At 43.9% G+C, this 143,327-nt stretch overlaps 8 protein-coding genes and 1 long non-coding RNA gene across 13 annotated transcripts in view; 3 read left to right on the top strand and 6 right to left on the bottom strand.

The window, feature by feature from the left end:
• Positions 1-18,159, top strand: part of LOC110530983 (leucine-rich repeat-containing protein 52) — a 21,410-nt gene extending 3,251 nt beyond the window's left edge. The window contains exon 3 of the mRNA XM_036986188.1: positions 16,451-18,159. Within this exon, the coding sequence (XP_036842083.1) occupies positions 16,451-16,797 (347 nt within the window). The 3' untranslated portion in view covers positions 16,798-18,159. The remainder of the gene's footprint in view (positions 1-16,450) is intronic.
• An 18,058-nt stretch (positions 18,160-36,217) lies between these two features.
• Positions 36,218-59,156, bottom strand: si:ch1073-82l19.1 (protein zyg-11 homolog). Its single transcript, XM_036986184.1, has 14 exons — positions 58,876-59,156; positions 58,187-58,352; positions 57,135-57,946; positions 56,783-56,926; positions 56,446-56,622; positions 46,916-46,980; positions 46,682-46,781; positions 46,393-46,443; positions 44,263-44,424; positions 44,125-44,172; positions 43,347-43,547; positions 43,196-43,248; positions 37,343-37,440; positions 36,218-37,119 (listed from the first exon to the last, which is right to left on the bottom strand). Exons 1-14 carry the CDS (start codon positions 58,876-58,878, stop codon positions 36,929-36,931), a joined length of 2,271 nt encoding a protein of 756 aa, XP_036842079.1. The 5' UTR covers positions 58,879-59,156; the 3' UTR covers positions 36,218-36,928.
• Positions 58,390-92,169, top strand: tada1 (transcriptional adaptor 1). 3 transcript variants are annotated; one of them, XM_036986187.1, is made up of 8 exons: positions 58,390-58,415; positions 82,463-82,554; positions 82,871-82,936; positions 83,226-83,323; positions 84,353-84,565; positions 87,765-87,916; positions 89,306-89,462; positions 91,273-92,169. In XM_036986187.1, exons 1-8 carry the CDS (start codon positions 58,405-58,407, stop codon positions 91,423-91,425), a joined length of 942 nt encoding a protein of 313 aa, XP_036842082.1. In that variant the 5' UTR covers positions 58,390-58,404; the 3' UTR covers positions 91,426-92,169. The 3 variants fall into 3 exon arrangements, with proteins under 3 accessions (XP_036842082.1, XP_036842080.1, XP_036842081.1); XM_036986185.1 differs by lacking the exon at positions 58,390-58,415 and adding an exon at positions 81,924-82,262; XM_036986186.1 differs by lacking the exon at positions 58,390-58,415 and adding an exon at positions 81,946-82,300.
• LOC110530531 (angiopoietin-related protein 1) lies at positions 68,306-76,025 on the bottom strand. The gene is made up of 5 exons (XM_021613693.2): positions 75,673-76,025; positions 72,466-73,335; positions 71,171-71,364; positions 69,625-69,895; positions 68,306-69,496 (listed from the first exon to the last, which is right to left on the bottom strand). Exons 2-5 carry the CDS (start codon positions 73,265-73,267, stop codon positions 69,309-69,311), a joined length of 1,455 nt encoding a protein of 484 aa, XP_021469368.2. The 5' UTR covers positions 73,268-73,335; positions 75,673-76,025; the 3' UTR covers positions 68,306-69,308.
• Positions 92,170-93,339: 1,170 nt separating the features above from the next.
• Positions 93,340-95,211, bottom strand: LOC110530532 (transcription factor AP-1). Its single transcript, XM_021613694.2, has one exon. It carries the CDS (start codon positions 94,808-94,810, stop codon positions 93,845-93,847), a length of 966 nt encoding a protein of 321 aa, XP_021469369.1. The 5' UTR covers positions 94,811-95,211; the 3' UTR covers positions 93,340-93,844.
• Positions 95,212-97,108: 1,897 nt separating this feature from the next.
• fggy (FGGY carbohydrate kinase domain containing) lies at positions 97,109-107,052 on the top strand. 2 transcript variants are annotated; one of them, XM_021613690.2, is made up of 16 exons: positions 97,109-97,281; positions 99,639-99,845; positions 100,060-100,171; positions 100,282-100,433; positions 100,558-100,646; positions 100,758-100,873; positions 101,039-101,167; positions 102,065-102,168; positions 102,557-102,664; positions 103,041-103,102; positions 103,578-103,731; positions 104,802-104,876; positions 105,131-105,251; positions 105,512-105,606; positions 106,243-106,304; positions 106,519-107,052. In XM_021613690.2, exons 2-16 carry the CDS (start codon positions 99,648-99,650, stop codon positions 106,595-106,597), a joined length of 1,656 nt encoding a protein of 551 aa, XP_021469365.1. In that variant the 5' UTR covers positions 97,109-97,281; positions 99,639-99,647; the 3' UTR covers positions 106,598-107,052. The 2 variants fall into 2 exon arrangements, with proteins under 2 accessions (XP_021469365.1, XP_021469367.1); XM_021613692.2 differs by lacking the exon at positions 97,109-97,281 and adding an exon at positions 97,290-97,431.
• Positions 107,053-110,775: 3,723 nt separating this feature from the next.
• LOC110530529 (peroxiredoxin-6) lies at positions 110,776-124,212 on the bottom strand. The gene is made up of 5 exons (XM_036986183.1): positions 124,053-124,212; positions 112,935-113,091; positions 112,638-112,784; positions 111,482-111,628; positions 110,776-111,234 (listed from the first exon to the last, which is right to left on the bottom strand). Exons 1-5 carry the CDS (start codon positions 124,142-124,144, stop codon positions 111,106-111,108), a joined length of 672 nt encoding a protein of 223 aa, XP_036842078.1. The 5' UTR covers positions 124,145-124,212; the 3' UTR covers positions 110,776-111,105.
• A 1,242-nt stretch (positions 124,213-125,454) lies between these two features.
• Positions 125,455-127,628, bottom strand: LOC110530528. 2 transcript variants are annotated; one of them, XR_002474545.2, is made up of 2 exons: positions 127,322-127,628; positions 125,455-126,881 (listed from the first exon to the last, which is right to left on the bottom strand). It is a non-coding gene; the product is annotated as an uncharacterized LOC110530528 (long non-coding RNA). The 2 variants fall into 2 exon arrangements; XR_005052949.1 differs by having other exon boundaries at positions 125,455-126,860.
• Positions 127,629-133,851: 6,223 nt separating this feature from the next.
• On the bottom strand, positions 133,852-137,738 carry LOC110530527 (myocilin). Its single transcript, XM_021613688.2, has 3 exons — positions 137,034-137,738; positions 136,277-136,360; positions 133,852-135,074 (listed from the first exon to the last, which is right to left on the bottom strand). Exons 1-3 carry the CDS (start codon positions 137,488-137,490, stop codon positions 134,272-134,274), a joined length of 1,344 nt encoding a protein of 447 aa, XP_021469363.2. The 5' UTR covers positions 137,491-137,738; the 3' UTR covers positions 133,852-134,271.
• Positions 137,739-143,327: the final 5,589 nt, after the last annotated feature.

Raw genomic sequence — 143,327 nt, 5'->3', positions numbered from 1 at the left:
AGAAAACCTACAAAAAAATAATAAAAATACAAGTAACAAATAATTAAAGAGCAGCAGTAAAATAACAATAGCGAGGCTATATGCAGGGGTACCGGTACAGAGTCAATGTGCAGGGGCACCGGTTCGTCGAGCTAATTGAGTTAACAGGTGGCAGTGGAGGCCAATAACCATAACAGCAATTGAATATGATCTGTTAACTCAGGACTGAAATGAGACACATACTGAGGAGCCTTTCTCTTATTCCTTTACTCACTCATGCAATTAAGGCTTAATCCAAAAAAACCCAGTGTCTAGATGTCAAATCACCAGTGAATCGCATCTCCTCGTGTTCACCTGCACATCTCCACCAACCGCTTCCACTTTAATCAACAAACTATATGCCTATGTAATGAAGTTGGCTCGGGGAACCACACTCAGGTGATCAGTAACCTTGCCTGAGACCTAAACATTTTGGTTAGCTTCCTAGGCCTTTAGATAGGCTTTATCTCAGTGGACTAACAGTCTTGTGGTGTGCAATAAACCTTGGTTCAAATCCAGCCGGTTACATAATGCAACAAAATTCTGTTTGGAATAAGGGTTGATTTTTTTGTTACATTCTCATATCTTGACAGACCCCTCGACATTTTCCACATTTTGTTACATTACAGCCTTATTCTAAAATGGATAGCATACTTTTATTCTCATCAATCTACACACAATACCCATAATGACAAAGCAAAAACAGGTTTGTAGACATTTTTGCCCCAAAAAATGTAAAAAACGGAAATATCACATTTACATAAGTATTCAGACCCTTTACTCAGGACTTCGTTGAAGCACCTGTGGCAGCGATTACAGCCTCGAGTCTTCTTGGGTATGACACTACAAGCTTGGCACACCTGTATTTGGGGAGTTTCTCCAATTCTTCTCTCAAGCTCTGTTAGGTTGGATGGGGAGCGTCGCTGCACAGCTACTTTCAGGTCTCTCCAGAGATGTTTGATCTGGTTCAAGTCCAGGCTCTGGCTAGGCCACGCAAGGACATTCAGAGACTTGTCCCGATTCCACTCCTGCGTTGTCTTGGCTGTGTGCTTAGGGTCATTGTCCTGTTGGAAGGTGAACCTTCACCCCAGTCTGTCCTGGGCGCTCTGGAGCAGGTTTTCATCAAGGATCCCTCTGTACGTTTCTCTGTTCATCTTTCCATTAATCCTGACTTAATCCACCTGTGTCTCTGCCACAGCATGATGCTGCCACCACCATGCTTCACCGTAGGGATGGTGCCAGATTTCCTCCAGACATGACGCTTGGCATTATGGCTAAAGATTTCAATCTTGGTTTCATCAGACCAGAGAATCTTATTTCTCATTGTCTGAGTCCTTTAAGTGCCTTTTGGCAAATGCCAAGCGGGATGTCATGCCTTTTACTGAGGAGTAGTTTCTGTCTGGCCACTCTACCATAAATCCTGATGGGTGGAGTGCTGCAGAGATGGTTGTCCTTCTGGAAGCTTCTCCCATCTCCACAGAGGAACTCTGGAGCTCTGTCAGAGTGAACATCGGGTTCTTGGTCACCTCCCTGACCAAGGCCCTTCTTCCCTTATTGCTCAGTTTGGCCAAGGAGCTAGCTCTAGGAAGAGTCTTGGTGGTTACAAACTTCTTCCATTTAAGAATGATGGAGGCCACTGTGTTCTTGGGGAACTTCAATGCTGCAGAACAGGTGGACTCCAATAAAATTGTAGAAACAATGGAAACAGGATGGAAACAGGATTCACCTGAGCTTAATTTCAAGTCTCATAGCAAAGTGTCTGAATACTTACGTAAATAACCTATTTTTGTTTTTTATTTTTTTATAAACGTGCAGAAATGTAAAAAAAAAAAATCTGTTTTCGCTTAGTCATAGTCGGTATTGTGTGTAGATTGATGAGGAAAAAAATGTTGGAAAAAGTCAAGGGGTTTTAAGACAACGAATATTTGATTTTGGATTTGTTCAGTTTGGAGTCTTCTGCTGCATTTTTGGGATGTGTCTATAGACAAAAGAGCAGCTATTTATAGTGCACCTCACTGAGCAAGAGCCAGTCTTACTAAAACCATGATACACCTACTAATGGGCATTCCCCGCACACACATGCACACACACGCACACCAGCTCATCATCCTCTCCCCTGCAGCTCAGGCAGAATCCTAAACTAGTCCTGTAAGAGCTGTCCTATTTCCATGCTGCTCATTGCCTTTGTCTGCTTTAATTTGGAGTGTCCCTTCAAGCGAACGCTTGCAGCAAGGGAGAACACACACACACATTCCAGACCGCAGTGTTTTACGCAAAGAGCTCCTCTGGAGCTTACCTGTTCTGAGAGGCACTGTCTGTCTGTCGTCTCAGCAGTTTAGAAATAATGCATTGATAGAAGGAAGGGAAGAAAAACCCACAGAAAGAACTAACAGATTCTCCACTGCTGTCTCACCTCCTAAAGACTAGCATACTGCCTGTAGTTAGCAGTTACATAAGGAAAGGGTATTTTAGGGTGGCCGGTAGCCTAGAGCGTTGGGCTAGTAACCAAAAGGTTGCTGGTTCAAATCCCTGAGCTGATTAGGTGAAATACATCTGCCAATGTGCCCTTGAGCAATGCACTTAACCCTAATTTCTCCTGAAATTCGCTCTGGATAAGAGTGTCTGCAAAAAAAATCCTAGAAACAGTGTGGTGTGGGGATGGGACGGGGAGAAGAGCCCTGAGGGGGAGGCGCCGGCAGCTTCCATGCCTTGGGGAGAGAGAGGGCTCTAGCCAAGTAGAGGGAGAGAAGTAGAAGTAGTAGTGTTCACTGAGAAGGAGGGTGGTGTGTTGTATTATTAAAAGGAGTGCTACTATAGTGGTGTCAGGAGGTCTGAGACGAGATCAGAGAACTATTGAAGTGTATTGTGGTGTCTATCTCCTTCGTGAAAACTCCCCACATCTGTGCTGCTAAATTAGTTTCCAAACTCTCAGGGCATCTGAAGACAGATGTCTTTGGAGACAACAGAAGATCTAGGCCCATCTCTGTCATTATCCTATATCCATCATTCCTAAAAGTCCATTTGTGCTTGATCTGAAAATGTGGTCGGAGGCACCGTATGGAGGGTGTGACGCAATGGCGGATCCTCCGGAGGCATGCAGAGGACAAATTGAGCTCAGTACTGCATTGCTGTGCGCCTCCCAAATTTTGTAACAATGAGGAGGGCTCCGTAAATCTCCGCATTGACATAATTTGTTGACGGTAGGTGGGGGCGAGAGGTCCTATATAAACCCAAACTCACTTCCTTGACAACTTCCTTCATAATAGCTCTGCGCTGCTCCGTGGAGAGCATTAATGCCCTGACTTCTGCAGAGGCTGTATCACCGTAAATGCTGCCGATGCAGATGTAGGATTGACCATGTAGCACCTTTACTCTATCATTAGTGATGCTTATTTACTGGGTTCAGTTCTGCTCCTCTGATTTACGGAGCCCTCCGCATTGTTACAAAATTTGGGAGGCGCAGAGCAATGCAGTACGGAGCTCAATTTGGCCTCTGCATGCCTCCGGAGGTTCCGAAATTGCGCCACACCCTCCGACCACATTTTCAGATCAAGCACAAATTGACTTTTATTCACATCACCAGACAGAGATCACAGGGTCAGTTGCGTCTGTGATGTAGGCTAAGACAAATCAAGAGAATACTGTGTGTGAATTTCTACAATGGAACACTAATTAAGAATTAATTTGATGTTAATCAAAAATATCTCTTCCTACTATTAAACATTGCCTTACTGTTATTTGATCTGTATCTTCCAGTACACCATATAATCCTCTGCAGCTCCAGTCAGATTTGTACTCAAATCTCAATAGATTAGACTAGTACAACATACTTTTAGTGTATGTGGACACCTGTTCGTCGAACACCTCATTCCAAAATCATGGGCCTTAATACAGTGCCTTGCGAAAGTATTCGGCCCCCTTGAACTTTGCGACCTTTTGCCACATTTCAGGCTTCAAACATAAAGATATAAAACTGTATTTTTTTGTGAAGAATCAACAACAAGTGGGACACAATCATGAAGTGGAACAACATTTATTGGAGATTTTAAAATTTTTTAACAAATCAAAAACTGAAAAATTGGGCGTGCAAAATTATTCAGCCCCTTTACTTTCAGTGCAGCAAACTCTCTCCAGAAGTTCAGTGAGGATCTCTGAATGATCCAATGTTGACCTAAATGACTAATGATGATAAATACAATCCACCTGTGTGTAATCAAGTCTCCGTATAAATGCACCTGCACTGTGATAGTCTCAGAGTTCCGTCAAGCGCAGAGAGCATCATGAAGAACAAGGAACACACCAGGCAGGTCCGAGATACTGTTGTGAAGAAGTTTAAAGCCGGATTTGGATACAAAAAGATTTCCCAAGCTTTAAACATCCCAAGGAGCACTGTGCAAGCGATAATATTGAAATGGAAGGAGTATCAGACCACTGCAAATCTACCAAGACCTGGCCGTCCCTCTAAACTTTCAGCTCATACAAGGAGAAGACTGATCAGAGATGCAGCCAAGAGGCCCATGATCACTCTGGATGAACTGCAGAGATCTACAGCTGAGGTGGGAGACTCTGTCCATAGGACAACAATCAGTCGTATATTGCACAAATCTGGCCTTTATGGAAGAGTGGCAAGAAGAAAGCCATTTCTTAAAGATATCCATAAAAAGTGTTGTTTAAAGTTTGCCACAAGCCACCTGGGAGACACACCAAACATGTGGAAGAAGGTGCTCTGGTCAGATGAAACCAAAATTGAACTTTTTGGCAACAATGTAAAACGTTATGTTTGGCGTAAAAGCAACACAGCTGAACACACCATCCCCACTGTCAAACATGGTGGTGGCAGCATCATGGTTTGGGCCTGCTTTTCTTCAGCAGGGACAGGGAAGATGGTTAAAATTGATGGGAAGATGGATGGAGCCAAATACAGGACCATTCTGGAAGAAAACCTGATGGAGTCTGCAAAAGACCTGAGACTGGGACGGAGATTTGTCTTCCAACAAGACAATGATCCAAAACATAAAGCAAAATCTACAATGGAATGGTTCAAAAATAAACATATCCAGGTGTTAGAATGGCCAAGTCAAAGTCCAGACCTGAATCCAATCGAGAATCTGTGGAAAGAACTGAAAACTGCTGTTCACAAATGCTCTCCATCCAACCTCACTGAGCTCGAGCTGTTTTGCAAGGAGGAATGGGAAAAAATGTCAGTCTCTCGATGTGCAAAACTGATAGAGACATACCCCAAGCGACTTACAGCTGTAATCGCAGCAAAAGGTGGCGCTACAAAGTATTAACTTAAGGGGGCTGAATAATTTTGCACGCCCAATTTTTCAGTTTTTGATTTGTTAAAAAAGTTTGAAATATCCAATAAATGTCGTTCCACTTCATGATTGTGTCCCACTTGTTGTTGATTCTTCACAAAAAAATACAGTTTTATATCTTTATGTTTGAAGCCTGAAATGTGGCAAAAGGTCACAAAGTTCAAGGGGGCCGAATACTTTCGCAAGGCACTGTATGTAGTTGGTCCCCCAGTTTGCTGCTATAAAAGCCTCCACTCTTCTGGGAAGGCTTTCCACTAGATGTTGGAAAATTGCTGTGGGGACTTGCTTCCATTCAGCAACAAGAGCATTAGTGAGGTCGGCCACTGATGTTGGGCGATTAGGCCTGGCTCGCAGTCGGCATTCCAATTCATCCCAAAGGTCAGGGCTCTGTGCAGGCCAGTCAAGCTCTTCCACACCAATCTCAAGAACAAACATTTCTGTATGGACCTCACTTTGTGCATTGTCATACTGAAACAGGAAAGGGACTTCCCCAAACTGTTGCCACAAAGTTGGAAGCATAGAATCATCTAGAATATCATTGTATACCTTAATGTTAAGATTTCCCTTCATTGGAACTAAGGGGCATAGCCCAAACCATAAAAAACAGCCACAGACCACTATTCCTCCTTCACCAAACTTTACAGTTGGCACTCTGCATTGGGGCAGGTAGCGTTCTCCTGGCATCCGCCAAAACCAGATTCATCCGTCAGACTGTCAGATGGTGAAGCGTGATTCATCACTCCAGAGAACGCGATTCCACTACTCTAGAGTCTAATGGCAGTGAGCTTTACACAACTCCAGCCAATGCTTGTCATTGCGCATGGTGATCTTAGGCTTGTGTGCGGCTGCTCGGCCATGGTAAACCATTTCAATAAGCTTCCGCCGAACAGTTCTTGTGCGGATGTTGCTTCCGGAAGCAGTTTGGAACTCAGTAGGGAGTGATGCATCCGAGGACAGACGATTTTTACGCACTGCACACTTCAGTACTCGGCGGTCCCGTTCGGTAAGCTTGTGTGGCCTACCACTTCGCAGCTGAGGCGTTGTTGCTCCTAGATGTTTCCACTTCACAATACCAGAGCTTACAGTTGACCGGGGCAGCTCTAACAGGGCCGAAATTTAACAAACTGACTTGTTGGAAAGGTGGCATCCTATAATGATGCCACGTTGAAAGTCACTGAGCTCTTCAGTAAGGCCATACTATTGCCAATGTTTGTCTATGGCGATTGTGTGGCTGTGTGCTCGATTTTATACACATTTCAGCAACAGGTGTGGCAGAAATAGCCAAATCCACTCATATCAAGGGGTGTTCACATACACAATATACAGTTGAAGTCGGAAGTTTACATACACTTAGGTTGTGTAACGGCTTTCTTCCTGGGAAGGAGAGGACCAAAGCGCAGCGTGGTAAGTGTCCATGGTTATTTAATGACAGAAACTCAACATGAACACACTACAAAACAATAAACGTGGCAAAAACCCAAAACAGTCCTATTTTTTTTAATTTTTTTTTTATAAAAATAATTTATTATCATCAATACCATTCATTCTTTACAACTCATAATTTCCATACAAACTCAAATAGTGGTATTTTAATTTAAACAAAACAAAAACCCCAAACAAAACCTCAGGGGAGCATCTTCCCTCCCCGTCATCCTACAAACTACCTTTCCCTATCTCCCCGTCCCTAATCTATCCCCTTACAAATCTAAATGACACCCAGCCCTAAACCCCCCTTCCACCTCTCCCGGGCAGCATGCTGCCCCCACTTCCTCTCCTCCCTCTTCATCCTCCCCCTCAAATCTCCTTCCACCCTCCTCACTATCCCTTCCACCCCCCAATCTCTCCCTGTCTTCACCATGTTCTGCCTGGCTTCCCACAGCCCCCGTTTAAAGAGACTCATGAGAAGCCAGAGCAGAAACCTGTCCCTATCCGTCCCTCTCGCTCTCCCTACACCTCTCTCTAACCTGGCCCACGTCAATACAAAATCCCCCCTTACCAAACCTAACAACACCCGTGCCCTAGCCCATACTACTCCGGCAAAGGCACAGTCCCAAAAGACATGGCGCACAGTCTCCTCCCTGCCACAAGAAGATCTTGGACAGGTGGGGGATTGCACCAAACTATACCGGTACATGATGGAACGTACCGGCAAGCACTTATGGAGGCTCAACCAATTCAGGTCCTTGAGCCTGTTGTCCAGACCCCGCGCCTGCACTCCCTCCCAGACCACTTCCGAGATGCCCACTACAGGCGCCGGACTCCCTGCCTTTCTGACCTCCTCGTACAGGTGCCTGTGATCTAAACCTACTCGGGCAACTTCAACCTCAGGGTGCTCACGCAGCCACTTGGCCGCATGACCAAAGTGCCACGGCAGCTGTTCCGCCCGAGGACCCGTGTTAGACCACACCATTACGCTTCTCGCCTGATACGAGAAGAACACCCGCAGGAGGTAACCGGACGGGTGTATCACTGGATGAGCAAGCTCCGTTAACAAGAAAGAAACAAAAATTGCGTCCAGCTTGAGGGGGAAATGTGGTACCCCCCTACCTCCCTCCCCGATGGGACAAAGCATGCGTGCCCTGGCGACCCACTCGCACCTGCCACTCCACATGAACTGAAACACAAGCCTCACTAGAGGCCTCCTCAGACTAGCCGGCAATGGGTAGATGTACGCCAAATACAAAAGAGACGGCAACACATCCACCTTTAGAACCAGGACTTTGCCCATAAAAGACAAATACCTAGCCTTCCACATTGCTAGCTTCCTCTGTACCACTGCGATACGCATGTTCCAGTTTAGCGTCGCTGAGCCGGAGGTCTCAAAATGGACCCCGAGAATCCTCAGGGCCCCCTCACAGAGAGATAACCCCCCGGGCACATCCGTTCTACCGCGCCATCTTCCGAAAAACTTGACGGAAGACTTTGCATGGTTCAGAACTGCTCCCGACGCTCGGGTGAAATCCCCAAAGATGGCAAGGGACCTTGTCAGGCACGAGTCCTTGCACAGCAGCAAGGAAGTGTCGTCGGCGTACTGCGTCATCTTAACACGCAGCCCACCACTTCCAGGGATCAACAAGCCTTCCACCCCTGTGTCTGCCCTAATGGCAGCCCCCAGAGGCTCCATGTACAGAACGAAGAGGAGAGCCGAGAGTGGGCACCCCTGCCTGACCCCAGACGAGAGGTCAAAAACGTCACCCAAGTGACTATTTACACTAACTCGGCACCCCGCTCCGACATATAATGTACGAATCCATCCTATGAACTTCTCCCCAAATCCTAATCGACCTAACACTCTGAATAAAAATTATCTATTCACGCGATCAAAGGCTTTCGCCTGATCTAGCGCTGCTACCATTAAAGGCAGTCCTCCATCTTCAACCCAAGCGATGGAGTCCCTGATTAACTGTAGGTTCCATCTAATAGAGCGGCCCTCTACCCCGCACGTCTGATCCTCATGGACGACGTAGGGAAGGGCTGTGCGCAACCGGTCTGCTAAAACCTTTGCAAGTAGCTTGTAATCTACACACAGCATGGTCAACGGCCGCCAGTTGCCAAGGTCTGTTACTTCCCCCTTCTTATATAAAAGTGACAGCACACCAACAGCCATTGATCCCCCCGGGACCCCCGTCTCAAGGATGGCCTTCAAGACTTCGAGGACCACTGGTCCAAGTATACCCCAAAACTTGAGATAAAACTCAGCCGGCAGCCCATCTATCCCAGGCACCTTCCCTTTTCCCATCCTCCTAAGAGCGCTCTCAACCTCTTCTAGTGAGATCTGGGCCTCCATCACTTCTCTAATGTCCTCCGGCAACCGCCTGGACAAGTGTTCTAAAAACACATTTCCCTGCTCTACATCTATTTCCCTTTCCTTAAATAAACCTTGGAAATGATCAGTTGTCACCCTGACCATATCCTCTGGTTCTCTAACTATACTACCATTTTCTTCCCTAACGCCATGCATTACCTTCCTACTCTGTCTGGCCCTAACCGACTTAAAGAACATAGCAGAACAAGTCTCATTGTGTTCTAGAAAGCCACTATGCGCACGCTCCAGGAAAGCTCGAGCCTTCCGCTCCTGCAACTCCCTGAGCTGCGCCTTTAGGGTTGCGGATCTCTCCCAGTCAAACGACCCGCCGAGGTTGCCTGCCTCGTACTCAAGTTCAATTAACCTTTGGATACGATCCACCTCCCTCCTCTCCTCCCTTTTTTTCCTCTTGCAATATCCTATTATAAAAGCCCTAATCCTCACCTTAACTAAATCCCACCACTCTAACACCCCCTCGCACATGGACCGGAGACCCTCAAGCCTCCAAAAGAAACCATAAAACCCGTCAACAAAAGCCTGCTCCTCCAGCACATCCCGATCTAGCTTCCAGTACCCCCTACCAAAGAGGCAGACTGGCGACCCCACCTGCAGGAGCACCCCGTCGTGATCCGAAAAGGAAACAGGCAACAGCCGCCCAGACAACTTACCCAAAGACCTGGGTACAAAAATATAGTCGAGCCTCCGCTCAACCCCCCTGGAGTTGCGCCATGTAGGACCGTCCATTTTCGGAGTAGTGTGCAGACCATCTACCAGACCATGGCAAGCCATTAGCCTGGCAATGGCGCCTGCACTGCTATCCCCCCCTCTTCCTAAATCTGTATTAAAATCCCCCCCTATCACTAATTTCCTATTTGTGACACACAGGGGCGTCAGACAGTCCACCATCTCCCTCCTGTCTGCCACCACCTGTGGTCCATACACCACCACTAATCTAAAATTACAATCCCTTATCGTGACATCCACCCCTATAACCCTCCCCTGCATTACCACAAAAGAATCCTCCACTTTAACCTCCCTGTGCCCACACAAAATCCCTACCCCCGATGAGTGCACCCCCCCAACACCCCAAACCGACTCCCCCTTGTCCCACTCCCTCTTAAACCTATTAACATCCCCTCCATCCCTCAGGTGAACCTCCTGTAAAAAACAAAAATCAAACCCCACACCCTCCAAATAACTAAAAACCGCCCTCCTCTTAACACAATCCCTTAAACCCCTTACATTTAAACTAACAAAAGTAAAATCAGACCCCATGAAAGAATAAAATAAAAACATGTAATACACTCAAATTCTAAACCCAGACAGAAAAAAACAAAAACAGGAGACTCACCCGATGCTCCCCTGCTCCATATCTACCGGTGATGACACCATCTGTATTCCCAACATCCCCCCCTCTTCCTCCATCTCACCAACCCAGGATGCAGGAATAGTGTTTGGCTCCGGGGTGCCCTGCACCCTGGGTCTACCCCCACAATCCTCCCCCTCCCCAGTGCTGCAGCTGGATTGGAAAAAATTTGGGGAGGCTGAGTCCCCAAACAAAAAACTCCCCACCTCCTCCTGTACCCAGTCCTGAGTCCTGTTAGGTGTGTCCCCACCCAACAGATATTGAGAGCCTGTGGAAACCAGCAGCAACCCAGAGGTTTCTCCCACCCCCATCACTCTCTTGGCCATCCCCTCCCTCTCACTGTCGGCCAATCGCTCCCTCCTCTTCATTCTCTTCTTTGGTGATGACGGCAGTGGAGAGATACCAACCCCCCCCCCCCGCCAGCTCCTCCACCATACCCCTCATCTCTTCCACCAGGGCACATTCCCCCCAGTCCACTTGCTCTTCCACCGTCTCCTTCTCCACCACTCCTCCATCGCTTTCTTCTCTCTCATGCTCCTCCACTCGGTTGCCGTCTTCCGCCGCTTTTCCTGGTTCTCCTACTCCCGTGCCTTCCGTTTCCTTCTCTCTTCCTTCCGCCGCTTCTTGCTCCTCCTCCTTCTTTGTGGCCTTCCCCTCTGGACCTGTACTCTGATCATGAGGCGTGCTTCCTTCCCCTCCTCTTCTTCCCCCATCCCCCGCCCCTGCTCCCCCCCCAGCCGCAGACGCATATGACCGCTGACGGGCCGGGCACCCCCGCCACAGGTGTGCTGACGAGCCACACCCATGGCACGTCTTAGGCTTGTCACAATCCCTCGCCTCATGATCCTCAGATGCACAAAATCTGCATTTTCTTGTACTGCATGAGGCGAATATGTGACCGTAGGCCATACAGCGTCTGCAAAATGGGGGCTGACGTGCATAAAACAACGTCCCCCTGTCAGCCCCTAGGGAGAACATAGCAGGAGGATGGAGGTAGCCACCATGTCCCTTTGGGTCCTCTCTGAGGAGGGCCTGGAAACCTCTCCTCCCATTCCAAAACCCAAGGGAGTCTTTGAGGTGCCTTGCTGAGGAGACGTTATCCATATATCTCCCCAGAAAAGCCCTCACCTCTTCGTCCTTAACGTAAGGGTTGTAAATGTTGACAGTTACAACCCTAAAATTATTCTTCGCCAGGCTTGTTATTTCGTAGTGGCACATCGGCCTCTCACCTCCCACTGCTCTTGCCCTTCTCAGGATATCATCGTGTTTTGCCTCTGTATATAGTGCCACGTCGTATGCTCCCTCCAACGAGTTGCCTTGGAAACAAAACACGTCCTTCACCGTCAGCTTTAGAATCCCCATCAATATTATCCTTCCAAAAGATTCCCGTCCTAAAGGCTCCATCTCCTTTTCCTTCCAAGCAAACCTAATCGTGTTAGCCAGCCCAATCCCAGGGACCGACCGTGTTGATGTATTTAGCACCATCTCCGCAAGGAGAATGGCGCTCGTTCTCTTCTCTTCCAAAACAAGTGAAAAGAAAAAAAACAAAATGACTGAGCCTATCTGGTGCAACAAACACAAAGACAGGAACAATCACCCACAAATCCCAACACAAAACAGGCTACCTAAATATGGTTCCCAATCAGAGACAATGACCAACACCTGCCTCTGATTGAGAACCATATCAGGCCAAACATAGAAATAGACAAACTAGACACACAACATAGAATGCCCACCCAGCTCACGCCCTGACCAACACTAAAACAAGGAAAACACACAAGAACTATGGTCAGAACGTGACAGGTTGGAGTCATTGAAACTCGTTTTTCAACCACTCCACAAATTTCTTGTTAACAAACTATAGTTTTGGCAAGTCAGTTAGGACATCTACTTTGTGCATGACACAAGTCATTTTTCCAACAATTGTTTACAGACAGATTATTTCACCTTATCACAATTCCAGTGGGTCAGAAGTTTACACTAAGTTGACTATAACTTTAAGCAGCTTGGAAAATTCCAGAAAATTATGTCATGGCTTTAGAAGCTTCTGATAGGCTAATTGACATAATTTGAGTCAATTTGTCGAGTAGCTGTGGATGTATTTCAAGGCCGAACTTCAAACTCAGTGCCTTTTTGCTTGACATCATGGGAAAATCGAAAGAAATCAGCCAAGACGTAGAAAAAAAATATTAGACCTCCACAAGTCTGGTTCATCCTTGGGAGCAATTGCCAAACGCCTGAAGGTACCACGTTCATCTGTACAAACAACAGTACGCATGTATAAACACCATGGGACCACGAAGCCGTCATACCGCTCAGAAAGGAGACGTGTTCTGTCTCCTAGAGATGAACCTACTTTGGTGCGAAAAGCGCAAATAAATCTCAGAACAACAGCAAAGGACCTTGTGAAGATGCTGGAGGAAACAGGTACAAAAGTATCTATATCCACAGTAAAACGAGTCCTATATCGACATTACCTGAAAGGCCGCTCAGCAAGGAAGAAGCCACTGCTCCAAAACCGCCATAAAAAAGCCAGACTATGGTTTGCAACTGCTCATGGTGACAAAGATTCTACTTTTTGGAGAAATGTCCTCTGGTCTGAAGAAACAAAAATATAACTTTTTGGCCATAATGACCATCGTTATGTTTGGAGGTAAAAGGGGGAGGCTTGCAAGCAGAAGAAAACCATCCCAACCGTGAGGCAAGGGGGTGGCAGCAACATGTTGTGGGGTTGCTTTGCTGCAAGAGGGACTGGTGCACTTCACAAAATAGTTGGCATCATGAGGATGGAAAAGTATGTGGATTTATTGAAACAACATCTCAAGAAATTAGTCAGGAAGTTAAAGCTTGGCCGCAAATGGTTCTTCCAAATGGACCATGACCCCAAGCATACTTCCAACATTGTGGCAAATGGCTTAAGGACAACAAAATCAAGGTATTGGAGTGGCCATCACAAAGCCCTGACCTCAATCCTGTAGGAAATTAGTGGGCAGAACTGAAAAGGCGTGTACGAGCAAGGGTGCCTACAAAACCTGACTCAGTTACACCAGCTCTGTCAGGAGGAATGGGCCAAAATTCACCCAACTTATTGTGGGAAGCTTGTGGAAGGCTACCCGAAACGTTTGACCCAAGTTAAACAATAGTTATGCAATTTAAAGGCAATGCTACCAAATAGTAATTGAGTGTATGTGAACTTCTGACCCACTGGGAATGTGATGAAAGAAATAAAAGCTGAAATAAATAATTCTCTCTACTATTATTCTGACATTTCACATTCTTAAAATAAAGTGGTGATCTTAACTGACTTAAGACAGGGAATTTTTACTAAGATTAAATGTCAGGAATTGTGAAAAACTGAGTTTAAATGTATTTGGCTAAGGTGTATGTAAACTTCTGACTTCAAATGTATACTAAAGTATGTCCTCAATAAGTCCATCCATGCACAATATATGAACAAAACCAGCCAATTCTGTGGTGAAAAATATGCCAGTGTAAATAGTGCGTGAACAAAGTCTGCTGGCATGAAACACAGAATACAGAGCAGAGCACAGCCAGTCAGCCAGGCAGAAACAGTAAAAGCCTTTTGAGCTGATCCCCAAACACAAAAAGCTGCGAAAACAAAAACAAATTAATATCCGTTGACATTCTCCAACACTCTGGTTATTGCAATCACATTTCAGGCATTTTTCTTCTTCAGAATATGACCCCTAACAAACCAAGGCTTCTGGATGATATCCAGGCAGCCATACACACAGTATGATCATCTTTGAGTCTTTAGTATCTTTGATTATACCATAATACTGTATAATACTGTCTCCCCAAAACCCATTTATAGTAGTCTATTCCTCTTCTGCAGCAGAGTAGGAGTAAGCTGTCTGGTCTTTGATGCTACAGCACAGGAGTTCCTGGTTCTGACAATCAAAACAAAAATCCCCTTGTCTATTGACATTCATGATTTCTGAGTGAGTGAGGGTCTTAGTCATGATGCAGGAGCCTGCTGGAGGCATGCAGCCTAGCAGAAGAAAATCCCTTCTATCTGATTACTGTACGAGTCAGGCACAAAAGACAGAATTACCCAGTGAAATCCAGTAGGGTTTGAAATGTGCTTGAATTATTCAAAAGCTTCGGATTTGGTGTAATGTAATATCAACAACACAGCAGCTCCTATTCTGTTACTTTCTGAAAAGGGAAACAGAAGTATTTAGCATGTGTTGTTTTCTTACATGGTATTTTATTTTGATTTTTTGCTCGAAATTGAAAGATATTTCAGGAGGTAGTGTGTGTTATCTAGCTCTCATGAAGGTTATGTAAAACGATATCATGTAATGTGTTTGAATTATTCAACAGGCCACAACTCCCTATTTGATGAAATATAATATTGATATCACCTTCCCTGGGTTGCTTACCTACGCACTTCAACACTTCAAATAACATTTCCATCATTATTATGTGTATGTAGATTACCGACTAACGCAAATGCATCCGATTAAGAATATTTGCCACATCAGCTTTATATAGAAAAACAAAGTAATGCTCAATAGTAATGTTGAAGTTGTTGGTTGGGGAATTGATAATAATAGTAGCAGTAAGTTGTTCTTATGTTGGTAATACAGTATGGGCTCAGTACTAATTGTAATGTCTACTAGGATGGTAACACTTTTTGAATTGTCCCAAGTAGATGTTCAATAACTGTGAGCAACATTTAAACTATCTACCAACCACAGGAGGCTGCTGAGGGGAGGATGGCTCATAATAATGGCTGGAACAGAGCAAATGGAATGGCATCACACATATAAAAACCATGTGTTTGATGTATTCGATACTATTGAACTAATTCCGCTCCAGCCATTACCACGAGCCCGTGCTCCTGTGCCCTAAACTTAACCCTAACCGTAGCAAGCAGTTGTTTATTGATAGTATGACCATCTGTTGATAAGCTATCTATATATCATCAATATTGGACTATCCAAATAAAGTGTGACCAAAACGGTCTTCACTAATTTAACTAGGACATCGAGTTTTTACTTGTCAGGTGACATGGTCAAGAAAAACTCTGGAGCTCTAATCATTACAACTAGTGATAGGCTCCTACTGTATCACCAACTAGTGATAGGCTCCTACTGTATCCCCAACTAGTGATAGGCTCCTACTGTATCACCAACTAGTGATAGTATCCTACTGTATCACCAACTAGTGATAGTCTCCTACTGTATCACCAACTAGTGATAGTATCCTACTGTATCACCAACTAGTGATAGTCTCCTACTGTATCCCCAACTAGTGATAGGCTCCTACTGTATCACCAACTAGTGATAGGCTCCTACTGTATCACCAACTAGTGATAGGCTCCTACTGTATCACCAACTAGTGATAGGATCCTACTGTATCACCAACTAGTGATAGGCTCCTACTGTATCACCAACTTGTGATAGGCTCCTACTGTATCACCAACTAGTGATAGGCTCCTACTGTATCACCAACTAGTGATAGGCTCCTACTGTATCACCAACTAGTGATAGGCTCCTACTGTATCACCAACTAGTGATAGGCTCCTACTGTATCACCAACTAGTGATAGGCTCCTACTGTATCACCAACTAGTGATAGGCTCCTACTGTATCACCAACTAGTGATAGGCTCCTACTGTATCACCAACTAGTGATAGGCTCCTACTGTATCCCCAATACAAATACTAGTGTGACATTTTATTTATTTTTATTTAACCTTTATTTTATCAGGGAGTCATACTGAGACCAAGTTCTCTTCTACAGATGAGCCCTGAATTACAGAAATGACAGAAAATAGACACATCGAAATATAAATACAAAATGCAAGCAGAAAGAAAAACATGGAAAGAAAAAAACCAAACACACTCATTAGTAATACGGTCAGGACTTATGAGAGTACTGTAGGTAACCCCCACTTGTGTTGTGTTCTCTTCCAGATGAGGGCCAGACGGTGTGCCGTGGTCCTCCTGACCTGCAGGGGCAGCGTCTGGGTGAGCTGGGGCTGCAGCTGCGGTCGCGGTGCCACCAGGGCCTGGGTTCCTGGGACTACCTGTTCTTCCTCGCCATCGGCTTCGTTATCTTTGCGGCAGGAACGGTGTCGGCGTGGGCAATCGGCGTGGTCATGGTACTGTACGAACGCTATGTCAAGAAGAAGAGCGAGCAGATGGACCCCGATGACGAGATTGAGCAGGACGCAGGACCTGGCACGGGGGGCGGAGGGGGTCACCATGCCAACCTACCAGGTAATGGGGATTTGAAAAACACTGGTCACATGGTGGTATGACTCCACCCTGTCCCACAGCCTCCCTACCGACTGTGCCTCGGAACCTACAGAACTACAAAACCTTTGATGTCATAAAATGGCAGAGGTTAAGAAGAAACTACAAAGCAGAGAACACTGGGATTAATAAAATACAGAAGAGAGACAACGCAGAAATGTGCCTGATTTTCATGGTGATTGAGAGTTAAATGGTTATAGTTTCTTAAAGTCCCAGTGCACAGTTTTGTATCATATTGTACAACAGCTGATGAACCTAACTTTGTAAAAGTGTGACAAAATGTGATCAGTGTTATTTACTGATGGTTGAAAATACAATCTAAACAGGACCTTTAAAATCAGCAGGTTTTGCATGGATGGAGTTTTGGCTTGCTTGGTGACATCACCAGGTGGTTAAGTTATAGACCAATAACAAAGTGACTTCCAAACCTCTCTGACAATAGCAGCTAGTTCAGGTTACATGTCTCTCCCATTAGGTTCTGCCAATTAGGCCCCTCAATCAGACCACTCCCAGACAGTTATGGCAAAATTCTTGCTTGAGAAATAGTATTTTGACCATTTTAATGGAATACTATTACAGTAAGGTACTTAACTGTTACCCAGAAATGATTTAATATTGAGATAAAAACAGCTGCATTGGGCCTTTAATATACTATAATAATAGGATTCAATTCTCTGGTCCTGTGTGTGTGTGCTCACTTTGGTAGCCTGTGTGTGTGTGTATTGGGAGTTTGACTCCCCTCTACTATTAGCCAAGAGATCCTCTCTAAGTAGAGCCCTGTCTGCTGAGGGACTTGGCTTCTACCCAGCTGGCTGTTGGAGCTATTCTGGCCGGCCTCTCAGTGGGGCCAGGTAAACACAGGACATGATAATTGATTTCCAGCCTTCCTGCTGTCCATGTTTAGTAGGATGCAGAGTCCCGTCCACCCCACCTGTCTCTTCATGCACTGACTGCACCAAAAACCTTACAGTACCTACTGAATTATAGAACTATTCTACAGCAATAACACAAAACACTTCTACTGTGAAGCGTAATGATTATTATGAAGCACAGTACTAGTCCTACTCTGGGACAGTTGCTTTCATCTGACCCAACCCCTTTAGAATACTACTGACCATCCATCATTCTATATCCCACGACGTTAGCACTGGCTTCTTTTAAAGCTAAATGCTACTCAGATCAGGTGGATCAACACTCACTGTCCTGTTGGTCCTCCGGCTGCACTATGACGTTAATCCTGACTCGAATGCTATAAACTTAGTAGAGGTGAGTCTCTCCATTCATCCCAACAACAGCAGCTGCTCTAAGGAGAGGCTTGTGGCAGGATTACAGTGGCTCTGAGGGGCTGTAAGAGTACATATCCATTACACACAATGGATTGATCAGCTGGAGAGGTTGTGTGAGAAGGAAGGAGGGAAGGAGAAAGGGAGTAAACACACACACACACACTAGGATGTGGCGCACACGTGTGTTAGAGAGATAAGCTGGGGTCCAAGGTGCCCCCCAAGATGAATGTACTTCATTGATGTATAGACAGAATTCAGAACTTCTGTTCTGATACATCTAAGCGACAGGGAGCATGTTCTCTAGGAATACTAGAGGTAGTGTTGGCTGTTGGGCTGGTTTCCTGATCAAAGCAGAGATGTTACTACAGTTATCTGACCTTTATAGTGACACTGTTTCTCTCTAGTCAACACCAGGTGATTCTGAACAAGGAGATATGTTGGTGGTATGAACATAGTACTGTAACCCTCAAATAGGAGACTCAGGAATGTGTGTTTCTTTTGAGGGGGGGGGGGGGGGGGGGGGGGGGGGGGGGGGGGGGGGGGGTGACGGCCTACCGGGGAATTGCCTTACTCATGGGCAGATTTTTTTTAACTTGTCAGCTCGGGGATTGGATCCAGTAACCAACGCTCTAATCACTAGGCTACCTGCTGCCCCAACATGTAGGCTTGCTTGGATGCCTCAATGCACATTTTCAAACACAGGTTTCTGGTTGCTGTCATACTTGCATGTCATAAAACAGCCATAGTATGTGCCTACAGTACCATACCTGCATGATCCCTACAGTACACTATATGATCATGCATTCACTATGCATGTTCAGTCCAAGGTTTGTTTATTAACTTTTTAACCACATACCAGGCGGTATAACCCATGATATGCTGCAGTATGAGGACATTACGTTCTGGTAAACTCTCTGGTTAGGCAATAGTAGGGGCAGGCACGAGGTGCACTGGAGAGGAGAAGGGTAGGGCCGGGTGTTGCAACAGAATACCTGCTATAACCCTAACTTACATCGCCACGACAACCCTGCAGGAATTTCAAGGAATGACCACGTCGGTCCCTGTCTTAATAAACCACAAAATGACCCGGTCCCTTTTCAACCAGTTTCCCTTCAACACACACACACACACGCACAAACACACACACTCTATGACCCCAATCCAGCTACACACCATCTTCGTCATTCACTGGACAGGGTACTGTGACTCTTCCAAGATAGCTTAGAGGTCCATTTATGTTGATCACTGAATATTGCACTCACATAAAACACAGGTCTTGTTTGTGGCTTCATTGATTGGGTGGGTGAGAGGTTGAGCAGCATGTGATCCAGGAAGGAGCAGGTTTTTAGAGTTAGACACAGTCACAGCTGTCTCTCTGAGCTAGCTAGTCACGTGGGTTACGGCGGTATGGCAGGCGGAATGACATCATGCACCCATGTGTTTGTGTTCTTATATGGAGCCAGCAAGGGCCAAGAGTTAGATTCACTGCCTTGCCTATACATATGTCCCCCCCCCCCCCCCCCCCCCCCCCCTCACCGCCAATACACACGCACACAAACACACCCACACCAACTAAGAACTGGGTGCCGACTTTTTCATTATTTCTTCATAACAAGTCCTTGGATAGAATCAAAAGTAACACTATAGATTTACTGTAAGCTGGGGTCGGGACAGAAGACAACTACTGTAACTTATATTAAGTGAACATCTCTTACGCTTACAATTGTAAACATATACAACGGTATATAATGAGTGTTCTGTACCTGTTTTGTACCTTTCTGATGTGGTTGTGTCTGTCACGAACTTGCCCATTTATTCTGACAGCACAAAACCATGAGAATCTGAAAAAGCACAGGTTGATTAATCAAATTAACGATTGATGTACAGTATGATTGATTGATGTAGTAGGGCAGGCCAGATGCAGTTGGTCCCTCTGTGGTATAACTGCTCAACAGGCTCAGGGGGCCTGCCAACTCTGTACCCTTCCACAGCAATAAAAGTAATTGGATCGGACATGTGGTGTTCTTTTGTGCATCACAGAACAGCCTGTGGAGGCTTCCTGCTTTGTATTGTGAACAACTGCCCACTCTCATTGAAGCAACGGAAGTTCAAGGCCGACCACGGTACTGCAGGCATTGTTAGCAGAAAACAGGATCCCCATGATAATAAATGGAAAAATGGAAATCTATGTGTAAATAAATACAAATTTGAAGACAATAGTACTAATAATTGCTTCTAATACACCAGATGTATGTCCTTGAACCGATTATTATAAAATCATACACAGAAGGAGTCAAGAGGATAATTACTTGCTAATTGCAGCATGCGGTACCCCGTTTGGCCTTCAACTTGAGTTACTCAATGAGAGCGGGCAGCACTGAGCTAGCCTGCAACATCATCCTGGAGTAGCTTAAATTGTGCATGTTATGTCTCCATGAGACGCCATCTTAGCCGACTTCATGGCTTCAATACGTTATTGAATCTTCACATAGAAATGAATGGTGTCCTGTGATCAATGGCTTTGTTCATCCATATATACAGTCATTGTAACTCCCACAGTATCCATGTCTGACTGTCCTCTGTTTAACTCCCACTGTATCTGTCTCTCTGACTGTACTCTTTATCTCCCACTGGATTGGTCTCTCTGACAGACAGTCTTCTGTAGAGGGACACTGGCTGTTTCTTTAACACTAAAATAAGTCACACGTGTTGTTGACCTAATGGTGTAAACACACACATACAAACATACAGATATATCCCTCTCTGTCTTCATAGAGTACTATGAAATATTGGATAGAGTATTCTGGGTGTCCAGACTGGTCCAAAATGATGTTAATCCAATGGAGTTGGCTGGGAGAGTGAGATAACGAGATGCTTACTCACACTAAGCTCCCACAGAGGAATGAGAAGTACAATTATATTTCAGTCTGGATCAGACAGATAGGCAATCTGCAATTTCCTCTGTGGTATTTGTGTGTGCGGGCGAGGGCCTAAAACATATTTGCGGAGTCTATCATTTATTTTTCCTCACTTTGTCTGTTCCACTTCCTTATTTCCAATCAGTCTCTCTCCTTTATCACTCTCACTCTCTTTACTCCTCGTTTTTTGTGACATTTCTGACTGGTGGCCATGGACCCTGCTTTTTCAACTGTTGTTTTCCCTCTGGCTTTCTTTTTATGTCTCTCTCTCTCCCTCCATCTGTCTCAGTCTCAGGTATCACTTTAATATTGATCACAACAGGCTATCAGCTATCAGTAGGCATAATGTACAGGCTATCAGCTATCAGTGGGAATAATGTACAGGCTATCAGCTATCAGTGGGAATAATGTACAGGCTATCAGCTATCAGTGGGAATAATGTACAGGCTATCAGCTATCAGTGGGCATAATGTACAGGCTATCAGTGGGAATAATGTACAGGCTATCAGTGGGAATAATGTACAGGCTATCAGTGGGAATAATGTACAGGCTATCAGTGGAAATAATGTACAGGCTATCAGTGGGCATAATGTACAGGCTATCAGTGGGAATAATGTACAGGCTATCAGTGGGCATAATGTACAGGCTATCAGTGGGCATAATGTACAGGCTATCTGTGGGAATAATGTACAGGCTATCAGCGGGAATAATGTACAGGCTATCAGCGGGAATAATGTACAGGCTATCAGCTATCAGTGGGAATAATGTACAGGCTATCAGCTATCAGTGGGCATAATGTACAGGCTATCAGTGGGAATAATGTACAGGCTATCAGTGGGAATAATGTACAGGCTATCAGTGGGCATAATGTACAGGCTATCAGCGGGCATAATGTACAGGCTATCAGTGGGAATAATATACAGGCTATCGGCTATCAGCGGGAATAATGTACAGGCTATCAGTGGGAATAATGTACAGGCTATCAGTGGGAATAATGTACAGGCTATCAGTGGGAATCATGTACAGGCTATCGGCTATCAGCGGGAATAATGTACAGGCTATCAGCGGGAATAATGTACAGGCTATCAGCTATCAGTGTGAATAATGTACAGGCTATCAGTGGGCATAATGTACAGGCTATCAGTGGGCATAATGTACAGGCTATCAGCGGGCATAATGTACAGGCTATCAGCGGGCATAATGTACAGGCTATCAGTGGGCATAATGTACAGGCTATCAGTAGGCATAATGTACAGGCTATCTGTGGGCATAATGTACAGGCTATCAGTAGGCATAATGTACAGGCTATTAGTGGGCATAATGTACAGGCTATCAGTGGGCATAATGTACAGGCTATCAGTGGGCATAATGTACAGGCTATCAGTAGGCATAATGTACAGGCTATCAGTGGGCATAATGTACAGGCTATCAGCGGGCATAATGTACAGGCTATCAGTGGGCATAATGTACAGGCTATCAGTGGACATAATGTACAGGCTATCAGTGGGCATAATGTACAGGCTATCAGTAGGCATAATGTACAGGCTATCAGTGGGCATAATGTACAGGCTATCAGTAGGCATAATGTACAGGCTATCAGTAGGCATAATGTACAGGCTATCAGTAGGCATAATGTACAGGCTATCAGTAGGCATAATGTACAGGCTATCAGTGGGAAAAATGTACAGGCTATCAGTGGGAATAATGTACAGGCTATCAGCGGGCATAATGTACAGGCTATCAGTGGGCATAATGTACAGGCTATCAGCGGGCATAATGTACAGGCTATCAGTGGGCATAATGTACAGGCTATCAGTGGGCATAATGTACAGGCTATCAGTGGGCATAATGTTCAGGCTATCAGTAGGCATAATGTACAGGCTATCAGTGGGCATAATGTACAGGCTATCAGTAAGCATAATGTACAGGCTATCAGTGGGCATACTGTACAGGCTATCAGTGGGCATACTGTACAGGCTATCAGTGGGCATAATGTACAGGCTATCAGTGGGCATACTGTACAGGCTATCAGTGGGCATACTGTACAGGCTATCAGTGGGCATACTGTACAGGCTATCAGTGGGCATACTGTACAGGCTATCAGTGGGCATACTGTACAGGCTATCAGCTATCAGTGTGAATAATGTACAGGCTATCAGTGGGAATAATGTACAGGCTATCAGTGGGAATAATGTACAGGCTATCAGTGGAAATAATGTACAGGCTATCAGTGGGCATAATGTACAGGCTATCAGTGGGCATAATGTACAGGCTATCAGTGGGCATAATGTACAGGCTATCAGTGGGCATAATGTACAGGCTATCAGTAGGCATAATGTACAGGCTATCAGTAGGCATAATGTACAGGCTATCAGTGGGAAAAATGTACAGGCTATCAGTGGGAATAATGTACAGGCTATCAGCGGGCATAATGTACAGGCTATCAGCGGGCATAATGTACAGGCTATCAGCGGGCATAATGTACAGGCTATCAGTGGGCATAATGTACAGGCTATCAGTGGGCATAATGTACAGGCTATCAGTGGGCATAATGTACAGGCTATCAGCGGGCATAATGTACAGGCTATCAGCGGGCATAATGTACAGGCTATCAGTGGGCATAATGTACAGGCTATCAGTAGGCATAATGTACAGGCTATCTGTGGGCATAATGTACAGGCTATCAGTAGGCATAATGTACAGGCTATTAGTGGGCATAATGTACAGGCTATCAGTGGGCATAATGTACAGGCTATCAGTGGGCATAATGTACAGGCTATCAGTAGGCATAATGTACAGGCTATCAGTGGGCATAATGTACAGGCTATCAGCGGGCATAATGTACAGGCTATCAGTGGGCATAATGTACAGGCTATCAGTGGACATAATGTACAGGCTATCAGTGGGCATAATGTACAGGCTATCAGTGGGCATACTGTACAGGCTATCAGTGGGCATACTGTACAAGCTATCAGTGGGCATACTGTACAGGCTATCAGTGGGCATACTGTACAGGCTATCAGTGGGCATACTGTACAGGCTATCAGCGGGCATAATGTACAGGCTATCAGTGGGCATAATGTACAGGCTATCAGTGGGCACACTGTACAGGCTATCAGTGGGCATAATGTACAGGCTATCAGTGGGCATAATGTACAGGCTATCAGTGGGCATACTGTACAGGCTATCAGTGGGCATAATGTACAGGCTATCAGTAGGCATAATGTACAGGCTATCAGTGGGCATACTGTACAGGCTATCAGCGGGCATAATGTACAGGCTATCAGTGGGCATAATGTACAGGCTATCAGTGGGCATAATGTACAGGCTATCAGTGGGCATACTGTACAGGCTATCAGTGGGCATACTGTACAGGCTATCAGTAGGCATAATGTACAGGCTATCAGTGGGCATACTGTACAGGCTATCAGTGGGCATAATGTACAGGCTATCAGCGGGCATAATGTACAGGCTATCAGTGGGCATAATGTACAGGCTATCAGTGGGCATAATGTACAGGCTATCAGTGGGCATACTGTACAGGCTATCAGTGGGCATAATGTACAGGCTATCAGTGGGCATACTGTACAGGCTATCAGTAGGCATAATGTACAGGCTATCAGTGGGCATACTGTACAGGCTATCAGTGGGCATACTGTACAGGCTATCAGTAGGCATACTGTACAGGCTATCAGTAGGCATACTGTACAGGCTATCAGTAGGCATAATGTACAGGCTATCAGTGGGCATACTGTACAGGCTATCAGTGGGCATACTGTACAGGCTATCAGTAGGCATAATGTACAGGCTATCAGTGGGCATACTGTACAGGCTATCAGTGGGCATACTGTACAGGCTATCAGTGGGCATAATGTACAGGCTATCAGTGGGCATAATGTACAGCAGGGGTGTCAAAGTCAAATGGACGGAGGGCCAAATAAAAAAATCAGCTACAAGACGAGGGCCGGACTGTTCGAATGTTCATTGAAAAATTTTTAAATGACGCATATAGTCTAGTGAACCTAATTGAACCTACTGAAAACCTAACAAATATATTACAATATGATCAGATAAATAAAGCAATATTTTCTTATGGCTCTGTCAGTAATCTTTAATTTTCAACAGACACAAAAGACAAATTTCCTTTATATAAATATCCCCATAACATGAACATTAAATGAAAGAAACCGGTATTCAAGGCACCATCAGTAGACTATATTTTCTATTTTAGCAAAAGTGGGCTAAATTTACTTCAAAGAAAAAACAATAATAGCAATTTTCTATCATCCACTCAACTGAAATATTTTTAAAATATAATTGGATTGAAATACAAAAAAATAAAGTGCAAAAATCTATTAATCAAAAACAACACTTTGTTTAAGGAGAAGTAACATGCAGTGAAAACAAATATTAAATTTTAACTTTTAAACTTGAACTGAGTAAAAACTCTAAATATGTGATTGCACAGTAATGTTCACTTGTTTGAGGTTGAGGGTGATACTTGGTGGTGTCCCATCTTTTCCACAAGTTCATCAATGTTCGGGGTAAGGCTCTGAGCTGAAGAAATCCTCAGAATTGAGTGGAGGTGTTCAGCAGTAAGTCGACTTCTGTGTGATGTTTTGTTCAGGTTCATCAAAGAAAACAGTTGTTCACACAGGTATGTGCTGCCAAACATAGACAACGTTTGAGCAGCCTGGATGCGCAGCTGGGGCATTGTGCCGGGGAGGAAACGGGCGAACTCCGCAGCACCCACTGCCGCATATTTTGCCCTCAGTGCATCATTGCATTGGAGGTCAATCAACTCCATTTGGAGGTTTGGTGGTGAGCTTTCCACGTCAACAGCAAATGGGTTACCGAGCAGTTCCAACCTGCTTTTTTGTGCTTCAAAGTCAGCAAATCGGCGTCGAAAGTCAGCGGCAAGCATACCTATTTTATCAGCCAACTGTGTGCTCGGGAACGCACTGGTAGAGAGCTTCTCTTTCATGGTCTGGCAGCTGGGAAAGTGGCTCAAATTTTCTTTCCGCATCTGCGTCTCCCACAGAGTCAGTTTGGTTTTAAATGCCTTCACTGTACTGTACATATCAGAGATGACACGATCCCGACCCTGCAGCTGCAAGTTTATTGCATTCAGATGACTCGTAATGTCACACAGAAAAGCCATTTCACACAGAAACATTTCGTCTCGGAGTTGTGTTGTGTCTTTCCCTTTGCTGTCCAAGAACAGACAAATCTCCTCACGAAGCTCGAAACATCTTTGAAGCACCTTTCCCTGGCTTAGCCATCGCACCTCTGTGTGATAAGGCAAATCACCATGCTCCGTTTCTAACTCCGTCAGAAATGCCTTGAACTTGAACTGGCGGTGATTCAAACCTTTGGCTCTGATAAAGTTAACTGTGCGCGTGATGATGCTCATTACATGCTCCATTTTCAAGGCTTTACCGCACAACGCTTCCTGGTGTATGATACAATGATAAGCTGTCAGCTCACCTGTCGCGTTTTCCTCTTGCATCTTTTCCCGTATCTTCGCCACCAGTCCGCTCCTGTGTCCACACATCGCAGGTGCTCCGTCGGTTGTCAAACCCACGAGTTTTTCCCAAGGCAGCTCCATCTCATTTACACATCTTGACACCTCTTCATACAAATCATGCCCCGTAGTTGTGCCATGCATAGGACGTAAAGCCAAAAACTCCTCTGTCACGCTTAGGTTGGAGTCCACTCCGCGGATGAAAATTGACAACTGGGCAATGTCAGAAATGTCGGTGCTCTCATCCACAGCCAAGGAATATGCAATAAAATCTTTTCCCTTTTTCACAAGCTGCTCTTTTAGATTGATGGACAACTGGTCTACTCTCTCGGCAATGGTGTTTCTGCTCAGACTCACATTTAAAAAGAGTTGCCTTTTTTCTGGGCAAACTTCGTCACAAACTTTAATCATGCAGTTTTTGATGAAATCCCCCTCCGTAAATGGCCGGGCTGATTTAGCGATCTCTTCTGCCAAAATAAAACTGGCCTTGACAGCAGCCTGGCCTTGTGATTTGGCTTTTTTGAACAGAGCCTGTCGAGATTTGAGGCCTCGTTTTAATTCCTCTGCCTTTTGTAGCCTTTGTTCCATGTCCATATTCTTGTTTTTGTCCGCGTGTTTCGTTTCATAATGTCGTCTCAGATTATACTCTTTCAGTACCGCCACACTTTCTCCACACAGAAGACACACAGGTTTTCCAGCTACCTTCGTGAACATATACTCCGACTCCCACCTTGTTTGAAACCCCCGGTTCTCAGTATCCACCTTCCGTTTTGCCATTTTTGATGGGTATCTGAAAGTTAATTTTACTGTGATGCTGACGACTGCTGTGCCAATAAATATTGAAATGAAGCAGCCTACTGCTCGGTGCGTCACCTTTGCATTGTGGGAAATGTAGTATTGGTGCGTGTAAAAGATCTGCGGGCTGCCGGCTTGCTGCGGGCCGGTTCTAATAATAAATCAAGATCATCCCAGGGGCCGTAAAAAACCTTCTTGCGGGCCGGATGTGGCCCGCGGGCCTTGACTCTGACATATGTGATGTACAGGCTATCAGTGGGCATAATGTACAGGCTATCAGTGGAAATAATGTACAGGCTATCAGTGGGCATAATGTACAGGCTATCAGTGGAAATAATGTACAGGCTATCAGTGGGCATAATGTACAGGCTATCAGTGGGCATAATGTACAGGCTATCAGTGGGCATACTGTACAGGCTATCAGTGGGCATACTGTACAGGCTATCAGTAGGCATAATGTACAGGCTATCAGTGGGCATACTGTACAGGCTATCAATGGGCATACTGTACAGGCTATCAGTGGGCATAATGTACAGGCTATCAGTGGGCATAATGTACAGGCTATCAGTGGGCATAATGTACAGGCTATCAGTGGAAATAATGTACAGGCTATCAGTGGGCATAATGTACAGGCTATCAGTGGAAATAATGTACAGGCTATCAGTGGGCATACTGTACAGGCTATCAGCGGGCATAATGTACAGGCTATCAGTGGGCATAATGTACAGGCTATCAGTGGGCATAATGTACAGGCTATCAGTGGAAATAATGTACAGGCTATCAGTGGGCATAATGTACAGGCTATCAGTGGAAATAATGTACAGGCTATCAGTGGGCATACTGTACAGGCTATCAGTGGGCATAATGTACAGGCTATCAGTGGGCATAATGTACAGGCTATCAGTGGGCATAATGTACAGGCTATCAGTGGGCATACTGTACAGGCTATCAGTAGGCATAATGTACAGGCTATCAGTGGGCATAATGTACAGGCTATCAGTGGAAATAATGTACAGGCTATCAGTGGGCATACTGTACAGGCTATCAGTGGGCATAATGTACAGGCTATCAGTGGGAATAATGTACAGGCTATCAGTGGGCATAATGTACAGGCTATCAGTGGGCATAATGTACAGGCTATCAGTGGGCATAATGTACAGGCTATCAGTGGGCATAATGTACAGGCTATCAGTGGGCATACTGTACTAGTTACATATCTAAACTTCTCATGCATCTGTACAACAAATAACAGTCCAACAGGACTTTCTCACTCAGAACAATTAATAATATACTCAAATCAAATTTTATTTGTCACATACACATGGTTAACTAATGTTAATGTGAGTGTAGCGAAATGCTTGTGCTTCTAGTTTCGACCATGCAGTAAAATCTAACAAGTAATCTAACAATTTCACAACAGCTACCTAATACACACAAGTGTAAAGGAATGAATAACAATATGTGCATAAAAATATATAAGGATGAGCGATGGCCGAATGGCATAGGCAAGATGCAGTAGATGGTATAGAGTACGGTAAGAACATATGAGATGAGTAGTGTAGGGTATGTAAACCATTATATAAAGTGGCATAGTTTAAAGTGACTAGTGATACATTTATTACATCCAATTTTGTATTATTAAAGTGGCTAGAGATGAGTCAGTATGTTGGCAACAGCCACTCAATGTTAGTGATGGCCTCGAGATAGAAGCTGTTTTTCAGTCTCTCGGTCCCAGGTTTGATGCACCTGTACTGACCTCCCCTTTTGGATGAAAGCGGGGTGAACAGGCAGTGGCTCGGGTGGTTGTTGTCCTTGATGATCTTTTTGGCCTTCCTGTGACATCGGGTGGTGTAGGTGTCCTGGAGAGCAGGTAGTTTGCGCCCGGTGATGCGTTGTGCAGACCTCACTACCCTCTGGACAGCCTTACGGTTGTGGGCGAAGCAGTTGCTGTACCAGGCGTTGATACAGCAGGACAGGATGCTCTCGATTGTGCATCTGTAAAAGTTTGAGAGTGTTTTTGGTGACAAGCCGAATTTCTTCAGCCTCCTGAGGTTGAAGAGGCGCTGTTGCGCCTTCTTCACCACGCTGTCTGTGTGGGTGGACCATTTCAGTTTGTCCGTGATGTGTATGCCGAGGAACTTAAAACTTTCCACCTTCTCTACTGTTACATTCCCCAGTTTCTGTGTTGTAGTTTGTCTATTTGAGTGTGTGTTTCAGGTAATGGCTTCCTGAAATCCCCCAAGCAGCTGATTGGTCGACTCCATGGCTAATTGTAGCTGACACCGCCCACTCGTCAGGATACAGCTGTATCCCATTAGACTCCTTCTCCAGCTATAAAAGCCAGTGTTCTGTTGTTCAGAAAGAAAAAAAAGATCATTGCTGAGAGGTCATTGCTGAGAGAGGAGGTTGATGGCTGAGAGAGGAGGTTGATGGCTGAGAGAGGAGGTTGATGGCTGAGAGAGGAGGTTGATGGCTGAGAGAGGAGGTTGATGGCTGAGAGAGGAGGTTGATGGCTGAGAGAGGAGGTTGATGGCTGAGGGTTATATCATGTTGGTTGTTGCTAAGAGATTTGGTATGTACTGTGTTGTTGCTGGGAGCAGCTTTGGATGTTCTGTGTTAGTTTGTTGCTCAGTCAGAGAGCTTATTTGATGTCCTGTGTTTGTTTGTGAAATTGTTTAATTTTCTGTTTCCTTTGTTCCCAGGGGGGAAGGGGAAGGCACCTAGGGAGTGCTTAGGCAAGAGGACCGTGGGCATACATATACCTGTAGTATATTCACTGTCTAGGCACACTAGGTAAGACCTGGGTGGACCACCCCCTTGTATTTTGGTTAGGGCACCAGGTGGTGCTAAATTAGGTAAGTAGTGGGTGGGTAGGTTAGATAGGAGAGGTGGCTTTGACATTTACTTTATTTGCTTTGGTTCCTTTCCCCCATATTACCGTGTGACGGAATAAATTCCTTGCAAACGGTACCACTCTCTCTGCCTTTGTCATCCTTACTCACACCTACAGTCCCATACCTCTTTCACTTCACGGGGAGTTGAATTGTAGCAGGGTGTTGCGTTCCCTCTTCGCAGAGGCGTGCGTAACATCCACTACTGTCCAGTCGATGTGGATAGGGGGGTGCTCCCTCCGCTGTTTCCTGAAGTCCGCGATCATCTCCTTTGTTTTGCTGACGTTGAGTCTGAGGTTATTTTCCTGACACCACACTCTGAGGGCCCTCACCTCCTCCCTGTAGGCCGTCTCGTCGTTGTTGGTAATCAAGCCTACCACTGTAGTGTTGTCTGCAAACTTGATGATTGAGTTGGAGGCGTGCATGGCCACGCAGTCATGGGTGAACAGGGAGCGCAGGAGAGGGCTGAGAACGCACCCTTGTTGAGGATCAGTGGGGTGAAGATGTTGTTTCCTACCCTCACCACCTGGGGGGCGGCCTGTCAGGAAGTCCAGGGTCTCGAGCTTAATGACGAGTTTGGAGGGTTCTTACATGGGTATTCCTCTTGTCTGGGCCGGCAGCCCTGCGAGGGTTAACACGTTTAAATGCTTTACTCACGTTGGTTGCGGTGAAGGAGAGCCCGTAGGTTTTGGTAGCGGGCCGTGTCGTTGGCACTGTATTGTCCTCAAAGTGAGCAAAGAAGTTGCGTTTGTCTGGGAGCAGGACATCGTGGTCTGAGACGGGGCTGGTTTTCTTTTTGTAGTCCGTGATCGACTGTGGACCCTGCCACATACCTCATGTCTGAGCCGTTGAATTGGGACTCTACTTTGTCTCTATACTGACTCTTAGCTTGTTGATTCCCTGGGAGGGAATAGCTACACTGTTTGTATTCGGTCATGTTTACGGTTGCCTTGCCCTGATTAAAAGCAGTGGTTCGCACTTTCAGTTTTGCACGAATGCTGCCATCAATCCACGGTTTCTGGTTGGGGAAGGTTAATAGTTGCTGTGGGTACAACATCACCGATGCACTTGCTAATAAACTTGCTCACCGAATCCGCGCATTCATCAATATTATTGTCCAATGCTGATTGAAGCAATCCTGAAGCTTGGAATCAGATTGGTCGGACCAGCGTTGAACAGACCTGAGCACAGGCGTTTCCTGTTTTAGTTTCTGTATATAGGCTGGGAGCAACAAAATGGAGTCAGATTTTCCGAAAGGAGGGCGGGGCAGGGCTTTGTATGCGTCACGGAAGTTAGAGTAACCATGGTCCAGGATTTTTTTCGCCCGGGTAGTGCATTCGATATGCTGATAAAATTTAGGGCGTGTTTTCAGTTTAGCCTTGTGGCAAGATAGTATTATTAGGGGAAAAGGGATCAAATCGCAAACAAATAAACAAGTTCTGTGTCACTCTAACTTTTTTTTCACAACCTTCTCGCGACTTGAACTTCTCCAATGTCACACTACAGGGGGACGTGACCTTTGACCCCCCAAGACTGTTCCCCAGAGTTCCAATGACCTCTGGCAAGTTGACTATAGTACACCACTCCAGAGGGTCATATTTCAAGTTACACTATTTATACAAATGTTTGTGGACACGCCTTCAAATTTGTGGATTTCGCTATTTCAGCCACACATTGCTGACAGGTGTATAACATCGAGCACACAGCCACACAATCTCCCTAGACAAACAATGGCAGTAGAATGGCCTTACTGAAGAGCTCAGTGACTTTAAACGTGGCATCGTCATAGGGTGCCATCTTTCCAACAAGTCAGTTTGTCAAATGTCTGACCTGCTAGAGCTGCCCCGGTCAACTGTAAGTGCTGTTATTGTGAAGTGGAAATGTCTAGGAGCAACAGCGGTTCAGCTGCTAAGTAGTAGGCCACACAAGCTCACAGAACGGGACTGCGGAGTGCTGAAGTGAGTAAAAATGGGTCTGTCCTAGGTTGTAACACTCACTACCGAGTTCCAAACTGCCTGGAATTAACTGGAATTAACGTCAGCACAAAAACTGTTCGCCGGGAGCTTCTTGAAATAGGATTCCATGGTTGAGCAGCCACACACAAGCCTAAGCCCCCCATGAGCAGTGGAAACGTGTTCTCTGGAGTGATGATTCAAGCTTCTGGCAGTCCGAAGGACGAATCTGGGTTTGGCGGATGCCAGTAGAACACTACCTACCCCAATGCATACTGCCAACTGTAAAGTTTGGTGGAGGAGGAATAACGGCCCGGGGCTGTTTTTCATGGTTCGGACTAGGCCCCTTAGTTTCAGTGAAGGGAAATATTAAGGCTACAGCATACAATGACATTCTAGACGATTATTTGCTCCCAACTTTGTTTGGGGAAGGCCCTTTCCTGTTTCAGCATGACAAGGTCCTTACAGAAATGGCTTGTCGAGCTCGGTGTAGAAGAACTTGATTGGCCTGCACAGATCCCTGACAACCCTATTGAACACCTTTGGGATGAATTGGAACACCGACTGTGAATAGGGGGCAGAGGCAGTAACATCTTCTGACAGGAGAGTGGAGACCGGTATAGACCAATGATATATATATATATATATATATATATATATATATATATATATACACACATATACTAGATGACTGATGGGGGCACTGTGTTAACTTCTTGATGCACCCATCCCGTTACCGGGATCATTTTCATCAACATCCGCTGAATTGCAGAGCACCAAATTAAATTACTAAAAATATTTAATTTTCATGAAATCACAAGTGCAATATAGCAAAACACAGCTTAGCGTGTTGTGAATCCACCTGGCGTGTAAGATTTCAAAAAAGCTTTCCGGCAAAAGCATATCAAGTGTTTATGTAAGGACATCTCTCTCAGTAGACAAGACATTACAAACAGCTAGCAGCCATCTTCGGATGTTTGCACTCACGAGACTCCCAGTTACACAATAAATGTTCCTTTTGTTCCAAAAATATTTTTATATCCAAAATAGCTCCATTTGGTTGGCGGGTTAGGTTCAGAAATCCACAGACTCGAGCAGTCAAAACCGGGCAAACAAATTTCAAATAGTATCCGAAAAGTTTGTAGAAACATGTCAAACGTTTTTATAATCAATCCTCAGGTTGTTTTTACAATATATAATCGATATGTCCACCGGGACTGTAGCTTCTTCAATAGAAGAGCGAGAGAAAATGTCTGCTCTAAGCTGTTGCGCATGCAAAACGCTGCTGGCACCCAGCCATACAATGACGCGATGTGATCTTTCTCGCTCATTTTTCCAAATAAAAGCCTGAAACTATGTCTAAAGACTGTTCACACCATGGGGAAGCCATAGGAAAAGGAATCTGATTGATATCCCTTTAAATGGAGCGAAGGCAGGCTATGGAATAGAGAGCTTTCAGGAAAAACAGCACTTGGATTTTCCTCAGGTTTTCGCCTGCAATATCAGTTCTGTTACACTCACAGACAATATTTTCACAGTTTTGGAAACTTTAGAGTTTTCTATCCTAATCTGACAATGATATGCATATTCTGGGCCTGAGAAATATGCAGTTTCATTTGGGTACGTTTTTCATCCAAACATAAATACTGCCCCCTACACTCAACAGGTTTTAACTTCTTCGATATAGGGGGCGCTCTTTTAATTTTTGGATGAAAAACGTTCCCGTTTTAAACAAGATATTTTGTCACGAAAAGATGCTCGACTATGCATATAATTGACAGCTTTGGAAAGAAAACACTGACGTTTCCAAAACTGCAAAGATATTGTCTGTGAGTGCCACAGAACTGATGTTACAGAAAAAAACCAGATAAAAATACAATCCGGAAGTGCTGCATTTTTTTAAACCGCCTCATGGCAATGACTCCTTATATGGCTGTGGAGGAGCTAGGAGTCAGCTTACCTTTTCCACATTTTCCCCAAGGTGTCTGAAGCATTGTGACGTATTTGTAGGCATATCATTGGAAGATTGACCATAAGAGACTACATTTACCAGGTGGTCGCTTGGTGTCCTCCGTCGCAATTATTGCGTAATCTCCAGCTGCAGTATTTTTCCGTTTGCCTCTGAGAAACCGACTGCCAGGAATGATTTTTCATCGAATAGAATTGTGAAAAACACCTTGAGGATTGATTCTAAACAACGTTTGCCATGTTTCTGTCGATATTATGGAGCTAATTTGGAAAAAAGTTTGTCGTTGTAAGTGACTGCATTTTCGTTTTTTTTTCTTTGCCAAACGTGAACAAAACGGAGCCATTTCTCTTACACAAATAATATTTTTGGGAAAAAATGAACATTTGCTATCTAACTGAGAGTCTCGTCATTGAAAACATCCGAAGTTCTTCAAAGGTAAATTATTTTAGTTGAATGCTTTTCTTGTTTTTGTGAAAATGTTGCCTGCTGAATGCTATGCTAGGCTATCAATACTCTTACACAAATGCTTGTGTAGCTTTGGTTAAAGCATATTTTGAAAATCTGAGATGACAGTGTTGTTAACAAAAGGCTAAGCTTGTGTTTCAATATATTTATTTATCATTTGCGATTTTCATGAATAGGAAACGTTGCATTATGGTAATGAGCTTGAGGCTATGATTACGCTCCCGGATACGGGATTGCTCGACGCTAGAGGTTAAAGCAACCATGCCTCCATCTTGGCACTCCCCACAACAAAAATATTTTGGATGCTATAGAAATCATTTAATGTCCACATTTACTTTTTGCCACATTTACTCTACTACAGACACCTTAATGCATACTAGTAAATTTTATATATATATATATATATATATATATATATATATATATATATATATATATATATACATTTTCCTAAAAGTAAAAATTTGAGATTAATGTTGTCTTCACTACAACCAAAAAATACTTAAACATTTTATTTTGTCCCTGAAACATTCCTTTGGAGGACCTATCCTACTGGGGAGTGCCAATATGGCCGACCGGTGGCGCCAAAGCCTCAGTGGCCAATACATACAGCGCCTTCAGAAAGTATTCACGCCCCTTGACTTCTTCCACATTTTGTTGTGTTACAAAGTGGGATAAAAATAGATGGAATAGTAATGTGTCAACGATCTACACAAAATACTCTTTCAAAGAGGAAGAAAAATGTGAACATTTCTACATAATGTGTGAAATAAAACAAATATTTCTTGATTCGATAAGTATTCAACCATTGGCGGCAATTACAGCTGTGATGCTTTTTTTCTAACAGCTTTGCACACCTGGACACCATATTTGCACATTATTCTTTTTTACATTATTCAAGCTCTCTCAAGTTGGTTGTTCATTGCTAGAGAGACATTTTCAAGTCTTGCCATAGATTTTAAGTCAAAACTGTAACTAGGCCACACAAGAACATTCAAAAACTCCTGTGTATTTTGCCTTGTTTTCGGTTTTAGTCATGCCGAAAGGTGAATTTGTCTGTTGGAGAGCAAACTGAACCAGGTTTTCCTCTCGGATTTTGAATGTGCTTAGCTCTCTTCCATTTATTTTCACCCTTGCCAATGACAATCATACCCATAACATGATGCAGCCACCACCATGCTTGAATATATGAATAATGGTACTCAGTGTTGTGTTGGATTTGCCCCGAACATAATGCTTTTAATTCAGGACATAAAGTTCATTTCCATGCAACATTTTTTTCAGTTTTACTTTACTGCCTTATTGCAAATAGGATGCATGTTTTGGAATATATTTATTCTGTACAAGCTTCCTTCTTTTCACTCTGTCATTTAGGTTGATATTGTGGAGTAACTACAATGTTGTTGTTCCATCCTTAGGAGAAAACTATCACAGCCATTAAACTCTAACTGTTTTAAAGTCACCATTGGCCTCATGGTGAAATCCCTGAGCGGTTTCCTTCCTCTCCAGTAACTGAGTTAGGAAGGACGCCTGTATCTTTGTGGTGACTGGGTGTTTTGATACACCATCCATTGTGTAATTAATAACTTCACCATGCTCAAAGGTAGATTCAATGTCTGCTTTTTTTTTTTTACCAATAGATGCCCTTCTTTGAGAGGCATTGGAAAACCTCCCTGGTCTTTGTGGTTGAATCTGTGTGAAATTCACTCCTCGACTGAGGGACCGTACAGATATTTGTATGTGTGGGGCACAGAGATGATGTAGTCATTCAAAAATAATGTTAAACACTATTATTGCACACAGAATGAGTCCATGCACCTCATTATGTGACTTGTTACGCAAATGTTGTATCAGCAATCCAGGGTTTATATACATCAGTATATATGCAGCACATCAGAGCCCTCTGGTGACAGAGATTGTATTTTAAACTCCAAACACACACAGTACACCAGTTTGTTGATACATTCCTGTTTAATTAGGAGAGCTGATTATTCTAGTCTCTTTGAAAGTTGTTTTAATTATCGACTAAAAATAGCTCTGCTATTCTTTTTAAAAGCAGCAACTATGCAGTTATCCAGGTCACTTACTTCTAGAACAACTCCAATGATATTTTAGAATGTTGTTGTTGAAAAATTATTTCTACAGCTAGGTATTGAGGAGTCTGATGTCAAAGTGTCTTTCTGAGCATTTAACAAATATATTCATATTTATTTTCCTAATTCCCACCAATGCAACTACTAAAAAAGACATAGTAGACTGTACACATAAAGAGATGTCAGCTATCCCATTCATATTTTAACACACCTGTGACTAAGGGGTCAAGGGTCACAGATCCATCATGACCTCCCATGATGTCCCTTTTCTGTCTGTGTTCTCAGGGGATTGCTGGTGGTCTGGTGGCGCTCCACCATACCCAGGATGCTCTCTGCCATCCCTCTGACATTGCTGTGGGTGTCAAGGTCAGAGGACAATGTCTTTAGGAGTTCCACTGCCCCCTCCACCTGGAGCATTTGGCAGTACTGCACACCTGGAATAAAATAGAACCACACATTATATACAATGCATTTAAAGCACCTCAGTAATATAGACAAACTAGTGAGGGAACACCTCAGGCCACACACATTCTATGTGATCAAAGGACTATGCATGTGCCTATAGCCCAGTATCTTACAGCTATCTTCAGGTTATTGAAATAGTTCCCCAAATGATACCATGTACTGTAAATGACACACACACGCACACACACTCACCGTTCTGAGTGCAGACGAGATGCATAGCCCAGACAGCCCATAGCTGCACTCCAGCAGGCTGAGAGGTCTGAAGCAAGGAGAAGAACGGCCGAAACGACCTGAGGGAGGAAGGGAAATAAGTAAGGAGGAAGGGAGAGAAAGAGAGATGAACAGTGAGAGGAAGAGAGAGAGAGAAGTCATGCAGAAGAACGGCTCTTGACTTGTTATAACTTTTTGGTTGTTAAGAGCGAGATTGACACGATTAAATGAGCAAAAAATGTATAGGTAATAAAATTGTACAACTGAAGATCAACACAGGAGGAAAATATTGACAGAGAGTGAGTTAAAAGACCAATCTTAATCGTGGTAGCTAGCCAAATTCAAATCTGTCAACTGGTAAACTAGCTCTAACTGTTTACTGCTGGTAACCATAGCAACATGGCCACGGAGGCAGTGCCAGCAGCTCCAGAGACTGAGAGACTTACCCCCCCCTTTTTTGAATATCCAGCAGAAATCAAATCAGAGAAGGGAAGAATCCATTTTAAACACAGAATTGTGAGGGAGAACCCAGAAACTTTGTTTGCCGACTGCTCACAAAACAGGACTGTTATAAACCTGTTATTCTACACAGACAACACTACTGCCTGGCATACAGCTGTAACCAGGGATTTCAGCTACACCACAAAAAAGGCATCTGCAAGGGAAGGCAAATCCACATTTGAGGACAGCGATAAGGACCAGGAAAACAGGTTTCTGACGGTAAACATGTACCAGAACGGCACTGTCATGGTCCAGGGCACTCAGCTCTGTTGTGCAGGACTTCCCCACCCTAACGAAGATAGCGGAATGCAAAAAAGACAAGGGCAGCACCCCGACCTCTCCCCTCACCTCAGGCATCCCAACAGCAGGACCATCCTCCCCCCTGCCTGCCTACAACCACCAGAGCCAAGACCACACTACCATCAGCATGTTGAGAGACAGGCTGGCTCTGTTAGAGGTATGGGTTACTGAGCTGAAGGAGCAGCCCCCCAGCTACACTACCATCAGCCTGCTGAGAGACAGGCTGGCTCTGTTAGAGGTATGGGTTACTGAGCTGAAGGAGCAACCCCCCAGCTACACTACCATCAGCATGTTGAGAGACAGGCTGGCTCTGTTAGAGGTATGGGTTACTGAGCTGAAGGAGCAGCCCCCCAGCTACACTACCATCAGCCTGCTGAGAGACAGGCTGGCTCTGTTAGAGGTATGGGTTACTGAGCTGAAGGAGCAACCCCCCAGCTACACTACCATCAGCATGTTGAGAGACAGGCTGGCTCTGTTAGAGGTATGGGTTACTGAGCTGAAGGAGCAGCCCCCCAGCTACACTACCATCAGCCTGCTGAGAGACAGGCTGGCTCTGTTAGAGGTATTAATCGGAATGGCCGATTAATTAGGGACGATTTCAAGTTTTAATAACAATCGGAAATCGGTATTTTTGGCCGCCGATTAATATTTTTTAAATTTTTTTAAACATTTTGTAATATTTTTGGATACCTTTATTTAACTAGGAAATTCAGTTAAGAACACATTCTTATTTTCAAGGACGGCCTAGGAACGGTGGGTTAACTGCCTCGTTCAGGGGCAGAACGACAGATTTTCACCTTGTCAGCTCGGGGGATCCAATCTTGCAACCGTATAGTTAACTTGTCCAACGCTATAACGACCTGCCTCTCTCTCGTTGCACTCCACAAGGAGACTGCCTGTTACGCGAATGCAGTAAGCCAAGGTAAGTTGCTAGCTAGCATTAAACTTATCTTATAAAAAACAATCAATCATAATCACTAGTTAACTACACATGGTTGATGATATTACTAGATATTATCTAGCGTGTCCTGCGTTGCATATAATCTGACTGAGCATACAATCATACAAGTATCTAAGTATCTGACTGAGCGATGGTAGGCAGAAGTAGGCGCGTAAACATTAATTCAAACAGCACTTTCGTGCGTTTTGCCAGCAGCTCTTCGTTGTGCGTCAAGCATTGCGCTGTTTATGACTTCAAGCCTATCAACTCCTGAGATGAGGCTGGTGTAGCCGAAGTGAAATGGCTAGCTAGTTAGCGCGCGCTAATAGCGTTTCAAATGTCACTCGCTCTGAGCCTTGGGGTGGTTGTTTCCCTTGCTCTACATGGGTAACGCTGCTTCGATGGTGGCTGTTGTCGTTGTGTTGCTGGTTCGAGCCCAGGGAGGAGCAAGGAGAGGGACGGAAGCTATACTGTTACACTGGCAATACTAAAGTGCCTATAAGAACATCCAATAGTCAAAGGTTAATGAAATACAAATGATATAGAGGGAAATAGTCCTATAATTCCTATAATAACTTCAACCTAAAACTTCTTACCTGGGAATATTGAAGACTCATGTTAAAAGGAACCACCAGCTTTCATATGTTCTCATGTTCTGAGCAAGGAACTGAAATGTTAGCTTTCTTACATGGCACATATTGCACTTTTACTTTCTTCTCCAACACTTTGTTTTTGCATTATTTAAACAAAATTGAACATGTTTCATTATTTACTTGAGGCTAAATTGATTTTCTTGATGTATTATATTAAGTTAAAATAAGTGTTAATTCAGTATTGTTGTAATTGTCATTATTACAAATAAAAATAAAAATATTGTCCGATTAATCGGTATCGGCTTTTTTGGTCCTCCAATAAATCGGTATCAGTATCGGCGTTGAAAAATCATATTCGGTTGACCTCTACCCACAACCCACCCCCAAACCGTCAACAAGGAGACTCACATGTGGACACCTACTACAGAGAGAAGCTCTCTGGCCCCCCCGACACACCCCCACACACCCCTCCATGTACACAGTCCCTGTGTACTCCAGCCCCAGACCGTAAACGCACTAATCTGGTAAAACCCACTGAGGTGGCCATCCTCATTGACTCAAATGGGAAATTCATCCAAGAAGATAAACTCTTCCCCCAACACAAGGTGTGCAAAATATGGTGCCCAAAAACACAGAATGCACTCCACATCCTGTCCCAGCCTGACTTTGGCACACCAGGCCACATTATTATTCACACCGGCACCAACAACCTGCGAGAGGAGCAGGAGAGAGTATGCAGCCTGGTCAACAGAGTAGCAGAGAGGGCTCCACTCTGCTTCCCCGCAAAGACTTTCATCCCTGTACCATTCAGAATGTCAACGCTGACATCACCAGAGGGTGTGGCCTACTCCCGAACTTACACGTTGCTCACCACCCAACAATCACCCCAGAGCATCTGCACGACCACTCCCACCTGAGGAAGCAGACAGTAGGGATGTTTGCCAAGTCTCTAAAGGACGCGGCACTTGGTAGACAAACACTCCATGATGTACTGGGCAGAGGACCACCCAGAGACCCCTACCAGACCACTGCACCAACAAGGGGCCCCAGGCCCCTTCATGCCACACCAGACCCAGCGCACCCCACAGGCCCCACCCACCACCAGAGCATCCCCACTTCCATCGGCTTAGTCAGACCGGACCGGGCCCAGCCTACTACCCCGCACCAGACCACCAGAATACCCCTACCAGACCAGAGAGGAAGCCCCACGGCCCAGAACTGGCCCTCCTCCACTCCACTGGGCCCAACAGCAGGACCAACACAGCTGTGCAGAGGTCGTCAGAGAACAGGAGAACCCTCTAGGATTAAGTGAGACTAAACAGCTCCTCCAATACATCTACACACACACACACACAGTACTAGAATTTACTTGTTCCATGAATAGGAATATTTATCGTTGTCTCTGATTGGGGATCCTATTTAGGTTGCCATTTTCCATTTTGGTTTTGTAGGTTATTATTCTGTTTAGTTGCCTGTTCGCACTAGTCATATTGCTTCACGGTTTGTTTTGTTATTTTGTATAGTTTTGTTCAGTGTTGCATTTGTTTAATAAAATAGAATGTACGCTTATCCCACTGCGCCTTGGTCTCCTTATGACGACCGTGACACTTCCAAAAAGCATTTGATTCTATTTGGCATACAGGACTGTTCTACAAAGTTATTGAAAGTGGTGTAGGGGGTAAAACATGACATAATTAAATCAATGTATACTGGCAATACGTGCAGCATTAAAATTGTCAAGAAAAGAACAGAATTCTTTAACCAGGGGCGGGGCCTTCGTCAGGGTTGTAATCTGAGCCCTGCACTCTTCAATATTTACATCAACAAATTGGCCACTATTCTAGAAAAATCCTCAGCCCCTGGTGTTAGTCTCCACAATTCAGAGGTTAAATGCCTACTCTTCGCAGATGACCTATGCCTGCTGTCACCCACAGCACATGGCCTACAGCAGAGCCTGGACCTGCTAGAGCAGTACTTCCAGACCTGGGCCCTGGCAGTAAACCCCAAAAAGACTAAAATAATGATTTTCCAGAGAAGATCCAGATCTCAGGGAATTAGACCAAAGTTCTCAATTGGTACACAATATATAGAGTACTGCACACACTACAATTACTAAGGTTTAAAAATAAGCTCAACTGGACACCTTAATGAGGCAGTGAATGAACTGAGAGAGAAAGCATGTAGAGGATTCTACGCCATTAAAAAACAAATTCAAATTGAAATACCTATTCAAATTTGGCTAAAACTAATTGATTGTGTCATTGAAACAATTGCACTTTATGGCAGCGAGGTGTGGGTCCACTTGCAAAACAATATTTCACCAAATGGGACAAACACCCAATTGAAACCCTGCATGCAGAGTTCTGTAAGCTTCTCCTACATGTCCAGAGGAAAACTACAAACAATGCATGCAACTCAAAGAGCAAATAGGTTTTTGGAAACATCTAAAATACAGTGACCCCCTCTCATATCACTACCAAGCCCTGCAATGCCAAGAGCTGAGCAAAGAAAAGAGTCCCCTCATCCAGCTGGTCCTGAGTTCACAAACCTGTTCTACTAACACACTGAAGCCTCAGGACCAGAACATCCAATCAATCAGGATAAACCAAATTACAACACACTCAAAACAATATTACATTGCTTATTGGGAAAGACAAGCACAAACCAAAATGCAGTGCTATCTGGCCCTATATCGACAGTACACCGTGGCTAACTCTTTGACCATGGTTACTGATCAAAAACCTTGACAAAGTACAGGCTCAGTGAGCACAGCCTTGCCATTGAGAAGGGTAGACACAGGAAAACCTGGCTCCCTGTAGAGGAAAGGCTGTACAACCACTGCACAACAGCAGAACCTGAGACAGAGCTGCATTTCGTGACAAAATGCCATTGACAATTTAGATTCTTATTATCTTAATATTGTAAATATCCAAGGTAAGCTTTGGCAATATGTACATTGTTACGTCATGCCAATAAAGCAAATTGAATTGAATTGAGAGAGAGAGAGAGAGAGAGAAACAGAGAGAGAGGAACATAGAGAGAGAGAGAGAGGAACATAGAGAGAGAGAGAGAGAGGAACAGAGAGAAAGGAGAGAGAGGTTGTGGACAGGTGTCTTTTATACTGATAACACGTTCAAACAGGTGCCATTAATACAGGTAACGAGTGGAGGACAGAGGAGCCTCTTAAAGAAGAAGTTACAGGTCTGTGAGAGCCAGAAATCTTGCTTGTTTGTAGGTGACCAAATACTTATTTTCCACCATAATTTGCAAATAAATTCATTAAAAATCCTACAATGTGATTTTCTGGATTTTTTTTTTCTCATTTTGGCTGTCATAGTTGAAGTGTACCTATGATGAAAATTACAGGCCTCTCTCGCCTTCTTAAGTGGGAGAACTTGCACAATTGGTGACTGACTAAATACTTTTTTGCCCCACTGTATATGATATATATGGCTTCTCTGAGTAGCTCAGACAGATAGACAGACAGGCAGTCAGTCTTACCTGTAGGACACCATCTCACGCTCAGGGAGGGCCCAGGTCAGTATGGCAGCATGCTGTAGAAAGTAAAGACAGGTAATTGGAGTAAAGAAAACACTTAAGAAAACACTGATATACACACACACACACACACACACACACACACACACTGTACCAGCTGTTCCAGTATGGTTTGTCGGAGCCCCTGGTCTAGGGTCCATGCATCCTGTCTGGAGGTGAGGTGGGCCAGGATGCCCCCAGCAAAGTAGCTGATCCCCACCTCCACCTGGGGCCCCTGGAGCAGGGTCACTACATGCTCCAACAGGTCCTCCTGCATCATGTCTGCCTGCAGCTCTTCTACCTCTGCTATGTTGTTCTGGACCACAGAGAGACCAGGAACCATATTCATCAATCGACTCAGAGTAGTAGATCTGAACTAGGAGCAGGTCCCCCTGTCCATATAATCGTATTCATATTGATCTAAAACACAAAACTGATCCTACATCAGCACTCTCACTCTGAAATGGTTTATAAATACTGGCCCTGAGTAGTGTTCAGTAGGAATGAAACAGACAAAAACGCTCCCAAACAGAGTAAAATAGGGATGTACTATCTGATCCTATTACACATGCTTTCAAATGTTTGGCTGTGGTGTGCCCTAATGAACCCAGGCGCAGGGTGGAGGGAGACAGAACACCATGGACCATCAACAGATAAATGTTTCCAGTTTTTATGATGTGGTTGTGTCTGTCCCTTGTTTATCTTTACTGGCTCAAACAAAATAGAAGTGGTTTTGATTGCAGAAACATGCATTTTCTCTGTGCAATTATGACTTGAGCATACAACCCAAAGTGTAACACATGTAAATAATATGCACAATGATAATGTAGAAAAATCAGAGCACTGACATACTCAAACAAACAACTGCAACATGTTGAAACAGAAAGACCTACCAGAAGACCTAGAACTTTCTGCTGTATAGAAGATTCAGAAGAGTAGGTCTGCAAGGCAAGAGGAAGAGAACAATTCATTGAATGGTTCCACCATTTCAACTATGAATGTGTGTGTGTGTGTGTGTGTGCTTCTCCTACCTTCAGCACCTCCTCGTACAGCTCCAGGCCCTGACACTGGATGAAGTGTCGCGAGGCAGTGGGTGTCTCATCAGTCAGGTTCCACAGAGCACTCAGGGCAAACTTCAGAGTGGAGTCCACTACTCCTGCCATGGCTTTCTGTTGCACTATACCCAGCAGCTGCTGTTAGAGGGGAGAGAGAGAGACAAAGAGAGAGAGGAGGGTGAGAGAGAGGAGGGTGAGAGAGAGGAGGCGAGATCGAGGTGAGGGGGAAGAGAGGAATAGAGAGAGAGGAGTCCGGGGGAGAGAGAGAGGTGAGAAGGAGAGAAGAGGAGAGATAGAGGTGAGGGGGAAGAGAGGAAGAGAGAGAGGAGTCAGGGGGAGAGAGAGAGAGAGGTGAGAAGAAGAGAGGAGGAGAGATAGAGGTGAGGGAGAGAGGAAGAGGGGTCAGGTGAAGGGGAGTGAGAGAGGAGGGGGGGGAGGGTGAAATTAGGTGGGGGGGAAGAGGGTGAGATGAGGGGGGGTGAGGTGAGGAGGGAAGAGGGTGAGATCAGGTGAGGGGGAGGGTGAGATGAGGAAGAGGGTAAGATGAGGTGTGGGGAGGGTGAAATGAGGTGAGGGAGGGGAATGAGATGAGGTGAGGTGGGGGGGGTGAGATGAGGTGAGGGGGTGGGTGAGATGAGGTGAGGGAGGGGGTGAGATGAGGTGAGGGGGATGGTAAGGTGAGATGAGATGAGGTGAGGGGGGAGGGTGAGGTGAGGGGGAGGTGAGGTGAGGTGGAGATGAGGTGAGGGAGGGTGAGATGAGGTGAGGGGAGGGAGGGTGAGGTGAGGGGGGAAGGAAAAGAGAAGGTAAGGGGGAGCGAGATAAAGGTGAGAGGGAGAGAGATAAAGGACAGGTGAGGGGGAGAGATAAAGGAGAGGTGAGGGGGAGAGAGATAAAGGAGAGGTGAGGGGGAGAGATATAAAGGACAGGTGAGGGGGAGAGAGATAAAGGAGAGGTGAGGGGGAGAGAGATAAAGGAGAGGTGAGGGGGAGAGAGATAAAGGAGAGGTGGGGAGAGAGATAAAGGAGAGGTGAGGGGGAGAGAGATAAAGGAGAGGTGAGGGGGAGAGAGATAAAGGAGAGGTGAGGGGAGAGAGATAAAGGAGAGGTGAGGGGGAGAGAGATAAATGAGAGGTGAGGGGGAGAGAGATAAAGGAGAGGTGAGGGGGAGAGAGATAAAGGAGAGGTGAGGGGGAGAGAGATAAAGGAGAGGTGAGGGGGAGAGAGATAAAGGAGAGGTGAGGGGGAGAGAGATAAAGGAGAGGTGAGGGGGAGAGATAAAGGAGAGGTGAGGGCGAGAGAGATAAAGGACAGGTGAGGGGAGAGATAAAGGAGAGGTGAGGGGGAGAGAGATAAAGGAGAAGTGAGGGGGAGAGATAAAGGAGAGGTGAGGGGGAGAGAGATAAAGGAGAGGTGAGGGGGAGAGAGATAAAGGAGAGGTGAGGGGGAGAGATAAAGGAGAGGTGAGGGGGAGAGATAAAGGAGAGGTGAGGGGGAGAGAGATAAAGGAGAGGTGAGGGGGAGAGAGATAAAGGAGAGGTGAGGGGGAGAGATAAAGGAGAGGTGAGGGGGAGAGATAAAGGAGAGGTGAGGGGGAGAGAGATAAAGGACAGGTGAGGGGGAGAGATAAAGGAGAGGTGAGGGGGAGAGATAAAGGAGAGGTGAGGGGGAGAGAGATAAAGGAGAGGTGAGGGGGAGAGAGATAAAGGACAGGTGAGGGGGAGAGAGATAAAGGAGAGGTGAGGGGGAGAGAGATAAAGGAGAGGTGAGGGGGAGAGATAAAGGAGAGGTGAGGGTGAGAGAGATAAAGGAGAGGTGAGGGGGAGAGAGATAAAGGAGAGGTGAGGGGGAGAGAGATAAAGGAGAGGTGAGGGGGAGAGAGATAAAGGAGAGGTGAGGGGGAGCGAGATAAAGGAGAGGTGAGGGGGAGAGAGATAAAGGAGAGGTGAGGGGGAGAGAGATAAAGGAGAGGTGAGGGGGAGAGATAAAGGAGAGGTGAGGGGGAGAGATAAAGGAGAGGTGAGGGGGAGAGAGATAAAGGACAGGTGAGTGTGAGAGAGATAAAGATGAAGCGAGGGGGAGAGAAATGGAGAGACAGATTTCTTACCTTCATAATAAATATATCAGCCCCCAGCTGTGTGGTCTGCTCTGTAGACAGCTGCAGAGAGACAAACTGTTTCAACAAATGATCTTAGCAACATAAGCCACGGCCAACCCCCCATGAAGTCCAGTACATCAACCCTATTCCCAGTCAAAAATTCAGGTCCATGGGGGTATGGGGTCCCTCATGGGGGGGTATGGGGTCCATGGGGGGTATGGGGTGAACTACTTTGCCAACTTGTATGGAGATGATAAGGTTGAGGAAATAATGCATTTAAAGAAGGGTGAGGACCTACTTTGGCCACTAGTATGGAGATGACGGCCACAGCCATCCTCTGCAGGGTCCGGTCCACGTGACCGCTGAGCCAGTTCATCACCAGCTTGGCTGCTTCGAACCTGACAGGGACACAGCAGTGAGATCCTATAAAACCTAGGACTTAACCCTAACTTAAGATCTGTACACATAACTCAAGGTTTCGATTTAATTGATTTAGATTGATTTCAATTCACCAGGCTATGGACAGACTGACCTGTCAAAAGGGACGTCCTGAAGGATGGTGTCACTGCAGAGCACCAGCAGGCAGTTCTTCTGTAACTGGAAAAGGGGAAGCACAGGCTTTGGTTATAATAATAATTTGTTGTGTCCCTTTCAGGAAACTCATCAGCAAAACATCACCACATAATGCATAAATAAATAAATATACGGAACAAAAATATAAACGCAACATGCATCAGAGTTACAGTTCATATAAGAAAATCAGTCAATTTAAATAAATAAATTAGGCCCTAATCTATGTATTTCACATGACTGGGCAGGGGTGCACCCACTTGGCAGCCAGGTCCACCCACTGGGGAGCCAGGCCCAGCCAATCAGAATGAGTTTTTCCTCACAAAAGGGTTTTATTACAGACAGAATACTAAAACTCACAAGTTGAGAAATGGGTAAAAATCTGGGGCTCCACGCAAGATCTCACCCCGTGGGGTCAAAATTATCACAAGAACGGTGAGCAAAAATCCCAGAACCACACAGGGGGATCTAGTGAATGACCTGCAGAGAGCTGGGACCAAAGTAACAAAGCCTACCATCTGTAACACACTACGCCGCCAGGGACTCAAATCCTGCAGTGCCAGACGTGTCCCCCTGCTTAAGCCAGTACATGTCCAGACCCGTCTGAAGTTTGCTAGAGAGCATTTGGATGATCCAGAAGAAGATTGGGAGAATGTCATATGGTCAGATGAAGCCAAAATATAACTTTTTGGTAAAAACTCAACTCGTCGTGTTTGGAGGACAAAGAATGCTGAGTTGCATCCAAAGAACACCATACCTACTGTGAAGCATGGGGGTGGAAACATCATGCTTTGGGAATGTTTTTCTGCAAAGGGACCAGGACGACTGATCCGTGTAAAGGAAAGAATGAATGGGGCCATGTATCGTGAGATTTTGAGTGAAAACCTCCTTCCATCAGCAAGGGCATTGAAGATGAAACGTGGCTGGGTCTTTCAGCATGACAATGATCCCAAACACACCGCCCGGGCAACGAAGGAGTGGCTTCATAAGAAGCATTTCAAGGTCCTGGAGTGGCCTAGCCAGTCTCCAGATCTCAACCCCATAGACATTTTTGGAGGGAGTTGAAAGTCCATGTTGCCCAGCAACAGCCCCAAAACATCACTGCTCTAGAGGAGATCTGCATGGAGGATTGGGCCAAAATACCAGCAACAGTGTGTGAAAACCTTGTGAAGACTTACAGAAAACGTTTGACCTCTGTCATAGCCAACAAAGGCTATATAACAAAGTATTGTTATTGACCAAATACTTATTTTCCACCATAATTTGCAAATAAATTCATTAAAAATCCTACAATGTGATTCTCTGGATTTTTTTTCTCATTTTGTCTGTCATAGTTGAAGTGTACCTATGATGAAAATTACAGGCCTCTCTCATCTTTTTAAGTGGGAGAACTTGCACAATTGGTGGCTGACTAAATACTTTTTTGCCCCACTGTATATCTCTCATCCCCTTTGAATGAGCGCAACCAAACAAAGCTAATCTCCAAAATATCAAAATGTGCAGTCAAAATAAATTGTGAGCCAGGGCTACACACTGGCTAAATGCAAAACACAAAACTTGTCGACAGCCCACCCTTGAAAGACAATCAGCAACCAAGTTGTCCTTACCACGTACATATCCGATCTCAAGTGGAAACTCCTGCAATATCCGTAGTAATTTTCCTCTCGTGATTTTCCTGAGTGGAATAGCCTCAGGGAAACGAGTGACAGGGCACATAATGGTTAACAGAAACTCTTTGTTTTGGGCAAAGGACGAACACAATCCATCAGAACCCTGCTGAAAGGTTTGTCAAAAGCAGGAATAGGCTGCAAAGTGGTAACTGGTACAGCTTGGTTTGGTTCACCCATGTAATGGCAAACATAACAGGATTTATAGTAAGACACAACATTTTGTTATACAGACCTGGCTAGAAGAAGTTACGCAAGATACAGTCAAAGCGTAATTGGAACTACAATTTGAGATACACTGGGCCAATCGTCTTGCCCAGAAAGGGTGCGAGAATGCCATGTCCTCATTAGAACACCATCTCTGTCAAAGTAACCCACACAAACTTCATAAAACTCCACCTCTGGACGTATCTCAGCAAAAAGAGGGGAGAGTTAAACAGCTTTAATCTGTTCCACAATCAACTGCTTCCTAAACATTCTATCAACTGTAGGGACCCTCTCTTCCTTCAGTGGTCCTACAAACTCGCTCACCTTTGGGGTTTTCAAAGGAGAGGTCAACTCAGGAGGTTTACCGAAATCAGGATCACTCATAAACGTCTCAGATAGATTGACCATGGTGGGATCGCTGACATCCTCCTCAATACTAGACTTGCTCCTGGTGACTTTCTTAGACATAGTATGTGTAACCGCACACGCTGGGAACACTCTAGGGTACTTCTCTGATAACATCAGGTTCCTCTACTCTGGGTTCTTTACAATTGACAGGACTTGGCACGACCTTCCCTCCATAAAAATCGTTTCCCAAAATGAATGACACCTCCATCACCGGTAGGCTAGTCCTCACCCCAACGACGACGGAACCAGAAATTAGACCAGACTCAACTTCCACATTATACAACGGATCCTCCATACAATCCATCTCCGCGTTGCACCAACAAAGGCAAAACACCCTCCAAAATGAAGGACTGGGCTGCCCCAGTGTCTCACAGTATCTTCACCGGCTGCATAACAGCATCGCCACTCTGCAGAGACACGAACTCACGGCAATACACATCTGATCTAAAATCTTGTTTAGGAGATACACCAGTCCCAAGCAGAGACTTAATGGGCTGGAATGCTCCCACAAGAAGAAATGGCTTTTTCTCCCGCTTATTTTTCTATTTCAACTTAGGACCCAGAGACGATGTCTCCTTTCTCACGGCAATGTGTCCTTTCTCAATGACAAACTGGCGGATACGAAAAAAACACTTGTCTGCCAATCTTTATCTTTGGGCACTGTAGAAAAAGACTGGAATCTTGCAGTAAGAGGTGACTTCTTTGGATTGCTTTTTGCACATGGATAACTACTGGGTGCTTTGTTAGTGAAGGTATTTTTATGTGTCAGTACAAGCTCATCTGCAAGGACTGCAGCTTTTGCAAGAGTGAGATCCTTGTGCTCATAAAGGTAGGTAGCAATCCTTTCATGAAGGTCATTCTTGAACGGCTCAAGAAGTACAGTGGTTGCTCCTTTCAAAGTTGCGTCATACTGCAGCACACCTTGCGGGCTGCTGCAGCATTCTGTGGCACGTTATCTAATTATCATCCATTTTTTCTGTTAACTTCTTAAGGTATAGGGGGCAGCATTTTCACTTTTGGATAAATAGCGTGCCCAATTTCAACTTCCTGCTACTCATGCCAGGAATATAAGATATGCATATTATTAGTAGATTTGGATAGAAATCACTCTGAAGTTTCTAAAACTGTTTGAATCATGTCTGTGAGTATAACAGAACTTATGTAGCAGGCAAAACCCGAGGACTACCCGTTCAGATTTTTGGGGGGTCTCTGTCTGTTCACTGAGTTCTCATTGGCAAATGATATTTCTTAGAAACCTGTTTTCAGTTCCTACCGCTTCCACTGGATGTCACCAGTCTTTGGAATTTGGTTGAGGTTATTGATTTGTGCAATGAAGAAGTAGGCCATTTAGGAACTGGGTAACACTGTTGAGTGTGCGCAAGACGTGAAAAGTAGCGTTGGTTTTGTTGTCTTCTTGTATTGAACAGATAGACCCGTCTACAATTTGATTGATTATTAACGTTTAAAAATACCTAAAGTTGTATTACAAAAGTAGTTTGAAATATTTTGGCAAAGTTTATAGGCAACTTTTGAAATATTTTGTAGTGACGTTGCGTTTTTTGGAAGCTGTTTTTTTTCTGGATCAAACGCGTCAAATAAATTGACATTTGGATATACAGTAGGTAGCCTTTTTCCCCACCTGTATTTGTGCACCTGTAGCTGTCAATGTATTGCCTGTGTTGCCTGTGAGCACGACGTTGGCATCACGTTTTAGTTTGGATGTTTGTTGTTTAGTTGGCGACATCTTCTAATAAAGAAGTGTGTATGCTCACCATGCTGTGCTTTGGTCCGCTGTTTCCACCTTAGACGATCGTGACATAATTAACTATATTTTAGCAATTACATTTACTTTTGATACTTAAGTAGATTTAAAACCTAATAGTTAGACTTTTACTCAAGTAGTATTTTACTGGGTAGAGCAGATATTTCCATATGTTTTAGTTAGCTGCATGTATGACAACTCCACCAGTGGTATTTATGATATCATTTACGAAGATTATACTTTTTTAAAATTATTATTAAAAAATATTATTATTTTTTTATCAATTAGTATATTTGAGTTTAACCACAATATTTGTTGTATATCTGTCTTTTCTGGTGGATTAAATTTAAAATTGCAAACAGCTTTCTATGGCTTGTTTTAAAAATAGCGATATTTGGGAGATTATTTCCTTTTCAAATAACTGAAAGTGAAAGGTTGCAATCTGACTAAAGGGAAAAAGGCCTTTCTTGAACATAGGGTGAGACATTTTTATTAATCTACTAGAGAACCAGTTTGGATTTAAGTATAACTTTTGTATAACTGAAACCTATAGTGAGAGGTCTAATGCTTTAATATTTAATCATTTCTGCCCTCCAAATTCATATTCATTATATAAATAGGCTCGTAAAATTTGGTCTCGCTTGCAATTCCAAATAAAATGTTATATTTTTTCTCATATAATAAAAAAAATTGTTCGCTAGGTGTAAGCAGGACCTTAAGCAAATAGGTAAACAGGGATATGACTAAAGAGTTCATCAGGGTTCTTTTTACACATATAGAAAGTTATTTACCTTTCCATGGTAGCAAGATCTATTTTTGCTAACTTTCTATAAAAATGTATTGGAGTGAGATCATTTCTTTCTTTCAGGATATGTATACCGAGTATATCCACATACGCAATATAGTACACATAATTTGGTTGTAATCCAGAGAGGTTAGAAAAATCATCTGGCTGTGGAGGGATCCAAGTTGTGGATTTAAAAGAAAACATGAATCATCAGTGTACAATGACACCTTAGTTTTTACGCCCTGTACTTCTAATCCCTTGATATTATTGTTGGATCTGATTTTAATAGCTAACATATCGATGGCCATAATAAATAGATATGCCGATAGTGGACAACCTTGTTTTACTCCTCTTGACAGTTTAAAACTTTCTGAGAAGTAGCCATTATTTAATATTTTACACCTAGGGTTACTGTACATTATTTTAACCCATTTTATAAGAGACTCTCCAAAATTGAAATGTTCCAGGCATTTATACATAAACTCCAGTTGTACTTTATCAGAAGCCTTTTCAAAGTCCACTATGAATAGCAGGCCTGCTTTCCCAGATTTTTCATATTGTTATATTGTTTCCAGTACTTGCCTTATATTATCTCCAATGTATCGTCCATGTAAAAAACCTGTCCGATTAGAATGAATAATGTCAGACAATACCTTTTTATTTCTATGCGCTATACATTTTGCTAGAATTTTTGCATCACACCATTGAAGTTTAAGGGGCCTCCAATTCTTTATATTTCCCACTTGTATCCTGTTTCAGTAATAATGGAATCAGAGTGTCTGATAATCTACCATTTACATAGGAGTGGTTAAAACATGCTAATAACGGTCCTCTGAGTATATAAAAAAATTGGTATGCCATCCAGTGCTGGAGTTTTCCTGGACTTAAAGGCTTTAATTACATCAAGAAGTTCCTCCTCTGTATTTTCACCTTCACATGTGTCTTTCTGTATGGCTGTTCATTTTACATTATTTATCGAAACAAATCTATATAATTAGCTTCGGTTAGAGGAGATGGAGGAGACTGAAACGAAAATATATGCTTAAAGTATTTTGCTTCCTCTTTCAAAATATAATTTGGTTAATCATAGGTGACTGTCATTGTTAACAAGTTTCAGTAAACTCTTTTTGGTAGCAATTCTGTTGAAGATTTTACTCGCTGTTTATTATCTATGCATAGTTACTTTACCCCTACCTATATGTACAAATTACCTCGAGTAACCTGTACCCCCTCACATTGACTCATTACCGATACCCCCTGTATTTAGCCTAATTATTGTTATTTTATTGTGTAACTTTATATATTTTTTACTTTAGTTTATTTAGTAAATATTTCCATAACTCTATTTCTTAAAACTGCATTGTTGGTTAAGGGCTGGTAAGTAAGCATTTCACGGCAAGGTCTACACCTGTTGTATTCGGGGCATGTGACAAATACAATTTGATGTGATAATCAAAAAGACATGCTTCTTCCCTTGCAAACTCAACATGGCTTTATGATTCTGTCTTTAGTCATTTACAGACTCGTAAGCCCAAAGGAAAGCAGCTTTAACAGTGTCATAATCTGAACTCTGGTCAAGAAATAAAGCGGCATACACTTGCGGAGCTTTTCCCAAAATAACACATTGGAGGAGCAGTGACCAAATATCTCACAGCCATTTTAGGGATGTGGCAATCCGCTCAAACAGAGTAAAATACACATCCACCTCCTTCTCGTTGAAAGGCGGTACAAGTCGGCTGTTTCAACCAAGATCAAACTCTGTTGAGGGGGCAGGATGGTCTGACTGGATTTGGAGTGCTTCCAGATCCATCTCCCTTTGTCGCACTGCCAGCTCCATCTCTTTTAATCAAATGGCATGCGCATGTTGTTCTTGTTCTAGTCTGGTTGTACATTCTCGTTGTTTGGCTGCACGCTCATTTTGTCTTTCCCTGTGCCCCAACTCTAATTTCTGTTGTTCAAGCTCAAATTTTCGCTCCTATTTTGCCATTAGTTCTAACTGCCTTAGTTGCACCTCTATGGGATGTACTCTACTACCCGTAGCACCCTTTTCATCAGCCTCTCTCTCAGAGAGGATTTCCTCCACCAAAGCAGTACCGATAAACTCTGACTACTGCTTTTGGACTGTCAGATTCGGCTTTGTACATTTATCTAGCATCTCCCATGTAGGGTTTTCCACAAATGCTTCCAACTTAAAGTCCATGGCTTTATGTTTATTTTACATTCCTGTGTGATTATGCAACTATCAAAAGGATTCCACCAATCTTATAACTCCTCTGGCTAGAAACTCTACCACAAAAGTGTATTTTGAACACTCAAATATCTGGGCACAGCACATACTCATGGGAAACAAGGTCCCGGATGAGCCCCCATTTTGTTATGTTCCCCAGCTCAGCTAGAAAACCAAATAATGTTGCTCAAACTGAAGGGGGAACTAACAAAGAGTCACTGACAACAACCAAAACAAAACAGGTGGGGTTTTTAGGAGGGGTTCTAAAAGACACTCATGGGGGTGTCCAATGAAAGTTGACTTCTGTAGCAACATCAGAAGTGATAGCATCTGGGCCAAATAGCATCTGGACCAGCACAGGTGAAACACCTTCCCACTATTGAGTTGGCAACCAGCCCAGGAATAACACATACTGACTAATGAAGTGATACCAATTGTTGCGCCCTACGTGCTAACGAGCTATACGTGCTAAAAGTCCAACCTCAAAACATAAATGGAAAAACCCAAACCTGTAACAACACAACAATGTAAATCACAAGCAATACAACAAGAAACAACTAGTGGGGACGAGTGCATTCAGAAAGTATTTAGACAGAAAGTATTTAGACCCCTTGACTTTTCCCACATTTTGTGACGTTATAGCCTTATTCTAAAATGGATTTAATTCAATTGTTTCCTCAATCGACACACAATACACCATAAATGTGATATTTAAGTTTTTCATTTTGAATAAATTCGCTAAAATCTCTAAAAACCTGTTTTTGCTTTGTCATTGTGGGGTATGGTGTGTAGATTGATGAGGGAAAAACAACAATTTAAACAATTTTAGAATAAGGCTGTAACGTAACAACATTTGGAAAATATCAAGGGCTCTGTAGACTTTTCGAAAGTACTGTACAGTCCATTGGATAAGGAACATTTCACAGTTCAGATAAATGAGAGTGGGGAGGTGGGGTCGTTGAGCAGAGTTATTTGTTTAACTGTCTGATACTGGTGGGGACAAATGATTTCTGGGCTTTTGCAGGTTTTCTGTACATAAAATCTGTATCGTGGCCTGATGGCCAGCAGCATATCACCCTGCATCCCACTGCTGGCTTGCTTCTGAAGCTAAGCAGGGTTGGTCCTGGATGGGAGACCAGATGCTGCTGGAAGTGGTGTTGGATGGCCAGTAGGCCGCACCCTTTCATCTGGTCTAAAAAATATTGCCCTGTGTAGGGTGCTGTCTTTTGGATGGGACGTTAAACGGGTGTCCTGACTCTTTGTGGTCACTAAAAGATCCCATGGCACTTATTGTAAGAGTAGGGGTGTTAACCTCGGTGTCCTGGCTAAATTCCCAATCTGGCTCTCATACCATCACAGTCACCTAATCATCCCAAATGTACAATTGGCTCATTCATCTCCCCTCCTATAACTGTTCCCCATGTCATTGCTGTAAATGAGAATGTGTTCTCAAGTCAATTTACCTAGTAAAAAAAAGTCAGAGCTGGTAGGGTACTCCTGGTTGAGTGGGTGTGTGAGCTCGGTGGCAATCCTCACTGCCGTCCGGTACACAGTAGAGTATTACTTTATATTGTATTTGGCTTAGATTTTTTTTATGGGTACGGGAGAGAGAGTAGCCAAATCTGTGTGATAATTTGTGTTTTATGCTTTAAAATTAGCCCAGTATTTGTTATTTATTAGTTATTATTTTTTAAAGTCATTTTCTAATGGTTGGAGAATGGTTGGAGATTTCAGCGTCATGAGTAAGCCTAAAGGATTTCAGTGGTGGTTTAGAATATTTTTAAATGTCCCTTAAAGAGACCTGTCCCTTACATTACTTTTGTATACTTTTTAGCCAGTAGTTCTGAAAGTAGCATTCACGAGCCAAAAGTGGTCCCTGAAAATGGTGTACTACATCACATATGTGCAGATATGTGCACCACGTCATTGCTCTCTCCCTCTGCTGTGTGTGCATCATGCTAGCTGTTTCTCAAATGGAGAGAGGCTGAAGTTCATTGACTGGAACTCAAATTGCTAGGGGGCTGGCCTTGAGGTTCTTCTGCTCATAGAACATGACAAAACTCCATGCACAAAGAAAAGTCCATATATAAATGACTGGCCTGCATATAGCCCTGACATCAACCCCATCTAACACCTTTGGGATGAATTAGAACACTGACTGCGAGCCAGGCCTAATCGTCCAACATCAGTACCCAACCTCACTAATGCCCTTTTGGCTGATTGGAAGCAAGTCCCCACAGCAATGTTCCAACATCTAGTAGAAAGTCTTCCCAGAAGAGTGAAGGCTGTTAAAGCAGCAAAGGGGGGACCAACTCCATATTAATGCCCATGATTTTGGAATGAGATGTTCGATGAGCAGGTCTCCACACACTTTTGGTCATGTAGTGCATGTTAAAGTGTGTGTGTGTGTGTGTGTGTGTGTATGGGCCCGAACCTGTTGGTGGCTGGGGAAGCTTCTCATGGCTTCCAGCACCTGATGCACAACTGCGCTGAGCAGGGGGTGGGGCATGCCCACAGCCATGTCTTGATTGGTCAGGTTGAAGACGCAGGCTGAGGCCACCAGCTGGACATGGAGAGACTCTGAGTAGTTCTGCATCCCTCCCAACACCAGCTACAGGGAGGAGAGAAGGGTACCTACATTAGGACTTCATAATACATTCATGACCCATACATAGCACATGTATAAGCAGTACATAAGCTTTTTGTATAAATGCTTATGTCAACAACCACAATTTCAGCCATTTCATATGCAGACATATTCTGACCGTTACCTTCAGGATGTCTGGTCTGGTCTGGTTGTACATGTCGTTAGTCAGCTGGTAGAGATGGACCAGGGCCTCGCGTGTGAAACACTCTCTCTCTCTGTACCTCCTCAGAGATTCACAGATCTGCTTCTCATTGGCCTCGCCGGTCACCTGGAAGACAAACACAAGAAGATTATTCGTCAGTCACTTATTCCTCATTCTTCTGCACATATCTGATAGGCCTGGATAGGTCATAGCTGAAACTACTGCTTACACCTTCACAGCTGTCTCAGATCCACCAAAGCAAGTAAATGACAGCAGGAAGTAGGAGGCATTTTTTGTAATGAACAATAAAATCCCCCCCAGGTGGTCACCTCACCTTTAAGTTATTCTTCCCAGACAGAACGTCACAGGAGCCAGCCCCAGTAGCCAGAAGCCCCAGGAACAAAAGCCCTCTCCTCCCTTCGACGAAGGCAGTGACCGCCCCTTCAGTCACCTTCTTCCTTCCAGACACATCCAGAGACACAAGTGCTGGGAGAATCCCAGAACCCCCCTCCAGAAGCAGTCTCACCGCTTCATCCCCCTCCCCCCCTTCGTCATTCTCTGCGGATGGTGGTGCAGAGACGAAGCGGTCGTCAGAGAGGTCCAGGTGCCTGAGGGCGTGGAGCTGGCTAAGGATGGAGATCACTCTGGCGGGTGACATGTCCAGCTGCCTCAGCCCGTGGGCAGTCAGGGATCTCAGGGTAAGCCGGCAACCCAGCAGGGCGCTCAGCTCCGTGACGGGGGTGCTGGAGATGTCCAGGACCTCTAGCTGTGGGAGAGTACAGATGTCCTCCAGGAAGGGGTCTGTGAGGTCTGTGTTGGCCAGGTTAAGTGTCCTCAGGCCCTGCAGAGAGCTGAAGCCTACCTGCTCTTCCTTCACCTCCAGGGACGTCCAGCCCAACTGGAGCCTGCTCAGTGTGAGCCTCTGCAGGCTGGCTCTGCACTCCGGGTTGGAGGCCAGGCCTGAGAGGATGTGGGCACCAGTGAGGCCCCCAGGGACCCCAGAAGCATCCAGCTCCTGCAGCCGGTGAGGGCAGAGGGCCAGACGGAAGGCCTCTGCAGAGAGGGGGGAGGAGCGGACACAAGCTCTGCGCAGACGGAGTTGTTCACAGCTGCGGAAGATACCGACTGTTCTGTCGTTTAGCGTGCCTAGGGGATGAAAAAATAAGAAGTGAAAACTTGAGGTAAGGCTAAAATGTGGACGAGAACAGTGATAAACGGGAGGTTGACACAACAATATCTTGTTTTAAAAAATTACGCAAAATCAACACATTGAATAGAAATTCCCTTTTTTAAACCCATAGCAGGTTTGTTAACCATTACATTTATTTAATTCCATTTGTGTGTTTTGTTGTTGAACATTCTCTGGCGCCCTCCCTCCCTACTCACCCTGGGCAGCCATCTTGTGCAGTAGCTGATCCGCCATTTCCTGTGGGAGCAGTGGGGCCCAGCTGAGCCTCAGGGAGCCATCTGGTTGCGTACTGCAGAGGGAGTCCAGGCTGAGACACACCTGGGCCAGACACAGCTCAGACAGGGCCACGGGACAGGACTCAGCCTGCAGTCAAACACAGCTGGCTTTGGTTCTGATGCAACCACATTTGACATGAATGGATACTTGGTATGTTTCATTTCCATTCAGCAATGATAAATGATTAGGCTTTTAGGTACCTTAATCTGTCACTCTATTTTAAGTGTTTTGTAAGCTAAATAGTTTTCAGAATAAACATTTTACTCAATCAATATTTGATAACTCAAAACTTGTAAAATGTGTAAATATATATATTTTCAACAAGTACTTAGTTATGGCTTTTCTCATGTCGAACAACGAGAGTACGTTCAGAGCCACTGACACTGTGAGTGACACAGTGGTATATGCGATTGCGACATGGCTTGTTTCTAAATTTTACCAGAATAGAGTAGTGGCGCATTAGTTAGTCCCTTTAAATCACCCTCTAATCCTACTGATCTCTTGAACCAAGTTGAACAAAAGCAAGGCTCTTGCTATTTTACTATTTGACAGAGACAGCAAGGCAATACGAAAAGGAACTGGGAAGGGGGAAGCCTAATAACTCACTCACCATTTTTCTTTTTAAATATAAATATTTCCCATCACTTTGCAATATCAAATGACTTTGAGAACAAGCATTGTGGTTCAAATTGCAAGACTATCTTCTGTCGTGGATATGCACATGTATATTCCGTTCTTTTGACATTGGTAAAAATCAAGCTATAAAGTACAGTGTCTACTGCTAGTCAAATTACTGTTGAATGTTGATACAGCGACAGCAGTTGATCGATAGTTAACGGTGTGTAACTCCAGAGCTCCACGATGTAGAACCCATAGAAATAGTTGATCCACGAGCCGTCGTACTGTAATACCACGGTGTAATTGGTCGGCAGAAGTCAAATGTCATCCAATGGCAACTTCTCTTTCAAGCAGGTGCTATTCCCCTCTAATGTTCTATGATACATCATGATCGATTAAATGAAATTTAATTTGCATTCGATAATGAATGCACAATAATTTAGTCTTTAACATTTTAGTACATTTAACTTAGTTTGTATCAATCTTTGACATTTATGAAGAAGGGATTAGTAACTTGTTTTGCCACAAGGAGGGGCCACTGGCCTCGGGGAAAATATTACCGGTAAACTACTGTTGATTCCCCTTCATGACTTTGCTGAAAGATGCTCCGTTGCTCCCAATACATAACTTCAAGAACTGTCTCTTTGTTGAAGATTTTAAATGAACAGTATTACATCTAGAAATACTCTCCCGCGTCCTTTAAATGTTTTGGGTTTAGAATATTATATCAAATAATTTAGATTTAAGAGTTCCAAGGTGGTTGGATGAATATATGCACTGGGTGGAGATGTCAGTTTACTATAATATCACTTCTCATAAAATAATTATGCAATTATATTTTTCTATGGCTCCCCTTGAACCCTTTGGTACTGTTCCCTTTACTTTCAGCTCCAGCAGCAGCAGTAGCCTAACCCCTAATTCAGCACATTAGCTCATGAGTTTTCCTCTCCAGGCCAGGGCTGGCCCATAAGGCCCACACTGTTGTTTTCCAGACTTAACTAGGCCATCAAATCAGCTGAGCTCTGAGCAGGAGGGCAGTATTAGGTCTATTACCAGGGGCCAAACAGACATATTGCCCCAAATTTGAGTCCTTCCTATTATGTCACACATTAAGTAGTCAAATTTGGAGCAGGCAGACACATAAGCCAAGTGACAAAGCTGGCTCCATAAAAGTAATGGTTTGGTGGGTGGGGGGGGATTGGCAAAAAGAGAGAAAAAATATTTATCTATCTAGAATCTAGAATCATCTACAAATGCATGCCACACTTTGGTTGATGAGGGAGCAAACACAATACCTATGTTTAAGGACATGGGGACTGTGGAAAGCTCTTGCTGACAACTGATATCCTCTGAAGGACAGCTAATAGACGTCTAATAGACTAAATACCTGCTAAACTGCAGACGAAACTGGTTTGAAGATTTAATACAGCTCTTTTCGTGGCTCAAGTCTCGCTTTTATTTGTTATCCCTGGATTCGTTTTCTGTGCTCAGATTTGCTCTTGTGTGCTATTAAAATACATTTCATTAAGCCTTGGCAAAGGCTTCTGTGTTTCACGTCTCACTGAAATATCATACCACGTTTTAGAGTTATCTGAATGAGGGCGGCAAATTCCTCCAGCTGCCTTTGATCCATTGAGACTTTACAGCTCTCACTGGTTGACTATCAATCTAAAAACGTTATGTCTTAGTGGAGGAGTTACTTATCTCAACTGGCTCAGTTCAGACTCCAGACAGACATGAGCTCTATTAGCTAAATGGTTCTATTTTTATTCAGGGTTATTTATTTTCTTCCCATCTGTATGGGTTTGCATCCCTGGTTAATATCATTAGCTGGTTGTGGGTGTGTTGTGACACGTTTGAGGACTGCGTTGGTAGGGATAGATAAATGGACCTCTATGGAGATTCCCAAGAGTGTATGTCTCTCTGAGCAATTGTCGTCACCAGGAACCTGGTGGTTGAAGGTTCCACACATTTTTTTCCGAAAGTCTTCCGAGTTTAGCACCGTCATGGTGGTCAAAGACTCCTTTCACCCCTGATGATCCCACAGAGGACCACCAGCAGTCCCCAGAGCCAGGCTGTGGCCAGTGCCTGAGTGTGGTCTCCTCACTGGGGCCAAAGATCTCACCTTCTCCCTTCCAGCTCCTGCATTGGTGGCTCTCTTGTCGGAGGGCGGCAGGTGTGTGGCTAACTGACTATGTAAAGTTTGAGGGTTTATAGTGCAGACAGAGTGACGGGAAGTCTCAGGGTGGATCCACTGCGTGTGTTTTACATAAATGGCGGACGTGAGCATACACACACGCACGCACGCACGCACGCACGCACGCACGCACGCACGCACGCACGCACGCACACACACACACACACACACACACACACACACACACACACACACACACAAACACAAATGTAACACAGTGATTTTAATAGTAGTGTAGGCAGGGGAATCTGAGCATTTTAACAGCTGCAGAAAGAGCTCTATGTGGTCGGTCCATCTCTCTCCACCACCCTCCTTCATACATAGTTACACACCTTTAAGAGAGGCCCCAGCCATCCAATGCAAATATTAGAGAATCTGTAAAGAATGTACCTCAGGCCTCCGGTGGAAAACTCTTTCTCTCTTCCCCACTGTACCATAATATAGCACACGGCCCACAAAAAGACTCAAGCCATGCAAATCAGTTGAGGGACAGCAAGTCTCATACTAATGAATGTACACTAGATCATATTAATTCTCAATCGGCTTATACATATAGACCTCTGACATCTTTCCTTTTCTCACATAAAGAGAATGACCTTGGATGACCTCTCTTAGCCGTCCTCTCCATAGTTATCAGCCTGGTTAAGCTGCTGAATTGTTACATTTTGCCCATTACAAGCAAATTGTACAAAGTCAACTGTTCCAATAGGCTTTTAAGGTCTCAGTAATTGTTGTAATAGTTAGTGTGTGTGAACATGTTTAATTGGCTCAGTTTTAAAAACAAGCCTGTAAAACAGTAAAAAGAGTTATGTTTGGTTTATTCCAACTGGTTTCTTTATGTCACTTTTATATTAAACCCTGATGATTGGGCGTGTGCTGTTTAGTCTCTGGCTGTGGTGTATAGTAGTTATACAGTGCCTTGCGAAAGTATTCGGCCCCCTTGAACTTTGCGACCTTTTGCCACATTTCAGGCTTCAAACATAAAGATATAAAACTGTATTTTTTTGTGAAGAATCAACAACAAGTGGGACACAATCATGAAGTGGAACGACATTTATTGAATATTTCAAACTTTTTTAACAAATCAAAAACTGAAAAATTGGGCGTGCAAAATTATTCAGCCCCTTTACTTTCAGTGCAGCAAACTCTCTCCAGAAGTTCAGTGAGGATCTCTGAATGATCCAGTGTTGACCTAAATGACTAATGATGATAAATACAATCCACCTGTGTGTAATCAAGTCTCCGTATAAATGCACCTGCACTGTGATAGTCTCAGAGGTCCGTTAAAAGCGCAGAGAGCATCATGAAGAACAAGGAACACACCAGGCAGGTCTGAGATACTGTTGTGAAGAAGTTTAAAGCCGGATTTGGATACAAAAAGATTTCCCAAGCTTTAAACATCCCAAGGAGCACTGTGCAAGCGATAATATTGAAATGGAAGGAGTATCAGACCACTGCAAATCTACCAAGACCTGGCCGTCCCTCTAAACTTTCAGCTCATACAAGGAGAAGACTGATCAGAGATGCAGCCAAGAGGCCCATGATCACTCTGGATGAACTGCAGAGATCTACAGCTGAGGTGGGAGACTCTGTCCATAGGACAACAATCAGTCGTATATTGCACAAATCTGGCCTTTATGGAAGAGTGGCAAGAAGAAAGCCATTTCTTAAAGATATCCATAAAAAGTGTTGTTTAAAGTTTGCCACAAGCCACCTGGGAGACACACCAAACATGTGGAAGAAGGTGCTCTGGTCAGATGAAACCAAAATTGAACTTTTTGGCAACAATGCAAAACGTTATGTTTGGCGTAAAAGCAACACAGCTCATCACCCTGAACACACCATCCCCACTGTCAAACATGGTGGTGGCAGCATCATGGTTTGGGCCTGCTTTTCTTCAGCAGGGACAGGGAAGATGGTTAAAATTGATGGGAAGATGGATGGAGCCAAATACAGGACCATTCTGGAAGAAAACCTGATGGAGTCTGCAAAAGACCTGAGACTGGGACGGAGATTTGTCTTCCAACAAGACAATGATCCAAAACATAAAGCAAAATCTACAATGGAATGGTTCAAAAATAAACATATTCAGGTGTTAGAATGGCCAAGTCAAAGTCCAGACCTGAATCCAATCGAGAATCTGTGGAAAGAACTGAAAACTGCTGTTCACAAATGCTCTCCATCCAACCTCACTGAGCTCGAGCTGTTTTGCAAGGAGGAATGGGAAAAAAATTCAGTCTCTCGATGTGCAAAACTGATAGAGACATACCCCAAGCGACTTACAGCTGTAATCGCAGCAAAAGGTGGCGCTACAAAGTATTAACTTAAGGGGGCTGAATAATTTTGCACGCCCAATTTTTCAGTTTTTGATTTGTTAAAAAAGTTTGAAATATCCAATAAATGTTGTTCCACTTCATGATTGTGTCCCACTTGTTGTTGATTCTTCACAAAAAAATACAGTTTTATATCTTTATGTTTGAAGCCTGAAACGTGGCAAAAGGTCGCAAAGTTCAAGGGGGCCGAATAGTTTCGCAAGGCACTGTATACAGTGGGGCAAAAAAGTATTTAGTCAGCCACCAATTGTGCAAGTTCTCCCACTTAAGAAGATAAGAGAGGCCTGTAATTTTAGGTACACTTCAACTATGACAGACAAAATGAGAAAAAAAATCCAGAAAATCAACATTGTATGATTTTTAATGAATTTATTTGCAAATCATGGTGGAAAATAAGTAAATGTCGTTCCACTTCATGATTGTGTCCCACTTGTTGTTGATTCTTCACAAAAATAAATATGGCAAAAGGTCGCAAAGTTCAAGGGGGCCGAATACTTTCGCAAGGCACTGTATGTACTATGTATCAATGATTCTTGAGACCAACGTGATATCATAGGAAAATGTCATTCTGGCATGTTTTAGCAAAAAGGTAAAATGTCACAGTAGCTGATGTTTTTCTTAATACAATGCAATCAATGGGAAAATATGTGTGTCACAGGGTTGACGTTTTTCTCAATACATTGCAGTTATTGGGAAAAGATGAGTGTCACAGGGTTGATCTCTTGTCTGTCTCTCTCTCACTCTCTTCTTTATCCCCCTCATTCTCTTCGTTTCACCCCCTTTCCCCCTCTTTCACCCTCTCTGTCTGTCTCTCTCTCTCTCTCTCCATCGCTCTCTCCCCCTCCTTTACCTTCCTACACCTCCTCTCATCTCCCTCTCCCTCCTCTCTCCTTCCTCTCTCTCTCCTAGTCCCTCCTTCACCCTCTCCCCCTCTCTCTCCCCTTCCTCACTCTCCCCCTTTTCTCTCTCTCCTACCCCCTCCATTCACTCTCTTTCTCTGCCTCCCCCTGCTCTCATCTCTCTCTCTCTCCCTCACTCCCACAAACAGACAGACACACTCCAACAAACAACCACAGACATGCAGACAGACTTGCAGGCATATACAGACCGTTTCAAGTGAATAAGAATTCATTCAAGAATTTATAGCAAGGCTCTTAGTTTCTAGAACTGCAAGACCATTGTGTTCAATGAAGGTCAAAAATGCTTTTGGGTCTATTAACTTCAAAGTTCATAGGCCGGGTTCCGCGGTCACAAATTATCTACAATTTGGGAAGATTAAACCTTTTTAAACCTTTGAAACCGCACATATGACCCCAATTAGGTCACTTTCTGTAAAATCTGAAATTTAATCTATGGACCTTCTTTAACAATGCAAATCTTTACATTAAGAATAGAATGTTCTAGAGGATGGAAGACAGTGTTTTTGTGTAACTGCAGGAAGAGAATAAAGGACCATGTTGAGGATTAATTAAGACACTTCCTGTTGCCACAGGAAGCTGAACCTAAACACAGGGCATCTGTATAAGGTCACGATTGGTTGTGTGCAAAGACGGTTAGGTAGCTCAATCGTGGGGGCGTCTTGGTTATGTGAGGGCTATAGGTACTGCTTTTCTATAGAAGAACAGCCTTGTTCTCTGTGAGACCAAGTTTTCACTGTGAAGAGTTCATTTCAACTGGTCAGATGTAGGCTTGCATTCATTGGGAGTGTCTGTTGAACGATCCCATGAGTAAATTTTGTTTGTAGCTTCAAAAGCACATTAACTCAAGGTCAGGCTTCAAGTGGGGCCTACTTTTCTGTCATATAGTGAGGGGATGTATTAATTGTTCATTGGATGAAGGCTAGGGTTATGTCAAGGGTGGAGGCCCTAACCGTAACCCTTGCTTCATCTCTAACTATCTTATACTAAACCTAACCCTAACCGTAACCCTCGCTTCATCTCTAACTATCTTATACTAAACCTAACCCTAACCGTAACCCTCGCTTCATCTCTAACTCTAGCTGATACTAGACGTAGCCCTAACACTAATTTTCGCTTCATCTCTACCTCTAGCGTATACTAAACCTAGCCTCAACCCTAACCGTTGCTTCATCTCTAACTCTAGTTTATACTAAACCTAGCCCTGAACCTAACCCTCGCCTCATCTCTAACTCTAACTTATACTAAACCTAGCCCTAACCCTAACCCTCGCTTCATGTCTAACTCCAGCTTATACTAAACCTAACCTCAACCCTAACCCTCGCTTCATCTCTAACTCTAGCTTATACTAAACCTAGCCTCAACCCTAACCCTCGCTTCATCTCTAACTCTAGCTTATACTAAACGTAGCCCTAATCTTAACCCTTGCTTCATCTCTAACTCTAGCTATTACTAAACCTAGCCTCAACCCTAACCCTCGCTTCATCTCTAACTCTAGCTGATACTAAACCTAGCCCTAACCCTTGCTTCATCTCTACCTCTAGCGTATACTAAACCTAGCCTCAACCCTAACCGTCGCTTCATCTCTAACTGTAGTTTATACTAAACCTAGCCCTAATCCTAACCCTAGCTTCATCTCTAACTCTAGCTTATAATAAACCTAGCCCTAACCCTATCCCTAATCCTCGCTTCATTTCTAACTCCAGCTACTACTAAACCTAGCCCTAACCCTCTCTTCATCTCTAACTCTAGCTTATACTGAACCTAGCCCTAACCCTCGCTTCATCTCTAACTCTAGTTTATACTAAACGTAGCCCTAATCTTAACCCTCCTTTCATCTCTATCTCTAGCTATCAGTAAACCTAGCCTCAACCCTAACCCTCGCTTCATCTCTAACTCTAGCTTATACTAAACCTAGCCCTAACCCTCGATTCATCTCTAACTCTAGTTGATACTAAACCTAGCCCTAACCCGTGCTTCATCTCTACCTCTGCCGCATACTAAACCTAGTCTCAACCCTAACCCTCACTTCATCTCTAAATCTAGCTTATACTAAACCTAGCCCTAAACCTAACCCTCGCTTTATCTCTAACTCTAGCTTATTCTAAACCTAGCCCTAACCCTATCCCTAATCCTTGCTTAATTTCTAACACCAGCTAATCCTAACCTAGCCCTAACCCTAACCCTTGCTTCATCTCTAACTCTAGCTTATACTAAACCTAGCCCTAATCCTAACCCTCGCATCATCTCTAACTATAGCTGATACTAAACCTAGCCTCAACCCTCGCTTCATCTCTAATTCTATTTCATACTAAACCTAGCCCTAACCCTCGCTTCATCTCTAACTATCTAATACTAAACCTACCCTAACCCTAACCCTCGCTTCATCTCTAACTCCAGTTTATACTAAACCTAGCCCTAACCCTATCCCTAATCCTCGCTTCATTTCTAACTCCAGCAAATTCTAAACCTAGCCCTAAACCTAACCCTCGCTTCATCTCCAACTCTAGCTTATACTAAACCATCCTAACCCTCGCATCATCTCTAACTCTAGCTGATACTAAACCTAGCCTCAACCCTCACTTAATCTCTAACTCTAGTTTAAACTTAATCTAGCCCTAACCCTCGCTTCATCTCTAACTATCTTATACAAAACCTAGCCCTAACCCTAACCCTCGCTTCATCTCTAACTCTAGTTTATACTAAACCTAGCCCTAGCCCTAACCCCAACCCTCGCTTCATCTCTACCTCTAGCGTATACTAAACCTAGCCTCAACCTTAACCCTCACTTCATCTCTGAATCTAGCTGATACGAAACCTAGCCCTAAACCTTCACTTTTTCTCTACCTCTAGCGTATACTAAACCTAGCCCTGACCCCAACCCTCGCTTCATCTCTAACTCTAGCTTATACTAAACCTAGCCCTAAACCTTCGCTTCATCTCTAACTCTAGCTTATACTAAACCTAGCCCTAACCCTCGCTTCATCTCTAACTCTAGCTTATACTAAACCTAGCCCTGACCCTAACCCTCGCTTCATCTCTAAATCTAGCTTATACTAAACCTAGCCTTAACCCTAACCCTCGCTTCATCTCTAACTCTAGCTTATGCTAAATCTAGCCTCAACCCTAACCCTCGCTTCATCTCTAACTCTATCTTATACTAAACCTACCCTCAACCCTAACCCTAACACTCATTTCTTTTCCACATCTAGGCTCAAACCTAACCCTCGCCATAACCCTATCCCTAATTTTTTGTCCACATCTCCGAGCCAAGATGTGGAGGGCTAGAGTTATGGCTAGATTTGGGTTGAGCCAGGATGTGGACATGAAGCTATGGTTAGGTTTACGGTTGAGTTTAGAGTTTGCCTGCCTGCCTGCCTGCCTGCCTGCCTGCCTGCCTGCCTGCCTGCCTGCCTGCCTGCCTGCCTGCCTGCCTGCCTGCCTGCCTGCCTTTCCCCCCATTGACTGCAATGTATTGACATACGTGTCAATACAGTGACACTCACCTTTTCCCATTGACTGCAATTTATTGACATCAGATTGAATTGGTTGACACTTATCTTTCCCCATTGACTCCAATGTATTGACATAAACGACAACCCTGTGACACTCATCTTTTTCATTGAATGCAATGCATTGACATAATTGTCAACCCTGTGGCACTCATGTTTTCCCAATGACTGCAATGTATTGAGAAAAACATCAACCCAGTGGCATTTGGATGACGTTTTCAGGCTGATAATGGACTGTTCAGGCAGCATCAAAACTCATGATAATACATTTTTTTCAGTCATGAATCAGTCCCTTTTATTAATTCCCATTGACTTTCAAGTTTTGTGATATGGATGTGTATGTAGTGTGCCGTGTGTTGCAGACCAATCAGTCAGAGGAACCCGCTGGTCTCCTCTTCTGGGATCGGTTTCCCTCCAGATACAGCCTGTTCTACCGGTGATTACAGACCACAGGGAGTCGTGACTTTTTCAATGAAATATATTCAAAAACATATAGCCCAAGCACTTTTGTATGGAAAGAATGTACATTTCTCTGTAAAGAAAAAAAGATCACTTGGAAATTTGGACAGATTCCATTCCAGTTCCCCCCTCCCCCTCTCACCCACTTTTCTTTCTCTTTCCCTCTCCCCCAACCTTTCCTCCCCCTCTCCTTCTCTTCTTCCCTTCTCTCTGTCCTGTATGGCTTTCAGCAATGCGTTTCTCGCTGGCTGTTCCAATGCCTCTCACTAACTCTCTGCTTCGTCTGCATTTTTTAAGTCTCCAAAACCACACAAAACAAACCATAATTCCTTTTCTTTTTTTCCATTAATACTTGTTTTGACTCTGGCTCGTATTGAAATTTGATCAACAGCAAAATTAGAAAAACATCCACACAGCCTGGAGTACATAAGTCAGCTGTGAAAGCGCAATACATGATGCATGATGCACAAATATAGTGAATAGAAAACCCAATGTTTTCTGTTGGATGAGTTACAGCTTCACCTTGGCGCCTGGTTTATTTCAAACATATAAAAAATAAATCATAAAAGCATCAGAAGATGGAGAAGTTGGAACAAAGTAGATTGAATGCTTTCTTAAGAAGTTATTACAACTAAAGTTATTTACACACCTCTAAAATAGGCAACATTTTACCTCTAGTGTCTAGAATGGATATACAGTATCAATGCCATACCATGGGTCAGTTGTTTTGATTTCTTCTCCATTGTAACTGATATGTCTGGTACTCCTTGCTCTAATTCTAGTGCTGCCAGTGATGCCTGGATATTAGTAGTTTCTAAAGGAAGTACTGAGGGTTTCTAGGCCTGCAGGAAAAACCTGTCGTCTGCCTGCAAATTAGCTTCACATGTGAAATACTATGCCACCTCACACAATGTTTGTAGTCAATGTCTGTGAGTGGGTTTGAGATAGGCAGTACTGTACATGTGTTGGTTGAGGGTTAAGATGGTCATGGTTCTCCCTCTCTAGTCTCAGTCTATGGGTCTGACCATCATGCGGACTCCCTTCATAGAGTAGAATCCTCCGCCGTAGTCCGCCCAGAAGATTCCGTCCTGAAACTTGCTGCGATAGACCCCACCGGAGTACCAAACACCGTTCAGATTGGCCTGGCCACAGGAGTTGTACCACCAGCCTCCCTTATGGAAGTGTGCACAGTTACCTGCATCGAGAGAATATAAATAGTCCATTAAAAAATACCCATTCAGTTTGGCTCATATGCGTTCTTAAGGACCTACTGGATGTCTTAGGTGTTTAGTCAACAGTGTATCATTTGATTGATTGACCCACCTGAGAAGGCGTCCTTGTCTTGGTCCAGTGTGGTGAACTGCTTGCCGTTGTGGCTGCTGAGTGAGTCACCAGCATTTCCCTGATAGGTGCCCAGCCTCAGGCGGTAGCCCTCGCTCTCAGGCTCCAGGTGAAAGCTGCTGTACTCAGCATACACCTTCTTCCCCACCCAGTCCTCCAGCTCCACTAGAAGTCTGTAGTCAGACTGCTTCCCTAAGTTGTAGATCCCAAGCAACCCCAGCCAGTACTCACCGTCTATGTTGCCAAATCCATTCTGAGAAAGGAGGGGACAGAGATAAAAAAAATAGTCATTGGTTTTGTAGTCAGAGTGGTTTAAAAAGAGGAATGTTAAAATAAGGAATACTGTAAATCAACTTTTGTCAAAAAGTACTTTTGGAAGACAAGACAAGTAATCTTGGCCAATCATTTAATTTACTTTTTGATTCTCCTGTAAGTTAGTATTAATCTTCCTTGGACACAATAATATATAAGACAAACAATCATTTGATATTCGCATTGAATTACTGTACTGTAATTAAAATTGGCTATACAGATGAAACTTAAGACATTGTGGAATCCATACTGGAAAATAATAAGCATCAATCTTAGAAATGGGGGCTTTTATTGTTCATATTTCAACCCCAAACAACTGTTGGAATCCCTGCTAATGGTGATGACACTGGCCCCCCTGTGTGTGCTGAAAAACCATGACCAATCTGTACCTGGCTGTTCTCCTCAGAGCACTTCAACACTAAATGGCTGTGGTCTGATTTGGTTTCTGATTGCGAATTAAGTAGTCCAGGCGGGAATTATGATTGTCCTGGGCCTCCACTACAGCTGTGTGTGTGTGTGTGTGTGTGTGTGTGTGTGTGTGTGTGTGTGTGTGTGTGTGTGTGTGTGTGTGTGTGTGTGTGTGTGTGTGTGTGTGTGTGTGTGTGTGTGTGTTTGTGTCTGTCTGTGTGTGTGTGTGTGTTTGTGTCTGTCTGTGTGTGTGTGCCTGTGTGTGTGTGTGTGTTCGCGTGTGTATGCATGCGTACGTGTTTATACAGTATGTGGTGGATTGGTGGTGGGAGATTGATTCACAACCACTCATCTATGTCGAGGAGAGTTATTAAGTTCCAGTTAAACATACGCTAGCTAGCCTGGCAGAGCTATATGGAACACTGAATCAAATCTTCAAGCAAGAAGCAAGGCCAACGCAGATACAGTTCATCCTTAAGATGTACTAGATGGATGTAGCTAGCAGAGCTGTGGTGATTTGGAACGTAAATGTTGGAGATTGAGCGGTGGAACATACCTTCCTGCTGGGTCTTCCTATGTTTCATAGTGGCAATCTCAAACTTAATCTCTTCAGCATGAATACGCTGAAACACACATTATATTATATTATAAGTGAAAACACGAGGGGACCAGGCCTTGGAAAGGATCCCGAGACACCAGACCAGATGAGTTCCTTTGGATAGGTCATATAATGGCACCATTGTTGTCTCTGGCTTAAAGGTTTTGTAAGAAGAGATTGGACAAGCCGAGGTGTCTTTGTCATTGTCACCTTGTAGGCGTCCCAGTTCCTGAAGAAGTTGACGGAGCCATCCCTCCTGCTCTGGATGACAGTCCAGCCTCCGTTGTCCAGGCCCTGCTCACACCACACCTGCATGGGCCTCTCTGCCTCGTCAGGTTTCAGCAGGTACATACCGCTGGTGCTATGGCCAGCCTCCTGCGCCTGAAGACAGTCCCTGAAAGGACCTGGGGCAGGATGGATGGAGGGATGAAGGGAGAGATGGAGGAATGGGGAAGAGATGAAGGAACAGAGGGAGTGATGGAGGGATGTATCTGTTACAGACCTTTAATCACCAACCAGATGTAGGCAGCTAAACCAGTGAGTGTGTTTATTATTCTAGTTTACCTCTTACTACAGTTCATTTGTTATACATTTGTCTTAGAGAAAATGTGGACAGTTAAAAACAGTGACTCACTGGGCGCAGATGTCATTTTAACGTCTAGGTCTGATTTACATTTGGTTGAGTTGTCAATTAACGTGAGTTCAACGTGAAATCAGTCAAAATATCTAATCAGGATTTAGGTTCAACTTTGGGTGGAAAAAAAGACTAAGTTCCTTTATGTTGATGACTTTTTGAAAATCCAATCAGTTTTCCACGTTGATTCAACATCACCTTGAATTTTTTTGTTGAAATGACGTGGAAACGATGTTGATTGAACCAGTTTTTGCCCAGTGGGTAAATTGTTTAATGTGAGATGAATATGTTCCTAGTTTATAGAGGAGTGTAGCTACTGTATTAGTCTGTATTAGACTGAGCAAGCAGTGGTGAAGTAAACCAGAAGTGCTGCTACTTTGTGGTTAGGGGAAGGAAACCATGTCATTCCATCCTGGCTTCTGTCCATGCTTAGCATGAGAGGGAGCAGTCCTGGAGAGGGTTTGCTTTCATACAGAGCTGCCTTCAAATCACACATGCTTTATTATTCTAAATGTGTCAGGAATTTTGGTTGATGAGTAGAATCGCACAGGCTTTTCCTTTCTCTTTTCTTTCTTCTGATTTTAGACAAGACCACATTTTTATTTCCATCTCGGTCTTTCTTTCTGGTGAGCAGCACCAAACCTAGTTCCAGCTGAACCTAGTTCCAGCTGATATGCAAATGTTTCATAATAAATACTCAGTCTAAGAAGAAAATGAACCTGCTGTTCCATTCATACACCCATTGGTCTGAGGTTGTGAGGTTCATTTAGAAATACCTGTTTTACCCTTGGCACCAACCACCCACCCACCCACCCACACATCCCACCAACCACCCAACCTATTAAATGACTCAATCAATCAGTTCCCTCACCCTCTGCGCTGAAGTTGCCCTGCGGAGCCGTCCGGAGCTCCAGGGTGCCTCCTGTGGGTGCCGGCCCCACTCGGGAGCCCCTGTCTCTGGGGAACGCCCGGCTATGGTCCCTCTGGATCTCATTGGTGAACCTTGGGATGCTAACCGGTATGTTCTCCGGCACTACCTGTACCAGCGGTGGACCCTGAGGAGGCTGCTCCTGCCGCCGGCCGTATACCTGTAGACAGCGCTCCTCCAGGGCACCAATCAGAACCGACTGGTTGTTGACCATGGCAGAGAGCGTGGCGTAGCGGACCTCCAGGTCGCGGTAGCGGGCGGCCAGACGTAGGGACTCTGCTGTGGCGTTGAGAATGCGTCCCTCCAGCTGAGCCAGCTCCAGAGAGTTGTCTCTCTTCCTGATGATCTCATGAAGCAGCTGCATGTAAAGCTGGGTCACCCTGGAGTTCATGTTCCTGCTCTCCTTCCTCAGCAGCTTCATCTCGTTCACCATGTTCCCGTCCACATCCACCACCAGCTTCAGGTTGTCCATCTCCCGTCTCTGTTTGGAGAGCAGGTCCCTCACTGACGCAACGTCCAGGCGGGTCACGCGATCCTTGTCCGTGTGTAGGCCCCGGCTGGCGCAGATGGGCCCTGTGATCTTCTGCTCAGGGACCAGGAAGGTGTACGAGCACTTTTTGGGTGGTTCTCCTGTGTCCTCTGGGGCCCTCCGTCTCCGGGTCAGAATGGGGGATCTGAGGCCCTCACTGCTGCCCCAGACAGACAGACCAAGCAGGACAAACAGACATAAAGCTCTGGGCCCCATGGTCAGTCTCTTGGTTACTCTTCTCTTCTTCCGTTCCTCTACAGCTGACGGCTGTGTCACTGTTGCACCTAAAACACAGACGGAAAGCGGGGCAATATGTGGTTGAATTCTTAGCAGTGGTGTGTGCAAGCATGCAGAAATATGTTATCACAGCTCCAATTCTGGCTTCAGTTCATTTACTCTTGGGTGTTCCTTCATGCTACTGAGCGTGTTTGGTTAGCTCCTGTTATCATCTCCCCTGCTTAATCAAGCTTCTCCAAAAGCTTCCAGGTTGTATCTTTAGATTTGAGAAAAGGGCTAAAGAAAACATTTGTATTATTATGTGGAGGGATACTGTTAGAAAAGGTCTGTACTCTTCCATAAAAAAGTCTGAAAACCAAGTAGAGAATTTTTGTTTGGCATTAAAGGAAGGCAAACATGTAGCCCCAATTCTAAATAAAATATAAAGGTCTCGGAGAGACCTGTGCACCTCTTTGGCACCAGTTGGAGGACAATGATTGTTTCAGACTGACCCATTTTACTCTCATCCTATTTCATCTGGCTGGCCTAAATATGGAGACATTTGGTATCGGCTGAATTTGGTACAGAATTAAAGAGCTGGATGTGTGAGACTGTGAACATGAATCTCCTGGTTTATGAGTAATGTTTTCTGGGAATCTATTTTAAGAGGAGAGGCTCACATTTTTAACTTATTGGTCTTGACAAAGAATGGAGAGCAGGGAGGGGTGCTGTTAAAAAATGCATGTTAAGTGAAAGACCCCTCCTTTTCAATAGATAGCTTGGCTTGCCTCCGGGCATTCAGATTGCTAACAGCGGGCCAAACGTTAGACTGATGTTGCACTTCAGCCAAACCACAACTAGAATGGCGTATGCAGAGGATGTGGGCCAAAAAGGTTAAATAACCCTCAACCATCCAACACTTTTGACAGGCGCACATTATGACCTACTTCACATCAATAGGCTACCCATCAAAACAAATCCCCTGGATTCAAACATACTGAGGAAGCAAGGACTCACTGTCTCTTGAATGGAAAAAGCAGTGGGGGCACTCAATCATTTCTGCCTGCGGTCTTTCATGAAATATTCTAAGCTGCATTGAAGGTTCCAACAATACTTAATGGGAGGATGGTGGCAGTATTACCTAAACCAAAATGGCTGTGGTGACAAAATTGTTCCCTTTATCACTGTCAAGAGAGAAAAACATTGTTTTACTGCCTGGCTTTGGCAGTAGACAACATACATTTTCTTCATGTATTTACTATTGATTTAGTTATTTGTCATTACCAGTACAGCACTGGAAATCCATTCATTTCCTTTGTGTCAAAAACACCCAAATACAGACTAACAGATTAAAAATAGTTTTAAGGAAAGTTGGAGGAGAGATTTTGAAAGTGATATTAGAATTTGAGACTTGTTTCTTGAGCATAAGCCATCAGCTGTCTCTCTCCTTCTTTTAGTAAAAACACTCATTCATAATCACTCTCAATAATTTGGCTTCAGGGATTGACCCTTCTTAAAAGTTAGTCCCAAACCCCAATTACAGACTCAGATAAGTGACAATGTTTACACAAAAGGCTCAGTATGAGAATCACAGGACTATTAATCTAATAGTGGGTTATTACTGCTATATGTGTCTGTCGCTAACAGCCTAGGCCTGCTGGTCTTCATCAAGTCAGCCACAGTCAGAGCATTACATTTTTAATTGACTTATAAAAAAAGGATCCAAAGTACATTTTCCTACTCAGGCAGAGCCAGACCAATAGCTCATCAATATTAATGGGGCGGTTTGCATCCAGACAGGTCAAACTTGCGGTGACTGTCCTACAGTACAGTAGGCTAGCAGAGGACAGTGCCAGTCTTTGGGGTAAATGCCCTCCAGTGCCAGCGGGTCACTGGCTGTTCTGTTGTGACTCAAGTGTGTCTGTCCATTCACTGGCAGGCCCAGGGGGGATGTTTGCTCAGCCTTTTTTCCCCTACCTTGTGTCTGTCTAATAGCTGACGCTTGTAAGTTAATAAACCATTGATAACAGTTAATACACCTTTAACAGCAGCTACTAAAGAGGTAATAAACAGAAAATAAATTAGCACACGAGTGTATTACAATAAATAAATGAACAATTCATTGTGGTGAATGGTGCCAGTTCTGGGAGGCTTCTTTTAAAGTACAAGCCCTTTGTAATGACATTTCTACAAAATAAACTACTTAAATATAATAGACCGCAATTTGGTAATCACAGAAAATAAACAACCACGTACCCATGGCGATGACAAATAAGATCTACAAACTATCTCTGGTCTGAACAATACCGGAACTGGAATTTGCCATTGAGGCATCTGTTGAACAAAGTTTAAGAAAAGAAACACAGGACAGTATAGGCCACAGGAAAATAAAAGTGTGTACACACCTGTAGCTATGTGTGAAGACAGCCTGTGCGTCTCAACGTTGTTTGCTTCTTCTGCTGGTGCTTGTCAGAGGCTTGTGGGGGCCGATGTCTCAGTCTCAGTTGTGGCTCCTGTATAGCGGCATGCTCTTCACTCTCCTGCCTTCTCCTTAGTACTGGTCTCTCTGTCTCTCTCTCTCTCTGGCCTCACAAACTGGTTAGTGAATGTCTGTGCAGACACACACACACACTCACAGTAGGATGGAGGCTGGTCCAGAAAGTTTGAGCTAGCCTGGGGGGATGGTGAGTTTTTCCCTCTGGAGTGGTAGGTTGTACTGCCTACTCCCTCTGTCATAGTGCTCCTAAAGAATAACATAACTCCTCCTATTATAAGGTTCCAATTGCTAATGAAAGAAAAAAAGAAAAAGAGCAAAATCCACTAAGCCTGGGTGCCTGGAATTGGTGTGTGGTGATGACACCCACTCAGGATCACACACACATACTCACTCTTGCCATTGCAGCTTAGAGCATGGAATATGTCTCACTCACACAAACTCTCTCTCAGTCAGGCATAAACATTCAATCTGTGGTTAAACTAGGAAACTTTCCCATATACGCCATACACACACTTGTTATTAACAACTCTCAATCAATTTTATTTTAGCAAAGCTCTTTGAACATTTCTCTCTCATACATACTCCATCTCTGTCAAAAACACTGGTCCTAGAAGTCCTCTTAGAAGAACCGATCTTAGGGATATTGGCAGCTGTGTTTATTTGGCTACGGACACAACATGTGGAGGTCTTAGCAGACAAAGACGTCTTTAGACAAAATGTTTGGGACGTAAATCCCAAGGGAGGAAATCATTTTGAGTGTGGGAGAAGGGTATCACTTGGAAGATACTGGGATGGGGGACTATTAAACTTTCTTGACTGCGTGTGTGTTTGTATGTTTTAGTTTCTCTCAAAGGTGGTCGTTTGAACATAAAAAGAGGTCTCTAAATAAATATCAGAATGAAGAAGCACTTAACTCTGGAGAAAAGGTCCCTTATGAATGTGAAGGACACACACGAAGCATGTAGCATTTATTTATTATATATATTTTTTTACTTAACTAGGCAAGTCAGTTAAGAACAAATTATTATTTACAATGACGGCCTAGCCCGGCCAAACCCAGACGACGCTGGGCCAATTGTGCGCTGCCCAATGGAACTCCCAATCAAGGCAGGTTGTGATACAGCCTAGCAATTGATTTCATGCTTTCTCCACCCCTCAAAACTCTTTAAGGAACCTGTTACAAATCACATGCACAGGTTATATTTTATTATTGTGCCATAGTCCTCAATAAAAAAGTAAAGTCAGGAATTATAATCAATGAAATAGATTGTTCTGTCGGATTTAGACACTGTACTTTTTTAGAAATTGTGTTTTATATTTTTATTTAACATTTAATTAACTAGACAAGTCAGTTAATAAGAACAAATTATTATTTACAATGACGGCCTTGTGCACCGCCCTATGGGACTCCCAATCACGGCAGGATGTGATACAGCCTAGATGTGATACTGATTTTTTACATTTTTATTTTATTTCACCTTTATTTAACCAGGTAGGCTAGTTGAGAACAAGTTCTCATTTACAACTGCGACCTGGCCAAGATAAAGCATAGCAGTGTGAACAGACAACACAGAGTTACACATGGAGTAAACAATTAACAAGTCAATAACACAGTAGAAAAAAAAAGAGAAAAAAAAGAGAGTCTATATACATTGTGTGCAAAAGGCATGAGGAGGTAGGCAAATAATTACAATTTTGCAGATTAACACTGGAGTGATAAATTATCAAATGGTCATGTACAGGTAGAGATACTGGTGTGCAAAAGAGAAGAAAAGTAAATAAATATAAACAGTATGGGGATGAGGTAGGTAAATTGGGTGGGCTATTTACCGATAGACTATGTACAGCTGCAGCGATCGGTTAGCTGCTCAGATAGCAGATGTTTGAAGTTGGTGAGGGAGATAAAAGTCTCCAACTTCAGCGATTTTTGCAATTTGTTCCAGTCACAGGCAGCAGAGAACTGGAATGAAAGGCGGCCAAATGCGGTGTTGGCTTTAGGGATGATCAGTGAGATACACCTGCTGGAGCGCGTGCTACGGGTGGGTGTTGCCATCGTGACCAGGGAACTGAGATAAGGCGGAGCTTTACCTAGCATGGACTTGTAGATGACCTGGAGCCAGTGGGTCTGGCGACGAATATGTAGCGAGGGCCAGACGACTAGAGCATACAGGTCGCAGTGGTGGGTGGTATAAGGTGCTTTAGTAACAAAACGGATGGCACTGTGATAAACTGCATCCAGTTTGCTGAGTAGAGTATTGGAAGCTATTTTGTAGATGACATCGCCGAAGCCGAGGATCGGTAGGATAGTCAGTTTTACTAGGGTAAGTTTGGCGGCGTGAGTGAAGGAGGCTTTGTTGCGGAATAGAAAGCCAACTCTAGATTTGATTTTAGATTGGAGATGTTTGATATGAGTCTGGAAGGAGAGTTTACAGTCTAGCCAGACACCTAGGTACTTATAGATGTCCACATATTCTAGGTCGGAACCATCCGATGATGCTAGTCGGGCGTGCGGGTGCAGGCAGCGAATGGTTGAAAAGCATGCATTTGGTTTTACTAGCGTTTAAGAGCAGTTGGAGGCCACGGAAGGAGTGTTGTATGGCGTAGAAGCTCATTTGGAGGTTAGATAGCACTGTGTCCAAGGAAGGGCCGGAAGTATACAGAATTGTGTCGTCTGCGTAGAGGTGGATCAGGGAATCTGTGGCACCCCCATAGAGACTGCCAGAGGACCGGACAACATGCCCTCCGATTTGACACACTGAACTCTGTCTGCAAAGTAGTTGGTGAACCAGGCAAGGCAGTCATTAGAAAAACCGAGGCTACTGAGTCTGCCGATAAGAATATGGTGATTGACAGAGTCGAAAGCCTTGGCCAGGTCGATGAAGACGGCTGCACAGTACTGTCTTTTATCGATGGCGGTTATGATATCGTTTAGTACCTTGAGCGTGGCTGAGGTGCACCAGTGACCGGCTCGGAAACCAGATTGCACAGCGGAGAAAGTACGGTGGGATTCGAGATGGTCAGTGACCTGTTTGTTGACTTGGCTTTCGAAGACCTTAGCTAGGCAGGGCAGGATGGATATAGGTCTGTAACAGTTTGGGTCCAGGGTGTCTCCCCCTTTGAAGAGGGGGATGACTGCGGCAGCTTTCCAATCCTTGGGGATCTCAGACGATATGAAAGAGAGGTTGAACAGGCTGGTAATAGGGGTTGCGACAATGGCGGCGGGTAGTTTCAGAAATAGAGGGTCCAGATTGTCAAGCCCAGCTGATTTGTACAGGTCCAGGTTTTGTAGCTCTTTCAGAACATCTGCTATCTGGATTTGGGTAAAGGAGAACCTGGAGAGGCTTGGGCGAGTAGCTGCGGTGGGGGGGGGGGGGGGGGGGGGGTGCTCTTGTTCTCCATGGACTTTACAGTGTCCCAGAACTTTTTGGAGTTAGAGCTACAGGATGCAAATTTCTGCCTGAAGAAGCTGGCCTTGGCTTTCCTGACTGACTGCGTGTATTGGTTCCTGACTTCCCTGAACAGTTGCATATCGCGGGGACTATTCGATGCTATTGCAGTCCGCCACTGGATGTTTTTGTGCTGGTCGAGGGCAGTCAGGTCTGGAGTGAACCAGTTCTTAGTTCTGCATTTTTTGAACGGAGCATGCTTATCTAAAATGGTGAGGAAGTTACTTTTAAAGAATGACCAGCCATCCTCAACTGACGGGATGAGGTCAATATCCTTCCAGGATACCCGGGCCAGGTCGATTAGAAAGGCCTGCTCGCAGAAGTGTTTTAGGGAGCGTTTGACAGTGATGAGGGTTGGTCGTTTGACTGCGGATCTGTAGCAGATACAGGCAATGAGGCAGTGATCGCTGAGATCCTGGTTGAAGACAGCGGAGGTGTATTTGGAGGGCCAGTTGGTCAGGATGACATCTATGAGGGTGCCCTTGTTTACAGATTTAGGGTTGTACCTGGTGGGTTCCTTGATGATTTGTGTGAGATTGAGGGCATCTAGCTTAGATTGTAGGACTGCCGGGGTGTTAAGCATATCCCAGTTTAGGTCACCTAACAGAATAAACTCTGAAGCTAGATGGGGGGCGGTCAATTCACAAATGGTGTCCAGGGCACAGCTGGGAGCTGAGGGGGGTCGGTAGCAGGCGGCAACAGAGAGAGACTTATTTCTGGAGAGAGTAATTTTTAAAATTAGTAGTTCGAACTGTTTGGGTATGGACCTGGAAAGTATGACATTACTTTGCAAGCTATCTCTGCAGTAGACTGCAACTCCTCCCCCTTTGGCAGTTTTATCTTGACGGAAAATGTTATAGTTGGGTATGGAAATCTCAGAATTTTTGGTGGCCTTCCTAAGCCAGGATTCAGACAAGGCAAGGACATCAGGGTTAGCAGAGTGTGCTAAAGCAGTGAGTAAAACAAACTTAGGGAGGAGGCTTCTGATGTTGACATGCATGAAACCAAGGTTTTTTTCGATCACAGATGTCAACGAATGAGGGTGCCTGGGGACATGCAGGGCCTGGGTTTACCTCCACATCACCCGCGGAACAGAGGAGGAGTAGGATGAGGGTGCGGCTAAAGGCTATCAAAACTGTTCGCCTAGAGCGTTGGGGACAAAGAATAAAAGGACCAGATTTCTGGGCATGGTAGAATATATTCAGGGCATAATGCGCAGACAGAGGTATGGTGGGGTGCGGGTACAGCGAAGGTAAGCCCAGGCACTGGGTGATGATAAGAGAGGTTGTATCTCTGGACATGCTGGTTGTAATGGGTGAGGTCACTGCATGTGTGGGAGGTGGGACAAAGGAGGTATCAGAGGTATGAAGAGTGGAACTAGGGGCTCCATTGTAAACTAAAGCAATGATAACTAACCTGAACAACAGTATACAAGGCATATTGACATTTGAGAGAGACATACAGCGAGGCATACAGTAATCGCAGGTGTTGATTGGGAGAGCTAGCTAAAACAGCAGGTGAGACTAGGCAGAGAGGGTCGGATTAACTACACACAGAGCCTGAGTGCGGCTGGGGCCGACAGATAAAAACATAAACAAACAGAATGGAGTACCGTGATTAATGGACAGTCCAGCAGGCATCAGCTATGTAGCCAAGTGATCACAGTGTCCAGCAGGAATCAGCTATGTAGCCAAGTTTACAGCAAGGATCCGGTGGAGTATTGGGCTCTAGCCGTGTATGAGTGTTGTTCGGGTGAACAGCTGAGTAGGCCGGGAAGTGGGCCTCAGGGATAGCTTCGGTACTGCGTGCAAGCTAGCTGTGAAGATCAGAAGTAGTGGTCCAGGGATTACGGCAGAAATCCGGCGTTGTTGTGGAGAGACAGTTATCCAGGCTAAAAAAAAATGGCTGGCTGTGCAGAAGGTAAAAGCCGCTAGCAGTGGCTAACAATGACTAAATAGCTTGTAGCTAGTTAGCTTCTGGAGGTTCTTGAATGTGTTCTAAAAATTTAAAATAATAGCGATTCCGTATTATTGGATCACATTGGGTGATCCAGAGGTACATCTGAATTTTATTTTGCTTCTTTATAGAACCTTTTCCTCCAGTCTATACAAGTATGGATCAACCACAAGGAAAGGTTTTAAATAATTATAAATGCTTTTAATGTCCAAGAAACAGCAAGTGAAAGCCAAACTGAGTGATCTTCTATGAGTGCAAGAATGGGTATTAATCATGTCTCCTTGTCTTGAGATTTTCAAAAAAATTTTGTGGTGAAAAGATGGTCTTTCCCAAGAGGCAACTTTTGTACATCATACACTGGATTGAAAAGCTGTATATTTGTCTAACAGGCATATATTGAATCAAAAAGTGCAATATTTAACCCAATAACAATCAATCGAGAATGAGGACATTGTCCCACACTAAAATAAAGTATGTTTTGCTGATTCTTGATCTGTGCCTAATGGCAACGTGCACATGGGTCCACCTAAATTGCACCTATAGCTATGTTGGACTGTAAAACCTAAATCATATCTGCTCATACACAGCCACTGAGGGATATAATTAATACACAGCACTGTCTCCTGAGGCATGTGTGCTCTCTGCTGGAAAAAAAGGCTAATTGCAGGTGTGTGTTTGCTATATTCCAAGTTCATAGGTGGTACTGTGACACTTTTAGCTAATGCACACACTTCCGAGGATAGAAGAAGAAGATGCAGCGCATGAGCGGAATAAGTACGTCACAGGGTTAGTAATGCCGCGTTCAAAACATCTGGGAATTGGAAAAATACGTGGTCAAATCATGACTTCTGTGGTCTTCAGGTCGGAACACTAGAAAGAGGCCAGAGTTCCGGAGTTGGAATTCCGAATTGGATGACTGTTTACATTTATTTTCCACAGTCGGAGATCGTTTTTCCAGATTTCCGAGTTCCTTTGAACGCGGCATTATACCAATCTGAGTGTGTCACACAATTATAGTCGTTATGGCAGCCCATGCTAGTGAGCTTGAAATTGCTAAGAAAAATTTAACAGAAGCAATTGGTGATAATGTCAAACAGTAAGTATGCTACCGTTGGTTGACGTTATCCTTACACGGTATGTTTATTTTACTTTCCTATTTCGATAGTTGGTTTAAACGTCTACAAATAGATAGCAAAGCTAGCTAACGTTAGCTGTCTGCAAACGGCTATGCAGTGACCAGTGTAACCTTAGCTATCTTACTGAATGTTTATTTCCTCAATTGCATATCTTTTAAAGTTACTGGGCGAACTTGAAGCTGTGGTTCAAACAGAAGATAAGCAAGGAAGAGTTTGACATCGAGGCTCGTCGCCTTTTGGCACAAGACAACGGTTAGTGCAGATATTATTCGACATTCTCTGTTTCTGTGTGTTGGACCTAGCTGGTCCGTGGAGCCCTGCATCTTTCCATTAACCTCGTTTTTAGTGACTGGCTTCATTATACGTTTGTTACTCACCAAAGTCAAGATGTTACTAGAGTGCCGATGAACTTTTCTCTGAATTAGCGAGCTGTCGTTTCGTTAGTCCAAAATACTTTATTTACCGGCACTATCCATGCGTCTGATCGGCACAACGACCAGAGCTACAGTTCAATGCAAAAAAAAGAAACAATTTCAAAGCTAACTCTCCCAATTTTCCACCCTCTCAGTTCATGTCCACAATGACTTTCTCCTGGCCATTCTCACTCGCTGTCAGATCATCATCTCCACACCAGGTAGGTTTTCCAATGTAGAATGTATCGATATCTTAATTGAAACAGTTTCCTCACATCTGTATTTTTTTATTTTACCTTTATTTAACTAGGCAAGTCAGTTAAGAACAAATTCTTGTTTTAATTGACGGCCTAGGAACAGTGGGTTAACTGCCTTGTTCAGGGGCAGAAACAACAGATTTGTACTTTGTTAGCATAGGGATTTGATCTTGCAACCTTTCGGTTACTAGTCCAACACTCTAACCACTAGGCTTGACCACAAACCTGACTGCAACCTCCTCCTCTTTTCCAGAGGGTGCTGGATCTTTGCAATGGGCAGGTGGCTCAGCCTCCAAGCCTGGCAAGCCCGCCAAAGGAAAGAAGAAGTTCTCCTCCAGACAGAAATTTGATGTGAGTTGTTAATAATAATGTATTAATTTTGCTTTTCATTATCAAGAATAATCTCAGTTTATAAAATAGAATAGGGGGGAAAATATATGGATATATCTCTAATGAAAGTAACAATCAGTCCAGGAAGAACGGTAGGCCAGCCGATAGAGATTAGTCTTAAGGCTTGCTTTAAAAGCAGTCTGAACGGGTGGGTATAATTTGTGGAACGTTCCAACAGGAATCTGTTCCAAAAACTTTGAAGTACAAGGTTGCCAACAAATGCATACAAAGTAACATGATCAATTCACCTAACGTTAGCTAAATAGCTGCCGAATAGGCATCAACTCATCACGTATCTTATTCTTAATGTTTGTCAATAGGCTACCAGAGTGAGGACAGACATTTTTCAGAATAAACATGGTGAGTGAAAAAATATAATTAATTAGCCCACTCCCTACCCGGTATCATTCTGCCGCTATACAACTTTATATGCATTGTTTGTTGGCAACCTTGTTATTTACAAAGTTTTTAGAACAGATTCCTGTTGGAACGTTCCACAAATTATACCCATCCCCCTGAACAGCCCTAAGATTATCTGGAAGTTCCATAGGCGTGGTGCGTGGGAGGAAAGGCCACAGTCGCCCATTGTGTGGAGCCTGGTCCTAGGGGCATGGTCCTAGGAGTAGTTTGGTGCGTGGAGGTTCATAGGGGGAGAGTAGGTCAGACAGGTAGGTTGGTCTGATGTCATTTAGGGCTTTGTAGACCAGGAGGATAATTTTTTATTAAATTATTTGAGGAACAGGTAGCCAGTGGAGATCAGCAGGAATGGGATTGATATGGGTAAACTTTTTTTGTTGGTCAGAATCCTTAACACACGTGTAACAAAAAAGTGTTTATAGTGTTTATAAAGAATATTGTTGCCCTTGCATAATGGGAGGTGGCAATAATATATGGTTTAGATCATCTTTCTGTTGAAGTATAATGCTGTGTGTGTGTGTGTGTGTGTGTGTGTGTGTGTGTGTGTGTGTGTGTGACCCATGGCATCTTCAGCATCGTTTCCAGCCCCAGAACCCTCTGAGTGCGGCCCAGCCATTTAGCCCACGGGAGGCTGGGGGTGAGGAGGACGAACTGAAACTTAGTGCCCATACCTTGCTGCTGCCCACCCGTGGCCAGCTGGAGGCCCGCATGATGGTCACCGCCTTCGAGCTAGGCCTAGACAACGTCATGGAGGACGCTGTCAGCACCATGATCCACGCTGTGGAGGTATGTGTGCGCTATACTGGTACAAGATATGAGAAGGTTTGTAGAGTTCCTGTTTTCAGTCTAGGGCTTAATCCCAATTCCCCCCCCCCCTAATCCTCCCCATCGTTTGAGTGTCCCTCAAATGGAGCAACTAGTGGTAGGGAGAGATATCATAACCCTAGGAAATGGGACATCTCTACATCATTGGCGCACAGCAGAAACCGGCAAAGGATTGTTTACCACACAATTCATTGACGTCAAGCCTTGTTTATCAATGCATGTACTGGCGGCAGGTAGCCTAGTGATTAGAGCATTGGGCCAGTAACCAAAAGGTTGCTGGATCGAATCCCCGAGCTGACAAGGTAAAAATCTGTTGTTTTGCCCCTGAGCAAGATAGTTGTTCAGGGGCAGTTAACTGACTTGCCTGGTTAAATAAGGGAAATTAATATGTTCTTACCATATGAGCAACAAATGAAAGAACTGCAAAACAACAATGTGCCCTAATCTACATATCTTCTGGCTTTGGTTCAATGTGGAGTAGTACTGAAGTAGGACTTTAATTCCATAATAACAGTTTGACAAGTAACAGTTGCATTTTCTTCACTGTCATTTTCTGCAATTTCTTGGGGATTAATGGTTAACCAGTGGAAGTAATTAAAACTGTTCTGAATTAATATTTATACCAAACATTTGTGTCCATATAGAGATTGGCTACAAAGCTTCCCATCCATAGAATATAGTTTTTAAAATGTTTTTATCCTGCACTACACAAGTAAGAAAATAGTTAGCTACGTTACTTCAGCTACATTGCATGACAAATATTGTCAATCTCTAACGTTACTATGAGGAAGATCAATGATTTGAATTTGAAACATTTTTTTTTTTTTAAATGACCAAGGCAAGCTTACAAAAATTGTTTATTCAATTTGGGGTAAATGCTTTAGCTAGATTCTTTACATCCACCGGATTTCACAAGGTGACAACCTGGTTTGCTCAGGAGTCCCTAACGCATTAAACACCATGAGTTACATTCATACACATGTCAAACACCATATAGCTAGCTAGCTATAGTTTCTCCCATTCTTCCCTGCAGATCCCCTCAAGCTCTGTCAGGTTGGATGGGGGGGAGGCGTCGCTGCACAGCTATTTTCAGGTCTCTCCAAAGATGTTCAGTCGGGTTCAAGTCCGGGCTTTGGCTGGGCCACTCAAGGACATTCAGAGACTTGTCCCGAAGCCACTCCTTGTCTTGGCGGTGTGCTTAGGGTCATTCTCCTGTTGGAAGGTGCCAGTCTGAGGTCCTAACCTGCTCCATAGCGCTTTTCATCAAGGAGTTCTCTGTACTTTGCTCTGTTCATCTTTCCCTCGATCCTGACTAGTCCCACAGTCCCTGCCGCTGAAAAACACCGTAGGGATGGTGTGAGATTTCTGCCAGATGTGACACTTGGCATTCAGGCCAAAGAGTTAAATTTTGGTTTCATCAGCCCAGAGAATCTTGCTTCTCATGGTCAGTCTTTTAGGTGACTTTTGGTAAACTCCAAGCGGGCTGTCATTATTATTTTTTTTTAAATTGAACCTTTATTTAACTAGGCAAATCCGTTAAGAACAAATTCTTATTTGCAATGACGGCCTAGGAACAGTGGGTTAACTGTCTTGCTCAGGGGCACAACGACAGATTTTTTTCCTTGTCAGCTTGGAGATTCGATCTAGCAACCTTTCTTGAAGTCTTGTTATTTTGTGACATTAACGTTTAAATCCTGTAGTAATTTGACTTAAGCTAACACATCGACATTAAAGTTTTTAATTCAGAAAGCTAACGAAAGAGACTATCGTCGTAGCCAACAGTTTTCTACGTAGCTCTGCTTTTTAAACCTGTCCTTGCGCAAACATTATGCTTTTTAAACCTGTCCTTGCGCAAACTTTACTGGTCCAACGCTCTAACCACTAGGCTACCTGCCGCCCCGTCATGTGCCTTTTACTGAGGAGTGCCTTCCGACTGGCCACTCAACTATAAAGGCCTGATTGGTGGAGTGCTGCAGAGATGGTTGTCCTTCCGGAAGGTTCTCACATCTCCACAGAGGAACTCTAGAGCTATGTCAGAGTGACCATTGGGTTCTTGGTCACCTCCCTGACCAAGGCCCGTCTCCCACCGATTGCTCAGTTTGGCAGTGCGGCCAGATCTAGGAAGAGTCTTGGTGGTTCCAAACTTATTCCATTTAAGAATGATGGAGGCCTATGTGTCTTGGGGATTTTCAATGCTGCAGATATGTTTCGGTACCCTTCCTCAGATCTTTGCCTTGACACAATCCTGTCTCAAAGCTCATGGAATGGTTTTTGCTCTGACATGCACTGTCAACTGTGGGACCTTGTATAGACAGGTATGTGCCTTTGCAAATCATGTCCAAATAATTGAATTTGCCATAGGTGGACTCCAAGTTGTAGAAACATCTCAAGGATGATCAGTTGAAACAGGATGCACCTGAGCTCAATTTCGAGTCTCATAGCAAAGGGTCTGAATACTTATGTAAATAAGGTATTTCAGTTTTTTTTAAATTAAATTAGCAAATAATTCTTAACCTGTTTTTGCTTTGTCATTATGTGGTATTGTGTGTAGATTTAGAAATGTTTTATTTAATCCATTTTAGAATAATGCTGTAATGTAACAATTTAGAAAAAGGGAAGGGGTCTGAATACATTCCGAATGCACTGTAGCTTGATATATAGAAATTTTCACAAGTTAACGTTGACAAAAATATGCATAATCGTTTGTTTCTACATTAACTAATATATTCCTCTTAACTACATTTTTTTGCATGATTTGTTATGAAGTTGTAATTACTTACATTTGCTTCCATCCTAGTGTTTTTGTTTTTTTGGAAGCAACTCTCCAGCCTTAAGAGTTTTGGGAACCTCTCAGTCTGTGACTCGATAGGAAGTCTGCATCTCTCTTCACTTTGTTTGGAAGGCCAACTGGAGGGCTGAAAAGGCACTACGCCTCGCCCAAAGTTGAATTTGGATCCCAATCTGACTCGATGGGGCTCACGGGATCGTGCAAAACTGAGGGGGGGGGGGGGTGTGTATTGGGATTGAACCTAGGACAGATTATTTTACGCTTTGATATATGCTTTGTCTTCCCCCTTTGTACCCCCTCCAACATCAGCAGTCCACTCAGGATTATCTAGGTTACTACTGTATTTAACCTGTTGTCCCTCCACTACCACAGAACCACCTGAAGGATGTGCTGACTGCCGTGGTGTCCAGGAGGAAGGCCTACCGGCTGCGTGACGGACACTTCCCCTACGCCTTCGGCAGTCATGTCACCCCACAGCCCTACTTGAAGAACAGCCTGGCTGCCTACCAAATCGTCACTGAATGGTAAGGAAGTCAGAGGGCAACTGTCTGCAGCTCTCCACTGTCATCTACCTCACATCAACTAGAAGAATGTTCAATTAAATATCTAACTATTTGTGTCAATGAATCGCAAAGAAACTGAAACGTAATTACAATGCTATTAGAAAATTACATCATGGTAAGCAGCTGACTAGAATAAAGTGTAACCAATTGTTCTGTTCCAAGTAAACTTCCAGGGTCAACTTTAAGGGCCATTTATAAACATCAGTAGTAGCTAGCTAAATGGTTGTTCAAACAGCATATTGTGCTGTATGTGCATGAAGCAGAAGTAGTAACAGTTAGGTGAGGCAGGATAGCTGCCAGTACAGCACCCTGCAAAAAGGATCACTGGATATAGGTCCGTCAAATACCTATATTTTAAATTTACAAATGGCAAGGTGCAAAAAGGGCAACGTAGAGCATCATTTTTGCACCATTCTGTAAGGTTTTCTTGTTATTCCAAGAGAGAACTACTTTGCGGTGTTGGGGGCCAGGCAGCATTTTATTTTATATCAAATGTATTTATATAGCCCTTCGTACATCAGCTGATATCTCAAAGTGCTGTACAGGAACCCAGCCTAAAACCCCAAACAGCAAGCAATGCAGGTGTTGAAGCACGTTGGCTAGGAAAAACTCCCTAGAAAGGCCAAAACCTAGGGAGAAACCTAGAGAGGAACCAGGCTATGAGGGGTGGCAAGTCCTCTTCTGGCTGTGCCGGGTGGGGATTATAACAGAACATGGCGAAGATGTTCAAATGTTCATAAATGACCAGCATGGTCAAATAATAGGTCTGGGACAGGTAGCACGTCCGGTGAACAGGTCAGGATTCCATAGCCGCAGGAAGAACAGTTGAAACTGGAGCAGCAGCACAGCCAGGTGGACTGGGGACAGCAAGGAGTCATCATGCCAGGTAGGCATGGTCCTAGGGCTCAGGTCCTCCGAGAGAGAGAGAGAAAGGAAGAGAATTAGAGAGAGCATACTTAAATTCACACAGGACACCGGATAAGACAGGAGAAGTACTCCAGATATAACAGACTGACCCTAGCCCCCTGACACAAACTACTGCAGCATAAATACTGGAGGCTGAGACAGGAGGGGTCAGGAGACACTGTGGCCCTATCCGATAATACCCCCGGACAGGGCCAAACAGGAAGGATATAACCCCACCCACTTTGCCAAAGCACAGCCCCCACACCACTAGAGGGATATCTTCAACCACCAACTTACCATCCTGAGACAAGGCCGAGTATAGCCCATAAAGATCTCCGCCACGGCACAACCCAAGGGGGGATGCCAACCCATGACTAATAGATTACCTTTATGCTCTTGAATCAATGTCCGTACTGACCCGCTGTCTTTCTCCTCGTCCCCCAGCCCACCTCCCAGTGCGTCTCTCCCTGCGGGCCCACCCCCTCAGGTGTCACCAGACAATACTGAGCAGCAGGCTGCTCTCCTGTTGGCCTGTTCTGGTGACAGTCTCCCTGCGCCCCTCCCTCCTATCAGCATGTTTGATCTCTTGGAAGCGTTACAGGTGAGGAGATTGCAGCTTCAATTGGCTGTACCATCCCATGATATACAGTGGGGGGGAAAAGTATTTAGTCAGCCACAATTGTGCAAGTTCTCCCACTTAAAAAGATGAGAGAGGCCTGTAATTTTCACCGTAGGTACACTTCAACTATGACAGACAATGAGAAAAAAAATCCAGAAAATCACAATGTAGGATTTTTAATGAATTTATTTGCAAATTATGGTGGAGAATAAGTATTTGGTCACCTACAAACAAGCAAGATTTCTGGCTCTCACAGACCTGTAACTTCTTCTTTAAGAGGCTCCTCTGTCCCCCACTCGTTACCTGTATTAATGGCACCTGTTTGAACTTGTTATCAGTATAAAAGACACCTGTCCACAACCTCACAGTCACACTCCAAACTCCGCTATGGCCAAGACCAAAGAGCTGTCAAAGGCCACCAGAAACAAAATTGTAGACCTGCACCAGGCTGGGAAGACTGAATCTGCAATAGGTAAGCAGCTTGGTTTGAAGAAATCAAATGTGGAAGCAATTATTAGGAAATGGAAGACATACAAGACCACTGATAATCTCCCTCGATCTGGGGCTCCACGCAAGATCTCACCCCGTGGGGTCAAAATGGTCACAAGAACGGTGAGCAAAAATACCAGAACCACACGGGGGGACTTATTGAATGACCTGCAGAGAGCTGGGACCAAAGTAACAAAGCCTACCATCAGTAACACACTACGCCGCCAGGGACTCAAATCCTGCAGTGCCAGACGTGTCCCCCTGCTTAAGCCAGTACATGTCCAGGCCCGTCTGAAGTTTGCTAGAGAGCATTTGGATGATACAGAAGAAGATTGGGAGAATGTCAGATGAAACCAAAATATAACTTTTTGGTAAAAACTCAACTTGTTGTGTTTGGAGGACAAAGAATGCTGAGTTGCACCTAAAGAACACCATATCTACTGTGCAGCATTGGGGTGGAAACATCATTCTTTGGGACTGTTTTTCTGCAAAAGGACCAGGACGACTGATCCGTGTAAAGGAAAGAATGAATGGGGCCATGTATCGTGAGATTTTGAGTGAAACCCTCCTTCCATCAGCAAGGGCATTGAAGATGAAACGTGGCTGGGTCTTTCAGCATGACAATGATCCCAAACACACCGCCCGGGCAACGAAGGAGTGGCTTCGTAAGAAGCATTTCAAGGTCCTGGAGTGGCCTAGCCAGTCTCCAGATCTCAACCCCATAGCAAATCTTTGGAGGGAGTTGAAAGTCTGTGTTGCCCAGCAACAGCCCCAAAACATCACTGCTCTAGAGGAGATCTGCATGGAGGAATGGGCCAAAATACCAGCAACAGTGTGTGAAAACCTTGTGAAGACTTACAGAAAACGTTTGACCTCCGTCATTGCCAACAAAGGCTATATAACAAAGTATTGAGAAACTTTTATTGACCAAATACTTATTTTCCACCATCATTTTCAAATAAATTAATTAAAAATCCTACAATGTGATTTTCTGGAATTTTTTTTCTCATTTTGTCTGTCATAGTTGAAGTGTACCTATGATGAAAATTACAGGCCCCTCATCTTTTTAAGTGGGAGAACTTGCACAATTGGTGGCTGACTAAATACTTTTTTACCCCACTGTACTTATAGCCAAAAACATTGATATTTTAATTGATTTCCTTTTCACTTGCATTCAAACAAACTCATTATTCTGTCTAATAAAAAGGCAAAGCTGAACAGAAGGTATTTATGTAAATGTGTGTGAAATCAAAAAATAAACAAACTACTTTATTGCTAATGTATATGTTGTTCCTTGATGTAGGTCCACCGGGGTGTGATGCCCTCTCACACCATGTATGCCCTGAACATGGAGCGTATCCTGTCCCGACTGTGGCACCCAAGTCACGAGGAGCTGGAGCAGGACCATGTGCACCGCCAACGCCACGCAGGGAAGGATGGCCTGCTTGTCAGCTGAGACACACGGACGGTCAGGTGGACACGCAGACAGGTCGTGGTTGGGTAGGGCAGAGACAAATGGAGAAATGAACACAGTGTTGAAGCACCTATGTGGGCCCTATACCCTGCCTTGAAGCAGAGTGAGAGGGAGAGGATGATCTCTAAGACTGGATTAACACTCCACTAGGGAGTGCAACCAATTCACCACGCAACACAACTTTACGCTAGTGTCAATAACGTTTTAGAACGCTTGGTGGAGTGTAAACCCAGCCTTAGATGCATATCGGTGTGGAAGACTCACAGACCTGTAATGTAGAGAAAGAAAGGAAGTCCCAGTGTTGTGGTATGGTCACAGACATGGCTTGTTAAGGCACTAACATGTCTACACACATGCACACACAGCTATATCTCTCCCATAACCTCTGACTGTTTTTTAAATGCACTGTTAACAAGTTTGGGTGCATTTCTGACCTTCGGGTGAGTTTATTTTGTTAGTTAATTTGTCAGAGTGTTACTTTTGTATTTCCCACACCTCTGTGAACAAATATTGCGGCCACTTTTATTTTGATATTGACATGCTCTTGCAGAATTATGCCTGAACTACACTTGGGTCCTTGTTTACTGTATTTTGTCACAGCGATGCATGCATCACAGTATGTATGCAAATGTGTATAAATGTTTTTTTGTATTTTTTTCACCAATTGTTTTTAATATCAGTCAAAAATTGCTAAATGAAATAAAAAATATATTACACTTCTGTTAACACAAGTTTTATTGAATACATTTTTTTCCTATTACATGTTAATAATTTGCCCATTTTTAATCTTCAATTAAAATAGATTACTAAGTAATCTTCCATTGTAACTTCTATTAATGAAATAGTGTATCTATTTCTATGGTGGAATAAAAATGTGTCATCTTTGGGAATAGGTGTGTAGAATGTTCCCCCTCATTACTCATGTGCACTTGAGCTCTGTAAAACACCACCAGTGGTATGTCCAGAGACTGAAGAGGAAGTGCGACACCCCACTCTTGTTTTCTTCGGTTCAATTAACTAAGTAGGCCAGACACAGCTGCTATAGAGCTTGTAGACCTAAAAAACAAATGATTTACCTCTGGTTGTTCAGCCTTGGGCAAAATTAATGGAGAAAGAATAGTTAGTCGGTTAACATGACCTTTATGAACTATGAAGCCTTTTATGTGAGTTTGGTCTTACATAAAAGCTTCAGTGTAAAAAAAAAAGCCACGTTAGCTGATGATCTCATAGAACAAAATGTATAAGCTCCCCTAAACCTGTGTTTACCCCACCTTTTTTTTAAGCGTTTATCCAAAAAAACTCACTTTTCCCGTAGGCTTTGTTCAACGATCCATAGCGGAGTTTCTGCCTACAAAAAAAATCTAATAATGCTCCCATTTTTTTTTTTCAATGGTAAACGGCCTGCGTGAACTATCTTAATTTTTCCACCATCTTTGGTAAGACTACTAGGTCTACTGCCGACCAGCATTTTCAACAGAACACCGTATTTTAGGCACACTTTCGCGAATCCTACCTCTTTTCCTAACCTTAACCTGCTACGTTAATTCTCCTAACCTGCAACGACAAAGTAACTTTGGTATCAAAGTGCCGTGAAAAGAGTGTCTCCAACACCCACCCGTCATAGACAAGGTAGCTGCTCACAAAGCTCTCTTGCCATATTTGGCTTGCTTGCTGCTCATTTCCGACACGATGTCGTCCAATCGTTTGTCGAGGAGTACGGTCCACTACCAAGCGTTTACACTACACAGAAGTGACTCAATGGTCTGTCTGTCCATATTTCACTATCAACAAACATTGAATTAGTTCACTGTTCATCCTAGGCTGAACTATTGACCTATTTACCTGTCAATAAAACGACATTGAAACCCCCATTCTGAATAATTATAACCGCGACAATATCCTTAATGAGAAGTTTTATTCCACGTTATATTTTGTCGTTTATACATACATTTCGCATAATAGGCATAAAAACAGTTATGATAAAGTATTAATTCAGATCTAACATTTGTTATACCCCTTTCACAAAATGGTATTAATGTGTAAATGTTAAGAAAGTAAGGAAGTTGTATCAGTCCTAGTAGCCTAGCCTACACACACCTGTGAGTCAGTCCTTTCACAAGGTGTGTCAATAACGCAATGTCTCATATAGTGTTACATTGTACAACTTGTTGCTGGTGAGAAAACTCAGTGCTCGACTATTTACATACTAGACAATTCATAGGACAACAGGCACTGGCACTGTTTGTTGGCCTTGGCCACCACTAGCCTAATTATTCCACGAATAAGTGTATATTGTCCCCACTCTGTCAGGCGCAAAGACGAAGTAATGTATCACGCCTCTAGGAGCTGCGTTTGGTCCCACAATGAAATGTCTCTCGCTCAAAGCGCAGTATTTGGCCGTTCAGAACGCCTGGAGCTGCTGCGTCAATATGAGTTGGCACCCGCTGTTAACGTGGTCCATGACCTTCTGTTTGAGCAGTGCCAGTTCGTCCCGGAGCACGTTGGCAGAGGAGACCAACTCTGTGTGTTGGGTCTTCAAGTTTTTGACCCTGTCCTCCAGCCTCGAGATCCTCTCCAGCTTCCTTTTCCGGCATTTGGACGCGGCCACCCTGTTTCTCAAGCGCTTTCTCTCGGCTTTTATCCGCTCCTGGCTCTCCATGTCGATAGGCGACAGCGGAGGGGTATCGCCGCTCATCTCGGGCACCGTCTGGGGCTCCTCTTTGAATGACTGTAGCCGAGCATGCTGTAGCCGTGGATGCTGGGGTGGCCGCTGGGGCTCGATGTGGGTTTGGGACGGGACGGCCGTGTAACTAGCGGAGGAGTGTCTGTCGCCGTTAAGTGCCGACGCAGAGCTGACAGCCCGACTGAAAGTGCCCAAATTTGTGTATTCAGGTGGGTCGGGGCGCACGGTGCAGCTGTAGGGTATAGGACTGTCCGACACAGTAGATGAGGGTGCCATGTTGTTGGCAGCATTGGCTTGAGCGTCAGAGCTGCCATTGGGCATATGCTGTTGATAATGAAGCTCCGCGAGCGCCTTTACGAATCCCTCGGCAAAACCCTCTTGCTCGTCGGTGATGTTCTTGGGACAGAGGAACTGAGTTGGGGTCGGAGTCGTCAGCCCATTGCAGGACTGGATGATAAGCCTTTCCAATTCAGGGGAAGCCAGTTTTAATAATCCCACATCAGGGGATGTCAGGATGTCGATAGCTTTCGCCCGCAGATGAGGTTTAAACATTTTAGGGTCGTTGAGGTTCAGTGTCATGCTCTGCTTCAGGGTTTTCGGGTTAAACCCATGATATCCGCCCACTGCGCCTTGCTGACCATTTATAGATTCGTCATATAATGTAGCTTCCATCTTGGTGGGCATCAATTGACGGGCCTTTATCGCGAATATAATTGCTGGAATAAAAATCCAAACATTAAAGGTCGAAATTACAATAAATAATATGGAGTGATAAATTGCAATCTGATGTCCCCAATCTTTTTACAGTCCTCGGACAAGTAGTTTTCGAATTTCAACTCGGAGGACAACTCCTGATGTCCGATGTGGAAACTTTTCTTGAGACTTTATAAAACAATAGTATCAAACAAACAAAATAACTTTACTTCCTCAATCGATAGGCGTCTTTGTTTCAATTAGGATTGAAAAAATATTCGATTCGCCTATTGAAATAAGGTTTTTCTTCTTTAAGCAGATACTGTGTCTGACTCGACACAATGTAGTTTCTACCACTTCCAACGTGGAGACGAACTTTATCCACTTCTAAGCTGCTGCTATACTGAAAATAACAATGATGTCATGTATGAGGCTTCCTATTGGTTTGAGATGATGTGATGGGCGTTACTTTTTTAATGACATGCATGTTGCGTTGACAACCAGCCATATTCCCGCCTCCCGCAAAGGCTGATGGGATTAGGTAATGCAGTAAAAGGAACGTTGTCCTCTGGGATTACGTTTTGTTTTTGAATATCTTCTTACCCGCTTTATTTTGTGACCCAATCTCAGTCAGGTTGACCAAATTACCTTTTAAAATCAGCTTTCACAGTATTTGCTTTCTTTCTTTTGCTCTTTGACTTTGTGGGTGAAAGCATGGAAATGTGATATACTTCTGGTGCGTGTGACAGAGTGATGGTGGGCAGGGGGGTTGTTTTGTTTTTCAGGTGATACGTTATGAAGGGGAATGATCATGTTCAAGTAAATATCAAATAGAACATTGTGCCTCACATTTAAGGGGTGTTTGGTGTACAGAGTATAGGTATAACAAACTGTATCAACAATGTGTTCCTTCCTACACTGTAATTACACAGTTACTACCATGCAACTACATAGCCAAGGTATTACCATTACTGAATGTAAAGTGGAGCCAACTCTGTAACTTTATTTTTCATGAAACATTTCCCCAAATAGGTGTAGTCTATGGTTTATTATATTTATGATTTTCATGTGCAGTATGTGGAGAAACTCCTTCCAGTTCCAGTAGAGCTCACTGGGCTTCAAAGAGGTGCTCCTCAGTCTCAAGCAAACTGTCTGACTGATAGTGTTGGTATTGTGTCTCTGCTCGGGCCTTGCCGTGAGCTTTAACTCTGTCTGCTCACTCCTTGCAATATTCAACACATTCTATTTAACCCTGACTATAAATAAGTGGACAGACTTCAGCCACAGGCCACAAACTGAGGTTAACCCTGAAGTGACATGCTTGCCCTCAGGTTGCCTTGACGGCACAACAACCACCACCATTTGGAGGTATTTGACACCTTCACTTGGAATTCCAGATTGGGATATTTAGGAAAGTCTGTTCCTCCTATCACAATAATGATACTAACAACAAATGGGTTCAATGACAACGTTCCAATCCCACAAACATGTACACAGTCACAGGGACACACCAGATGAACACAGGCCAAAAAACAAAAACATGTGCGCATGCTCTCTCTCTTTCTCTCTCTCTTGCCCTCCCTCCCTCACACACTCATGCATTCTCTGTATGAAGCTAGTAGTACTTGAGACTAGTTTCACATCAGTCCCTCAGCAGCAGCTCCCTATAGAAGATAAAAGAGGTTTACACATTTCCCCCAGCACGCACCTGTGTTTATAACTGTAGCGGGGAATTTTCCTATCAACCTACCGCTGACCCGGCCATACTTCCTGTTTCTCTGTCCCTGTTTCCTGTCCAGTGGCCTGATGGGTAACCTCTAGATAACACCACCTTCCTCCCCTGGCTCAGCCAGCTGCTTCCACTGCATGGAGGTTTCTAATCAAGAGTTTAGTTTAGAACCCGGCCCAGCTGCTACAAGCCGTCCTTTGTTGTAGCGATGGACCCTGAGTACATGAAAACACTCTTCCTGTCTGTGCTCTTAGCTCAGACCAAAATGTGGAGAGTTCACTTAGCATGTGTTGATCATAAATAGAGGAAAGTTAGATTACTCACTCACCAGTGTGTGTGTTAAACATGTCTACAGTGTTTGTTAAGGACCATCTGTTTCTTCCTGTCCTGCTGCTCTGTTTCTCTGTCCTCTCCTTCCTCTATTCTCCCTCTCTAATAAAATAGGGGTTTCTTGATATCCTCACTTTAGAAATTAAACTAAAATTGTAAATCTGATTTAGTGGGCTAGTGTAAATTCAGATTTGTGTGTGTACAATGACGAGCTGCCAGTGTTACAAACTCTCAGTTGAACAAACCAAAGAGATCCCCGCTGCCTGGCCTGCTATACGAGACCATAACGACTTACCATTTTTGGTCACTAACGCGTTCCGTTGGAAATCAAAGTACATTTCGCTAATCATCAAAGAGTGATTTCGTGGAAGTTATCGACATAAATTGTGATCTTCGAGGTCAGGTAATGTATCGAGCAAGTTGTTAAAGTTTCGTGTCGGGTTGACCCTGTTTAAATCAAATGTTTATGGAGTCGCTTTTTACACCATGAATTGTCAAATGTACCAGACTGAACCGAGACCGGAATGAAATATAACAAATTGATTCAAAAAATGTAAAAGCAACATTGTATCACTTTAACGATCACTCACGCATAGTGCAACACTTTTAGTACTTTCACACTCTATCAACAGGAAAGCGACATGATCCCGTTGCTAGTGAATATCTATCTATACTGTTTTAGGCGTAGTACACTATTTCCAGGGTTGGGGAGTAACGAATTGCATGTAATCCGTTATATGTAAAGGATTACAAAAACGGTAACTGTAATCCGTTACATTACCAGCAAACATATTGTAATCAGGTTACAGACACTTTTGAAAAACGAGGATTACTTCGAGGATTACATTTCAATTCAGTAAGGATGTTTGCGGGAAAAAAATCTGACACTTCTCTGTTTTCCCAAAGACATTCAAATCAGCATTGAAAAAAGGCGCAAATGTAAATTTGTTCCAGTTGAGCGAGTCTGACCACAAGTCAGAGAACACTATGATGACACACCAAATGGGTACACTATGATGACACACCAAATGGGTTTGATGGATCGCGGGAAAAGAGCAGGAAAAGGTTTTTGTAGAATACAGTCCAAACTATGTCTTCCAATGGTGCGACTGCTGTCGGCATCCAAAGATGATCCAATTTGAATAAACGCTTTGAGGGAAGGTTGACAGCAGTGGTTTGGCCTCGGCGATACGGATGCCACTTATTATTGATATCTACATAGTACATTGATGTGAATCCTGCTCGCTCATTTAGTCATGCAATAAAATGCAAATTAATTACTTAAAAATCATACAATGCGATTTTCTGGATTTTTGTTTTAAATTCCGTCTCTCACAGTTTAAGTGTACCTATGATAAAAATTACAGACCTCTACATGCTTTGTAAGTAGGAAACACTGACGATTTTGCAGGTTATCAAATACTTGTTCTCCCCACTGTACATACAGTACCAGTCAAAAGATTGGACATACCTACTCATTGAAGAGTTTTTCTTTATTTTTACTATTTTCTACATTGTAGAATAATAGTGAAGCCATCAAGACTATGGAATAACACATATGGAATCATGTAGTAACCAAAAAAGTGTTAGCAAATCAACATTTATTTTAGATTCTTCAAAGTAGCCACCTTTTGCCTTGATAACAGCTTTGAACACGCTTGGCATTCTCTCAACCAGCTTCACCTGGAATGGTTTTCCAACATTCTTGAAGGAGTTCCCACATATGCTGAGCACTTGTTGGCTGCATTTCCTTCACTCTGTGGTCCAACTCATCGCAAACCATCGCAATTGTGTTGAGGTCAGGTGATTGTGGAGGCCAGGTCATCTGATGCAGCATCACTCTCCTTCTTGGTCAAATAGCCCTTACACAGCCTGGAGGTGTGTTGGGTCGTTGTCCTGTTGAAAAACAACTGATAGTCCCACTAAGAGCAAACCAGATGGAATGGTGTATCGCTGCAGAATGCTGTGGTAGCCATGCTGGTAAAGTGTGCAAGTCCTATTCTTGAAGATCAAGGGATATAACATTTATTGGGATGACTGGAATTCTGATAGACTTTGTTTTTTTAATGTAAAGATATCATTTAATCGTATTATTATATGAAGTAGAAAGCGATGGGTTAGAAGAAGCCTACATAACCAACCCATAAAGTTAAATTGAACATCCATATATGGCCAGCTATGTAAACTTTAACATTGATTTATCCTGCAATAGATTTCATTCAGTTGGTAACATTCATTTTTGTCTCCTTTTTTAATTTAATTTTTACCTTTATTTAACTAGGCAAGTCAGTTAAAAACAAATTCTTATTTTCAATGACGGCCTAGGAACAGTGTTGCCCTGCCCTGCCTGTTCAGGAGCTCGGGGATTTGAACTTGCAACCTTCCGTTTACTAGTCCAAGGCTCTAACCACTAGGCTATTCTGCCGCATTCTTCTAATGCCTCTTAAGGGGGGAAGTAATCCAAAAGTAACGGAATGTAATTAGATTACGTTACTGATTTTGGGTAATCCAAAAGTGACATTACTGTTTACAATTTTGGACATGTAACTGTAACGGATTACATTTAGAAAGTAACCTACCCAACCCGGACTATTTCTTATATCTTTTTTTTTTAAAGAAACACAATAGGTTTGTATGTTTTAATTTAATCTTTTAGACCATAACCTATATGCATGTCTAAAAACAGATCCCTAGACATGCCATAAAAACCTTCTTCACCAGTAATCTATTTTTAATGATTCCGCTCTCTCTGTCCTGCAGGTGTTTTACATGGCTAGGTCGGACCCAGTAGAGTGGTACTATGTGGGGGTGGACGTGGGGACAGCCAGTGTGAGGGCTGCTCTAGTCACCAGGGAGGGCCAAGTAAAGACCACTGCAGAGGAGATGGTCACCATCTGGAAACCTCACTCAGACCATTATGTCCAGTCATCCACTGACATTTGGGCTAAGTGCTGTAGCACAGTCCGGGTAGGTGTTAGAGACTGTGTTCAGGTGTGACTAAAGTGCTCTGCAAAGTTATGTACTCTCCTGGAATTTCTTTAGTTATTGGCGTAGATTAGTATGATGTCTAACTCCAAGACCTTTTTGAATACTTTTTGATGTTTTGCAACGTTTTCGCACATTTAACAGCAATACAAAACATAAACATCAACATGTAACCAACACCATATTCCTATGACAGAAAGTGACCCAGGGAGTGCAGAGGAATCAGGTCAGAGGGGTGGGTTTTGATGCCACCTGTTCCCTAGTGGTCCTGGACCAGAACTTTCAGCCTGTAGCTGTCAACCAGGATGGTGAGTGAGGGAATGATTCAAAATAGATTTATTACAGTTTTATTGAGTCCAACGTTTCAACTACGTATTTGTCAAAATGTCTCCTCCCCTCCCTGTTGCCATGTGTGTAGGTGAGGCTGAGAGGAACGTGGTGATGTGGATGGACCATCGCGCTGCAGAGCAGGCTGCACGCATCACCAGCACTGGCCACAGGGTCCTGAGCAGGGTGGGAGGGGTAATGTCACCAGAGATGCAGCCCCCCAAGCTGCTCTGGCTGAAAGAGGTTAGAGGTCACCCACTATAAGTCAACAGACAGTTTTATTGTTGGACACCGCTGATTGGCTAGTGCTGAGGTTTATTGCCCTGGTTTTATGTAATTTTCCCCTTACCCATAATTCTTTGGTCAGAACCTGAGAGCGACATGCTGGAGGGACGCTGCCCATTTTCTGGACCTCCCTGACTTCCTGTCCTGGAAAGCCACAGCTTCTCTGGCCAGGTGAGCTTTAGAACAGAAGGAGAGGGGGTTTGTGTGTGTGTGTGTGTGCGTGTTTGTGTATCTTGACCAGTCCCAGTGTGTGTATCAGACAGATTCTCCCTTATCCTTCAGGTCCTTATGTACTGTGGTCTGTAAGTGGACCTATTGCCCCACAGAAAAATGGGACACTAGCTTCTGGACAGCCATTGGTTTGGAGGACTTACTGGAAAACGACCATTCCAAAATAGGTGAGCAGAGGGAACCGGTTTTCAACATCAAGGGAGTTTTCCTGGATAAATTAAAGATAAATAAGAAATATCAAACTCAGCACTAGTTGGTTTTGATTTCTCAATGGGAGTACCTACCTGTGGTTGTTCTCTGCAGCCAATGTGTGTTTCTCCACACCCACCTAGGCAGTGTGACCTGCTGTCCAGGGAGCCCAGTGGGAGAAGGCCTTACCCAAGAAGCTGCAGCCGAACTGGGGCTGGACACGGGCACTGCAGTGGGAGCCTCCCTCATCGATGCCCACGCTGGAGGCCTAGGTAGACACTCATTCCAAGGGCCTCCTGTTTTTTTGTTTTTAGTCACAAAATAGTTTTTGCGAATACCACTGGTGCTTCATATTGCCGCTAACAATTTATAGATGAGAATATAATAAAAATATAGATTACAACTGAAGATGTTTTTGTGAGCAGCTCAGTTTGTTTGAGTTTATTATCATCACCTGGATGAGTCACCTAACCAGACCTTGGTCATCTGGTTTCGTTTAGGCAGTTAAACTGCTCATGAACTTCGACTTTTGACTCCTGCTGGGACCTCTGCTGATTACAATTGCATGGGGTCAAACGTGAAAGTTTAAAGCACTCCGTGCTGTTCTAAACCTTTGTACATGTCAGACATGTACATGCACTCTGCTCCTTCACCTCTGTGTGCCTCCTCTTCCCCACCTCCTCCCACATTTAAAACTAGAACCAGCTTGGCAAACATTATCCCAGCAGTAAATGTCAACCCTATATTCCACCGTGGAGGTTACAGACCCACTTCAAAGAGGGAAGATACTGATTTAACAATCCTCCATTTTGTGGCCCAGTCTCCCCATTGGCTATTATAAAACCCATGTTTTGGAATCATAAAGGATGTTTTATTCTGCTTGTCAAACAAATGTGTTCTTAGTGATAAAAAGAGAATAAGTAGAAGCCTTGTGCACAGCTTCCAAGGGGTAGGTTATGGCAGGAACAACTTAGAATCATTTTTTATTTTGTTTTAATACATGTGTTTTGGGAATTCTCAGTGAACTTTGCAAAAGGTCAAAACGTAGTGGAAATGTCAAGTAGGCAGGGGAATGAGAAATATAAAGAAATCCACAACATACTGTACTTGACCTACCCACATTTTGAACCATGTAAATAATGAGAATATGGTGTGTTTTGTGGTTTCAGGTGTGATTGGTGCAGACGTGAGGGGGTTCTCCCTGCCCTGTGAGGACCAGCCAATCACGTCGCGCATGGCCATGATCTGTGGAACATCTTCCTGTCACATGGCGGTGAGTTGGTTAGACTTAAACAGCTCCTGTTGTCATATAATATAATATGTGCCACTTAGCAAATTTGATCTAAAGTGACTTATAGAACATTGACAGTGACAGACATATTCAGTATGTGGGGCCCATGCAGGAATCCAACCCACAACCCAGGTTGCATCTTAGCCAAGTATGTTTATCTAGCATGGCGAATAGTATTGCAATGCCATTGGTCAGCAGTCCTTGCTGGTGACCAATCATGAGGGGTAGACCCTGACCTGCTGCAGCCTCTTGAATCCTTCAGCTGGAGTCTAGTGTCATGAGTTTTAACATCTAGCTCTAGTAGGGGGAGGTGAGGGGGCCTGATGCTATGTTGAAGCCTCTATGTGTTATTCTGTCCCCATGTGTTCAGATCAGCCAGGGGCCCCTGTTTGTACCGGGTGTGTGGGGACCGTACCTGTCCGGCATGGTGCCTGAGTTGTGGCTCAACGAGGGAGGACAGAGTGCTACTGGAAGACTGGTCAGTTCAGCTCTGCTCCCCTGGGTCCTACTCTACTAGACCAGGCCTATTCAACTACTGGTCTATGGCCCTGCAGAACTGCTGCTCTTTCTTCTCTACCCAGTAGTTAATTGATCAATTCATGTCACCTATTGGCCCAAGAACCCATACACCTGGTGTCTCAGTCTCCTTCTCAGAAGGAGAAAAAGAAAACCAGCATTGCCTCAACCCTGTAATTGTGACTTTGTCCATGTGTGAACTGTGACCTGAAATAATCTGCTACATATGCATTATACACTGAGAACTGTCTGACACAGTAAGCCTCGATGACTAGCGTTGATCAAACCACATCCACAAAACCATAATGTCTCTTTTTCTTCTTTTTCTCCGACCTCAGATTGACCATGTGGTGAAAGGTCATGTAGCCTACCCCCAGCTACAGGAGCAGGCGGTGAAAGGGTCAGCTATTTACAGCAAAATCATATCCGTTGAAACAACAACATACATTTCACATGGAATAGTACAGAATACACACTTAACATGAACCGCATACTCTATCCAGATATGTAGGCTCAGAATGCTTAGAATCCATATGAACCCACTAACCTACTAAGAGCATGGTGTAACTGTCTGTTATCACCTGTCCTGGCATGTCAATTAACAAACTTCTTGGGCAATGGGAAAACCAGTATTTCTCGCTCGTAAACATTTTTTACATTTTTGTGCCATCTTCTGTTGCGAGAAAATGATTGATTTACTATTGCTCGAAGACATTACATTGTTCCAATAGCAGCTGAGAAGTCAATTACTTGATACACTTCACAAAATAAATTCCCAATGAGAAACCACCTTTCTACACAAAGAATTATCAATCAGCAACATAATACAAAGTAGGTTTCAAAAAGTGTAACATATCACCTTTATTTCCCTGCAGTGGGGAGCATATCTACAGTTACCTAAACAGACACCTGTCCTCCATGGCTAAAGACCTGGGGGCTCCCCTGGAGCTGCTGGCCTCCAGCCTCCACGTCTGGCCAGACTTTCATGGCAACCGCTCCCCCCTGGCAGACCCCACTCTGAGGGGCGCGGTGAGGAGAGACCACCTCTGGCTCAGGGATCTGATAGACTGCTCCCAGATCTGTTTATGCTATCTTGCCTAGTCTTATCATCATTGGGCAAGGACAATAACAATAGGAGTTGTCAATACACACTTTCTCACACATCATATGCTGCCACAACTCTAGTCTTTATTTAGACTATTAGTATCATCTACTCTGATGCCTAGTCACCCTGCCTGTTATGTACATATTTACCTCAAATACCTGGAACCCCTACACATTGATCTGGTACTGGTAATACCTGGAACCCCTACACATTGATCTGGTACTGGTAGTACCTGGAACCCCTACACATTGATCTGGTACTGGTAATACCTGTAACCCCTACACATTGATCTGGTACTGGTAATACCTGGAACCCCTACACATTGATCTGGTACTGGTAATACTTGGAACCCCTACACATTGATCTGGTACTGGTAGTACCCGGAACCCCTACACATTGATCTGGTACTGGTAATACCAGGAACCCCTACACATTGATCTGGTACTGGTTATACCAGGAACCCCTACACATTGATCTGGTACTGGTAATACCAGGAACCCCTACACATTGATCTGGTACTGGTAGTACCTGGAACCCCTACACATTGATCTGGTACTGGTAATACCAGGAACCCCTACACATTGATCTGGTACTGGTAATACCTGTATATAGATAGCTTCATTCTTGTGAATTTTTTTTTTTTTTTAAACTGCGTCGTTGGGAAGGGCTTGTAAGCAAGTATTTCACGGTAAAGACTACACCCGTTGACAAATTCTTTTTATTTTTTATTAGTATTTGATTTGAAAACAGCACAAACCGATCTGGGACCAGGCTAGGGCTCTGACCCTCTGGGCTCAGAAATCATTCAGAAACAAATGTCATCACACTATATAAAAGCCAATGAAGGGTTTTATGCCAAAGTGTCAAAATGCCAGACCTGTATGACTTTGCTTATAAATGATTTGTGAAGCATCTATTTAGTTCTTATGAATCCTTTATGAATGCCCAACAAAGCTTTTCTAAGTGGTACTGAAGGTGCTCTGTGTGTGTACAGGTGGTTGGGCTGCCATTGTCCCAGACCCTGGATGACCTGGCCCTGCTTTACCTTGCTACTGTACAGGCACTGGCTGTGAGTTTCACTACTAATAATCCATAGTGCTTTTCTGAAACCCCAAAAAGCTTGAATACTACATTTTAATATAAACATGTCACACATTACTTGAAATATGTACCTAGATTATCCTATCCTAAATGATTGTGTGTGGTTATGATAGCCAGAGAAGTATGTCCTCCCTGTAAATTGTAAAAAGGGCTTTATAAACTAATTAGATAGATTGATTGGTTATATATCGTAACAATCCCCTCCTGCCTCTCTCCTTTCAGCTGGGCACCCAGCATATCCTAGAGGCCATGACACAGGCAGGCCATGACATCACAACCCTCTTCCTGTGTGGGGGGTTGAGTAAGAATCCTCTTTATGTGCAGATACACGCCAATGCCACAGGTGGGTGATGGAGGGTGATCTAGTTTGTGTCCAGCAGCTGTAAAACATGTGAAACGGGAAGTACTACCTAACCTGAACTTGAGAAACACCCCCACTGAAAACTAACCTAGTTTATTTCAGTTGAGGTTCTGAATTCTTATTTAGAAATGTATATTTCTCATTATGAAGAGAGTGAGTAAACACTCCTATTAATTCCTTATTTGTAAAATAACTTAAGCGCTTATGAAGGGATGTAACAATACTGCGTGTTGTCTCCTCAGGGTTGCCCTTGGTGCTTCCTGCCCAGACAGAGGCTGTGTTAGTGGGAGCAGCAGTCCTAGGTGCCTGTGCTTCCCATGATTATAGCTCCATACTGGTGAGTGCAGAACACACACATACACAATAAACACAGCAGTAGAATATTTAGTTGGACATCATAGCAGCTCATTCCTGACTCCATACTACCATCTACTGGAGAGGAACTAAGGTAAAGGAGAAATGCACAGATTCCCTTGCCGTGTCTCAAGGAGGAGACTTGTGCAAAGTCTGGTGAGATGACATGGTGGCTAGATAGTTATCTAAAGAGAGGGCTCTGGGGGTGTCGCTCTGTGGCATTCAGCAGCATACCACTGAACACCGGGTAGTGGCTCACCCCATAAGCCAGACGTGCTAAAAATAAGAATGTGTATTATTGTTTGCTCAGGGTCGCACCTGTCCCCTCATTTGGAGTCATAACTGCTCATGCAGTTGGTGCTGTCTGAGGATTTGAGCTAGGGATGACGGACTAGGGATGACAGGGCAGTGTGAACTATAGAGCTTATACAGAAGGATAACTATAAGGCCAGGAAAGGAGAATTGTACTGCCTACATACTGTATGTCACAAATTCATAGACAGTTGAGCCTTCCCTTTTCAAACCAGGTGATGGGCTGTTCTCGACCTCACCTCTCCAGATCAAAACTCAATGTGTATGATTTATTGATCACTGCTTGGTTTATGAATGCGTGTTTTAGGAGGCGATGGAGAAAATGGCCAAAGTGGGAAAAGTTGTTCAGCCTGACCACGAGCTCTGGAGGTGAGATGAGAGACTGTCCTGCATCAGTGTTGGGTTTCTGTGGGTTGTGCTGGAGGCATGTGCTGGGTACAATGATGAATTAACATTAATGTTGGAAACATCACTACTGATATATGAAAGTATATTTGTTATAAATTTTGCTCTAATGATGTCATTCTAATAATGTTTTTATAATGTTCTAGTATCTGACTAGAGGAACTGTTCTCTCTCTTAGCTTTTACAGGAAGAAGTACTCTGTGTTCCTGCGCCTCCATGTCCACCAGAGGGAGTACATGGCCCTTATGAATGACTGACTGAGAACCGCGAGGTGCCACTGTCCAGCCTGTTGAAATAGCAGACAGTAATCCCAACACTGAGGTTGGATTAGACTGAATGTAATATCAAGTAGAGACTGTGGATGCGACTATGATATCAGACACCCCAAATGAGTTGATTCCAAAAATCAGCTGGACCCAGATATCCAATACACCTATTAGGTGAAAAGAGTCTGAACTCGAACGTGATTTATCAAATGCAAAATGATGGTGACACTATCCATCTTGAGTTGACGCATGCGGGAAGATGTAGGAAATTAATGCAATTTCCCAGTATTTAAGATGTGAAGTCCTGGCCTGAAAATCTAATATGGCCTACAGTACTATCCACAGGACACTGATAAGAGTTAAAAATGCATTGACAGAAAGTCAACCTGTGAAAAGCAATAAAACAGTCATCTTGAAATATTATGCAAGTTTATAAGAATTTGAAATTGTGCCCATTGTCACTTTTTCACACCTAGGCCTATTTGCTATCATGAATCCCTCTCTCATGTCCTCCCTTTGATCTCTCTATCACACACATTATTTCTCTGATCTCCTCTTATCACATCTCTAACCTCTGATCTAATCTCTAACCTCTCTGTCCAAGCAGGCTGTAGAGGAATGTGTGTTCCTATTCCCTGTGCTGTACAGGATCAAAGACCATAGTGTCCTCTGATGTTGTCCTGGTGACACAGAGGAATGCTCAAATCCCACACAGCTGAGTTATTAGGACTGGTTCATGTACAGACCCAATGGCAGATCATCCTACACCAACCAGACCTGTATTTGATTTCTGTCCAGCTATGTTACATACAGTGCCTTGCGAAAGTATTCGGCCCCCTTGAACTTTGCGACCTTTTGCCACATTTCAGGCTTCAAACATAAAGATATAAAACTGTAAACATTTATTGGATATTTCAAACTTTTTTAACAAATCAAAAACTGAAAAATTGGGCGTGCAAAATTATTCAGCCCCTTTACTTTCAGTGCAGCAAACTCTCTCCAGAAGTTCAGTGAGGATCTCTGAATGATCCAATGTTGACCTAAATGACTAATGATGATAAATACAATCCACCTGTGTGTAATCAAGTCTCCGTATAAATGCACCTGCACTGTGATAGTCTCAGAGGTCCGTTAAAAGCGCAGAGAGCATCATGAAGAACAAGGAACACACCAGGCAGGTCCGAGATACTGTTGTGAAGAAGTTTAAAGCCGGATTTGGATACAAAAAGATTTCCCAAGCTTTAAACATCCCAAGGAGCACTGTGCAAGCGATAATATTGAAATGGAAGGAGTATCAGACCACTGCAAATCTACCAAGACCTGGCCGTCCCTCTAAACTTTCAGCTCATACAAGGAGAAGACTGATCAGAGATGCAGCCAAGAGGCCCATGATCACTCTGGATGAACTGCAGAGATCTACAGCTGAGGTGGGAGACTCTGTCCATAGGACAACAATCAGTCGTATATTGCACAAATCTGGCCTTTATGGAAGAGTGGCAAGAAGAAAGCCATTTCTTAAAGATATCCATAAAAAGTGTAGTTTAAAGTTTGCCACAAGCCACCTGGGAGACACACCAAACATGTGGAAGAAGGTGCTCTGGTCAGATGAAACCAAAATTGAACTTTTTGGCAACAATGCAAAACGTTATGTTTGGCGTAAAAGCAACACAGCTGAACACACCATCCCCACTGTCAAACATGGTGGTGGCAGCATCATGGTTTGGGCCTGCTTTTCTTCAGCAGGGACAGGGAAGATGGTTAAAATTGATGGGAAGATGGATGGAGCCAAATACAGGACCATTCTGGAAGAAAACCTGATGGAGTCTGCAAAAGACCTGAGACTGGGACGGAGATTTGTCTTCCAACAAGACAATGATCCAAAACATAAAGCAAAATCTACAATGGAATGGTTCAAAAATAAACATATCCAGGTGTTAGAATGGCCAAGTCAAAGTCCAGACATGAATCCAATCGAGAATCTGTGGAAAGAACTGAAAACTGCTGTTCACAAATGCTCTCCATCCAACCTCACTGAGCTCGAGCTGTTTTGCAAGGAGGAATGGGAAACAATGTCAGTCTCTCGATGTGCAAAACTGATAGAGACATACCCCAAGCGACTTACAGCTGTAATCGCAGCAAAAGGTGGCGCTACAAAGTATTAACTTAAGGGGGCTGAATAATTTTGCACGCCCAATTTCAGTTTTTGATTTATTAAAAAAGTTTGAAATATCCAATAAATGTCGTTCCACTTCATGATTGTGTCCCACTTGTTGTTGATTCTTCACAAAAAAATACAGTTTTATATCTTTATGTTTGAAGCCTGAAACGTGGCAAAAGGTCGCAAAGTTCAAGGGGGCCGAATACTTTCGCAAGGCACTGTATACAGTGGGGCAAAAAATTATTTAGTCAGCCACCAATTGTGCAAGTTCTCCCACTTAAGAAGATAAGAGAGGCCTGTAATTTTCATCATAGGTACACTTCAACTATGACAGACAAATGAGAAAAAAAAATCCAGAAAATCAACGTTGTATGATTTTTAATGAATTTATTTGCAAATCATGGTGGAAAATAAGTATTTGGTCAATAACAAAAGTTTATCTCAATACTTTGTTATATACCCTTTGTTGGCAATGACAGAGGTCAAACGTTTTCTGTAAGTCTTCACAAGGTTTTCACACACTTGCTGGTATTTTGGCCCATTCCTCCATGCAGTTCTCCTCTAGAGCAGTGATGTTTTGGGGCTGTTGCTGGGCAACACGGACTTTCAACTCCCTCCAAAGATTTTCTATGGGGTTGAGATCTGGAGACTGGCTAGGCCACTCCAGGACCTTGAAATGCTTCTTACGAAGCCATTCCTTCATTGCCCGGGCGGTGTGTTTGGGATCATTGTCATGCTGAAACACCCAGCCACGTTTCATCTTCAATGCCCTTGCTGATGGAAGGAGGTTTTCACTCAAAATTTCACGATACATGGCCCCATTCATTCTTTCCTTTACACGGATCAGTCGTCCTGGTCCCTTTGCAGAAAAACAGCCCCAAAGCATGATGTTTCCACCCCCATGCTTCACAGTAGGTATGGTGTTCTTTGTATGCAACTCAGCATTCTTTGTCCTCCAAACACGACGAGTTGAGTTTTTACCAAAAAGTTCTATTTTGGTTTCATCTGACCATATGACATTCTCCCAATCTTCTTCTGGATCATCCAAATGCTCTCTAGCAAACTTCAGACGGCCCTGGACATGTACTGGCTTAAGCAGGGGGACACGTCTGGCACTGCAGGATTTGAGTCCCTGGCGGCGTAGTGTGTTACTGATGGTAGGCTTTTTTACTTTGGTCCCAGCTCTCTGCAGGTCATTCACTAGGTCCCCCTGTGTGGTTCTGGGATTTTTGCTCACCGTTCTTGTGATCATTTTGACCCCACGGGGTGAGATCTTGCCCCAGATCGAGGGAGATTATCAGTGGTCTTGTATGTCTTCCATTTCCTAATAATTGCTCCCACAGTTGATTTCTTCAAACCACGCTGCTTACCTATTGCAGATTCAGTCTTCCCAGCCTGGTGCAGGTCTACAATTTTGTTTCTTGTGTCCTTTGACAGCTCTTTGGTCTTGGCCATAGTGGAGTTTGGAGGGTGACTGTTTGAGGTTGTGGACAGGTGTATTTTATACTGATAACAAGTTCAAACAGGTGCCATTAATACAGGTAACGAGTGGAGGACAGAGGAGCCTCTTAAAGAAGAAGTTACAGGTCTGTGAGAGCCAGAAATCTTGCTTGTTTGTAGGTGACCAAATTCTTATTTTCCACCATAATTTGCAAATAAATTCATAAAAAATCCTACAATGTGATTTTCTGGATTTTTTAAATCATTTTGTCTGTCATAGTTGAAGTGTACCTATGATGAAAATTACAGGCCTCTCTCATCTTTTTAAGTGGGAGAACTTGCACAATTGGTGGCTGACTAAATACTTTTTTTGCCCCACTGTAGTCTCTTGTGGCGGCAGGCTGAGACTGTTATTTTAGCAAATTCAGGGTTAGCCCCAACCGGGACTCGAACCCAACACCTTAGCCGTTACACCATGAGATCCGATCCTCCGAAAAAGATTGGTAGGTGTCGGGTTACGGTTGCTTTATTGACTGCAATAAGTAACACTGAAGTGAAACTAAAGGCTGTGTTGCTGTTGAAGGCGTTTTATTAATCGTCTCACTATGAGAAGTAAGGCAGCACACCTGTCCAAAGTATTTAATACATCTTAAACCTGACAACTGCACATTCAACTCAATAAATTGAGTTGTCTGCTATGTGTCTTTGAACATGCGAGTACTACAACAAATGCAACACATCCTGACACCATATTATCAGCAAAATGCTACCAGTCAATCTGTGATATGACCAGCATTCCATCATCCTAAAGAGAATCGCAATCTCTTTCATTGTCCTCATCATCTCCCTCTGTGGTTGTGTGGGAGGCTGTGTGACTATAGGTGTGATCCTCTGCTGCCCCTCATGGCTGAGGTGTGTAGCGCAGGTACTTCCTTTCTGAGGGTAGCTCTTTGGTGTAGACCCCTGCAGGGAACATGGCTGCTGCCTCCTCCTCAGGGATATTTGGAGGAACCATCACGCGCTCGCCAGGCTGGACAGAGAGAGGGAATGAGAAGGGGAGTTAGCAGAGAAAATAGAAATGGGCATAAGTGGCATGCCAATTGACATTGGACTGACAATGGATTCTAAGTGTTTGGAGATGTGATGAATGATGATGTTAACTGACCGTCTATTGGGTCTCTCAAGCTTCCATTTATATTTGACTGATAATACTTCCTGAAGGATGCTGCAAATTCCACTGTCAGGCTATAGAGCTTGATATGGATTGGCAGACTGACCTGCCAATCAGCAGGGGTGGCCACTCGGTTCTTTGCTGTGAGCTGCAGGGAGTCGACCACTCTCAGGATCTCATCAAAGTTACGCCCCGTTGTGGCAGGGTAGAGCAAGGACAGCTTCAGCTTCTTGTCTTGGCCAATCACAAAAACCTTAGACATAAAAACATGTCACACTTTGGTGGGATGGCATTAGGCAGGTAGGGGCTGAGCATTGGTGGAAAAAATACCCAACTGTCATACTTGAGTAAAAGTATAAATACCTTAATAGAAAGTCACCCAGTAAAATACTACTTGAGTAAAAGTCTAAAAGTATTTGGTTATAAATATACTTAAGTATCAAAAGTAAAAGTATAAATAATTTAAAATTCCTTATTAAGCAAAGCAGATGGCACCATTTTCTTGTTTTTAAAATGTATAATTTACAAACGATGCATTTATATTTAGTGAGTCTGCAGATCAGACCGTAGGGATGACCACTTGCGTGAATTGGACCATTTTCCTGTCCTGCTAAGCATTCATCATATAACAAGTACTTTTGGGTGTCGGGGAAAATGTACGGAGTAAAAAATGTATTATTTCTTTAGGAATGTAGTGAAGTAAAAGTAAAAGTAGTCAAAAAATATAAATAGCAAAGTACAGATACCCCCAAAAACTACTTAAGTAGTACTTTCAAGTATTTTTTACCTAAGTACTTTATAGCACTGGGGATGCATTTACTCACATGGCAAATGGTTAGCGGGCGAGAGAAAGTGTGTGACAGAGTGAGAGAGTGTAGCAGATAAGGGCTGTGTTCACGAACAGGCAGCCATCATGCGGTGATATCACCCTTACTGATTCATATAAAAAGATGACATCATGCAGCAAGGGGCTGAGGTAATGAGTGTTTTTGCCAGACAGGGTGGTGGGGCTTGGGGGGAGGGGTAGTTAACTCATACTAGCCAGTGAAGGTAGGCTGCTTGCAGCAGCATGAATAAGTAATGTTTATGGAAAATAGAACACCAGAAGGAGGAGGTCGATCTCATGGTGGGCAATGACTTACCGGAAACAGAAACAGTAGAGAGATACTGACAGGAAGAAAGCGAGAGAAAGTGTGGCTCGGAGTGTGTGTTTTTTGTTTGTCTGTACCTGTGTACATGTGCATGCATGTTTTGACACTCACACAGCGGGCAGTGAGGGGCATGCCGTCCTTGTCCTTCTCATCTGGGTCCAGCATGCCCAGGGCCACTGCCAGCTCCCTCTGATTGTCTGCTATGATGGGGAAGGGGAACGCACAGCCAGACTCCTCATTGTTGTAGGCCAAGATGTCCTACAGGACCACAGCACATCCGTCCATTACTATACACTGGTCATTGGTTTACACACTCACAACTGGGTGTCCCAAATGGCACCCTATTCCCCTTTGACCTGGTCAAAAGTAGTGCATTATAAAGGGGTGCCATTTGGGAACAGCCTATACCTTGGTCCAGCCACGGTGGTCCTCCAGACTGTCAATGGACAGGGCGATCATCTTCACGTTGCGCCTGCTGAACTCGTGGCTGAGTTTGGCTGCTCGGCCCAGCTCTGTGGTGCAGACAGGGGTGTAGTCACGGGGGTGGGAGAACAGGATACCCCAGCTACAGAGAGAGGGGGGGGGGAGTGATGGACAGAGGGAGAGAGGAAGATACAGAGAGAGAGAGAGAAGGGGGGAGTGATGGACAGAGGAAGAGAGGAAGATACAGAGAGAGGGGGGAGTGATGGATAGAGGGAGAGAGAGGAAGATACAGAGAGGGGGGGGAGTTATGGACAGAGGGAGAGAGGAAGATACAGAGAGAGAGGGGGGGAGTGATGGACAGAGGAAGAGAGGAAGATAGCGAGAGAGGGGGAGTGATGGATAGAGGGAGAGAGAGGAAGATACAGAGAGAGAGGGGGGAGTAATGGACAGAGGGAGAGAGGAAGATACAGAGAGAGAGGGGGGGAGTGATGGACAGAGGTAGAGAGGAAGATACAGAGAGAGAGGGGGGGAGTGATGGACAGAGGGAGAGAGGAAGATACAGAGAGAGAGGGGGGGAGTGATGGACAGAGGTAGAGAGGAAGATACAGAGAGAGAGGGGGGAGTGATGGACAGAGGGAGAGAGGAAGATACAGAGAGAGAGGGGGGAGTGATGGACAGAGGAAGATACAGAGGGAGAGGGGGGGAGTGATGGACAGAGGGAGAGAGGAAGATACAGAGAGAGAGGGGGGGAGTGATGGACAGAGGTAGAGAGGAAGATACAGAGAGAGAGGGGGGAGTGATGGACAGAGGGAGAGAGGAAGATACAGAGAGAGAGGGGGGAGTGATGGACAGAGGAAGATACAGAGGGAGAGGGGGGGAGTGATGGACAGAGGGAGAGAGGGGAGTGATGGACAGAGGAAGATACAGAGGGAGAGGGGGGGAGTGATGGACAGAGGGAGAGAGGAAGATACAGAGAGAGAGGGGGGAGTGATGGACAGAGGAAGATACAGAGGGAGAGGGGGGGAGTGATGGACAGAGGGAGAGAGAAAGATACAGAGAGAGAGGAAGATACAGAGAGAGAGGGGGGGAGTGATGGACAGAGGGAGAGAGAGGAAGATACAGAGAGAGAGGGGGGAGTGATGGACAGAGGGAGAGAGGAAGATACAGAGAGGGGGGGAGTGATGGACAGAGGAAGATACAGAGGGAGAGGGGGGGGTGATGGACAGAGGGAGAGAGAGGAAGATACAGAGAGAGAGGGGGGAGTGATGGACAGAGGGAGAGAGGAAGATACAGAGAGGGGGGGAGTGATGGACAGAGGGAGAGAGGAAGATACAGAGAGGGGGGGAGTGATGGACAGAGGGAGAGAGGAAGATACAGAGAGGGGGGGAGTGATGGACAGAGGGAGAGAGGAAGATACAGAGGGGGGGGGAGTGATGGACAGAGGGAGAAAGGAAGATACAGAGAGAGAGGGGGGGAGTGATGGACAGAGGGAGAGAGGAAGATACAGAGAGAGAGGGGGGGAGTGATGGACAGAGGGAGAGAGAGGAAGATACAGAGAGGGGGGGGGAGTGATGGACAGAGGGAGAGAGAGAAAGATACAGAGAGAGAGGGGGAGTGATGGACAGAGGGAGAGAGGAAGATACAGAGAGAGGGGGGGAGTGATGGACAGAGGGAGAGAGGAAGATACAGAGAGAGAGGGGGGGGGGGTGATGGACAGAGGAAGAGAGGAAGATACAGAGAGAGAGGGGGGAGTGATGGACAGAGGGAGAGAGGAAGATACAGAGAGAAGGGGGGGAGTGATGGAGAGAGGAAGATACAGAGAGGGGGGGAGTGATGGACAGAGGGAGAGAGAGGAAGATACAGAGAGGGGGGGAGTGATGGACAGAGGGAGAGAGGAAGATACAGAGGGGGGGGGGGTGATGGACAGAGGGAGAGAGGAAGATACAGAGAGAGAGGGGGGGAGTGATGGACAGAGGGAGAGAGGAAGATACAGAGAGGGGGGGAGTGATGGACAGAGGGAGAGAGGAAGATACAGAGAGAGAGGGGGGGAGTGATGGACAGAGGGAGAGAGGAAGATACAGAGAGGGGGGGAGTGATGGACAGAGGGAGAGAGGAAGATACAGAGAGAGAGGGGGGAGTGATGGACAGAGGGAGAGAGGAAGATACAGAGAGGGGGGGAGTGATGGACAGAGGGAGAGAGGAAGATACAGAGAGGGGGGGGGGGAGTGATGGACAGAGGGAGAGAGGAAGATACAGAGAGAGAGGGGGGGAGTGATGGACAGAGGGAGAGAGGAAGATACAGAGAGGGGGGGAGTGATGGACAGAGGGAGAGAGGAAGATACAGAGAAGGGGGGAGTGATGGACAGAGGGAGAGAGGGGAAGATAGAGAGAGAGGGGGGGAGTGATGGACAGAGGGAGCGAGAGGAAAATAGAGAGAGGGGGGAGTGATGGACAGAGGGAGAGAGAGGGGGGGAGTGATGGACAGAGGGAGAGAGAGGAAAATAGAGAGAGGGGGGGAGTGATGGACAGAGGGAGAGAGAGGGGGGGAGTGATGGACAGAGGGAGAGAGATGAAGATACAATGAGAGAGGGGGAAGTGATGGACAGAGGAAGATACAGAGAGAGAGGGGGGGAGTAACGGACAGAGGGAGAGAGAGGAAGATACAGAGGGAGAGGGGGGGAGTGATGGACAGAGGGAGAGAGGAAGATACAGAGAGAGAGGGAGAGAGAGGAAGATACAGAGAGAGAGGGGGGGAGTGATGGACAGAGGGAGAGAGGAAGATACAGAGAGAGAGGGGGGGAGTAATGGACAGAGGGAGAGAGAGGAAGATACAGAGAGAGGGGGGGGGGGGAGTAATGGACAGAGGGAGAGAGAGGAAGATACAGAGAGAGGGGGGGGAGTAATGGACAGGGAGAGAGAGGAAGATACAGAGAGAGGGGGGGGAGTAATGGACAGAGGGAGAGAGAGGAAGATACAGAGAGAGGGGGGGGGTAATGGACAAAGGGAGAGAGGAAGATACAGAGAGAGAGGGGGGGAGTGATGGACAGAGGGAGAGAGGAAGATACAGAGAGAGAGGGGGGGAGTAATGGACAGAGGGAGAGAGAGGAAGATACAGAGAGAGAGGGAGAGAGAGGAAGATACAGAGAGAGAGGGGGGGAGTGATGGACAGAGGGAGAGAGGAAGATACAGAGAGAGAGGGGGGGGAGTAATGGACAGAGGGAGAGAGAGGAAGATACAGAGAGAGGGGGGGGGAGTAATGGACAGAGGGAGAGAGAGGAAGATACAGAGAGAGGGGGGGGAGTAATGGACAGAGGGAGAGAGAGGAACATACAGAGAGAGGGGGGGGGGGGGAGTAATGGACAGAGGGAGAGAGAGGAAGATACAGAGAGAGGGGGGGGGGGTAATGGACAGAGGGAGAGAGGAAGATACAGAGGGAGAGGGGGGGAGTGATGGACAGAGGAAAAAAGAGGGAGAGAGAGATTAGTGCCTATTATAGGAATGTCAGCCTTTTTGTCTCCCTGCTCCTGTGTTTCTGTTTAAGCTGTAAATTTTGACTCAAAATCGTTCACTTTGTGATAAATACACCACATTTGGGTACCTTGAAAAGATTTAGATATGGAGTCACCACATATTTGCCTTCTGGCGGGCGTGGCAGTCCTTTTTCAAAATGGCCTTCGACTGTAACACTATGTTACAATTCAGAAGGACTTCTTTGACAAAAAGGCAACAAATTAGTCATGGTGCTAGATTTATTGACGCTGAAGATAAAGAGCCACCACAGATTTGGCCCCTGGGGGCCAAGGCAGGTATCTTACAAAATGGCCACTGTTGGTAACACAATATTGCAGTTACAAAGTCATTTTTTGTTGTTGTTGATAAACACCAAATTGGGCAAAGAGTTCAATTTATATATCCTGAAAATATTTAGATAGGGAGCCATGACTTTTAGAGGTCCCTTAGGGAGCAGTAAGTACACATCTACCCGATACTGCCTCAATCACCACCAAAGGTCCATGGCATACCGAACTGTGGCACATAGCCTTTACTTTGTTGAAATAGCAGAACATATTCAAATGCAAGTAGAAAAACTAGTGGGTCATACTTTTGATCATGAAATTGGTTGAAATAAATATATTACAGCTTGAAAGATTTGTTGTCCACAGCAATTGTGAACTATTCCAACTCAATGGGGTGTTTTCCCAGGTACAGCTGAAGTTACTGTATTTGCTCCTTGCATTGCAAAGTAGCTTTAGTAGCCATTTTCTCTGGAATCCAACATCTTAATGTCATGGTGTATATGAAGGTGAAGTCGGGTGCAGGAGTGCAGTGTATGATTGAATGAAGCTCACTTTATTGTAGTTCCAAACCGGGAGCACAACAAAACAAACGCACTCAAAAAACGGAACAATAAAGTAAAGCGCTAAACGAACATCACTAGACATGAAAACAATTACACACAAAACATGATGGGAATCAGAGGTTAAATACAAGTAGATTGATTGGGGAAATGAAAACCAGGTGTGTATGAAAACAAGACAAAACAAATGGATACATGAAAAATGGAGTGGCGATGGCTAGAAAGCCGGTGACGTCGATCGCCGAACGAACAAGGAGAGGAGCCGACTTCGGCGGAAGTCGTGACACTTAACCAGTAGACCAGAATAATATTCTGTTCTGGGCCGAATCTGGTTGTAAGTCGCAGGCAGGGCTACCTCATCTATAGAGCGTTCTAACTCACCTCAGATACACAGTCTCAGAAATATTATTTTTCCTACAAAAGATAACTGCTGTATTTCCCTATGTACTCATTGTATTGTACTCTGTTAAACATTTTAAACAGATTCAGGCCAATAAGTATAGGTCATGACTTTATATACAGTGCATTTGAAAAGTATTCAGACAACTTCTCTTTTTCCACATGTTGTTATGTTACAGCCTTTTTCTAAAAATGACTAAATAATTCCCCCCCATCATCAATCTACACACAATACCTCATAATGACAAAGCGAAAACATTTTGGGGGAAATATTTTCACATTTATTAAAAATACAAAACAAAAATAACTACCGTTCAAATGTTTGGGGTCACTTAGAAATGTCCTTGTTTTTGAAAGAAAAGAAAAAATGTTGTCCATTAAAATATCAAATTGATCAGAAATACAGTGTAGACATTGTTAATGTTGTAAATGACTATTGTAACTGGAAATATCTACATAGGCGAACAGAGGCCCATTATCAGCAACCATCACTCCTGTGTTCCAATGGCACGTTGCGTTAGCTAATCCAAGTTTATCATTTTCAAAGACTAATTGATCATTAGAAAACCCTTTTGCAATTATGTTAGCACAGCTGAAAACTGATGTCCTGATTTAAGAAGCAATAAAACTGGCCTTCTTTAGACTAGTTGAGTATCTGGAGCATCAGCATTTGTGGGTTCAATTACAGGCTTAAAATGTCCAGAAACAAAGACCTTTCTTCTGAAACTTGTCAGTCTATTCTTGTTCTGAGAAATGAAGGCTATTCCATGTGAGAAATTGCCAAGAAACTGAAGATCTCATACAACGCTGTGTACTACTCCCTTCACAGAACAGTGCAAAATGGCTCTAACCAGAACAGAAAGAGGAGTGGGAGGCCCCGGTGCACAACTGAGCAAGAGGACAAGTACATTAGAGTGTCTAGTTTGAGAAACAGATGCCTCACAAGTCCTCAACTGGCAGGTTCCTTTAATAGTACCCGCACAACACCAGTCTCAACGTCAACAGTGAAGAGGCGACTCTGGGATGATGGCTTTTGGAACCACCAAGATTCTTCCTAGAGCTGGCCACCCGGCCAAACTGAGCAATCGGGGGAGAAGGGCCTGGGTCAGAGAGGTGACCAAGAACCTGATGGTCTGTATGACAGCGCTCAAGAGTTCCTCTGTGGAGATGGGAGAATCTTCCAGAAGGACAACCATCTCTGCAGCACGCCACCAATCGGGCCTTTATGGTAGAGTGGCCAGACGGAAGTCACTCCTCATTAAAAGAAACATGACAGCCCGCTTAGAGTTGCCAAAAGGCACATAAAGGACTATCAGACCATGAGAAACAAGATTCTCTGGTCTGATGAAACCAAGATTGAACTTTTTGGCCTGAATGCAAAGCATCTGGAGGAAACCTGGCACCATCCCTACGGTGAAGCATGGTGGTGGCAGCATCATGTCATGTGGATGTTATGCAGCTGCAGGGACTGGGAGACTAGTCAGGTTTGAGGGAAAGACATATGGAGCAAAGTACAGAGAGATCCTTGATGAAAACCTGCCACAGGGGGCTCAGGACCTCAGACTGGGGTGAAGGTTCACCTTCCAACAGGTCAACAACCCGAAGCACACAACCAAGACAACGCAGGAGTCTCTGAATGTCCTAGAGTGGCCCAGACTTCAACCCGATTGAACATCTCTGGAGAGACCTGAATATAAACTCAGCAAAAAAATAAACGGCCCTTTTTCAGTACCCTGTCTTTCAAAGATAATTTGTAAAAATTAAAATAACTTCACAGATCTTCATTGTAAAGGGTTTAAACACAGTTTCCCATTATTGTTCAATGAACCAAAGACAATTAACTTCTCTAGGGTAGGGGGCAGCATTAAGAATTTTGGATGAAAAGCGTGCCCAAATTAAACCGCCTTCTACTCAGGCCCAGAAGATAGGATATGCATATAGCGCCACAGCATCATCGGACTGAGCTTGTTGTCATTGCAGGCAATCTCAACGCTGAGCGTTACAGGGAAGACATCCTTCTCCCTCATGTGGTACCCTTCCTGCAGGCTCATCCTGACATGACCCTCCAGCATGACAATGCCAGCAGTCATACTGCTCATTCTGTGAATGATTTTCTGCAAGACAAGAATGTCAGTGATCTGCCATGGCCAGCGAAGAACCTGGATCTCAATCCCATTGAGCACGTCTGGGACCTGTTAGATCGGAGGGTGAGGGCTAGGGCCATTCCCCCCAGAAATGTCCGGGAACTTGCAGGTGCCTTGGTGGAAGAGTGGGGTAACATCTCACAGCAAGAACTGGCAAATATGGTGCAGTCCATGAGGAGATGCACTGCAGTACTTAATGAAGCTGGTGGCCACACCAGATACTGACTGTTAGTTTTTTTACACATTATTTAATTTCTGTTTGTCACATGTCTGTGGAACTTGTTCAGTGTATGTCTCAGTTGTTGAATCTTGCTACACCGGGGCAAAAAAGTATTTAGTCAGCCACCAATTGTGCAAGTTCTTCCACTTAAAAAGATGAGAGAGGCCTGTAATTTTCATCATAGGTACACTTCAACTATGACAGACAAAATGAGAAGACAAAAATCCAGAAAATCACATTGTATGATTTTTAATGAATTTATTTGCAAATTATGGTGGAAAATAAGTATTCGGTCACCTACAAACAAGCAAGATTTCTGGCTCTCACAGACCTGTAACTTCTTCTTTAACAGGCTCCTCTTGTCCTCCAATCGTTACCCGTATTAATGGCACCTGTTTGAACTTGTTATCAGTATAAAAGACACCTGTCCACAACCTCAAACAGTCACCCTCCAAACTCCACTATGGCCAAGACCAAAGAGCCGTCAAAGGACACCAGAAACAAAATTGTAGACCTGCACCAGGCTGGGAAGACTGCATCTGCAATAGGTAAGCAGCTTGGTTTGAAGAAATCAACTGTGGGAGCAATTATTAGGAAATGGAAGACATACAAGACCACTGATAATCTCCCTCGATCTGGGGCTCCACGCAAGATCTCACCCCGTGGTGTTAAAATGATCACAAGAACGGTGGGCAAAAATCCCAGAACCACACGGGGGGACCTAGTGAATGACCTGCAGAGAGCTGGGACCAAAGTAAAAAAGCCTACCATCAGTAACACACTACGCCGCCAGGGACTCAAATCCTGCAGTGCCAGACGTGTCCCCCTGCTTAAGCCAGTACATGTCCAGGGCCGTCTGAAGTTTGCTAGAGAGCATTTGGATGATCCAGAAGAAGATTGGGAGAATGTCATATGGTCAGATGAAACCAAAATAGAACTTTTTGGTAAAAACTCAACTCGTCGTGTTTGGAGGAAAAAGAATGCTGAGTTGCATCCAAAGAACACCACACCTACTGTGAAGCATGGGGGTGGAAACATTATGCTTTGGGGCTGTTTTTCTGCAAAGGGACCAGGACGACTGATCCGTGTAAAGGAAAGAATGAATGGGGCCATGTATCGTGAGATTTTGAGTGAAAACCTCCTTCCATCAGCAAGGGCATTGACGATGAAACTTGGCTGGGTCTTTCAGCATGACAATGATCCCAAACACACCACCAGGGCAACGAAGGAGTGGCTTCGTAAGAAATATTTCAAGGTCCTGGAGTGGCCTAGCCAGTCTCTAGATCTCAACCCCATAGAAAATCTTTGGAGGGAGTTGAAAATCTGTGTTGCCCAGCAACACCCCCAAAACATCACTGCTCTAAAGGAGATCTGTATGGAGGAATGGGCCAAAATACCAGCAAGTGTGTGAAAACCTTGTGAAGACTTACAGAAAACGTTTGACCTCTGTCATTGCCAACAAAGGGTATATAACAAAGTATTGAGATAAACTTTTGTTATTGACCAAATACTTATTTTCCACCATAATTTGCAAATAAATTAATAAAATATCCTACAATGTGATTTTCTGGATTTTTGTTTGTTTTTTTGTCTGTCATAGTTGAAGTGTACCTATGATGGAAATTACAGGCCTCTCTTATCTTTTTAAGTGGGAGAACTTGCACAATTGGTGGCTGACTAAATAATTCCCCCCTCCCCCCCACTGTATATTCATACAAATATTTACACATGTTAAGTTTGCTGAAAATAAACACAGTTGACAGTGAGAGGACGTTTCTTTTTTTGCTGAGTTTAGTTGTGCAGCGAAGCTCTCCATTCAACCTGACATGGGCTTGAGAGGATCTGCAGAGAAGAATGGAAGAAACTCCCCAAATACAGGTGTGCCAAGCTTGTAGCGTCATACCTAAGAATAATCTAGACTGTAATCGCTGCCAAAGGTGCTACAACAAAGTACTGAGTAAAGGATCTGAATACTTCAGTAAATGTGATATTTCAGTTGTTTTTTTAATACATTTGCAAAATGTCTAATAACCTGCTTTTGCTTTGTCATTATGGGGCATTGTGTGTAGATTGATGAGGGGGGAGGGGGAACTATTTAATCCATTTTAGAATAAGGTTGTAATGTAACAAAATGTAGAAAAAGTCAAGTGGTCTGAATACTTTCTGAATTAAAGGTTTGTGAAATAGTGGGTCAGTCTGTAGTCATTTAGTAAGATGGCTACCACAGCTCCCTGGGGCCAAATCTGTGGTGACACAATATCTAAATCTTTTCAGGGTCCATAAATCTAGCTCTGTGGCAAATTTGGTGTTTTTACCTCAAAAGCAGTCCTTCTGAATTGTAAACTCATGTTACAGTATTTTGTAAGAAAGCCACCACAGCCCCAAGGGCCAAATCTGGGGCGGCTCCATATCTAAATCTTTTCAAGGTACCTTGAATCTACCTCTGTACCAAATATGGTACTTTTACCACAAAGTGAACAATTGAGTCAAATTTTACAACTTAGCCGCTCCACTAAAACAGAAACACAGGAGCAGGGAGACAGAAAGGCTGACATTCCTATGCTAGGCCCCTACTAATCTCTCCATATCTTCCTCTCTCTTCCTCTGTCCATCACATTTTCAGGGTACATAAATATGCATTTCTGCCAAATGTGGTGCTTTTATCAAAAAGTGAACGATTTGGCTTCCCGGGTGGCGCAGTGATTAAGGGCGCTGTACTACAGCGCCAGCTGTGCCATCGCGCCCAGGCTCTGTCGTAACCGGCCGCGACCGGGAGGTCCATGGGGCGACGCAAAATTGGCCTAGTGTCGTCCGGGTTAGGGAGGGCTTGGTCGGTAGGGATGTCCTTGTCTCATCGCGCACCAGCGACTCCTGTGGCGTGCGCGCTAACCAAGGTTGCCAGGTGCACGCGGCTGGCTTCCGGGTTGGATGCGCGCAGTGTTAAGAAGTAGTGCGGCTTGGTTGGGTTGTGTATCGGAGGACGCATGACTTTCAACCTTCGTCTCTCCCGAGCCCGTACGGGAGTTGTAGCGATGAGACAAGATAGTAGCTACTAAAACAATTGGATACCACGAAATTGGGGAGAAAAAGGGCGAAAAAAAAAGTGAACGATCTGTACTCAAAACACTTCCATTCTACGCATCAGTACACTCGATTTTTAATACTGTATACAAATAATAATAATGCATTACATACATTATTTGAGCACTATTGTTTTTTAGGGTAAGAAATAATGAAATGTTTAATAGTTGGGTAAGAAATAAATTAAATGTTTAATATAATTTAATAAAACATGTTGATATTAAACCCGATTATGCCAAGCAGCCTAAAGATTTATTTGATCATGTAAGGAACCAAGAAGAAAAATATAGGCGGCCTCAAGTGTGCCCACAGACAACTTGTCTTGTTGCAGCAACTGACATTTCAGTGTTGTCAGCGTTTTCATTGAGTGGGTTTAGAGAACAAATGATTTGAGCTGCAAGCAAGCAGTTTTTTTTCTGGCGTCTCAACCTAGTTAGACTGACACAACCAACTGGCCTAGATCAAATAAAACCACAGACCATGAGTAAAGATACATGTCTAAATATTATTCAGATAGGGGAAGAATAGCTGTTTATTATTATATCTACGAAAAAAATAGAGATGCCAAAGCATCCTCGCTATACCCAATAACGTTAGGTATCAGATTAAAATTCACACCAACACAGTTTGAGAGTACAGTAGGATATGACAGCTATCAGCATAATCAACTTTACGACTTTTTCCAAACTATACTAAACCTTTATTTTTACAAGTGAATGATTTAGGTCTCATTTCTTTAGAAACAGGTGCCTTGTTGAATGCAAATGATATAGTGAAATCGAAAAGAGAACATCAATTATATAACGGAAAACTGGAATCTCAGGTAGTATATTCCAAAATGCTAACACGTCATTTCAATCGATGGCATATTTAATGTCATATCAGCCTTTAAAATTACTTACGAGTCACCCAAAAAATCGTGGAATTTAATTTTGCCGTTAGTGGTTTCGGCCTCAAAATTAGGAAACACATCTCCTAGAAGTAGTCCGGGCATGTTCGCAATGAAGACCCGCGCGCTCCAGTAGCAGCATACTGATGACAGCAGGTTCAAATCGTCTAACCCGGAACAAGTTTTCACACTTAGTATGATCATTTTTCAAGTGTCAAATGTCATATTTTTGTAGACATGATTTTTTTCTCTCACTTATCCAGTTTGCTTTTAAGGTGATAAAAATACAAAAATTATTTATAAAAAGCGTTTACAGGTGACTTGGACGTGTTATAATTTTTATGCTTTTTTCAAGTGTCAACAGTACGTTTTACACGTGTTCTTTGCACCTGTCCAGTGCGCATTTACAGGTGATTAGAACACTTGTTATGGTCATTTTTGCACATGTTCTATATACCTGTCCAGTGTGCTTTTACAGGTGATTAGAACGCTCTAACCCAGAGTCTTACTCTGAGACTGGGTGGGCCGAGCCCCGGAGACATACTGGTTGTTATTAGCTAGCAACCTGTGGCTCTCCAAGCAGCTAGAGGTGTGCGTCTTTGAGGACTCCTCCTGTGGCAGCATTCTGCACCTGGTGAGGTTGGTGGAGATCACTGGCCACTCCGTGCCCTGGTTCATCGGCACCTTGTACTGTTTACTTCACAGTGAAACCATCCCTTTAAAGCTGCATTAGGTTAATGGTCTGGACAATATCACACACAGAGCTGCATAATTGGCAAACAGTTCATCAATTCACGAAAGTGTCTGATATTTCCTTTAGATCTGCCAATTAATTTTGCGTTCAGGGCAGTGTCCATTTTAATCGTGGCTCCATCATCGAGCCGGTCTGTAGTAGCTGGCATTGCGGTGGGCCTGCGCCAAATACCAGGGTCCATGGGAAAGTTCCCTGCCTTTAACCTGCCGACAGTGTCACCTCTGCAGAGTCAAAGGAAAAACAGAAGCGGCTGTTCACGATTACAACGATATCGATGTGTTTACATAACACTGCATTTGGGTTGTTGATTCGAGTTCTTAAGGTTGTGTCATACTTTCCTAGTGGAAGAGTTCCCAGGATGGGCAATTGATGGCCTATCAATTGCTTTTTAAGACTCTTTAGAACCTTGCATGGGCCAATATTTTACCATGGCATTTGTGGTATGGTGACTTGAAACATCCTGTTGACTGAACAACTCTTCCTTGCTCACTCTGTTTCTCTCTTCTCCTCCCCTTGTCATCATCAGCTCTACTCCTGGACCTGGTCCGGATTGTGAAGACTTTGTTCCACTGTCAGAGGCCTCCCGCCCAGAACCGCTCCAACATGTTCTCTACCTTCTTCGTGGAGTATTTCATCAAAGGAGACTTAATTTCAACCAGTAGAGAATGTGAAATGCTTTATTGAAAGAAGTTAATTATCCAAATGTTATGACATAATATATGCATTATAAATATAATTGTAATATTATAAATACAAGTTCAATCTGTACTTCAATGCACATCTGTTGTGCATTATAAAAACAGGAGGAAAGAGGTGGCAAGAGAGCTGTAAAAGGGAAAGAACAGAGGAGCAGGGAAGACAGTATATGATTAATGAATTACAGTGTTACCCTAATAATCTCTCAGACTGTTAGAGAAAATAAGGTAGTTAAAGAGACAAGTGTTCAACAGGAATCTGTGTGTGTGGCCACACCTGGTGTCCACACTAAGTGGCTGCAGAGTAATGCATGCTGGAAAAACGTGCAGACTTACGAGGACAAAAAATATAGCGCAGTTATAGAAATAATTAAGTGTCTTACTATTCTCCATGGTTGGCCCTCTTGCCTATTCTTTGAATGTGGAAGGAGCCACAGTTATACACCTGAGTCTGCTTACTGCACAACCCATGAATCAGATTGATACATAAGTGTGGGTTATAGGGTGTCTAATTGTTCTACATCTTTTCAATATGGGAGACTTAAAATAGCCTGTTTTGTTTTTGTACAGACATCACACCCTTACCTAAACAGCACCCTCACCTGAGAAGTAGAAATTAAAAGGGAGAGAAACTGGGAATTGAACAACTGCAGTTGACATAGCTAAGCAAATGGAAGAATACTCTTATTGCAATGTGGATGGCTCTTAAAAGAGCCTTTGGTTGTTCATAGTGTAGTCTATGGTGTTGCCAGGGAACAGCACACCCTTCGAAGAAGTAGGAGGTGAAGATCTCTCGCCTCTTGCCGCATTGTTGGACCCCATCCTTGAAACATCCTGAAGAGCAGCAGACTTCTCCTATGGCACATGGTGGCGAGTTGCAGATCCCCTCCTGGTCCTCGTGTCCATTATATTATGCAGGACACAGGTAGCCTTCACACGCCTGAATTCCCCCAGGAGGCAGTCCCAGATGGCCCTGGTCACCCAACCCTGCAGTGCCCTACACGGTAACTGTAGGCAATCGTTTTGAAATAATGTCCTGTTACAAGGTATCTGTAGGAATATGGAAGATAATGTCATTAGACTTTCACATCACCAGGTCATTGTGGATTACTAAAGTATAATATTCCTCATAACAAATCATGATAACATTGGATAGATAGATGCATGTGTAGCATGTGACAATAGCAGGATCATATCAAGGATAGCATCACAAATGAATACATAAATACTACTTGAAGCTTGATGAGTTGATCATTTGAATCAGCTGTGTCGTGCTAAGGTTGAAACAGAAACGTGCATCCCTTTGAGTTCCCAGGACCAGGACTGAGAACCACTGCTCTTCATTGGGACCTCTTCATCTGCAGACAGGCTTCTGTATCGGAGGACAGAAAACCTCACAAGAAACAGACTTCATTATACTAAAATTAGACTGCACCGAATATTATGTTACTATTATCACTGTCCTCACTTAATGGGAATGGAACTACAAAAGTCCATACCCTATCCAGAATAGCCTACTCTCTCACTTTGACAGTTGGAGCTGCTATCCTTTCACCCTTCTCCATGGCTGTTAGCTAGCTACCTGCCTACAAATGCATTTGGAGTGTTTTTTTTTTACAGTGATAAATACATCAAGATAGCTAGCTAATACGAAGTTAAGTAGCGGGTGATATTTAACTCACTTAGCTATCTATACGTATGTAAAGTTGGCTAGATAGCTAACGTTAGCTAGCTACATTAGTAGCTCATTTGCGTTAGCCTGCACTGTAGCTAGTTGGCTAATAATACATGTTTTGATTTTACATTCGAAATAACGTTATTTACTTAACTTACTTGAATAGGTTATCCCAGCCATGTGGACGATTGGAAACAGGGAAGAAACGTTTGTTTGTCACCAGAGCGTTTTAGAGCATCTTTAAAATGTACCTGTGAATAAATTCATAAAATGTAATAACCAGACTTTCATACAAACTTGCTATGATGAATTCTTGACGCAACATCGAACGTGCTGCCATATGCTTCCAGCACACCCAAAAGCGAGCTACTCTGGGGGGGCCTAAACCGCACGTATCCATTACCGTGTGGTAGTGTAGACAAACCGTTAACCATCTGGCCACGCTGGCTGCCATGTGTGCCCACTTCCTGCTGGCCCAGCTGGTGGTGACGCCCCCCCTCACCACAATTTTGTCTTTAAATATTTATTGTTGTGGAATGCAATGCATTTACTGTTTTTCGATCTGTTCTACGAATTGCCAAGTGGCATTCAGTTACAGTTGATGAAAATGTAAAGACTAATAGTGCATTTTGTCACTGGCTCTATGGAGCGGTATATATATTTTTTTCATGTATATTTACTTTACACAGCCCCCATAGCTATTGTCGTTTGAAAATATATATATTTTTTCATGGGTGTGCAAGAATTAACGATATATTGTTTTAATTGTGTGTTACATACAGGTTCTACTGGTAAGTGACAGACAGTGTTAGATAATGACACAATCAAGACTTTGCCAACCTATGACTTTCACACTGAAATAGGATAAAACGACGGAAAGTATCGAACAACAAAGTTTATTTCAGAGAGGAAGTGAAATTCTGTTGGTAAAACAGTGAGAATGAGAGACATAAAAATCATGCATGGTTCCTGGTTAAGAGACCCATTGTCACGTTCTGACTTTTATTTCCTTTGTTTTGTATTTATTTAGTATGGTCAGGGTGTGAGTTGGGGTGGGCAGTCTATGTTTGTTTTTCTATGATTTGGGGATTTGTATGTTTCGGCCTAGTATGGTTCTCAATCAGAGGCAGGTGTCATTAGTTGTCTCTGATTGAGAATCATACTTAGGTAGCCTGGGTTTCACTGTTTGTTTGTGGGTGATTGTCTATGTTGATTGCTTGTGTCAGCACAGTTCTCATTTAGCGTCACAGTCGTTATTTGTTTATTGTTTTGTATAGTGTGTTCAGTGTCTTCTTTATTAAATTTCATCATGAACACATACCACGCTGCATTTTGGTCCTCCGATCCTTCTCGCCTCTCCTCTTCAGATGAGGAGGAAGCCCGTGACACTCATTCCATATACAGTAGGGTGCTGTGGTATGGCCCTATTGTCGTGTATGTTTCTGTCCGTGTGGGGGGTGAACTGGTACCATACCCACCCCAAGCAAAGTTTCCATTAGTGTGCATAGCAGCTGCTGCCGAGTGTCATCTCCTGGCTGTCATTAGTCTCCTTACAGTGTTGCCACACACACACACACACGATGGTAACATCCGAGCAATACCTACCCTCCCCAGTGTTGTTGAATGCCCACCCATGCCAACATTCTGTAGACCACCACCCCAACCGACATGTCTCTAGGTGTTAACAGTATAACACTTGGTTCAAGCCATTATGGAGGTCAGAATTAGAGACTAGCTAGCTCGGTCCAATAGCTCCAGTTGCTATGTTGATGAAGTGGCAATGTGTTGATGAAGCACATGGATTCCAGGCTAGGTTGATGAAGTAATCAGCACCTAAACTATAGACCTACGGACTATTCTATAGGCACATAGCTGTTAGCCTGGAATCCACACTGAATACGGCTAAATGCAGATTCCAGGCTACATAGCTAATTTCTTAGAACTCATTGAAATGATACTAGACATGTCAATTACTGGCCAGCAGATGGCACCACATGACCGGTTAAAAACAAACCTGCATTGTCTCTTCCGAAATGCTTTGCTCTTTGTGTACTGTGGCTTATTCTGTAGTTTGCTGTGCATGTCAAGACTTTGGGTGGCTTTTTCCAACATGCAGTTATACCCTCAAGTTTTAGTATTGGATATGTGATCATGAAAATCCTCAGTGCAAATTGTTCAAATGTAATTTAAAAAAAAAGTATTTATTTTGTATTTCATCTTTATTTAACTAAGCAAGCCAGTTAAGGACAAATTCTTATTTACATTGATGGCCTAACAAGGCAAAAGACCTCCTGCGGGGATGGGGGCCGGGGATTAAAAAATATAAATAAATACAATATAAATATAGGACAAAACACACATCACAACAACAGAGACAACACTACATAAAGAGAGACCTAAGACAACATAGCAAGGCAGCAACACATGATAACACAGCATGGTAGCAAAACAACATAACAACAACCTGGTATAAACACATGGTAGCAGCACAAAACATGGAACAAACATTGAGCACAGACAACAGCACACAGGGCAAGAAGGTAGAGACAACAATACATCCCACAAAGCAGCCACAACTGTCAGTAAGAGTGTCCATGATTGAGTCTTTGAATGAAGAGATTGAGATAAAACTGTCCAGTTTGAGTGTTTGTTGCAGCTCATTCCAGTCGCTAGCTGCAGCGAACTGAAAAGAGGAGCGACCCAGGGATGTGTGTGCTTTGGGGACCTTCATCAGAATGTGACTGGCAGAACGGGTGTTGTATGTGGAGGATGAGGGATGCAGTAGATATCTCAGATAGGGGGGTGCTTCTACACCTGCATTGCTTGCTGTTTGGGGTTTTAGGCTGGGTTTCTGTACAGCACTTTGAGATATCAGCTGATGTACGAAGGGCTATATAAATACATTTGATTTGATTTGATTTGGGGGAGTGAGGCCTAAGAGGGTTTTATAAATAAGCATCAACCAGTGGGTCTTGCGACGGGTATACAGAGATGAGGAGTATAGAGTGCAGTGATATGTCCTATAAGGATCATTGGTGGCAAATCTGATGGCCGAATGGTAAAGAACATCTAGCCGCTCGAGAGCACCCTTTCCTGCCGATCTATGAATTATGTCTCCGTAATCTAGGATGGGTAGGATGGTCATCTGAATCAGGGTTAGTTTGGCAGCTAGGGTGAAAGAAGAGCGATTACGATAGAGGAAACCAAGTCTAGATTTAACTTTAGCCTGCAGCTTTGATATGTGTTGAGAGAAGGACAGTGCACCGTCTAGCCATACTCCCAAGTACTTGTATGAGGTGACTACCTCAAGCTCTAAACCCTCAGAGGTTCTAAAACACCTGTGGGAAGTGGGGCATTCTTCTTACCAAACCACATTACTTTGGAGGTTGTTTTGGAGGTATTCAGAACAAGGTTAAGGGTAGAGAAAGCTTGTTGGACACTAAGAAAGCTTTGTTGTAGAGCATTTAACACAAAATCCAGGGAGGGGCCAGCTGAGTATAAGACTATCATCTGCACATAAATGGATGAGAGAGCTTCCTACTGCCTGCGTTGTGATGTTGATGTAGATTGAGAAGTGTGTGGGTACTCCCTTGGTGACAGGCAGTGTCTGAGACAGCAGATGTTCTGACTTTATACACTGCACTCTTTGAGAGAGGTAGTTAACAAACCAGGCCAAAGACCCTTCAGAGACACCAATACTCCTTAGCCTGCCCACAAGAATGGAATGGTCTACCGTATCAAAAGCTTTGGCCAAGTCAATAAAAATAGCAGCAGAACATTGCTTAGAACCAAGGGCAATGGTGACATCATTGAGGACCTTTAAGGTTGCAGTGACACATCCATAACCTGAACGGAAACCAGATTGCATACCCAAAAGAATACTATAGACATCAAGAAAGCCACTTTTGATAAACAAGTCAAAATAGAAATAGGCCTATAACAATTAGGATCAGCTTGATGATCTCCCCCTTTAAATAAAGGGTGAACCGTGGCTGCCTTCCAAGCAATGGGAACCTCCCCAGAGAGGAGAGACAGGTGAAAAGGTTGGAGATAGGCTTGGCGATGATAGAGGCAGCAACCTTAAAGAAGAAAGAGTCTAAACCATCTGACCCAGATGGGTTTTTGGGGTCAAGTCACTGAGTCTCCTCTGGGGATAGTCACATTAGAAGGGGTGGGAGATTAGGAAATGTTGGATGGGCAAGGAGGCATGGCTGAGTCAAATAGGAATCCTGACTAAATGAAGTGGGGATTAAAAACCTCAGCCATGTGCTTCTTGTCAATAATAACCACATCATCAACATTAAGGGACATGGGCAGCTGTGAGGAGGAGGGTTTTTTCTCCAGGTCTTTAACAATTTTCCAGAACTTCTTGGGCTTAGACACCCAGAGAGAGAACTGCTCCTTAAAGTAACTAACTTTGGCCTTCCGGATTGCCTGAGTGCACTTATTTCTCATTTGCCTAAACGATAGCCAGTCAGCCTGAGTATGCGTGTGCCGAGCCTTTCGCCAAATGCAATTCTTGAAGTGGAGTAACTCGGCAAGATCACGGTCAAACCAGGGGCTGAACTTGTTTTTAATTCTCATTTTATTTATGGGGGCGTGTTTTTTAACAATACCACTGAAAATATCAAAAATAAGGTCCAATCGTCTTCTACAGAGGGGATCAAGCTGATTCTATACCAGTTTACAGAGACCAGTTCATGAAGGCTTGCTCATTAAAGTTTAAGCGTTGACATGACAAATCAGGACAGGTCGTTTCACTGAGCAGCCATTACGAACACAGGCTGTAAAACAGTGATCACTAAGGTAATTACAGAAAACAGACTGATAGCTATCAGGATTATTTGTGAGGGTAACATCGAAGAGAGTAGCCTTTTCTGGGTGTTTGGAGTCATACCTTGTGGGATTGGTAATAATCTGAGAAAGAGTTAGGGAGTCCCATTGCTTTAAGACTTGGTCAGGTGGTTTAAGCATGTCCCAGTTTAGGTCACCAAGCAGGACAAATTCAGACTTAGTGTAAGTTGCCAGGAGAGAGCTTAGGGCAGGTAGGGTACAGGCCGGTGCTGATGGAGGACGATAGCACCCAGCAACAGTCAACAAAGAGCTATTTGAAAGTTTAATGCTTAAAACCAGCAAACAAAATTGTTTGGGCACAGACTTGGTGGAGACAACCGAGCACTAAAGGTGATCCTTGGTAAAGATTGCAAATCCACCACCTTTAGAAGATCTGTCTTGCCGAAAAAGTTTATAACCAGAAAGGTTAACATCAGTATTCAAAACACTCTTCCTTAACCACGTCTCAGTAATGACCAACACATCTGGTTTCGAGCTGTGAACCCACACCTTCAATTGATCCATTTTAGGTAATAAGCTTCTCGTGTTAATGTGCAGAAAACTCATGCTTATCGAGAGCAGAAATCAGTGAACCAGTCAGAATTGGGGCTAGCAACAGTAGATGGGCCAGGGTATACATGCACATTTCCAGATATCATCAACAGTAATACAATCAAGGCATGGCAGAGGACAGGGAGAGCTCTGCAATGCTGAATTATGACATCTGAATGTGCATCAGATGACAACAAGATCATATTGTACAGCAATTTCATCAGGTAGCATGAATACAAAGCCGGCAATAGGTGGTTAGAATAGGATGGGAGGCCAAGAGTCTGTGTAACCAATAGAGAGTCAGAGTCCCGAGTGTGGGAACAAACATAGTCTTTCCCACGGTTGGTTAAAGAAAGTCTGTAGTCAACAAAGTATGCAGGAGTCATGAGGAAAATAGAAAAATAGCAAAATGCACAATAAAAAAATGATATATAACGACTTGGGGCTAGCCAATGTAAGTTCAGAGTCACTCGTCACAACAGTGTGTGTGTGCTGGAGGCGAGCAAAATCTTGGGAGAGATGCGGGAGTGTGGTGGGGGTACCTGTACTAGACAGGGGGAGACAGGCCAGGGCAGACGATAAACAGATCGCCAGGTGGAATCCAAACAGCAGTGCAGCAGGCAACAGGAGTTGGTGTCACACCCACTTGGGAGAAGCTTCTATTTCTGGAGTCAGATTTCTTGTAGAAAATGCCAGTGGATGGTCTTTGAACAGCAGGAGGGGGCTTCAGAGGAGGCTTCAAAGACTCATGCCACTTGTTTGGCCCAAAGGCCTCGACACCTTTTACTTCACACCTGGGTGCTAATTGAATTTGTATCTGGTCTGTCCTTGCAAGCCTGACAGCCTTAACTCAGCATTCAGTCCCCATAAAGTCAAATATATCATTGTAATGTACTTTATGTTTCATTTTTTAAATTTTTTCATTTTATTCTTGGCTTTCAAAATAGCATCAGATCAAACACTACTCACTCAGTTCCAGGTTGGATGGTGTCCTCAGGTCTCTGATGTTTGTCTGCTAGAGCACCCTCCATATAGCTTGGTAAAAGAAAAACATTGGAAGCAGTAATCTCTAGGGTTAATTTTGGTCAAAATTAGGTTGTCGGTTTGGAGTTTTTATCTGGAGCGAAGTCCATGCTGTGGAGGGTAGCATCCTGCATATGTACCTGCCGAAAAATCCAAGTTGATCTAATTCCAAATCTAAAAACATGTTGAAAAATGTGAGAGCTCACATGCAGCTGTGTCTCTCTCTCTCTCTCTGAGGGGGGCGTGCCACTGGACTGAACAAATGCAGACTGATCAACTCTTTAGGGATCTCTATCATTTTAATATTTATTGAGAGATAAAATTACATACAAATGGTAATTGGAGCCCATATAATACACAATAGTGAAGATACAACTTGAATATAGACTCAACATGGACAGTACAGTACATTTTTAAATTAAAATAAGTAAAATACATCGTATATAATACAGGAAGAGCAATATCTCAGACTGTTTACATGGAGTTCCACCTTAGTGAATCTCCTGCCATTAATTTTATTGTAAGATTCATTCATTCATTCACTTATTTACATTAGTAGAAAAAAAATGCATTGTAGTAGACAACAGGCCTCGCTGTGATCTGATTATAAAGCTGTTAGTAATGTTGTTGGTTGATAATATTCTAGTAACAGCGTATGAGTTCACGCCACACCAGTCCATCATCTCTGCCCAGCCTCCTCTTATTGGCTGCTTCTGCTGGGTCTCCCCAAGCTGACGTCGTAGGTGATCATGTGGAAGTTGTCCCAGGCATAGAGCTTCCTCTGGGCGTGGTTGTAGTCCACCATGCTGTTGTAGCGGTAGTGGTTCTTAAAGGGCACCGCCATGACTCTGCCCTGGCCGGTGGCCGTGTCGAACACGTGGTTGACGGTGGTGTCTGGGGCGGTGTAGCTGGCCACCGTGTAGAGCCGACCGCAAATCATGAAGGAGTTAGCCACTGTGTTCTTCCTGATGTTGGTCTCCCAGCTCCTCTTCACCTCCAGGCTCTCAGGGTCCAGCTGGGACACCACGATGGCTCCCTTGGCCTTGCTGGTGCTGTAGATGGCCCACAGGCCCTGCTCGTCCACCGCCAGGTCGATGTCTGTGTAGCCGCCCCAGGAGTAGGGGTGCTGGCCGTGGAAGCCAGCGTGGGGGAGGTCCAGGCGTGCCGCCAGGCTCTCGTAGGCAAGGTCGTAGCGGAGCAGGGTGCGGCTGCGTCGGCGCTGGTAGTAGAGGGAACCACGGTACAGGGTGGCCCCTGTGCTCTCCACGGGCTCTGGCAGCACCATAACCTTCATGGGGAAGCCCTTGGCAAACTGCTCCATGTCCTCATAGGCGAACAGCTGGCGGACGTCCGTGCCCACTGTGTCGATGCGCCACACCGTCTTGTTTCCGTATGGAGAGGCCATGGGCTCAGGGTCCTGCAGCCACACCCCGTACTTCCCTGTGATGCTGTCAGCCTTTCGGTGCAGGACGGGCTCTCCCACAGACACCAGCTCACCACAGCCTGGGCACAGAGAGAGGGTAGTTACATTAAATTCAATCAATCAAGTAAATTGGAATATGTGCTTTGTGAAATATGATCACTACCTTTATGATCATCTCTCATTTATTTTAGTTTTTAGAGGTGACGTGCATATACATAATACACTGAACAAAAATATAAACACAACATGTGAACTGTTAGTCCCACGTTTAATGAGCTGAAATAAACCATCCCAGAAATGTTCCATACGCACAAAAAAGCTTATTTCTCTCAAATTTTGTGCACATATTTGTTTACATCCTTGTTAGTGAGCATTTATAATTTGCTAAAATAATCCATCCACCTGACAGGTGTGGCATATCAAGAAGCTGGTTAAACAGCATGACCATTACACAGGTGCACATTTTGCTGGGGACAATAAAAGGCCACTCCAAAATGTGCAGTTTTGTCACACAATACAATGCCACAGATGTCTCAAGTTTTGAGGGAGTGTGCAGTTTTTGAGAATTTAGCAGTATGTTCGATGGTGTTGTGTGGGCGAGCGGTTTGCTGATGTCAACGTTGTGAACAGTTTTCCATAGTGGCAGTGGGGTTATGGTATGGGCAGGCATAAACTATGGGCAATGAACACAATTGCATTTTATCGATGGCTATTTGAATGCACAGAAATACCGTGATGAGATCCTGAGAACCATTGTGAGGCCCATTTTGTTTAACATACTGTACCTGTGTCCAACAGATGCATATCTGTATTCCCAGTCATGTGAAATCCATAGATTAGGGCCTAATACATTTATTTAAATAGACTGATTTCCTCATATGAACTGTAACAGTAAAATCTTTGATAGTGTTGCATGTTGCATTATATTTTTGTTCAGTATAGTTGGTGTGTAGTGACTTTAAGAAGCCACTAGGGAGAGATATATACAAGTTAAATCAGTGGTTTTCAACCTTTTTCTACAAGACCCCATTGTTTTGCCAGAATTTCTGTTGACCCCACCCCAAATCTAACCTTAAAATCTGTACATTTGGATTTTTACATCAACAAATAACATTCAATTCATTACATTTCCCATATCTCTTTTCACAATGAAAAGAAACCAATAAATATATTTACTCAATAAAAAAAGTATTTCTCAACATTTTGTTGTATATGGTCCCATACAATAATCTGTAATCTAAATGTTTTGTTCCCAAAAACAAAAACAATCCCAAAAAACAACCTGTGTGGTTCTGCCCAGCGTCTTGAATGAGACGTGATGCTGGGACCTCAGTCACCTCTGCCTTCATCTCCTGATAGAGAGAGTCTGAGAGGAAGAGTGAGAGAGAGAAATAAAAAAAAATTCAATGTTTATTTGGTGGCTGAAGTCATAAATAACTCAAAATATCCAGCATCAATAATCCTGAACACATTCAAAGATGACACACTGACAACATGAAGGCATCTTGATATGTTCTCCAGTCATTTGACATGCAGCGCAGCCCCCTATTTAGCAGAGTTATTGCATTCCCCAAAGGATCACAGACACTTAAACTAACATGCAACGCGCAAGTGACAGAGTAGTAGAAGCAGAATCCGTGTAAATACCATTCCGCTAACCCAACCAAGCACTGCATACTGAAACCTGACCTGTACTCCACTCTGTTTACATTAGAACACTTTGATTTTGACCAGATCAGATAAACAAACACTCACAATCCACAGTTCCTAACTCACATACACTCCGAGAAACAAAGATGCCATCTAGAAACTTAAAGGGTTCTTCAGCTGTCCCCATATGATAACCTTTTGAAGAACACTTTTTGGTTCCATGTAGAATGCTTTCTACAGATGGTTCTATCAGGAACCAAAAAGGGATCCTATGGGGACAGCTAAGGAACCCTTTAGGAACTCTTTTCTCTAAAAGTATATATAATAATGCATTTTCACACAGTTCAGGGGTGGGTTATAAGTGATGATGTGAGACAGTAGAGACTTACCGCTGGCTGGTCTCTGGTTGAGCTCGTGAAGTGGGAGTCCTGCTCCAGTGGCTTGGTGCTGGTGGCAGGGTCTCAGTTCGTCCACCCTCCTCTGGAGCTCCTGCACCTGCCTGTTCAGCTGCTCCTTGTCCCCCTGCAGCTGGCTCTTATCTCTCATGGCCTGGGAGTATGCTTCCTGGATGGTCTTGTCTCCCCCACCCCCTGGACCCTCTCCCCCTGCTCCCTTGCCCCCCAGCAGCCTGCTGACCAGGGCCTCTAGCAGGGTGAGACGAGATTTCACCACCTCCATATCTGGTCCTTCGCTGGTCCCGGAGCAGCTCGCCTCGGCAGGGTTGTCCACGGTGAAGGTGTACTGACAGCGCCCCGTGTGGTCATTGGAGCGTCTCAGGGAGGCGCTGTCCTGGCTCTGGAAGCTCAGAACCAGGTAGGACAGACCCAAGGTTACCTGGAGCCACATTCTGGAGGACAGGTGGATGGATCACCTGGGTCTCAGACTGGATCACTCTCTTGGTCCTTCAGGAGTTGTTCTCTTTCTTTCTTTCTTTCTTTCTGATGGATCAGAGGACCTGTGATGGAACCTTTCAGCTGAGATCAGGTTTATATCCTGTTAAATTCTTTGCGTGGTCTCTTTTATTTCTGACTTCGTCCCTGGTCTTTTGTCACTGTCTGTTGTTCTCTGAGTTAGAACATGCTGCAAGTGGGATATTTATACAGTCAACTAGCATACTGTGGGAGGGGACAAGGATCATGGCTGGGGCATGGGGGGGGGGGGGGGGGGGGGGGGGGGTAGCTAGGGGGTGTGACACCATGTGTCCTGAGATAGAGAGTGGATTTAACACAGTTCGTTTTTTTCTGTTTATGTTTTATTGAGTCTGTCTGTAATAGTTGTTTGTCTGCAGTATACTGTATGTCTGCAGTTATTTATCAAAACATAGGTTGTATTTGTCTATACTGAGCGTCTTTGTGTCTGTCTGTCTGATCCCCTTTTTATCAAAGTAACGATGGCTACTCAGTGTTTACTTCCTTTATAGCCGATAGTTATATAATGAAATCACCATATGATTAAACTCTCCCCAGGCATAATGTCCAATATCTCTTTGATTTATCACCAGTTAGGTAGCATCCTATGCACCTGCATTTTAGGTGTGAAGTACAGGTAAGCTCTGGGCTAAGGTTCAGTAATGCACCATTACATCCGGTCTACTTGCCTTAGTCTGAACAGGTCTGGGATGTCCAGCTGCCGTCCACCCCTCGCCCCCCACAACAGGCCAACCCAGCTTAGCCTGGTCCCAAATCTAAGGGAAAATCAGTTCACCTGTACACCTGAGGGCAGTCTGGCACTCTGCTCTGCCAGGGCAGGATGTCTGGAGGGTGGTTAGGATTAGGAATGTGGTGAGCACAGATGGTCCATCCTTCCTCCCTAACCCATAGTTTTCTTTATCTGGCTGCTTAACTCTGGCATCATAAATCTAGCTAAAGGATCGGGATGATTAGGGAATATTTGACTGGAAATCATCCCACTCTTGTGTAACAGAAATCTTTCATTACAACGTGATTCATATCAGAACGTTGGGACAGGGTTTTAGTCACCTCCCCTTTCTTTTCCGTCACATGCAGGAATCCCCACCCCCCACTTCTCTCTCTGCCTCCCTCTCCTTCCACTGCTCTCCTGCTGGCTATCCACCTTCTTCTCCCCCCTCCTTCTGGCTAGCCACCCTCTCTTTTCTCCCTCCCTCTTGTCCTCCCAACTTTCTCCCCCGGGCCCCCTGGCAAGCCACCTTCTTCTCCCTGGGGAGCAGCCCTAAAGGGGGTCATGTCCTTTGGTTTGATCTGGTGATCTGGAGACAAAACAAACCTTGTTTTGTACCAGGTGGACATTCGTGTCTTGCCTCTGTCAGTTGGTTTTGGGGGCCAGTTTTGTGAAGTGCCAACACACACACACACACACACACATGTTTATGACTGAGGGAGGGGACAGGGGAGCAGGTTGGAACCACATGGCTCAGACACGATAGTGGTTTAAAGAAAAAAGAGAAAGAAGAGGAGAGGTAGCAGGGAGAATCACTAAGATAATAACAGATGCTCCTTCTCCTCTCCCCCTCCCCTCGGGGGAACGGAGTAATGGTTTTTGCATATTTACTCTTGGCACAGCTACGGTCGACTCAAATTCAAAACATTGCTTGAGTGATGATTTATTTTCTATTCCCTCCCCCCTTCCCAGTCATTCCACCCCTATGCTTCCAACTTAAATTCACCACATACTCACTAAAAAGTGTTTGTTCCACAATATCAAACTCAAACTCCCCTGGTTGGCTCAACTGGATATGCTTCATGTTTCACTGTGGAATCTCCAGCAGTGTTTCCACCGTACGTTTGTTCACCTCTCCAATGTTTTTTTCTGACGTAAAGTTACGGTGCTTCAGGCATCCTGTTTTTCTCCAGCCCTGTCCATGGCCCCTGGCCCCCTGCCTCATAGTGGCCACAGAGAAAATACAGGCAGTCTACAGGCGGTCAGCTGCAGTCTCTCAGTGAGGGGCACGGACATACCGGTAGCATTTGCCATCCAAGAGTACTTAGCACCTCTGAACAGAGTGCCGCCTGTAATTTGTAACTGAGTGTAAACCAATTCTACATGTAGAATCGAGCAAAAAAATTGGTCCACCAGTCGGTGGTTCCCTAAAACACACCTCGCCAAATGAATGGCAGATGAATGGCAGATGAATGGCAGATGAATGGCAGATGAATGGCAGATCAACAGTCTGTGTGGTGTTTGTGGTCCCTTAGTCCAATGAGACACCAGACTGCTGCTTAAAATGGACTCCTGATGCCTCTGCCATGCACTTAATTAGGATGGCTTATTTAGTATTTTTGAAATAAAAAAGACAGACCACAAAAGCAGATAATGTTATTTCTTTCCATTTATCAGCAGCCCAAGTGGTTTGACTACTGCTGTGCGACAGCACCCAGAGTGTACAGTGCCTTTAGAAAGAAGTCATACCTCTTGACTTACTCCACATTTTGTTGTGTTACTGCCTGAATTCAAAATGGATAAAATGTTTGTTTTTCTCAACCACCTACACACAATAACCCCTAATAACAAAAATAAAACATGTTTTTAGACATTTTTGCAAATGTATTGAAAATTAAGTACAGAAATATCTCATATTTACACCCCTGAGTCAATACATGTTAGAATCACCTTTGGCAGCGATTACAGCTCGGAGTGTTTCTGGGTACATTTCTAAGAGCTTTACACACCTGGATGGTACAATATTTGCACATTATTCTTTAAAACATTCTTCAAAGTCTGTCAAGTTGATTGTTGATCAGTGCTAGACAGCCATTTTCAAGTCTTGCCATAGATTTTCAAGCCGATTTGTCAAAACTGTAACTAGGCCACTTTGGAACATTCAGTGTCATCTTGGTAAGCAACTCCAGTGTATTTTTGGCCTTGTGTTTTAGGTTATTGTCCTGCTGAAAGGTACATTAGTTTCCCAGTGTCTGTTGGAAAGCACACTGAATCAGGTTATCCTCCAGGATTTGTCCTGTGCTTATCTCTATTCTGTTTATTTTTATCCTAAAGAAAACTCCCTAGTCCTTGCTGATAACAAGCATACATACCCATAACATGATGCAGACACCAACATGCTTTAAAATATGAAGAGTGGTACTCAGTTGGATTTGCCCCAAACATAACGCTTTGTATTCAAAACATAAAGATAATTTCTTTGCCACATTTTTTGTAGTTTTACTTTAGTGCCTTACTGCAAACAGGATGCATGTTTTGTAGTTTTACTTTAGTGCCTTACTGCAAACAGGATGCATGTTTTGTAGTTTTACTTTAGTGCCTTACTGCAAACAGGATGCATGTTTTGTAGTTTTACTTTAGTGCCTTACTGCAAACAGGATGCATGTTTTGTAGTTTTACTTTAGTGCCTTACTGCAAACAGGATGCATGTTTTGGAATATTTGCTTCCTTCTTTTCACTCTGTCATTTCAGTTAGTATTGTGGAATAACTACAATGTTGTTGATCCATCCTCAGTTTTCTCCTATCACAGCCATTAAACTCTGAAACTGTTTTAAAGTCACCTTCAGTCTCATGATGAAATCCCTGAGCGGTTTCCTTCCTCTCCGGCAACTGAGTTAGGAAGGACGCCTGTATCTTCGTAGTGACTGGGTGTATCGATACACCATCAAAAATGTAATTAATAATGTCACCATGCTCAAAGGGATATTCAATGTCTGCATTTTTTTGTTACCCATCTACCAATAGGTTCCCTTCTTTGCGAGGCATTGGAAAACCTCCTTGGTCTTTGTGGTTGGATCTGTTTTGATATTCACTACTTGACTGAGGGACCTTACAGATATGTGTGGGGTACAGAAATTAGGTAGTCGGTCACGCCCTGATCTGTTTCACCTGTCCTTGTGATTGTCTCCACCCCCTCCAGGTGTCGCTTATTTTCCCCAGTGTATTTATCCCTGTGTTTCCTGTCTCTGTGCCAGTTTGTCTTGTCTGTTTCAAGTCAACCAGGGTGTTTTTCCCATGCTCCTGCTTTTGCTATTCTCTCTTTTGCTAGTCCTCACGGTTTTGACCCTTGCCTGTTTTCTGGACTCCGTACCCGCCTGCCCTGACCTCAAGCCTGCCTGCCATTCTGTACCTTCTGGACTCTGATCTGGTTTTGACCTTTTGCCTGCCCAAGACCATTCTCTTGCCTACCCTTTTGGAACTAATAAATATCAAATACTCAAACCATCTACCTCCCGTGTCTGCATCTGGGTCTGGCCCTGAGCCCTTATATAGTCATTAAAAAAATAATGTTCAACACTATTATTGCACACAGAGGTAGTCCTTGCAACTTATGTGACTTGCTGAGCACATTTGTACTCCGGAACTTATTTGGGCTTGCCATAACAAAGGGGATGAATGCTTATTGACTCAAGACATTTCAGCTTTTCATATTTTATTAATTTGTAAAAATGTGCAAAAACATAATTCCACTTTGACATTATGGGGTATTGTGTGTATGCTAGTGACACAAAATCTCTAATTCATTTTAAATTCAGGCTGTAACACAACACAATTAGGAAAAGGTGTGTGAATACTTTCTGAAGGAAGTTTATCTTCGTAAGAGTTGTGCATGTCATATTTTCTAGGAGAATAAATGGACAGATACTGTACATCAGATGGAGTAAAGAGTGAAGAAAATAATAGCAAGGAGGATGACCATCCTGGCAGAGACTCAGAAAAGAAACTGAGACTGAAATCTCCTCTTGGACCAGTTTAGACCAGTTTTTTTTTTTTTTAAGATTCCAAGAAACCCTGAATGTACAATACTAGCAGCATCCTTGGCAACAACTTCAGATTTCCACTCCTGAATACCAAAGGGAAGGCTTATGTTACTGATACATTGAGTTAAATAAGAATGACATACTTCCCCCCTCAGAAAGGAAAATAAAATGACATAAAAAATCCAGAAGATGGATCCAGAAGCTTGAGACATTTTGAGAAGTATTAGTGAAGTGGGACATGGAAGTTGACGATGCATCTGATCCCGCATGACAAACATAAGGGATAAAGAGAGAAACAGTTGAAGTGGTGATCCAGGACAGTAAAAGGACTGTGGAAATAACTTCTGGTACCTGGAATAAGTTGCCAGCCAGTCAACAGACAAACAGACAACATTAGTTACTCAGAATAATCAACTTCAAATCGGTAATTTCAACAGCCTTTACCAACAGCATTGAGGGTTGGGAAACAACAGATCTGCCTCTGGTGAGAGGCAAAACATTTAGTTTCAGAACAAATTATGAATTTTGCTCATTTTGTGGAGGCCAACACACTCATTAGCTCACACATTGTGGGGTAAAGGGTCCTTTACATTGTGGTGATTGGTATTTTGGTATTTTATTAGGATCCCCATTAGTGGTTGCAAAAGCATCAGCTACTCTTCCTGGGGTCCACACAGAACATGAAACATAATACAGAATGACATAATACAGAACATCAATAGACAAGAGCAGCTCAAGGACAGAACTACATACATTTAAAAAAAGGCACACATAGCCTACATATCAATACATACACACAAACTATCTAGGTCAAATAGGAGAGAGGCGTTGTGCCGTGAGGTGTTGCTTCATCTTTTTTTTAAACCAGGTCTGCTGTTTATTTGAGCATTATGAGATGGAAGGAAGTTCCATGCAATAAGGGCTCTACACAATACCCCTGGTGGCATGTCTGGTGGGAAAGGAAGTGTGTTAGAGCTGTGTGTAAGTTGACTATGCAAACAATT

This window comes from Oncorhynchus mykiss, chromosome 8 (genome assembly GCF_013265735.2).
Source record: "Oncorhynchus mykiss isolate Arlee chromosome 8, USDA_OmykA_1.1, whole genome shotgun sequence".
NCBI classification, from domain to species: Eukaryota; Metazoa; Chordata; class Actinopteri; order Salmoniformes; family Salmonidae; genus Oncorhynchus; species Oncorhynchus mykiss.
Note: the sequence above shows the minus strand (reverse complement) of the source record. Positions and strands in the feature narration are given on the sequence as shown.

Coding starts and splice junctions, on each gene's coding strand:
- si:ch1073-82l19.1 (XM_036986184.1), bottom strand. Junction 56,623..56,782: donor CCAGACCAGACATCCTGAAG/GTAACGGTCAGA, acceptor TCCTCCCTGTAG/CTGGTGTTGGGAGGGATGCA. Junction 43,249..43,346: donor AAACCATACTGGAACAGCTG/GTACAGTGTGTG, acceptor TACTTTCTACAG/CATGCTGCCATACTGACCTG.
- LOC110530531 (XM_021613693.2), bottom strand. CDS start 73,267: ATGGGGCCCAGAGCTTTATGTCTGTTTGTCCTGCTTGGTCTGTCTGTC. Junction 69,896..71,170: donor GGAACTGGGACGCCTACAAG/GTGACAATGACA, acceptor CTCCTTTCTCAG/AATGGATTTGGCAACATAGA. Junction 69,497..69,624: donor AGACAAGGACGCCTTCTCAG/GTGGGTCAATCA, acceptor CTCTCGATGCAG/GTAACTGTGCACACTTCCAT.
- tada1 (XM_036986185.1), top strand. CDS start 82,189: ATGGCAGCCCATGCTAGTGAGCTTGAAATTGCTAAGAAAAATTTAACA. Junction 82,555..82,870: donor CCTTTTGGCACAAGACAACG/GTTAGTGCAGAT, acceptor CCACCCTCTCAG/TTCATGTCCACAATGACTTT. Junction 84,566..87,764: donor CCATGATCCACGCTGTGGAG/GTATGTGTGCGC, acceptor CCACTACCACAG/AACCACCTGAAGGATGTGCT.
- LOC110530532 (XM_021613694.2), bottom strand. CDS start 94,810: ATGCCCACCAAGATGGAAGCTACATTATATGACGAATCTATAAATGGT.
- fggy (XM_021613690.2), top strand. CDS start 99,648: ATGGCTAGGTCGGACCCAGTAGAGTGGTACTATGTGGGGGTGGACGTG. Junction 102,169..102,556: donor CATCTTCCTGTCACATGGCG/GTGAGTTGGTTA, acceptor CCATGTGTTCAG/ATCAGCCAGGGGCCCCTGTT. Junction 106,305..106,518: donor CCTGACCACGAGCTCTGGAG/GTGAGATGAGAG, acceptor TCTCTCTCTTAG/CTTTTACAGGAAGAAGTACT.
- LOC110530529 (XM_036986183.1), bottom strand. CDS start 124,144: ATGCCCGGACTACTTCTAGGAGATGTGTTTCCTAATTTTGAGGCCGAA. Junction 113,092..124,052: donor CACGATTTTTTGGGTGACTC/GTAAGTAATTTT, acceptor CTCTCTCTGTAG/CTGGGGTATCCTGTTCTCCC. Junction 112,785..112,934: donor ACCACCGTGGCTGGACCAAG/GTATAGGCTGTT, acceptor GTGGTCCTGTAG/GACATCTTGGCCTACAACAA.
- LOC110530527 (XM_021613688.2), bottom strand. CDS start 137,490: ATGTGGCTCCAGGTAACCTTGGGTCTGTCCTACCTGGTTCTGAGCTTC. Junction 136,361..137,033: donor CAACCAGAGACCAGCCAGCG/GTAAGTCTCTAC, acceptor TCTTCCTCTCAG/ACTCTCTCTATCAGGAGATG. Junction 135,075..136,276: donor CGCTGGGCAGAACCACACAG/GTTGTTTTTTGG, acceptor CTCTGTGCCCAG/GCTGTGGTGAGCTGGTGTCT.